The sequence below is a fragment of the Stenella coeruleoalba genome (assembly GCF_951394435.1).
Source record: "Stenella coeruleoalba genome assembly, chromosome: 19".
NCBI classification, from domain to species: Eukaryota; Metazoa; Chordata; class Mammalia; order Artiodactyla; family Delphinidae; genus Stenella; species Stenella coeruleoalba.
In genome coordinates this window covers 12,871,612-12,993,507 of record NC_137165.1, presented here as the reverse complement: position 1 = coordinate 12,993,507, position 121,896 = coordinate 12,871,612, and the positions used below count along the sequence as shown (strand labels likewise).

The 121,896-nt window shown below is 43.8% G+C and overlaps 2 protein-coding genes across 4 annotated transcripts; both read right to left on the bottom strand.

Annotated features, from left to right (window-relative positions):
* Positions 1-215: 215 nt before the first annotated feature.
* On the bottom strand, positions 216-16,125 carry MNT (MAX network transcriptional repressor; the record flags this gene model as incomplete). Its single annotated transcript, XM_079904622.1, has 6 exons — positions 216-3,755; positions 3,894-4,086; positions 9,228-9,339; positions 9,485-9,526; positions 10,095-10,653; positions 16,053-16,125. The coding sequence occupies 6 exons, from the start codon at positions 16,123-16,125 to the stop codon at positions 3,007-3,009; spliced, it is 1,728 nt and encodes a 575-aa protein (XP_079760748.1). The 3' UTR covers positions 216-3,006.
* A 5,806-nt stretch (positions 16,126-21,931) lies between these two features.
* METTL16 (methyltransferase 16, RNA N6-adenosine) lies at positions 21,932-85,307 on the bottom strand. Of its 3 annotated transcripts, none has more exons than XM_079905360.1 (10): positions 85,181-85,307; positions 79,791-79,918; positions 66,823-67,022; positions 61,944-62,084; positions 60,163-60,278; positions 56,622-56,764; positions 43,515-43,584; positions 42,339-42,428; positions 31,536-31,709; positions 21,932-31,021 (listed from the first exon to the last, which is right to left on the bottom strand). In XM_079905360.1, the coding sequence occupies exons 2-10, from the start codon at positions 79,916-79,918 to the stop codon at positions 30,398-30,400; spliced, it is 1,686 nt and encodes a 561-aa protein (XP_079761486.1). In that variant the 5' UTR covers positions 85,181-85,307; the 3' UTR covers positions 21,932-30,397. The 3 variants fall into 3 exon arrangements, with proteins under 3 accessions (XP_079761486.1, XP_079761487.1, XP_079761488.1); XM_079905361.1 differs by lacking the exon at positions 85,181-85,307 and adding an exon at positions 76,415-76,482 and having other exon boundaries at positions 79,791-79,849; XM_079905362.1 differs by lacking the exons at positions 21,932-31,021; positions 31,536-31,709 and adding an exon at positions 31,716-37,581.
* Between the last annotated feature and the right edge of the window lie 36,589 nt (positions 85,308-121,896).

Below are 121,896 nucleotides of genomic sequence, written 5' to 3'. Positions count from 1 at the left end.
AGTTCTCAGAGCTCGAGGATTCAGCCTTGGGATCAGAACAGTAAGGTCCCTCATCTTTTTTCTCAACTCCATCAGCCCAGAATCTCCTTGAAGGCTCTGCCCCCAACCCATCAACAGGGAAAGGATGCTACTGCTTCTTGCTGGAGGTCCTTCCCTGAAGGTCTCTGCCTCCTTTTGCAACAAAATGACCCAGATGCTGCAGGTGGCAGCTCCGTCTCGGGTTTCAGTGCAGGTTTATTTCAATTTTATATTTTATTCCAGGCAAGTGCTTATTACATGGATAGTATTCATGTCTCAATACCTAATGTCTTGGAGCATGAACAGCCACTAGAATACAGTTCAATAGTAAAAATACAATATGTACAAAATTAGGGTTTTTGTAGTTTTTTTGTTTGTTTTTTCCCACACAGCAGATGTATCCAAACACATAAAAATCTCTACAGTCTGGGGTCGCTACGATTTATATTTTAGGAAACAGAGACACAGTGACCAAGTCCTCACTGTAAACAAGGGCCACCTCTTTGGGGCATGGGGGTGGGACTCTGGGATGGGGGAAGAAGAAGCTGTTCCTGGAAAGGGCAGGGGTTATGGGGACCCCTAATTCCCTTCCAGGAATTCCCTGCCCTTCTTTGGCCCCCCAAGGAACCAACCTCCCCATCTCCCCGAGGTAAAGACTCCCAGCCAGTGAGCCACTCTGAACATCAAAAAGTAAAACACGCATGAGAGGTAAGATGTGTGTGTGTGTGTTTGTGTGCGTGCGCACGTGCGCACGCATCCCCCAGGCTGGAAGGGCTAGGGAGGGGAGGGGCAGGCGGTCCCACGGGGCGAGGACAGATGTGGTCCTGACAGCTCTCAGGGGAGATGCCCAAGGAAGGGCTGGGTGGAGGCTGCCCTCTTGGGCACACAGCGTCACAGCGTTCACGAAAACAACAAAAACAACAGCAATAACACCCATCGTCACCAATCTGGACATAGTCATTCGGCACTAGATTCCGAGGCCCGCACTGCTGCAGTGGGGGCGGGGAGGGGCAGGGGCGCGGGCGGATGAGGTATCTGTGCAGGCCCGAGGGGCAACTGGCTAACAGGACAGTTTCAAGGTGAGCAGAGCTGAGAGGAGGACGGCTCGCCAGTACTTCCCTGACTGTTCCTGGGGGCCAGGCCTGCCCTTCTCCCTCTGCTCTTTCTAACATAATCACACCAGGAAGAGTGAAACCAGCTCCGCCCCAAACAGGGTGGTAGTGGCAGTGGCTGCAGGTGCAGAAAGGCGGCAAGTGTGAGGGGGGAGCCGCAATTTGGGGGGGGTACAGGGTGCCCTCCTAGAAACCTCTGAGGTGTCCAGAAGGCCTTCCCTTTCCCCACCCCAGGAGACAAGGAAACGGTCCCCAGGTAGGTCTCCAGGACCAAAAGGAACTGAAAGGGAGTTCTTAGGTGGCTCAATCTGTTGAAGACTTTTGCTGGCCTCCTCAGCGTCCCCCTCCCCAGGCTGTCATTTCAAACTTCACACCCAGGAACACTGGCTTCCCCCTCCACAGACACTCTGAAAGGCCATTGGTGAGTGTGTCCAGGTGGGGAGCCAAGTGTGCACATGTGTAACTGAGTGTGTCTGACACAAGGCCACTTGTAATAATATGCACGTAAAAAGAGAAGCCAAAGCAGTCTGCTGAGGCGAAGGCAGGGAAAACCGTCCCCTACACACAGGCCCCCTTGCTCCTCCCCACCGCAAGCTCAGCCCCGCCCTTGGCCCAGCTGAGGACCTTTCCTCGCAGGAAGGTGGCGGCACACAGCAGCCCCCACTGGGGAGGGCAGGCTCAGAACAGCCTGCTGGAGAAAGGGGGACGTTCAGAGCAAAGAAAGATGGTGCCAGCGATGGAGAAGCTGGGTCAGAAACAACAGTCCTCCCGGGTCTGGCCATGCTCCCTCCCACAGGTCCCCAGGGCCAAGCCCCTGGATTTTAACTTCCTGGTTACCTCAACAGTGTGGCTTCAGGCTCCTGGAACCCAGACCAGACGCTGGTCCATCTCCCAGGCAGCAAGGAGGCGTCCAGGTGTACTCATCCCTCCGGGGAGTGCACAGTACCGAACAGAGGCCAGACCTCCTCTCTACTTTCTGGAAGCCAGGAGTCAAGTCCAGGGATGGGGACAGGGTCCAGAGCACCCTCCTCTCAGTCCAGACCTGGCTGGAGGTCAAGGCGGGGCAGGAGGAGACAGCCAAGCTCCTCATTCCCCGCCCCCGCCCTCAGCCTGCCTTCCTTAAGACGGGAGCCCAGGGGCGAGGGTTGAGGGGCCTGGGAAGCTTGGCAAGGGCTTGGGTTTGGTTTACTATTAGTAGAGAACTGTCTTTACTAGTTTGTTGTGATGAGTCTCAACGACTGCAACCAGGCTGGAGAGCTCCAGGCTGGGGCACCCACCTGTCTGGAGTCTGTGGGACTCCACACAAGCCACATCCTAGGATCTGTCACCTGTACTCAGAGCAGGGCCCCCACTCAGTCCCCAGCTTTCCGGGCCAAGGTGCTTCAGTTCTGCTTCCCCCCTTTCCCCTCCAGAACCCAGGGAAGAGAAAGCTGAAGCTTGGGAGGGGAGGGCCCGGGCGCTCAGCCATCTCACCAGACAGAGCAATAGCAGCAGCAGCAGCACAGGAAGGTGGGCAGGGCAGGGGGAAGCGGGAGAACACGATGTCCACATCGCACTGGTTTCCGGGGATGGGGGGCGGGAAGGGCTCTGGAGCTGGCACCAGGCCGGACAGGCGGCACGTTTGCCAGAGCGTCTCTCATCACTTTGTCAAGTCCTAGTGCAGTGGGGTGACCCCCTGCCCTGTGCCCAGCTCCCTGGGGAGGCCCCTCCCTCCCCTGGCTCAGAGTCTCTGCACCCCCTTCCCCTAGGAGGCCTGGGGGTGGGTATGGGTGGGGCGGGCCTGGGCCTGGCTGGAATGTGTGGAGCTGGTGGGTGGGAGAGTGGGGGACAGGTCTCCCTCCCCGCCCCCACAGGGGGCCTCTGAGTGGCCTCGTCCTCACGCCAGCTTGAGCGTGCTGACCGGGAAGGAGGGCATGGTGACCATGGTCACAGGGTTGAGCACTGTCTGGCCCACCAGCTGGGGGTGGTGCACCACCTGAGCCCCTACGGCTGGCTTCGCCATGACTGTGGCCGGGGGCCCCAGCCCGGCCGTGCCATTCACTTGCTGGTGTGAGAGGGTGTGGGCGATGTGGCTCACCGCCACGGGCTGGCTCACCGCCACAGGCTGCGGGTACAGGGGCAGCTGGGAGCCAAGGTGGGCCACGTGGTTGAGGGCGGCAGGGTGCACCGTGATGTGGCCAATGGGGGGTGTGGCGGGCGCCAGCTGCACAGCAGGGCTGGGGGCCGAGGGGGCGATGTGGGCGATGTGCTTGCCACCCGGCCCCTGCAGAACATGGTTCACAGTCTGGATGACTGAGGCGTGGGTGGTGGCGGTGTGGGCAATGACCGTGGAGCCTCCCCCAGCCGCAGCCACCAGATGGGCTGGAGCGGGCACCAGCGTTTGGGCCGGGGCAGCTGGGGGCGGGGGAGGGGCTGGCAGAGGTGTCTTCTGCTGTGGCGGCGGCGGCTGTTGCCCGGGGAGGTGGGCAGGAGACAGGGCCACAGGCTGGGGGTGGGGAGGCAGAGGCGTGGGCGCAGTGCTGGGTGGTGGCTTCGGCAGCTCCGGGCGGGGGCGATGGCTCAGCTTAGGTGGGCCCAGGCCGGCCTGGTCCTCCTCCATATCCTCGTCTATGTTGTCCTCGCCCTCTGTGGGGGGGGCACGCGGATAGGCACAGGTCAGAAGGGCTTGGCAGGGAGAGCCTGGAGGAGCAGATGACCCTGGGGGCCCGAACGTTATGGGGCTGGGGTGGGGCCGACACGGAGCGGGTGGGGGGTGGAGCTCACCGGAAGCAGTGGAGGTGGAGGCCTGGTCATCGTCAGGCTGGCCCGTCTGCCGGAGCACGCGGTCGATCTCCAGCACGTCCATCCACTGGCTCAGCTCATGCTTGAGCTCCGCCAGCCGCTGCTGCGTGGCAATCTTTTCCCGCGCCAGACGCTCCATCTCATGTTCATATTCTTTCTCCTTCCTCTTCAGGGACTGGAGAACAGAGCCAGTAACAGCAAGGTATCCTGAGTGGCAGCCACGGGGCCCACGGTACCACAAACACCTCCTGCCGCTGCCCTCACCTCCAGATCACCTGGCCCCCAGGGGCAGCTGCGCAGTGACCAGGGGCCCGGGCGGACGGGGGCTGTTGGAGACCACACCTGCCTCCTGGTCCACGGCTCTGCCTAGGGAGGCCCAGCACCTGGCAACCGTGGGCTCTCAGGCAGGTGTGGATCCAGGTCAGTCCCTCCCCTACCCCCACATCAACTCCGTCCTGAGGGGCTTCGCTGCCTCTTGCCCCATCCACCGTCCTGGCGGCACCTCCCTCCATTCTGCGGAGCAGAACGGAAAGGGTAACAGATTTCTCAGTGGTGCCCAAGGCCCCCACTGTTATTCACACCATCCTGTCACTCACAGATGCCACAAGCTACCCTCCATGGAACCCATGCCTCAAAGATCCCCAGACGACCCTGCCCTTCTCTCCCTTCATCATTCACTAGTCTCCTTAACTTCAATGCCCTTCTCTCCCCTTCATCATTCACTAGTCTCCTTAACTTCAATGCCCTTGGAGGATGAGCCACCAGATTCTGAGACCCCCGTCTCATCTCCTCGACCTTCTCTATGTCGTCCCTAACAGCTGCTGGCTGTGCACCTCCTCTCCGACCTCCTGGGCTCCTCCCCACAGTGCCCACCTGTGCCGCCTCTCCATACTGCTCTACGTCCACGCTGCCCGCAGCCCTCCAGACGCCCCAGGTTGCGGAGCTACCCCAGGCCCTGCAATGTGCCCCTCCTTCCACACCTGCCCCTGAGCTGCCCCGGCCAATGAGAAACAGCTCTTGGGAGGACAGCACCGTTGCTTCCACCTGAGCACCCCTGGAGAGGCTCCGTCCTTTACGACAGGTCGCAGGTAGCTCCTCCCCCGTGACACTGAGGCTACCCACTTCACTAAGAACACTGGAGAGAGCTCCCTTGTCCACGGCACCATCTCCCCTTCAACTCCCCCAGGGCCACAGGCAAGCTCTCAGGTCGACCCTCCCGCAGGTGCTGGATGCCCCGCTACCCAGACTGTGGCAATGCTCCCCTGTCAGAAGTGTCTCCAGCTTCCCTTCGAACGATGCTTATTAGCAGCTCTGAATTGCCGGCTCCTGTCCTGTTTCTCAACTCCCTTCCACACCGAGACTCTCTCCTTGTCCTCTGTGACCTCCCGACTGACACTTTATCCAACCATCTCATCTTCAATCTTGCAGGCCTCCCTGTTGCCAGCTTTTCCTCAGCCCAGGCGCATCATGACTGCTGGGTCCACCAGACAGCAAGGACAATCTTGCTGGCTGCTCCCTGAGTCTCTTACCTGACCTGCTCCTGAGCTTCTCGCTTCCAAGGCTTGCCATTCACAGCCAAGTGTGGAGCCCACTGGCTCACACACACATCCTCCCTTCTCACCCCTCCAGGTCTTACCTGCTTGTGCTCCAGGCCCACCTCTGGGCCCCCACCTCCTCACTTCCATCCCCATCCCACATCCTCCCGGTACATCCTCCTGCCCTCAAGCCCTTCTTGGCACTGGCACCACACCGCTGAGCGTTTAATGAGACTGTCAGCATTGAGACTGACACTGGCTCACACGAGCCCCTAAATATTCCACGTTTTGTTTTTCCATCTCAATACATGCTGTCCCTGTCCAACCCTGGGAGCGGGGCAAGGACTGTTCTGCGGTTACCTTACATCCCCTAAGGCTACCAGTGGCCAGGACAGAGCCATGAGTGATGTCTTAGCCTCGGGGGAACAATCTGTGACGACCCGAGCGTGTTGGTACCCACCTCTACCCTGTCTCTCCGCCTCATTACAGGAGAATCACAGTCTCTCATTAGACTTGAGTTTCCCCTGATTCCAGTTCCTTCGGGCAATTTTGCAACAGCCTTTTCTGACTGTTCACCTGACCACCCTGGCACAGCAACGGCTTCAACTCCACACACCAACTGGGCCCAACTTCCCCACGCTCCCTCCTGCAGCCCCAAACTGCTTACATTCCTGGCCTCACAAGTCAGAGATGCCTAAAACGGTAATGCCTGTGACACGCAACCCAGACACAGCGATGCTCTGTACTGACCTGAGATCTGGCAGCTTTACACCTTTTATACTTGTTGCCAGTCCCAGGCCACACACAGCTCTCTATCATCCTGGCTTTGAGATTAACCTGTCTCTCCCCATATTTCTGCCAGAAAGATTCCCCGCTGCCCTGATTTACACACACACACACACACACACACACACACACATCTGCTTCTCACCTGGTTCTACCCTGAGAGGCCAGTGCTAGACATGCCAATTGGATGGGGCCACATTAATGATGAGGCCTGGGGTGAGTCAGCCCTCACTCAAACCTGGATGCAGGGGGCTGGAAGTGCCTGTCCGGAATGCTACCTGCTAGCTAGTGGGGAGCGTAGACTGCCGGCTCAGGGAGAGAGGATGTCAGGGGCCCAGACCTCCAGTTCTCACCTAGTCCAGCTCTCCACAGGCCTAGAGATCCCTGGAAAGCTTTCCCAGGGTCTAACTTTTGTCCCCATTGCTTCATTCCAAACCCATTTCCTTTCTAAGACTACCTGGATGCGTGGTTTGGTACCTGCCTACTCCTCTTCCTGTTTCTGTCCACTTCACTGATACTGTCTTCAAATCCTTTACTACCTCCAAGGTACTGTGGGTCTGGCTGGGGGCTACAGCTTTCCCATAGCTTCCCACCTCAGCACACAACCAAAGCCCTCAGTCTCCCCACCCTACGTGGTCTCTCCAGTACTCCCTTCCAACCCCATCTGGTGCCCTGCTGCCTCCATCTCTGCACAGCAACCCTCCTGACCACCTTTAACTTCCAAAAATGCATCCCGCTTCCTCCTACTGGAGAAACTTTGGTCTGCACTGGGCTTTCTGCCCTCCACTTGTCTCGGTCACCCTGGCCTTCAGGTCCCAGCTCAAATGCCCCTTCCTCAGCAGCAACTTCCCTAACTCCCCAGATCCTGTGACCCCTATCCCTACTACGCCCTCGTAAAAGAGTTCTGTTTGGTTATGTGATACTCTGCTGCAAGACCAACCTAAGGACAGAGATCCACATTTCTTCCTTTGCTCCCCACTTTCTAGCCTCCCAATCAGACACAGGGCTGTCCAAAAGTACCTGGATGCATAAATGAATGAAGCTGAGGATTTACAGAGAGGCTTGTTAAGTTTTCCAGCATTTCTGCTTCCACTGCTAGCCCCAGGACAAGTATCTCTATGGACAGCTTGGGTCCACCTTGCTTCCCACTCAGCCCAGCCCCAAATCCCAAGTCTGCTGGCTCTACTGAGTCTCTTATTTCTGACTTACTTTCAAATCCACCGTCTCGCAATCAAGGCTTCCGGACCTAAGTACGTGCCTACAGGGAGGAACGCGCCATTCCATCCTTCCTACTTCTCAATAATTGCTATCAAGTTAATATTTATAGACGGCCCATCCTCCTCACATCTTTATGACGAAGATACTGTTGCTTCTTCCCACTTAGCATCATCGCAGTGCAGAAGAGAAAACCGATGTTGACAGAAAATGTCAAATAGTTTAGACAGGGGTTTGCTCCCGGGCTACATGACTTCCTACGGCTGAAAGACTAGCAATTTAGACTCAAACCCAAGTTCTGCAGAAACTTCCCAGAAAAAAGCCTCCCGGGGATCCTCGCCTCTGAAACCCGAGGTTGGGTCCCCTCCCCCCTTCCCTCTCTCCCATTCCCTCTCGGCTGCCGAGGCTCCGCCCCTCCCAGAGCACGCGCGCACCCACGCGGACCCGGCTTTGCTGCGTCACTCCCCATAGGCCGCACCCTCCCTCCGCGCGCGCAGGAGTCCCGCCCCCTGCCCAGCTCTGCCAATCGGCGGGCCCGGCCCCTCCCCTCCCGTGCCGGGAAGCGGCCTGGAAGGGCGCCAGCCCCTCCACCTCGTCCGGAGGGCGGGCGGAAGGGCGCGCGTTCGCGGAAGGCGGGGAGGGAACTGCCGGCTGGGAGCAGGCCCGAAGCAGCGCCTCCGCCCCCCTCCTTCAACAAGTCTGGCTCCGGTTACCTCAGGGCTGTGACCCCTGAGGTAGTTGAGGCCGGGGAAAGGGTGGCCCACCCGGGGCGTGATGCCGCCCAGCCCCCAAGCTTCCCAAGAGCGCCGACTGGGAGACCCTGAGGCTGCCCCGCCTCCGCAGCCCGGGAGCCCTAAGTCCTTCCCACTCCCCAACGGCTACCTCCGGCTGTCTCCAGGGCAGCCGAGCACGGCCGTTCGCCCCACCCCCACAGCCTCCTTCCCGGCACGCGGAACCCTCGGTTTCCAGGGAAACCGAAACTCGGGCCGTCACGGCAACGGTCTTATCTGGCGGTGCCCCCCCCGCCCCGTACTGCGGAGAGGAGCCAATGCCCAAAGGCAAGGGACACACGGCCAGGAGGGTCCCTTAAAAAAGAGCTTCTTTTAAACCCTGAGGGAAGGAGAACGTAAGCCTTTAGGTTAGGTGACCCCGGGGCTTCTCGTCGTGCAGACTGCCGCATTACACCCTCCCCTAGGTTTACCCCCCAAAGTCAGGGGGTGGCACCTCCGTGCGCTTACTGCAAGGATCTTGGTCCGTCTGGGCTACAAGTCGCGGGCTGGGGGGGGAAGGTGTTTCAAGGGCGCCACCCTGCGGAACGAGCCACGCCCAGCCCCCCCCCACCCCGTGATAGTCTCAGGCTGAAACCAGTTCCCGCCCAGGCACTGCGGGCGGGCGCGGTGGAGGCGCCGGCCACCCCACGCCTTCCCACCCGCCGGGGCACTAACGCGCGGCAGGCGGTAAGGCAGGGCCGCGGACCGAGCTGACACTGAGCCGCAGGGACCGTGCCGATCGCGGGGCTCCGCGGGGCAGCCCGGCGGGGGAGGGGAGCCGAGCGCCACCACCGCGCTCCCCTGCGCACGCGCGCCGGTCCCCCGCCCCCTCCCGGGCGGGGAGCCCCGCTGACGTCAGCCGGGCCATGTGCTCGGCGCCCGCGTGGAGGCGGGCGGGGGAGCCGGTGAGGGAGCGAGGGCGGGGCCGCGGAGGGGAGGCGGGGCGCGCAGGAAGCCGGCGCAGCGTCCGTCGCCCGCCCTCTTCTGGGCCTTGCTTCCCTCCCCCATACCTGAATGTACCGCAGCGCCGTGCGCAACACGCTCAGATTCGATGTCTTCTTGTCATCCACGTTGGGGATGTTGCGCTTCAGGGTCTCAAAGCACTCCTTCAGATGGGCCCTCCTGGGGAGAGGAAGCAGCGCCGGTCAGCCGGACGCCAGGGGGCCAGGGGCGGGAGGGAAGGCCTAAGGAGAGCTTGGGGACCACGGACGGACCGTCCCCGTAGCTCGCGGGGCGGGCCCAGAGTCACAAGCTCACACACACACACCTGTTCTTCTCCAGCTTGTTGTGGACTTCTCTGGTTCCGATTCTGAAATCCAGACAGACAGGGGGCTCAGGGAGGAGGGCCCAATTAGGCGGCCTTCCCACCCCCTGCCCCCCCCAAATGCCACAGGCTTTTTGTCCCTGACATTGTCTCTCTAGAGAAGCAGCGATGAGAGCTGTTCAGTTGTTCGCCCTGTTTCGTGGGGCATACACCCCCTGGAGGGCACATGTAGGCTCGTAATTCACAACCCCTTTACCTTCCATCACATCCATGCACCTGTGAAGGGCTCCTGGGATAGCCAGTGGACCCCGGCCCTTACCCAAGAGCCCCATAATCCAATACCCTGTCCAAAGGCCTTGAAATGCCATTAGCCTCAACCTTGGAGGGCGTCAGAAAACACAGAAGCCTGAGAACAACAGAGGGCAATGACCATTCCCCACTCCCAGGGTGAGGACATATCCAAATATAGGAAGGCGCTTCTGGGCTGGGGAGGCAGGGCCGTGGCTCTGCCAGGCTAGCTTGGGAGGGTACTTTCTCTCTTGCACACCGCTCAGGCTGTGGGCCGTTGGTTCTCCTTTCCATCCCACCAGCCCCTGTGCCACACCTCACTCACCCCCCAGGCCTCTTCTTCTGTTCGCTGGATTTGACTTCTTCAGCGGGTGCCAGCTTCAGGGTCCCAAGAGTGGATGGGGGTGGCTGCTGGGGGGCCAGCTGGGGCTGGACTCCAGGGTGTGGGGCGATGGTCAGGATGGGTGTGGGGAGGGGCTGCAAAGGCTTGGGGCTGCCAGTGGGTGGAACGGTGGCCTTGGAGTCCGGCAGTAGAGGAGAAGGAGTGGGCCCCTGCGGCCTGGTGGGAAGGGGGGCCGACTCCTTAATGCTGAGTCCAGGGGCGCTAACCAGAGCCGGCTGGCGAGGTGCCAGGGGCAGAGGTGGGGGCGGGGGCAGAGGCTGAGGGGAGCTGGTCACTACAGGAATAGGGATGACAGTCAGTGGGGTGGGGGTGGCCAGCGGGGGCGGGGGTGCCGGCGGGGGCGCGGGCGGCGACAGAGGCAGGGGCGGTGCCTCGATGCGGGGTTCCTCCACCGGCAGGGCGTGGGCCAGCCTGGCCAGGCTGCTGGCCTGCTGCTGCTCCCGCTCCCGCTCCCGCTCCAGGCGAAGCCGCTCCTGTTCCTCTACACAGAGAGAACGCCAGGGGTGTCTCAGCAGGGCCGGCGGTCCTGGGCCCCACCTTCACCTGTCCTCCAGGTGCAACCCCTCCTCTGACCCCATCCCAGGCAGCACCCGGTGACACCACAAATACTCATCCACACTCGATAGTTCAGCACTGGGCTAAGCGCTGGGGACACAGCAGTGATCAAATAAAACAGACTCCTGGTCCTTGCTGTTGGGGAGCTCATAGACGGGGGTGGGGTGAGGGGATACGACAAATAACAGGGATAACAATCCAGGCTGGGGGAAGAAAGAGGCTGTGGAAAGGCCGAGCAGGAGCTGTCAGTGAGGGTGCTGGAGGCCAGGCACCCTGAATGTTGAAGTAAGCAGGTGATGAGCAGGGGCTGCAAGGCTAAGGGGAGGGAGTGATAGATGAGGTGAGTAAAGGCCCGCCCACAAATGACCTCACAGGCCACCAGGAGAATAGAGGAAGTGGTCAAATCCTAGATTCTGGGGAGGTACCTTCTAGAGGGCAGGCGGTACCTTCATTTCATAGATGAGATAAATTAGCTCAAAGAGGCAAAATGATTTGTTGAGGGTCATACTGTGAGTCAAAGGTAAAACTGGGGCTAAACCCAGCCAGGTCTTCTGACACCTGGTGAATGCTTGGTACTTGCTGTGCCAACGTATGCTCACTAGGTGTCTATACACGCGCGCGCACACACACACACACACAAACACACACACACACCCTGTATCTCACAAGAGCCCCACAGCGCAAGCAGGGCAGGGATATCACCTTCAGCTCCCACATGAGGAAACTAGGCCCAGGACTCCGGACTCCGAGGCTAGGTCCCAAAGCCTGTTTCCTCAAGGTCTATACCCAAAATGCACCTGGTCCTTCTCTGCCCTTTGTTGTGCTGGAACTTATTCCCCACCACCACCAGCAGCAAAAACTACAAAAGTAAGAAAGTAAGAGGCAAGCAGAAAGGAAAGCAGGGCTTTTAAACGGGGGTTGAACAGGGCAGTGAGCTCCAACAACCTTGCACGCCTCAGTTCAGCATCTCTGCCAAAAGCTCCGCCAGAAAGAGAGGCCTGCTCAGCAGTGGGCTGAGAACAGGGCAAAGGGAGAGGCCCCTCCCGATTCAGAGGCCCCTCTCCATCCCCACCCTGCCCCCCACCATTCTAGTTCCCAGGCTACAGGTTTGGGCCAGGGCCCAGGGGAGCGGCTGAAGCCCCCAGGCCAGGGAGCAGGCTGGTCAACCAGCCCTTCCTCCTGTCCCGATTCACCACGCTGCTGACTAACAGAGCTGACAGCACAGGGCCGACACGCCCCAAACACACCACCCACAAGGGGTGGGGCTAGGGGGCAAGGTTAGCTAAGTGCCCCCTGGGGAGAAGAGCACCCCACCACACAGGTCTTTGGGCTCAGCACCCCCCCCAGAACGTGAGGCCTCAGGGCCCTTTGGCCAATCAACGACTTGAGTGTGAGCCAGGCCTGCTCAGAGCGCCTCCCTCCCACAGAGAAGAAGAGGCGAAGGAGGAAGTACGGGGAAGTGTTCTGAGAGGGCAAGCACTCAGCGGTTTCCCAGCAGCCAGCATTCAAGGGCTGGAGTCAGCAGGCACGGCCTCTTCCGCGTCTCCCCTGCCCCTCAGGAAGGGAAGCCGGCAGGCCTGCACCAGCTTGCTGCTGAAGCCAGCAGCACTGGCTTCTGTTACAGGCCCAGAGAAAACCAGCTCTCTGCGCTCCTGCTTCCCACAGGCCACACTGGGAAAGGAACCCTTCTCAGGCCCAGCCTGGGACATCCCCAGTCCGCTCCCCACCTCCCCCCACCCCACCCCCAAGACAAGGTCCTGGAGCTCAGGGCCCAAAACAGCCCCATCTCCATTCCTTTGATCCAGGACCTGAACTTTCATTGGCCTTGGAGCAAGTGTTCCACTCTCCCACAAGCAGGGGGACAGACAGGGCCCCGAACCCCAAGACCAGGTGCTCTGGGAACCTAGAATGAAGGCAAACCTCGTATTCCCCATATTTTAAGTCAACTCCAAAGCGCACCCAGGAGATGGCAACCTCCTTCTCACCTACCCTCTCTCTTCCAGGGCCAGGCAGGCACGTTTCACAGAAGCCAGGAAGGACCCAGGTGAATGGCCAAGCTCTATCACACCTGGATCAGCATGAAAAAGCTTAACTGATGGTGAAGAAGAGGGGGCGCCCCAGGCCAGATCCAGCCCACTACAGCCTCCTGCCTTCATTCCCCACCCAGCACTGACCCCCTTCCTGTGCACTGGGCGGGGGAAACAAAGTGGGGAGAGCGAACTGGGTTTTAGTAAATATGGGTTTAGGCTCTTCAAAATAATGCTCTGCTGCACCCTTGGGTGCACCCCTCTTCTCACACACATACTCTGGCACCTTCCCTGGGCTCTGCCCAGAAGCTGCCCCCAGTGAATTTTGCATGACCCTTCTGGGTGATCCAGGGGCCAAGGGTCCAGGCCGACAGTGAAGAGTATGGGCTCTGAGCTTCCCCCAAGCCACTGTGGCCTAGGGGCTCAGCAGGCACAGACCTGGGGCCAGAGGAGTCCACACCAGGTGGTGGCCCCCAATGTTCAGGGGCATTTTCCCCTTCTACACGTAACAGGGAGCTTGGTGCACGAGGCAGGCACAGGGTGCGACTAGCTCAGGTAGAGAAGAGGGTCCCATTTGAGTCACTCCCATGACTGCTGGAAATGACCAGGCCTTCCTGCTGGCCACCAGGATGGCCTTGCCCTTTCCTCTCTCCCCTCGTGCACAAACACGCACATGCACACACATCCTCGGTTCATCATTTGAGCAAACTGGCTGGTCTAGGTCAATAAACTGTCACTTGAGGCTTGAGGTTGAACGGGGGCCCAGATGAGAGGATCCCTGTTCAGGGCTGCCCATGAGGTACACACCCCCAGAAAGCAGTTCTGGTCAGCCGGCTCACCAGCACCCCCTTCTCTCCCATTTTTTCCCACCCCAAGTTAGAGGACAGAACCTCTAGTAAGAGAAAATAATGAACTGCAGAGATTAAGCTGCTGCAGCCAGGTCTGGCTATCTACACGTGAGTTTTTGGAGTAAACCCGGCTTTCCAGCATCCATCCATCCATCCCCTAAGTCCCCCTGCCCCACCAACAAGAAGCCTCACCTCAGCTCCCTGTCCCCAGTTCTCACCACCTGGAGGAGGGGCAGGGCTCTGCAACTTCTTAGAGGAGAGCCATTCCCATGTTCCTTCCAAGTGTTGCTCAAGTCATCCCTGTGGTTCTTACTATCAGCTCTGGACTGACTTATTTTGGAAAGCATGGTAGACATGACAGTGAGGGTCTTCTCCCCTCCCCCATATGGCCAACCAGCCTGCGGGTAAAGTGAAGCTGAAGTGAGTGTTCCCTTGGAGCAACAGCAGGGTCAATCCTGTTGCCTCCTAGCACAGTGGGCAGTACACAGAAGGGACACAATAGGAACTCCTGAATTGCATTGTGCTGATGGTGGCAGCAGGTGACTCAGTCTCTCCAAATCTTGTGCACACTCCTCCCCGTGCCGCTGGTCCGGCACGCAAGACATTCTCGGTCACCACCTGCACTGCCCAACACCTGACCCTGCTCCGGACCTCGAAGACAAGGGGGAGGGGCGCGTGAGCTGACGTCCTGGCCCATCAGTTCCGAAAACCCAAGCACTGTCGGTCTCACATATCTCGAGTGACTCTTGACCTTGAGAGGCCGGTTGACCCGCCGCTCTCCCGCCCCTGGTCCACTGCTGCTTCCCCCGCCCGCTGGAGCGGCGGCAGCGGCGGCGGCGGCGGTACACGCTGCAGGCGCGCGCGCGCACACAACACACACTACTACCTCCTGCATGACTCATCATTGAAGCAACAATAGGCAGAGAGAAAGGAAAGGAGGGCGAAGCACTCTCTTCACCACAACCGACCCGGCCGAAGGGCTTGGGGGGGGGCGGTTGGAGAGAACAGCAGTCCCCGGATATTGCACGCACGCCGAGCCAGGGCTGCGGCCCTCGCAGCAGTCCGGAAAACGGAGGTCTTCCCCCAGTCCCTATTTCTGCAGTACCCTGAAGCTGGGGTCTACCAACAACGGCGCGTGGGGATAGGGGGCATCGCAAATCTCCGTGTCCCCGCTGTCGAGAGAGCACCAAAGTTTGCCCCTTCTCGCCTAGTTCATTCCACACCGCGGCCGGGGGTGCTGCCAGGGAGCCCTGGTGAGAACGTCTTGGGGGGGGTCAGTGGGAGTATGTGAGCTCTATATGTCCAGTGATTCTGAGGGTTTCCCTAGCCCCAGGATCAAAAACAGGACTTTGGGGGGAGAACCGACAGGTGAGCTCGGCTCCTCCCTCGTAGGGCAAAGGCTCTCCCAAGGAGATGCCCAGCGGCCAGAGCCAGGGCCCAACCCGGCGCCAGGCCCCTAGCCAGCCCCGCCCAGGCCCCGCCCCCGGCCGAGCGCGAGGCGGCTGGGAGGGGCTGGGCTGCGCCGTCCCCAGCGGGAGTGTCCCCCGTGCACGTGGTCGGGGGCGGGGCCGGTCCACGTCACCACCCGGTGTAACCAACGGGCTTGGAACGCAGGCACACGCAACATTCCAGCCGAGAGCGGGTTTGGAACGCGCAGACACGCCACATTCCACACCGGCTAAAGTGGGGGGCAGCAAGGGGGGCCCGGGGGCTGCCCCCGGAGACCTGCGGGCCGTTTCGCAGATGTCCAATCAGTCCGGCTCTCACCCAAACCCTTGACGCGCGACCCAGCCCAGCTCTGAGAGGCGGGGTCAGGCGGGGCTGGCCAGGATCATAAGACACGCGATGTCATTTTATTCTGCAAAGGCCGCCTCCGCCCCAAGCGGCGCGTAGATATGCCGGGAGCGCCCCCCGCACAGGGCCAGGGAAGCCGGGGAGCTGCTCCGCGTAGAGTAATTCCACCCCCCACTCCATTACACACACGCCCACTCGTGTGCACTAGACACTCGCCCGTGTACACGTCCATCCATCCGCTCTCATCGAGCCTCGCATCACACATCCCCCGTGCATACACGCACACACGCGCGGGTCTGCCACCCCCACGCAACACCATTCCTCACCCCACCCCCCGGCTCGCACATCCTCAGCCCTACCGAGGGCGCCGCTGGCCCACGGGAAAGAAGCCCCCCACGAAAGGTGGCACAAGGGGTGGTAGGCAGCTGGGGTGGCGTCCACAGGAGCCGGGTCCTCCCTGCATGTTAATGAATTCATTAATCTCACTGCCCACAACACTCCTCCCCGGGCGGCGGCTCTTGCGTGGATTCTTGCACTGCCCGGCTTCGCGGGCCGCCCGGGAGGGGGGTACCGCTCGCGGTTTCGCGTGGGATCGGGGACCGGGGTCGCTCGCCTCCCCTTCCCTGGTGCCCCAGGGGCCCAGCCCGGCCGCTCACCACGTGCTCTCTGTTGTTGCTGTGCTTGCCATTCCAGGAAGCGGGCCGCCTCCAGTAACGTCTCTATGCTCATCGCGCCGAAAGCTGCCGGGGGCGCGCCGGGGCCGAGACTGCGGCCCGCAAACCGGGCACAGGTCAGGCTGGCGGGCAGGCAGGAGGGAGGGATCACCTCCGGGGGGCAACAGGACTGGGCGGCACAGCGCACTCCACAGGGAAGAACGGGGGAGCACGGGGAGAAAAATCAAGGTCTCCCCAAATGTTTGCAAAATGTAATTTGCAAATTAAAAAAAATTGATGCAAGAAAAAAAAAAAAAAGGCGGCACTGCCTGCCTCCTTCCCCTCCCTCTCTTCCTCCCTTCTGATGCCTCCCGCCCCGCTGCCCCCAGGAGTCCCGCCGACAAGAAAAGGCTTTGCAACAAGATGGCGAGGAGGCACCGACACACACAACAAGGGAAGGAGCCGCGCTGCCCCCGGCCGCCGCCCCCGCTACTACACCGGGGCCGCAGCCAAAGCCCGGACCGGAGCCCCCGCCCGCAGGGCCGCGGCGTCTCCTGAAGGGAGGGGCGGGGTCCAGGGCGGGCTGGCCCCGCCCACTCGAGACGGCGCGCGCACACGTGGCCTGGGTGGGGGTGGGAGTGGGAGAAGTTCCAGCAGGGTTCGCGCCCTGCATTTCCGCTTTCCCGCCTCGCCCCGCCCCGATTGCCAGCCACAAGTTGAGCAACGGCGGCGTGTTTGGGTCATTCACAACGAAATTTGTCCTGCTGGAGGGAAAGAGGGGTGGAAAATTCAGGACTTAAGTTAGCTCAAATAAAGATATTCCAGGTCAGGGAAACCTTAGAATGGTAGAGATTGGCCTGACCCTTGGGTCTCCGCTCCCTACCCACACGTGACCTAATTCCTGCAACCACCAGGCTGTCGCAATTCCCCCGGGGTCCGCCCCTGGGCGGAGCTGACGGCAGGAGGCTGCCAGAGAACAGACGGAGGGAGCGGAGTGGAGATCCGGTTCCGCGTTTTGTCTCCGTTCCTCCCCCCGCAGTGCGTTCGCATCCTATTAGGCGATGTCACCGGGCCGCGGGCCAATGGGCGGGCAGGACAACACGGCATGGAGCAGCTCCACATGGACACCCCGCGCCGCCAGCCCTCTGTTTAAAGGGCCAGTGTCTAAAGGGTCACATTCGCCGGTGCGGATGGGGCCACAGTGTGGAGGGTGGGACGCTGAGAGGGAAATTCTGCAGTTGTGCCCTGACCTACCCTTTCCTTTTCACCACCCTCCCTTTCAAACCAAGCCTCTCTCTCTCCTTCCTCTAAGCTCTCGTCTTTGTCCACGCGTGTCTGATGCGGGTGGAGACTCCAACTGTGCCATCCAAGAGGCCGCCCTTTGCTCTGGGGCCAGGCTGAGGGCGGTTACGGCGAAGCGTCCACAGCCCAGACCAAGGGGGCGTGGCGCAAATCGGGAACAACAACGTGGAAGGCGGAAACTCGGCCCTCCCAGTGGCTGGGCGACTGAGGCCGCGGGCGGGGAGCGGGGGCGGGGCCACTCCGCCCGGCCAGAACCGTACTCGCTGCGGGGGCCGGGACCCCGGCTGGCGCTCGTTACGGCCTCTTCTTGTGCTAGAGTTTGGGGGCGCCTGGGGATACAATTAGAAAGTTAGTCCTTTTTGAGGTCAGCTTGCCCAAATTCTCTCATTTTTCAGATAAGGAAACTGAGGCCCAGAGACGAGAAGGGACATGTCTAAGGTCACTCAGTATTCCAGTTCCTCCTTGCCCCGCAGGAGCAGCATTTATTCCTTACCCCACGGATGACTGTTCTGAAGGCAGTTCTGGGTCAAACAGAAAAAAGTGGAGGACTACCAAACTGCTCGCATGGGAAGGGGGGGGTCTGACCACTTAACATATTGTGATGGGGGAGGGGGGACACTAAAAATCTTCACCTGAAACCCTGCTGTACTGCACAGGAGGCCACACAAACCCCACCTGTACAGTTGGTAGTGACAGGCATAGGCAAGCTGAAGGCATATTTGGGGCTCCCTGGAGCATGTCCAGCTCTGCTGTGCCAATGCCCGCAAGCCTAAGGCCCCTGGATCTTGGCCCCAGATTCCTTTCTTTGCTAATCAGTTCTAATTAGAGTGGGACAGTGCCAGTTGCGTTCAGGATCTTGTGGCCTGGGCTTCACCATCATACAAAGCCAGAAAGCAAACCTTTATGAGGTTGGCTAAGTGGCAGATCAATCCATCCCATTCCATCCCCACTTTGCCGTTAGAGGGGTACAGTCCTATCTGGGGAACTAGAGGAGAGCTAGACACATATAAAAGGTGTACAAATGATGCTTGCTGGCTTTGTGCCTTTCCTTTGAGGTCATAATGCATGCCAGGGAAAGAAAATCTGCACAGATTCTGGAAATCAAGAACCTAGTGAACAGGAGGAAGGGGGTTGTTTGCCAGAACCAGTCTACAGGGGCCTCTGATCTTTGCACACTTAATGCCCCACCATCTGTAGCTGAGCAGAGAGGGGCCATTACACACAAATGACAGGGTGACACTGGCTTTATGATGAAGCTGGAAAGCAACAGGGGATCAGAGCAGTAACTAACAGCCAAGTTCTTATTTGCAGGATGAATGCTTTTCTCCTTGGAAGGCTAGATCTGTGCTAGTCCCAACATTGCTTCCTTTAAGGTGTCTGATACCTGCTCTGTGTGTGTATACACACACACACACACACACAGTCTTATATATGTAAGTGACTTGAGATAATGTTGCTGACCAAGTTCTCACTTTGTTAGGGGTCAGCACTGTACCATTCTGCCCAGTGGCCCAGGATGCTCAGAGAGCGACCTCCAGCTGTGCCCTTCTGCCTTCCTCAAGTGGTCATGGCACCCGTACAGCCCTGAAGTCTCTTCTAGAGGCTGAAGTCCAATTTTTCTGACTCGTCAGGGACCAGCTCTGTCACAGCACAAAGGCACCCCTCTGAAAAGTAGTGCTCTGAAGACAGCTTTTCCTTCAGGGGTGGGGAAGCAGGAGGTAAAAGTGGGGTGAACACAGAATTCAAATGCCAACCTCTCCCTTGTCCCCAATAACCCATCTGCTCCAGAGCTTAGTGGAGATGCTCGTTATTTAAAACAAACAGCCTTCCTGGCTTCACATGATCATCTGTTTATTTGGGTCATGTGGGGACAGCAGCCAGGGTATGTTAGGCAAAAAGCAAGGGTTTAGAAAGGAGGCTTTTCCTGGGCCTGTTGCTGCCAACAGGAGCCTGAAAATGACCAGAGTTTCTCATGAACCAAGGTTATTCTTGTTGGGGAAGGGACTGTGGGGATGGGAGACAGATACCTGTGGCAAGGGGGAGGATAAAGGAGAGGGGAGGATAAAGGAGAGGAGTGAATAGGAGGGCTGTTGCATTTTAGCCAGCTTCCGGTTGCAAGGGGGTGGAGCTCAGGTAGAAGCTGGCCATTTATTCAGTCAAGGGAAAGTCTTTTTGATGTTTCAGCAGAAAGATTAGCATGTTTGGGGAATAATCCAAAGCCCAGCCATTTCCAAAAAGTTGTTCCTAAAGTTTCTTTATGGCTTCTAGTGCTTAGTACCTTTGGGGCGGGAGGAAACCTGGCCCATCCATCATTGTGTAATTCTCATGGGAGGATTTTCTATTTCCACTCTTCCTCCTCAAGTCTTTTGTACCCCAAGGCCCAGTTCAACCCCCTGAATGTTTTGTTTTTGGTTTTTTTTGGCATCATGGCTTGTGAGATCTTAGTTCCCCGAACAGGGATCAAACCTCGGCCCACAGCAGTGAAAGTGCTGAGTCCTAACCACTGGACCACCAGGGAGTTCCCAACCCCCTCAATTGTTTAATATGCTGAGCTAGTGACATTCCCTAATGAGGCTGTCTCCGATCCCCCCACCATTCACCCCAACAAAACTCTACATATATACATAACCCTAAGAGCTATGCAGATCAATTCCCTGACCCTCCAAAACATAAAAACAATAAGATGAAGGAAAGAGTGTGAAGCCATAGAACAAGTATACCAGATCCCAAATGTCCTAACCCTGTAGGCCTGACTTCTCAAATTATGCAAGTTGTCTTGGAGAGCTTTTCACCTATTATAGTTAAAACAAGACCAAAGGGAGAAAGCTGAGAGATGAAGAGGGAAAGACAGAAGACTAGTACACCCAGGGACACAGTACAACAGTACACGACGTTCTTTTCACAAATATTTACTGTGTGCCTAACATGTGCCAGACACTGGGCTATCTTCATAGCCAAGGCCAGGGGAACTTTGGTAAGCCAGAGTGGGGTAAAAGATCACAGAGCTGAACTCAATTCCACAGCGATACCCGGAAAAGGTAAAGCTTTGCTCTCTCCCACCATGCTGGATGTAGCACAAGAGATCAGAGGACTATATAAAGATCTGTAAGGAAGGGTACTGATATACTCTTTTCACTGAAGTCTTCACCCACCTTCCTCTACTTCTGGTGAGTTGTCAAAGGACCTCTCCTGAACCTATGAAACTGATACAGTCAAGTCCAGCCTTCCCGTTCACCTACTTCCTCTTCATTGGCTCACACAATGGCAGAACTGGAAGAGTTTCAATCACCTAGACCCATCTCCCAAGAGGTGTTTTATCCAAGGTCACAAAGCTGCTTAGTGTTAGCTGGGATGAGAAGTGGCCTGGTTCTCTTTGGAGTGTGTGGGACAGCTCAGCCTGGGGAGGAGGGTCCAGGGTCCTTGAAAACCTCACAGAAATGGCTGATGATGGGGAGCTGGCTGAAGACAGAAATACTCATTGACTTTGCTTAGTGGTGCCCGATAAACAAGCTTAGCAGGTGACTGAGAAGGCAAGGAAAGAGAATCAAACTTAGGATCCAGGGACTCAGAGGACACTGTACTGCCTCAGGCCACTCTGAGGAATGATCAGGCCCAGGTAGACAGCCATTCTTCACTGGCGCTTATGTCTGGCTTGAAAAGGTGACTGGGGGAAAGGGGCAGATTTTTATCCAGGCAACCGCCCTGGGTGTGGATACTGAGTAGTAAGGAAAGAAATGCAGTTCAGAAGCAAAAAGGGAGGAGACACACACTCTGAGCTTTTCTGAGAAACCAAGGCGGCTAGCAAGCAAGCAGTACAGCTAGAGAGATGGGGTCCATGGATGACTTGGGAAGGAGGAAGCTGATCAAAGGGGAAAGGCACAAGGGAAAGGATGAGGACTTCAGTTACTCCTTTGAAGACAAACAAGAGGTGGCTTTATGAGAGTAAGTTAATTCAGGTCATGGGAGTGAGACTGGGCAAAGTTATTAGTAGAGGGAGGCGGAGTCTTGCAATCAGAGTCAAGAGCCAGCTGGATCAGTGGGGGTGGTGGATGTCAAAGACAGGGAAGGCCCCTCCCAGGGCAGAGGGGCTGGAATGCAATCAGTGCCCCACACAAAGGACTCTGGTCCTCGGTCACAGCCAATCCAAGCTCACACGTAAAAGCAAGCCTGCAGATCAAGTCTTTAAAACTCAAGATATCAGCTACCTGCGCTAGTGACTGATGCTCTCTCAGAAGAGTACGTAGGGCCTGGACCAGTGGCCTCTTACTGGCTGGACTGCCTCCATCCAGGGCTCAGCTCCATGCCCACAACCAGATTTCTTACCAAGGGACCGGGGCCCATTGGGAGAGTCTATACTGGGCAGTGCTGGGGACACTCTAGGACTCTCGAGGAGCCACATTCCAGCCAGTGCCTCTCCTCCCACTTCCAGGCTGGGGGCTGGGATAGTACATACCCCTGTTCCCGAGCCCCCAGCCCCCAGCCCACTTGAGTCCCTGTTCCCATCACAGACACCTCACACAGCAGTGCTAGAGTTCACCAGTCATCTCTCTGAAGAGTTTACTCTGTGATAAGTCTGAACCATTCACTAAACACAATTAAGTCCTTATAACTTACAACACACACCAACATAAATGCAAGTGTTAAATGTAAAAAATAATGTCAAAAAGAGCCATAATAAAATACAGGCAAACATTTTTCCGCTCCAAGGATGGTGAAAGAGGTTTCTACCCATAAAGGCAAACAAAGAAAATATAAAGGAACAGTTTTGGCAGATGTGATTATATAAGCCCTCTAAAAGCTCCTTGACTGTAAAAACAAAATAATTATCACCCACCATAAACAAGAACAAAAGGTAAATGACAAAATGGAGGGAAATATTGGCAAGATGTGCCCTTGCAATTTCAATAACAAAAAGAATACTTGGATAGAAAAGTGAACGTAGAACATAATTTAAAATTCATAAAACAATAAATATATGAAGTAACATAATATATATATGAAAATGTTTGGCCTTGCAATACCATGATAAAATTAAAACAGTGAAAATATTCTTTATCAGTTGATAAAGGACTTTTTAAAACTGGCCTTCTAGTGCTATCAAATGTGTGGTAAAAACAGACACTTGTGGAAATGTAAAGTAGCACAACTTTTTCAGTGAACAAATTGGCAATATATATGGAAAGCCTTTAAAAGAGCATTATCCCTTCTGCTTCAGTAATCCTTACATAAATTTATCCTAAAGCAATAAGAAAACACATAAACACTTCTGTACAAACATATTCACTAAGCATTATTTACAGAAGTGAAAACCAGAAAACCTGAATTTCCAACAAGAAACAACTGGTTTCGTGAAGTGATGCTCACAATACGGCACGTGAAGAAAACCGGGTTGCTAATAAACGAAAATGTTAACAGTGGTTGTTTTTGGGCAGTGCAATTACCGGTAATTTTTATTTTCACAAGTTTTCCCACACATGGATTAATTTTATAATCAGAAAAAGGTTATCACAATATATTGCTAAATGAAAACGTTTATAAAATAGTAACACAGAACGTGACTCCACATTTGCTGTTTAAAAATATATATGCCTATAAAAATACTAAGATAACAAAATGTAAAATAACTCCATTTGAGTAGTGGAATTATAAACTTTTATTATTTTCTAAAGTTCTTACAATGAAAACATTACTTTCGTAAAATGAAATTATGTTAAAGGGGAAAAGTTCTCCCGTGCTTCCTCAGGAAGGGCCTCATACCTAGTTTTTCTTTCTGTTTCTTCACCCCCTCCCCCTAACGCATCTAAACCTGCTCTTTGTGCTGCTTAGCCCTGAAACCCCCCCGAGACAGTTCAGGCTTCCCTCACAGTCCAGGTGAGAGGTGTGGAACAGCACTAAGGCACTGGCACCAGGGCTGGAGAGGCTGGGCTGGATTCCGGGGCTCTTTCGAAGGTGGTGAGGAGAGGGAGACGCGGAGATTTCTAACGTGGACGGCTGGGTGCGTGGTGGCCGAGAACACAGGAGAGAAGCAGGGGCAGACAAGCTGAGTTTGCACAGCCACAGACCCGGGGAAGGTGTCCACTGGGTGGCTAGCTACGTGGGTGTTGGAAGTTGAGGAAAGGCCTAGACTTGGGCGTGATGAATGTAGGAGTGAGCAGGACTGAAGTCACGGAGTGGACACGGTCAGCAACAAGTGAGAGAAAAAAGCGAGGCCCATGGATAGAATCTTTGGGATTCTCCCTTTAAGAGGTGAGGAGAACTCTTAAAATGGGAGGGTAGGCAGCAACCAGACTTCAGTAGCTGAAATAAAGAGTGAGGAAAGTGGAGGCAGCAAACATGTAGACACTTCTACCACTTGGTGGTAGAAGAGGCCACAAACTGGTGGTCTACCAGGTCTCTATAAAATACTGAATTCGCTGTTAGGGTTTACATATTTCTCCTAAATCTGGATTTCTGGATTTCCTCAAGAAAGAAGAGGAAGACCCAACAACACTGGGCAGCCATTTCTGCATGGCAATAACAACCGGAATCGAAAAAAAGCTACTTCATAGCAGGAGTACTCCATTAGTGGGAGCTCCAGCCCTTCTCGCCTGGCCCCTGGTGTAGAAGATGAGGAAATACTTCCCTTTGTGAATGAAAGTCCTCGTTAGTGCTCATCTAGACTTCGCTGAAATAGACGCCAGCGTTTGACCCATAAGCCCCACATTTGGCCCCCGAAGGCAGATCCTGGGACAAACATACCTGAATTAGGGATCCTGACCAGACTGCGAATGCCCATTTCCCAGCAAGAGACACCGTATCAAAAGCCTCTGGAGGGCTTCCCTGGTGGCACAGTGGTTAAGAATCCTCCTGCCAATGCAGGGGACACGGCTTCGAGCCCTGGTCTGGGAAGATCCCACATGCTGCAGAGCAACTAAGCCCGTGCACCACAACTACTGAGCCTGCGCTCTAGAGCCTCTGAGCCACAACTACTGAAGCCCGCATACCTAGAGCCTGTGCTCCGCAACAAGAGAAGCCACCACAAGGAGAAGCCTGCGCACCTCAACGAAGAGTAGCCCCCGCTCTCCACAACTAGAGAAAGACCGCGAGCAGCAACGAAGACCCAACTCAGCCAAAAATATATAAATAAAATAAATTTTTTAAAAAAGCAAAAGAGAACAAAACCCAAGAGCGCCTGGAATTACAAACGTAGGGGAGCAAGCCCGCTCTCACCCACTGCCCCAGGCTCAGCGGCGCTCCCTGGGCAGCCTTCTTTCGGGCAGAAGCAGCACAGGCTTCCCTGCATGGCTGCCAGGGCCCGCCCCCAGCTGGGGACTTCCCGGCTCTGCTCCCAGACGCTCAGCCACACTCCCTGAATGGGCCCACCCGATGGCAGGCAGCCTTTCTTTCTCTCCAGATTTACACAGTCCATTCCTCTACCTGGGGAAGAAGACTTGCTATTTTTATAACAATTGTTACCTTCTCCAGCAAGATCAGAAAATACGTCAGTTTTGCATTCTGTAAGTGAAATATTTGATGCTGCCTAAAAAAAAAAAAAAAAACTTTCTTCTGTTATTATACAATTACATATTGTCAAAAGAGTCGTTACCTAATTATCGGTTATTTTACGTTGATTCTGATGCAACATGTGCTTGCATTAGACATTTTATTTTGTGGTTTTGCTATCTACTTAATTATCTGTACTACTGCCAAATACAAAATTCTATAAAGATTTGGTAGCATAAGTTAAGGACTAATTATAAGCAATTTCACTTATTACATCTTGTTCACTGATCATAGGCTGGAAAATTACCTTCAAATGCTACATTGTGAAGGTGGGTAAGAGATGCTTTTCTATTCCCTGTGTCATATAATTGAAGTCTCCTTCCCTAGAGATGGGTCAAATAAGCCCAGAAGTCTATTTCCACCCTCAGTGTAGCACTTGTTATGAATCTTGAGATTTGGTATGAAATCTCAGTCTCTTATCTCTGGACCTGAGTTCAAGTCCCACCTCTGTGACTTAGCTCTGTGAACAACCTTAGGGCAAGTCACTTAAGTTCTCTGAGCTGCCACTTCTTTAACTGATCACACAGGGACTCCATACTTCTTTGAAAGGTTACTAAGTCAGACAATTTACATAGAGGACGGACAATAAGTACTGGTTCCCTGTTCATCCTCCCAGTACACAGGAGCTTGGATTTTGCTCTCAGTCAGAGAGTAGCAGTCTACACCCGCAATTATACACTTGAGGTCTCAGCCTTTTCACCTGAGTCTCCTGGTAGAAGATTTTCTGACCAGAGATTGAAAACTCAAAGGAGACTAAAAAGAGGTGAGCAAGTTGAGACGCCTACTCTTTGTTCATGGACTCTCCCAGGTGCTTTAGTATTTCTCTCACTTAACTGCTGCTACAACTCTGGGAAGCAAGAATTCTTCAACGTTTGTATAAGGAATCCAAGCTTTAATGAGAATGACTGACCCTGTAAGTAGAACTGGAACGCAGACCCAGGTCTGATGAACTGTGAAGGCTGTGCTCTTCTCTGTTTTCCGCTCCCCTGCACTTTCTGGTCCACTCCGTCTTATCTCCGTTCCCTGGCTCCTAATAAGCACCTGTGGTCCCTCACTTCCCTGAAGAGAGCCGGAGCCCCCCATGTCTCTGCTGGGGCTGAGAGAGGCAGAGAGGATGCACCTCAAAGGGCATGCAGAGCTGCAAGGCCTTCAGTCACAACACAGTCCCCTGGGGTAAAAGCAAAGCCTCCGAAAGGCAGCATTAGCTGTTCCAACCAGCAATTGAAAAACATAAACCGCTGTTTTAGTCATTTGGGTGAGTCACAGCAGAGGATCTGAATGTCTTTACAGAGCAGAGCAGGAACTCTCTGGTATGTGTGTGAGGCCCTGCTGCTCGTGGGTGAGCCTCACGCAGGGCTTTCTAATACTGTACTGGCACGAGCACCAAGAGGTTTGTACTTGGGAGCATTAGGAAGTTCAAGACCATCAATGCCCTGCTCCAAGAGGCAGAGGCCAATCCATTCTCACCAGTAAAGCCTCTTCTGGGTTTTCCTGGGGTTAGTGCCCATTCAGCAAACTGATTCTCCTGAGCATTAACTTCTCCAAAAAAGTTGTGGTCACATCCCTTTCCCAGGGCACCTCCTGGCTGGCTGTAAAACTGCTGCACCTTTGAGACCTTCCTTCTCTCAGAGGGTTCCTTAGTTTCCCAAACTGGACCTTCTTCCTCCTCATGTACAGGTCTCTTGCATGGCCACCTAGGACATCTGTTCCTCCTCGGCCATAAAAATAAGGGCAGATGGAGTTTCCCCTTGAGCCCACACAGACCCAGGGTTAGTGACAGACATGTTCCACACAGAAACACCTCTTGTGGAAAAGAAGGCCCAGCTAACCTGTATAATATACCTAACACAGAACCAACTGTGACAATGTTTTATGTAAATAACACAGCACATGCATGCTCTCCAGCAGCCAGATAAACCAAAACAAGAATTAAAAGACAAAAGAAGATTGAAAGCAGCTTCTTTCTTAAGGCTCTCTATATTACTCTTCCTGCAACATAAAGCTTTTGAAAAGTTACTATTTAAAATCACTAAACATCCCCCTCTGGTACCCCCATTAACTAGAGACCAATAAAAAGTTGATCCAAGGGACTGACCCAACCTGGATATATTTTAGAGTAGCAGGACAAGTCAACTGGTACCATAAAGAAACATAAAAAGGTTGAAAGCTTATGCCCAGACTGCAGGGTGGTGGGGTTTTCTTTATTTCTACTTTTATCTCTCTAATTTTTTTATGTTAAAATATACTTGCTTCCATAAAAATGTTTATCTGAGTAGCAACTGGATATTTCAAGACAATACCAAGGACACTATTTTATCCACGCCACAGTGAAGTTGATAAAAGGGCCAAATACGCCCCCATGTGGCTACAGAGGAAAATGCCTCGGTTTAAGTAAGAAGGAGGGGCTTACAGGAGGCCTCGAATTTTCTACAGGCCTTTGCATCTTTTTCACACCCTGCAGTTTTATTACTTGTCAGAGCTTAGAAGTTGCTGTGCTCACATGGTAAGCTTTGATTTCTATCAAGAGAAGAGAGGTTTCATGTTTTTAAAAATATATACTAAAGTTTTAAGTAATCCACATGCACCCTTAAGGTCAGCTGAAACTCTAACACAGAGACACTAACCCTACTAGGACAAGCAGCGATGCTCTGGCGTGTGAATGCCTGGGCAACGATGTGGGGTGAAGGGACCAAACTGCTGGAAGCAAAGCAGATTCCAAAGAACAAAAGCAGCTTATTCCCCTCCTTGGAAAACAAGTTCAGCTTCTGTTCCCACTTTGGTTATCAAGAGATCAGAAGCCAATGCAAGGGACCAGAATAGAATTTAAGATAATACCACAAAGATCGTATTCCACACCAATCCATCAACATGAACTTGACCTCTAGACACTTCGGCAAGTATCACTCAACATTATGATACCTGGGTCAATAACCTATTTCTTCTAAAAAAATTCCTCTTCCCCATATCAGAGGTGTAGGCTACCACATATCACACGCGTTGTAAGTATATGCGTAAGTGAAAGAATTTTTAGATGTTTTTTCAAAAGTTTCAATGTTCTCTCATTAAATAGAAATAGCTATTCAGAGAAGGAAACGAAGACACACAAATGCAAAAATGGCACTCACAGCTCTGGCACTGGAAGCTTCTGTTGTCACATACTTTTTAAATTCTAAGAGCATTACCTTAACACCTACAAAACGTCCTCCATGACACCAGGCCTTAAACCTGGGGCACCAAACACATATAGACACAAGACACATCTCCTGGGCCTGCAGGTCCACAGAGGATTCTTTGGAGACCTCTAAGTATCAGACTTAAACAAAGGCTAATACTGCACCTGAAGCACAGTTTGAACAGGCGAGGAGCATAAATAATGCACTCCTGCGACAACATGGAAAAATACAAGACATCAGATGAGAAAAGAGCATAATATAAAACTGCAGCATGAACACAACCAAAGTTGAACCCACATACTCACACACCCCATCTACAGAAAGAGATTAGAGACTAGAAGGAAACACTGAGATACCAATAGTGGCTGTGCTTCAGAAGGTTGAGACTAGGGGTGATTTTGAAGCTGTTTTCTCCTTTCATCTTTCCAGATCTTTAATAATGAGCATACACTACTCTTTTATAGTGAAACAAACAAGCAAATACTTAATGATCACTTATCGAGTGAATGGTTGTCATCTAACTCACTTATCCTAAAATTTTATGAAGATATAAACTAGGTTTGGGTCCAGCATATGATTCCAATGTGTCCTAAGAGGTAAGCAGAGCAGGATGGTGTGGGTCAGTACAGGAGATGAGCACAGGAATCTAGGGCCCTGCAATGAATCTTGGCTCTGTGGGACCCTGGGTGTTGGTTTCCTTATCCTGTCAAAGAAGAGGCTGGACTAGCATAGTGGTTCCTAATCCTCAGTGAGTTACTAACTGCTCTCTCTAAGTCAGGGACCCTTCTCTCCAGAAGAAAACCCCAAATATGTCCAGAGCTTTCGGAAATAATCCAGGTGGCTATGGGTTCTCCAGAGGTTCACGGACCAGGTTAAGAACACTGGTTGGTTAATATGTTCTCTTCTGCAGCTCTGTCTCCACGGCCACAAGGAGGTATAATATGGTCCTATTTCCATTTCCTGTATCTTTGCTGAGGGACTGGTCTAGCTGCTGCTAAAGTATGCCAAGGTCACCAGTTTTCTGCCCCAACCAATGTCACCTTTTAAAAGTGTGGCTTAACTACGCAGTCTTCTTCGCAGATAGCAAGGAGCTCTGGCACCATACTCAGAAATTTCAGGCTAAATAGAACCCTAGGCTGCTGGTGTAAAATCAAGCCATGAAAAGTCAAGCACAGCAGAGGATAACTGAGACACCAAGAGAATAAAAGAGAGACTCCTTTTCCAGAGACGTTCCTGCCAAGCCCTGACACTACAATTAGAAACATGTTTTAAGAACATGGTTACCTCGGCCTTAGAATTCTCCAATGGTAACAGGTAAACAAAGAAGGGATTACAAGGGAACCCCAAAAAACCGTCTTTGATCAGCAACAACTTATCTGCCAATAGATGAGACTTTCTTAAGCAACTTACTACACATAACTATCTTACTCCATTTTTATTTCTATCATCAATCACCTATCCATTCAAAGCCAAGAAAATATTTTCCCCAACCCCAGGATTCAAACAGGATTGACAGTTTTCAATTCTGAATACTCTTATATTAGCTCCACTTCAAATGTCGAAACAAATTAAAAAATATCACACACCAGTAAAACTGCTACAAAATAGTACTTTAAACAGGTTGGAGGTAGGGGTATGGCTTCATTCTGCTGTATCTCAGTCACATCTGGCAGTTTTGATTCCCTAATTCTGTTTCTGAAATAACCAACATCAAAACAGACAAGAGTCAGGAATATGCCGATGTTTCCGACGTTTCCAGGCGCTTCCTGATTGGCCCTTCTTCCTGGCATTACTGAGCTTTCTCTCCCTGACTCTCCCGCCACCTACCATTAGGCCAGTTCCCTTCTCAGGACTGACACAGGGGTCATCAACTGTATGTACCCAAAGTCTTCAGTCTTGAAGGTGACTTTAGAAGAAGGTACAGGGCTATCTGGTATACCACCTCCACCAGGGGGTTGAGAAAGTCACCCCTTCTCAGGAAGCAACCAGGGGTGACAGAGTGTGATGCTCTGTAAGTTCTGACCAGGATCAGACTGCAAAAATAATCCTTTTGGCCTCAGAAAACCAGTCTAAAGCTAAGGTGATCAGCTTAAGTCAGGTTTAAATCCCTTGTGAGTTTACTGATGGCTTTTTGTTGATGCAAATAATCACAATTCTTCCTCTGAACTACCATACTACAGGGCCCTGTTAACTTAAAAAAAAAGGGAGGGGGATGTTTAAAATGGATTAATTTGTTTCAGATAATTCCAGCAGGCCAATGGTGGGATTCAGCTTGCCACCCCACAGGCCACACTCCAAAGCAAGCTGCTTTACTGTGCAAGGAGTTTGGAGTTAACTAGCAACAAGCCTGAAAATTTGGTTACGTATATAAGTACAAAGCTGGTTCATCAAATCCCTGTTCTGGCCCTCAACCCAATGCATTTCAACTAAGGCATCATCTACCTCCTTCTTAACGTTTATCAAACACTTGAATAGGTAACATCCAGCCACTCTTTGGAGATGGTTCCCTTTTTCAGATACTGGGTTGCTGAATTGCTCAGAAGCCTCTTGGTCCTGGGCTCCATTACTGGAGCCTTTACAACTTTCCCAAACCTCCATCTCTCCCTTTTCCTCACTCCTTTCATCCTCCATGGGTTCTGGGTTTTCCTCCTGGGAAAGCGAGTCCTGGTTTGGGCCATGGCCCTCCACAGTAGCAGACTCGCCTTCCTGTAGAGCAGGCCCACACAGAGCACTCTCCTGGGGACCCTGAGCCAAGTCTTGGTTCTTGCCAGACTCTTTAGCGGGGGACCTTTTCTCTTCCAAGGCTTGGATGACGTTCTTGGGAGCTCGGGGAACTTCTCTCAGTTGTCTCACTCGGTCCCTTTTCTTCCTCCTTAAGTGAATCCAGGAGTTTTCTATGGCTGTTAGGAAAAGGCTAATTTCCTCCTTTCCACAGGGAACTCGTTTATGCTGGACCTGTTCGGAGGAAAAACAGAATTTTATAGGAAATCACTTTTCCCCTCTGAAAACTCCTTAGAACTTTCTTTTTTAAAAAAGAAAAGAGGTCTTCCCTGGTGGCACAGTGGTTAAGAATCTGCCTGCCAATGCGGGGGACACGGGTTCGAGCCCTGGTCCAGGAAGGTCCCACATGCCGTGGAGCAACTAAGCCCGTGCGCCACAACTGCTGAGCCTGTGCTCTAGAGCCCAACGAGCCACAACTACTGAGCCTGCGTGCCACAACTACTGAAGTCCGCACACCTAGAGCCCATGCTCCGCAACAAGAGAAGCCACTGTAATGAGAAGTCCGCACACCGCAGCAAAGAGTAGCCCCTGCTTCCCGCAACTAGAAAGAGCCCCGCGCACAGCAATGAAGACCGAACGCAGCCAAAGATAAATAAACTTTTTAAAAAATTAAAAAACAGAAGAAAAAATAAAAGGAAAAAGAGAGATTATTATAAGTACTTCTTCAATGTGCTTATTAACCAGGTACCTTCAGATCGGTGAGAATTTTTTCAATCCATGTTGTCACAACTACTATGCCTTCCACTGTCTCAGAGCCCAAAGACGATGCTTTGAGGGATAATTCTTTCATCACAGATTCCAATACTACAAACGTAATGGGTTTCCTTGGCTTCTCTAATTTTCTTCGCTTACTTGGTGGTGACTGAAAGAAAAAGAAGGCATGGGAGAAGAGGGAAGGTTATCCAAATAACTAAATCTCATGCCTTATAATGAGTTCAGCTTGGGAAATATCCATGACCTCTGCTACCAATCACAGAGCACTAAAAACACAAAGGCGTTTGCATCTTTATTTTTAATACTCAAAACAACCCTGCAAAATGGGTTTATCATCTCCCCATTTTACAGAAGGGAAAAACTAAGATACAGAGAGCCTATGTAATCAGCTCCAGGTCGCAGAGTTAGTATTTGTCAAGTTAGGATTTGAACCCCAAAGCCAGGTCTTTTCTGCCATACCATGCTGCCTGTGTTCTGGCTATCAGTACGTAACTCCTCCACTTACTAAAGGTCCTTAATCTACCTGTTGTGCCCAAAACAGGCCTGTGCAAGTATAATTTCATGGCACCTCAAGGACCCCAAGGGCATTGTGTTATTTTCTATAAAGAAATGCATGGCTTAAAATCACCACCTTGTAGCCTGAGTTTATACTTGCCAAGGCTTGAAAGAAAGCAGCTGGTGAGCCACAGTTTGTGAGATCACATGCTAGGAATGACCAGGGCCATCAGAATTACATCGGCGGAAAAGGACGCTGAATCTTGGTTAACATTAGGGCCAAGCCAGTGGCTAGCTAAGCACTGCCTCTCAGCTGGGGAGAGGGGACACCAGTACCGAAGAGAACAGCGGATTTGAAAGCTGGTTCCACATAACTCAAGGTTGTCGTCTTTCTTTAAATTTCAAGCTTGGAAAGTGATTTACACTCTAACCACTAGAGGGACTCAAGTTCCATTTTAAAAACCAAGTGACACTGCTGTATTTAAAGTTTATTTCTTTAAAGTAAAAACTTGCTAAATTTTTTTAAATGACTCAGCTAAGACCAGATATATTATGGATACTTTAAGAGACAGACTTGTAGACAACTTTTATCAAAACTTAAAAAAAATTAAGCTAATTCTAAGGTTAAATGGGTCAAAATGAGCAGGATTATAAGAAGGCTCAAAAAAAGAAAACACCTAGTCAGCTTTGAAGATCTTCTCCTAAAGAAAGGCCTCTGATAATTGTGCTGCTAACTCCAATTCTGCCTGGAAACAGTGACAGAGCACGTCCATATACACACATAGTCAGGTCCAGTTACTGGGTGAGGCCTTATAGGAACTAACCAGCTACTCCCTACCCCACACATACACAACAAAATATCCAGTTTATTCTATGCTAGAAAACTTTTAGATGGTATTTCTTAGAAACAATCTACATTTTCTCTTTATACCAGATATTAACCAATAAAGAATGGAAATTAAAGAACAATAGAAAACAAGCTTAGAAGAAAAGGACCAAAAACAAAGGGTGTGTGTATGAGTCAGAAACCTGCCCTTGAGAAATGAATGGCGGACTCTAAGCCCTGAGTCTGAACTTGCTCAGTTAATGTTTCAGACAAGATGAGACAAATTCATGTTGACATTAAGATAGTCGTATTGTTATTACTCAATCACCCAGCATAAGAAACATAATTTCTACAATTACGGACAGCCTAACACTTTGCACTAAGGAGCTTAAGATATGATTATTAAGCTGGGGGTGAAAAAAGATGGTGGTGTTGTAGGAGGAGGATGGGGGAGAAGAATCAGATTCCCTTTCCACTTCCTGACATCCAAAGGCTGTTAACATGGAAAGGTCACCGTCACAGGGCCATCCCTGACAGCACACCAAAGGTCATCTACAAATATGGCTAAAAGGATAACGCCCCATCTCTCTTCTGATAGAGGTGGTAATCATTTGTGCTCACAAATTCCAACCAGCAAAGTGAAGATATTGCTGTGTTTCTCATTTCCTGCACTATTCTTCTCCAAAAGTAAGAATGGACTCATCATCATTTCTAGAACTAAAGGAGAAAAATGCATCCTCACCAAACTTAACAAGAGCTCTATCAAGGATCCACTTTACAAGTTCCAAGGGAGTCAGAAACAACAAAGCAGTTTATTGCCTTCTTACACCAGTACTAAAATGAAACCTCCTCTATCTCATATATTCCTCCTTTACCTTGCATCCTGGCTCCAGTGTTCCATATACAATGGTCAATCAACAAATCTGGTATTTCCGAAGATTTTTAGTGAATTGCTTTAATACACACACATATTCTCAGGATTGTTTTAGTTTTACTCTACTATAGAAACTAGGTAGGCACTCAAAGAGACAGATAATTTATACTTTAGAAATTCTCAAAGTTTTTAAATGATTAGAGATTAACTTAAGCCTGGCTTACAGCAATCATTCCTCTCCCTTTCTCGTTCGTACTGTAAATTCTTAGTAGGCAGGGCCAGAGTAAAATACAGGAGCAGGTCTTAAAGAAATTAATAGTTAAATTCAACCCCACAGGTTCAACAGTAGGTAACTGTATATATACCCTGTTACAACACCAGTAAATAGAAGCTATCTGTTTTTCCCCAACTGAGATGATCTTAATTTGCTAATATGCTTTTAAATCTCAAACCACAAATATTTTCAATGAAGAGTTCTACACTCAAACTGTCATAATATAGTTTAGAAGACAAAGTAACATAAATAATTCAACATTTTAAAGCATAAATTTAAAAATCAATAATTTACAATGGTTAATTCAGTTTAGTGCAAAGAATCAGAAGGTGAATTTACAACTGGTTTTGGATTAGAAGATGAACTACTGTATTACCCAGCTGAAATTACAATGTGAAAGAAGTTTGGTGGGGAGCTGTAAATCCCGCAGGGGATACAGGTTTTGTATTGCTTGAACTGCAAGGATTCAATGAATAAAAATCAACGGGGAGGAGCGTCAAGTGTTACTATACTGAAACCATAAATTGGACAAAAACAGTTCTTAAATTTTTAAAATATGCTTTACCTAGCAGAGCTGTCTTTAAATTTCTTAAATCATCACTCTTATATTAATTTCTAGATCTCAGTGGTACAATTAGTCAGGAGACTTTCAAATTAGGTGTAACCTGACGCAATCCCGTGTAGCATCTGCTATGCTGCTGAAGCTCTGCTGTTAACTACAGCTAAGGCAGAAACTCCCAGTGAAGCCACAGGCTGCATGAAAGCTTTAAGAGCTCCCTCGTATCTGCAGGAAAAGGGAGTCATTCACTAAGATCTGCTGAGCATGAAGCCACAGCCTCCTCGTTTAGACAAAGCAGCTTCTAGAATGGTCTGGAGGGGAAAGGAGTGCTCTTGGCTACTGCACTTGGGTCCTCCCTGCTCTACCATACTCTGAATGGCTACTGCCCCAGGTCCTCCAGGAACAAGCAGAATGTCTGTAAGCTGCTATTCAGCACAGGCTGTCATTTATGGAGAAACAAAGCCAAGCAGCCAACACTGACACCTGGCTGGAATACACACAGGAGGTGCGCTGGGAAGGACAGTCAGACCATCTTGCCTTATTCAAATGTGTATCAGCTCTGCTGCCATGAAGTGGACAAAATATTTTGTTGTCTAAAAGTGCGGCTTCCTTATTAACAGCCCAGTGGCATTTCTGTTGTTACCTAATCTGCCAGGTTACTGTTTCTAAAATGTCCCTGTAATCATTCCTAGATATATTCAAAAACAATAAAAAGTAAAAAATCAAGGGGAAGAAAAGTTTATGTAGAATGCTACCTATCTAAGAAAGGGTGGCTATAACTACATGTGTATTTCTTTATATTAAAACAACCAAACAAAAAACAATGGAAGGATAAATTATAAAATCGTTTAAATAGTAATCCAAGGAGAAGAGGGATTGATTGGGGTGAAAGAGACAAGAGAAAGAAGCTAGACTTCTAACTATACCCTTTTCAATATTTGATTTTGAAACCATGGGTAAATATCTTTTACAATTACAAAACAAAATTAAATAGTACAAAAAGAGGCAATCCCTAAAAATATAAAGTAGAATGAAACAAATGAACGTAACTGTGTACGGACTGGTGGCATAAACCCACAAAAAGGAAACATTCCAAATGACTTTAAAATCCATCATGAGACAGTCCCCAAGGACAAAAGAATGAAAAAAAAAAAAAAGCTATTTTCACAAATCATTTGGTGATGTTAACTTTGAGACTGCCGTGGTATATCATAGGCCAAAACAAATGAGTAATTAATTATGGTCAAGGACTGAGATTTTTGGCATGGAATTTTTGAACAGGAGATATAGACAATTGGTGAAGTTAAGTAGAAACTAAATAGAAAGTCGGAACTAGGATGTATTTTATCTTTAAAAACAAAATCGAAAAATAGTTGCTGCCAGCTCTGGGGAAGAAAAAAAACGTATTTTTGGGGGGAGCAACCTGTCATACTAGACAGCAAGGGAGCTACTACCCAAGACTCTAGTATGATAAGACGACTCAGCATCCAACTTGAATAAACACTCCATGGGCAAAGATGGGACATAATCTGTGCATCAATAAAGATAATAAGTGTAACAGACTGAAAAATACTGAAAGTGTAAATCCATGAGTTCATAATAGTCTAAAAACAAAACCTAAACCACCCTCTTTGGTCACTTCTGGGAGATGCTAGGGAACCACTAACTCATTATTCTTAAAACTGAAAAGTAAAGCAAAATAATCAAGCATTTATCCTGCCTTTACCAGATGAACTGTACCTCAACGTAACCAAATAGTTGATATGGGGAAGTTTCTCTTTTTAAGTACTTTAGCAATAAAGAAGGAATAATAGAATCGGAATATCAACATTCTGCAACTCTAAATGAATTAATGGATCCAGGCAATGATCATCAATGACTGCTCACATTGTAAGAAGACAAAAGCAAACATTATGTGCCTCCTGATGGAAGTTCTGAAGCATACCACACACCACCTAGAAAGCAGTCTCTCCCCCACCCCCCATCAAAACTGTACAATATCTGATCATGCCTCTGGCTCTAACTGCCAATTTATAGGAAAGGCAGGGTCTGAGGAACATATTAACACCACGGAGATGCACTCAGAAAAATCCAGATATAAAAAACTCTATAGGACAAATATCCCATTTTCTTTAACAAATTACAAGGGAGTGGGTGACAGAAGGGGGAAAGAGGGGGTGGACAACCATACTAAAAGCAATTCAAAGGATGTATCTATCAACTGCAACACATAAAACTTAGTAAGACTCTAGTTTGACAAACTTTAAAACATCTGAGACAGTAAGAAAAATTTGATCAACTATACAGCCAACATGAAGGAATTATAAATTATTGTGGTTATGTTTTTTTTTTTAAAGAATCTTTACCTTTTACAGATAAATATGAAAATGGTTATGGATAATATACTGTCTGAGATTTGCTTCAGAATCGTCAGGGCAGGGGGAAGGAGTATATGGAATACAGATGAAACAAGAATAGCCATGAGCTGTCAACAGTCAACGTAGGTGATTGATAGGTAAACACTAGGTGTCTTCCTAGACTGTCAATCGACTCAATATTAAAATTATTTAACTTCAAAAACTAAAAACAAAGATATATATTATGGAATACAATACAAAATTCAAATGCATATTAAAGAGAAAAGAAGAGACTTCAAGAGTACAGAGTGCTTCCTGGGAAATTCTTTATTGTCACCTTGATGCCCAGGGATTTGTCAGAAAACATTTCCTCCTATAGCTGATACTTCAGTGGAAAAGTCTGAGAATCACTGTACCACATCATTTATTCCTTCATTTTCATTTATTTAATAATTATTATTTGAGGACCAGACACTATACTAGGTTGATGCCATGTAGAAGACACAATATGGACAAAGAGTGAACACAGGAGCAGGATCCCAATATCAATTTAGGAAGAGTGAGGGCAAACTTCACAGGTGGCAGTATCTGAACTAACTTGATAGATGAGAGTCTGATGGTCAGAAAGGAATCTCCTGGAGAGGGATCAGAGAGCAGAAGCTCAACATTACTGGGGCATCAAATATGGAGGTGGGTGAGAAGGAATGGTGGGGAATGACAATACAATATATTTTACTGAGCATTTACTATATACCAGGCACTGTGTTAATTATATTTAATCCTCAAAACCCTATGTGGTAGGTACTATTATTACCCCCATCTTATAGATGAGGAAACTGAAACTTAGAAAAGTAACCTGCTCAACATAAAGCTAGACAGGGCCCAGCACACAAAAGGCTTTTTCTATACACTATGCAATAGTTTTGGTGTTATCCACCATGCCACAGTTAAACAGAATACCAATACAAACTACTAGGTCACAAGGAAGTTCATGCAGAATACAAATGACTGAAAGAGATAAGTCCAGAGAGATTTCTATGGGCTGCATGGTTAAGAAGGCTTTATGCAGAAGCTGGAATTGAGCTGGGCTGCAGTGGAGGGAAGTTCACAGGAAGGATCAGAGAAAGGGCTGTGAGCAAAGGCTGTACAAAGTCAGTTATGACTCTGGCATCGTGAAAAGACTGTGGAACTTCTAATATCGTAGAAGACAGTACAGTCAGGAAAACAGGGAGCAATTAGGATGGAAGCGAAAGTCAAAGACAGATTTGGGAGGCCCAAGGAGCCACTGAGGAGCTATACATTCTTTGAATGGTGAGTTTAGGATGAATCCAAGTGACTGTTACATGGAAGGCTGTTGGGATGGCCTATAAGCAAGGTGATGAAGGGTTGCCTAAGTAGGTTAATACATGGCTAGGCTGGAATAAAAGGCAGTCCTCTGGCAGTACAGTGAGTAGGAGCTTAGGCTGTGAAATCAGACTAATCTGGGCTCCAACCTGACTTTTTAGAGCCTCCAATTTCCTCATCTAGGAAGTGGGGATACCACCACATATTTGACTTGTCAGGTTTAAATAAAATGACATAATGCGTGTGAAGCATTCACATCACAATTTGAAGCACTATATCCACTGCTTTAAATCTACTATACCTATTAACGTCCTGCTTGCAATGCTGCTCCTTAGTAGAAGTTCTACATCATTCCTTTTAACATTCAACAAATACTTACCAAGCACCAACTATGAGTCAGACACTGACAATTCCTCCTCCGTGAAGTCCTCTCACACTAGCCCAGCCTGAACCATTTCCTTTTCTGAACTCCCTAATTCCACACCATTCTGGTCCCTAGCATTCATTTCATTACTTACTCATATATAAAATTTTGTATCAATACTTCACATGTTCTTCTCTCCCATAAAACTGATCATCATAAGGTACAGAAAATGGTATCTTATTTCTTCGGTATTATCACAATGAACATCACACTTAATAAGAAAAGTAATTAAGAGGAGGAGCCTTAGCTTTGGTTTTGTTCAAGAGCTCAGCTCCCTAACCATCACATCTGTTTTACAGCATAATATACAGTCTGGTAGAGTACTGGTTTTCTAACCATGTCTTAAAAGCAGAATCCTTTCAATAAATAAAATTAATACATAATACTGACAAAAGCAGATCAGCTCTGGTTAAAATGAGAGACAGACCTGAAGTACGAGCCTTACATCTGCCCCCAACTGTCATCCCCTGGGCTGATCACCAACACGGAATCCCTCCTCTACCTAGAATTAGTTTGAGAACCTGTGGAATAGTAAGTGGAGCACTATCAGAGGACCCCCACTCTGACACTAACAAGGTTACATAATTAATTTGACCCCTTCCCTCCATTTGTTCTCCAAAAAGTCCTCTAGTTATTACTCCCTAGACAGGAAAGACCCAGGCTCAAAGGAAATGTCTTGAACCCAGGGAGGTCATTTTTTAAAACCAGAGTTCCTGGGCAATGCTCAGACCAAGAGTGCACAATTTACTATGGCTACATTATTTTCTCTTTTTCTTTTAACAAGTGTCAAACTTCTGAAAGCAAAGCAAAGCAAACCTAAAATAATGCCTTGAGCAATTAGAGGAGAAGCTCGGACAAAGAGGCATTATAAGTGGCTTGTTAAAATTCTGTAAAGAACCGTCCTTACAATATGTTTCCTTATATTTGTCATCAGTCAAAAATGAATGTACAAAGTTCTATCAACACTAGGACTCGTCTTTTTGCTGTTAAAATAAATCCAGACAAGAGCAATGGGCTTAGTGTGGGCACCTGAATCAGAAGTGAATTGGAATTTTTCAGCATTCAGCACCAACAGAAACGAGTCAGTAGGCCCGAGATAAGTGAAAACAGAAGTTGCCATAGTAACTTGCACATTTACCCTAAAAAGGCGGGAGTGGGGGTGGGATGCGGAAGTAGGTCAATACTTCTGCTTAACTAGCTCTAGTCCTTGGCTTCCTCTCCTCACCTAAAGCAGCATATCCTCCTCCCTCCCCACCACCGGCAGGAGCAAGGGGAGGAAATGAGGTGACCATTTCAGAAAGCAAGGAGTGGCTCTCGAGAGGTCCAGGTAGAGGGAAGGTGAACCAAGAGGACAGTCCACTAAAAACGTCCCGAGTGCCTTGGGACTACCCCTGGGAAAGCAGATGCTGATCAAGGGCACCAGTGCTAAGAAACTGTTGCTGGGTTACCACAAATCAGAAATTGCCATTTCCCCTGCAGCAGTTTAAGTGTACCTAATGGAACACTTGGGAGTGCATTATTAACAACTTTGGGTTGGGGGTAGTGGTGGGGAGGGATGAGTACTCTGGCATGGGAGAAACCTGAAGCCCTTAGCAAGGGGCATCCTTTGATGGCTGAAACTATGAACAGGGCTCAAGGACGGCCTAAAAGACAGGGAGGGAGGGAGCAAATAAAGTAAGCTGATTTTGCTACACAGAAACATAGTACTCTTTGATACTCTGATCTGAAATAGCTACTAATCCAAGAGGGCAAGGGTGACGCTGGTCCCTGAGATGGCCTGAAGAGTGCCAGAGCTCATTATCAGCTCTTCTGCCTGTGGTACCAACAAGTGCAGAAAGCAGGTTAAACAGGAAGCATTTGGAAACAGGTGCAGTTCCATTTTCCTGCAGCTGTTAGTGTCTGCACAGGGATAAGCTAGGACATTACTAATGATTTTAACCATTTGGTGGGAAAGCCCTAGTGTTCTAGAAGACAACAGAAAGGATAATCCCTCAGGGAGGTCAAAAAAGCAGAACCAAAAAAAAAAAAAAAAAAGCAGAATCATCTTTTTTAACCAGTGAGAATTTCAAACACAAACCTCTAGATACCCTACTGCATGGCACAGAGGCAAGTCTAGGCTTCCATCAGGCAGGCCAATCAGACTTGACTGGGAAACTTATTTCAATCCAGCAGCACACCTAGCTGCAGAGCACAGGAAGGAAAGGCTGTTTCAAATCTGAGCTCATGTATTCAGAAACATCTGCAAATCATCCCCTTGTACTTCTGCACATGTCTCTACTCCTCTGCCCTATGGGAGAAGGAAAGAGCCTCATAGACACAGCAACATTTAAGAGAGGCTCTGGAGACCAAGCGTGGCCAAGACCTTGGGAGAGGAGCACCCAGAACAAGCCTGTGGTGTGGACAGGGGATTAGAGGCGGCAAGGACCAGGTACTAGGCCTCCGTAAACACTGTGGGAAGAAGCAGCCCACGCTGAGCAACGTGTGCATGAACATTAAGGCGGACAGCTCCAGGCAACAGTAAGTCAATCATTCTTCCAAGGGAAATGTGAGAACAAACAGATGCTATTCTATTACCACCTCTTAGCACGGCCCAGAAAAATTGTTCGGTCTAACTAGTTCAGAACCGTTTTTCTTTTGCATATAGCAACACAGAGGGCAAAGAGAATTTTGTGGAACAAATCATATTTTAAAACGTTCTATTACGGAAGGATGTTCAAGCTCAAGCACATGCAAAGTAGACAAAATAGGGTAATGAACTATCACCCAGCTTCAAAACTCATTAGTATTCCAGGGCTAACCTTAAAGCCGAGACAGAACCCTTCATTGGAATGATCTCTAAGTTTTACACACCAAAAGCCTGCAACCCCACATGGTAATTTCTACATCCACCAGGAACCCCAGGGGATAGCTACTCTAGGAAAACAGCAGTGTTAATAGAAAATAAACAGACTTCAATTTCAGTGCTTGAGGAATATCTAACAAAATAACCATACCCACAAAGTTTTTGTACCTGAATTTTTTAATTCCTAAAAGATGCATTTCCAACTCATTTATGTCTGCTGAGTAAGAATCAATGAGGTGCACAAACTCACAGAGAAAGGTTCCACAGTCACCACAGTCAGGTTTCCAGGACTATGCCTGGTTTACAATCACTTTCCATTCTTTTTTTTTTTTCCTCCAGCTTCATTGAGGTACAAATGGCATATATCATTGTGTAAGTTTAAGGTGTACAACTGTGATGATTTGTTGCACAAATATTGTGAAATGACTACCAAATAAGGTTAGTTAACACCTCAATCACCTCACATAATTACTTCTTTTTTTGTGGTGAGAATGCAAGATCTATTCTGTTAGCAACTTTAAGGTATATAATACAGTATTGTTAACTATAGTCACCATGCCGTACATTAGATCCTAAGAACTTATTCATCTTACAACTGGAAGTATAACCTTTGACCAACATCTCCTCATTTCCCCATTGCAGCCCCTCCACTTTCCATTCTGACATAAGCATTTGGGGCAAACTTCAGGAAAACAGGACAGTACAGATTTAGTTCATTTATGACCTACTAAAACCCACCATGTGCTGGAATTCAGAGAAGCTAAAGGAAGGTCTCTACTTACTGGTACTGTTACATCATCATAAAAACTCCAAGCCAAAGCCCACCTCATTGTCCGACCTTGGCAGAATTCAGTGTAGGTGACTTTAGGAACCTGAAACCAGCAAACACAGCATCTCATCATTCTAGTAATTCTACTATGTTTCTGGCTCCTGCCTCGTGTTAAATTATATGTTGGTCGTCCTTTTTATCAGTTAACAAACACTACCATCCCCAAACAGTTATGCACAGCTGCCTAATAATCAATGAATAAATTACCTCTCGACAAAGTTGTGGGCTTTCTTCCTGCCATAAAACACGAGAGAATTTATAGTTCTGGCCTGAAGGTCCAATATATGAAACACTCAAAACACAGCCCTTCAGAGAACCACTGGTAAAATGATTCAAATGTTCTTTTGTTTTCTTTTGCTTAGGAAAGAGAGCCTCTAAGGCCTAGCTAGACACAGCTATGTAGTCTCCCTTTTGTCTACCAGATTTTAGGAAAGAAAACAGAACTACTTTCTAGCTGTTACAATTTTAACAAAGAAAAGGTGTTGTGGGGAAAATAGGATGAGTAGAATGTCAGAAAGAAAACTGAAATCAGAAACTTGGTTCTACCGCTGAACCCACATCTGACCCCCTTCTCTGAAAAGTCATCCTGCTCCTGCCTATTCACGCCCAAACACCATAAACTGGGAGGGGAGTTGGGGAAGTATGTATTTGTCACCTGCTTTTCAAAACAAAAGCAAGGGGCTGAACTTGTGCGGGTCACACCATAGTGGGGTGAAGATCGCACACCGGACTGAAAATTGTTCTGGTTTCAGCTGTTCGTTGATAACTAGACGTGTGAACTAGACGTGTGACCTGGAACAAGCCCCTTAGCTTCAGTTTCTGCAGTTATAATGGAGTCAGATGTGGGGTCAGTGGTAGGCAGACACCAGGTTTTTTGATGTCTGGTTTCTCTCTGACATTCTACTCATCCTGTTTTCCCCATCTTTTCTTATTGGTCAAAGAAGACCTTATTTTAATAATTTATAAACAGTTCCCTTTAGCCCCAAAATTACAACATTAAAAAATAAACAAGCAAAAATAAAACAAACAAAAAACACATTTAGAGCTTCTAGGTATAAAGGAAAGTTCTATCTATACTCCAAGTACCATCAAAAGTGGATACACCAGAATAGTAAAGACAAAGCCTTACCCCTTGTATTCGAAGTTCTTCCTTCAGAGGAGCCAGGCTGCATTTCTTTCCCAGCATACAGCTATACCACCTGTAGGGGGCGGGAAATCAGGCAAGTCAAACACTGTTTATGTGGTTACACATTTTTACATTAGCATTACTCAAGTGAAAAAGATAAGAGTAGCAAACAAATATTGAGTTAAGTTACAAGTGACAATAACAAGAATTGTATCAATAGCCCAAAGCAACTTAAACAAAAAGCCACTTAGCCTCTCCAATGATTTTAGGGCTGTATGTATGTGGAAAGAGAGTAAGAGAGAGAGGTCTCACCTGCAATGCTCAGAATGAAGATCATTTAGCTTTGGGACAGAAATTAGTTAATAAACAACAGAAAAAACATGCATACACACCCCCCCCCACCATATTAAGAGAAATTGTAAAATCTAGCATGAACCTGTATTTTGAGATGCACTCACTTGCAAATAACTTAAGAATATATATTGCATTAAAGTTTCAACAGAACATGAAATCAATTTCTTCTATAGCAAATACAAATCCAGAAGAGGGAGTATGAAGATGGAGTGAACTGGTTAAAAGGTAAAAGGACAGACTTTATTTCTTCTGATTATTCTAAAAAGTTTACAAAGTATAAAATTTATACAGGACTTCTGCTTCAGCATATGAAGGATTAACTAGTAAGGAAATTGCCCTTCCACCATAAACTAGGAAACTGGACAAAATATATGAAACAATTTTTCAGACGCTGGACAACTGCAGTGAAGACCTATGATCTCAGAGAGAAAAACAAGGTGAGCCCTATAACTGCCAGAGCTTACTGCCTAAAGGAAATCCCCAAGCTGCAAAGCAGGGAAAGGAAAGTAAAACAGAACCCAATAATCTTGCTGAATTGATGAGACAGAGACTGGAGTTCAGAGAGGCTGAGGCAGTAAGAATTTGAAGAGCAAAATATAAGAGGAAGGAGCCACATACGGAGAGAATTCTGGGCATCTGCAGAGGAGGTCACTGGAATATTCTGCAGAATGATCTACATGTGTGGGGTGGAGGCTAGGGAAAGAACTCTCAGAAAGCAGTAAGCTGAACAATTCCTGGATTTCAGACATCTGGGACTAGTTTGTGGATCTACTAACCAGAGTAGAAAGACCCTGTTAATAAAAGGGGCATCTATTAGAGTCCTGGAAAGGATACTGCTTTGTAATGGGGCTACAGCCTATTCTATATCTACCCTAATAAAGCTTAAAAGCAAGATTTGAAAGGATCCAACTGATCACAAGTAACTGAAGTAAGCATCAAAACAAAGTTTAACACCCTTTAAAAGAACAGAATGAAACGCAGCACCCCCAAACATAAGATATGCAATGTCCAGCATCCAGTCAAAAACTACCAGACATTGAAAGAAGCAGGAGGGCTTCCCTGGTGGCACAGTGGTGAAGAATCCACCTGCCAATGCAGGGGACATGGATTCGAGCCCTGGTCTGGGAAGATCCCATGTGCCGCAGAGTAACTAAGCCCGTGTGCCACAACTACTGAAGCCTGTGAGCCTAGAGCCCATGGTCTGCAACAAGAGAAGCCACCACGATGAGAAGCCCACGCACTGCAATGAGAAGCCTACGCACCGCAATGAAGAGAAGCTCCTGCTCGCCGCAACTAGAGAAAGCCCGCGCGTAGCAACAAGGACCCAATGCGGCCAAAAATAATAAATAAATAAAATAAAAAATAAAAAAAGCAGGAAAATGACTCACAACCAGGATTTAAAAATCAATCATTAGAAACAGACCAAGAAATAAGAGAGATGATGGAATTAGGAGATGAGTACATCAAAACATCTATTAGAAATATGCTCCATAACAAAACATGGACATGATGAAGAGCAAGAGGGAAGATATAAAAACTAACCAAATGTAACTTTTAGACATGAAAATTATAATATCTAAAATAAAAAATTCACAGATGGGATTAACAGCATATTAGACCCTGCAAAAGAAAAGATGTGTGAACTTGAAGACACAGCAAAACAACTACCTGAAATAAAGCACACAGGGGGAAAAAAAAAAGAAAAAGACCAAAAAAATAAAACGCAGCACCAGTGACCAATGGGACAATATCAAGCAGTACACATAACTGGGGTTTCAGAAAAGGGGCAAAAGGAGGACAAAAATATTTGAAAAAAAAAGGTCAAAAATTTTCCTAAACTGATAAAAACTATAAACACATATACAAGAAGTTCAATGAACTCCACACAGAAGAAACATAAAGAAAACCATACTATATATTTAAAACAGATAGCCAACAAGGACCTACTGTATAGCACAAGGGAACTCTGCTCAATACTCTGCAATAACCTAAATGGGAAAAGAGTTTGAAAAAGAATAGATATATGTATAACTGAATCACGTCGCTGTATACCTGAAACTAACACAACATTGTTAATCAACTCTACTCCAATATAAAATAAAAATTAAAACAAAAAACATACTAAGGCACCTTATAATCAAATTACAGAAAATTAGAGATAAAAAGAAAATCTTAAAAGCAGGGAGAGGGTAGAGACACTTTTTGTTCAAAAGAATAAAGATAAATATTTAATATCAGACTTCTCATCAGAAATAATGCAAGCCAGCGCTTCTCTGGTGGCACAGTGGTTAAGAGTCCGCCTGCCAATGCAGGGGGCCCAGATTCAATCCCTGTTCAGGGAACTAGATCCCACATGCATGCTGCAACTAAGGAGCCCAAGTGCCGCAACTAAAGAGCCGGTGAGCCGCAACTAAGGAGCCCGCCTGCCTCAACTAAGACCCAGCTCAACCAAATAAATAAATATATTTTTTTTAAATGTTGATTTAAAAAAAAAGGAAAACAACCAGAATACAATACCCAGGAACTGTGGGACAACTACAAAAGGTATAAAATATGTGTAATGGAAATCTAGAAGGAAAAGAAAGAGAAAAGAAGAATCTGAAACAATGACTGAGAATTTCCCCCAAATTAATGTCAGACACAAACCACAGATCCAGGAAGCTAAGAGAACACCAAGCAGAAAAATGCCCAGAAAACTACACCTAGGCATGTGATTTTTAAAACACAGAAAATCAAAAAGATAAAAGAAAAAATCCTCAAAGAAGCTAGAAAAAGATACACCTTACCTATTGATAAGAATTACATCCAACTTGTCTTAAGAAACCAAGCAAGCAAGAAGAGAGTGGAGTGAAATACTTATCTCAGACAGGGCTGACTTCAAACCAAGGCAAGTTATCAGGAATAATTACACAATGCTAAAGATGACAATCTTTCAAGAAGACTTAACAATCCTTAATGTGTTTGTACCTAACAACAGAGCATCAAACTACATGAGGCAAAAACTGATAGAGCTGCTGGAGAAATGGATGAATCCTCTACTAGAGATGGAAACTTCAACAACCCTCTATCAGAATGGACAGATCCAGCTGGCAGAAAATCAGTAAAGACATAGTTGAACTCACAGCACCATCAATCAACTGGCTCTAATTGACATCTATTAACTATTCATCCAACAACAGCAGAATACACATTCTTCTCAAGCTCACATGGAATATTCACCAAGACAGACCGTGTTCTGGGCCGTAAAATACATCTTAACAAATTTTAAAGAATAAAACTCATACAACATCTGCTCTTACACCATAGGGAATTAAACTTGAAATCAGTAACAGAAAGAGAGCTGGAAAATCCCCAAATACTTGGATATTAAACAATACATTTCTAAATAACACATGGGTCAAAGAAGAAATCTCAAGAGAAATTAAGCAATATTTAAAAAAATATATTTATTTATTTTTGGCTGCATTGGGTCTTCGTTGCTGCGTGCGGGCTTTTCGCTAGTTGTGGCGAGTGGGGGCTACTCTTTGTTGAGGTGCGTGGGCTTCTCATTGCGGTGGCTTCTCTTGCTGCAGAGCACGGGCTCTAGGCGTGTGGGCTTCAGTAGCTGTGGCACCCAAGCTCAGCAGTTGTGGCTCGTGGGCTCTAGAGCACAGGCTCAGTAGTTGTGGCACGTGGGTTTAGTTGCTCCACGGCATGTGGGATCTTCCCAGGCCAGGGCTTGAACCCGTGTCCCCTGCATTGGCAGGCGGATTCTTTTTTTTTTAACATCTTTATTGGAGTATAATTGCTTTACAATGGTGTGTTAGTTTCTGCTTTATAACAAAGTGAATCAGTTATACATATACATATGTTCCCATATCTCTTCCCTCTTGCGTCTCCCTCCCTCCCACCCTCCCTATCCCACCCCTCTAGGTGGTCACAAAGCACCGAGCTGATCTCCCTGTGCTATGTGGCTGCTTCCCACTAGCTATCTATTTTACGTTTGGTAGTGTATGTATGTCCATGCCACTCTCTCACTTTGTCACAGCTTACCCTTCCCCCTCCCCATATCCTCAAGTCCATTCTCTAGTAGGTCTGTGTCTTTATTCCCATCTTGCCCCTAGGTTCTTCATGACCTTTTTTTTCCTTAGATTCCATATATATGTGTTAGCATACGGTATTTCTTTTCCTCTTTCTGACTTACTTCACTCTGTATGACAGATTCTAGGTCCATCCACCTCATTACAAATAACTCATTGTTTCTTTTTATGGCTGAGTAACATTCCATTGTATATATGTGCCACATCTTCTTTACCCATTCACCTGCTGATGGACACTTAGGTTGCTTCCATGTCCTGGATACTGTAAATAGAGCTGCAATGAACACTGGGGTACATGACTCTTTTTTTTTTTTTTTTTTTGCAGTACGCGGGCCTCTCACTGCTGTGGCCTCTCCCGTTGCAGAGCACAGGCTCCGGACGCGCAAGCTCAGTGGCCATGGCTCACGGACCCAGCCACTCCGCGGCATGTGGGATCCTCCCGGACCAGGGCACGAACCCACATCCCCTGCATCGGCAGGCAGACTCTCAACCACTGCGCCACCAGGGAAGCCCAAGGGAACTTTTTTTTTTTTTTTTGCGGTACACGAGCCTCCCACCGTCGCGGCCTCTCCCGTTGTGGGGCACAGGCTCCGGATGCGCGGGCCCAGCCGCTCTGCAGCATGCGGGATCCCCCCAGACCGGGGCACGAACCCGCGTCCGCTAGCATTGGCAGGCAGACCCTCAACCACTGCGCCACCAAGGGAACTTTTTTACAGTGATGGAAATGTTCTATATCTTGATTGTGGTGGTGGTAATGTACACATTTGTCAAAATGCATCAAATCATACACTTAAATTGGAGAATGTAACTGTATGCAAGTTATATACCTCAATAGAACTGATTTAAATATATAAATTTCTAAATAATGATATACCTTATATCTTCAAATATACATAAAGAATAGTTAACAATACAGTAATGTTTTGCATATTTCTTGCTTTATAACATAGCTTAGTTATACTAGCAATACATAATCTGTATCCTGCTTTTTTCACCAAGCATCATAATTACTCCTGTCATTTGAAATTCATCTAACTGCATATTAGTTTTAAAGAGAAATTTCAGATTAAGGGGCTATACATTCAATATGTATTTGTCTGTATGCAAAATAGCTACTATGAAGGTGAATTTTTTTTTTTTTTTTGCAGTACGCAGGCCCCTCACTGCCACGGCCCCTCCCTTTGCGGAGCACAGGCTCCGGACATGCAGGCTCAGCGGCCATGGCTCACAGGCCCAGCCGCTCCGCGGCATGTGGGATCCTCCCGGACCGGGGCACGAACCCATGTCCCCTGCATCGGCAGGTGGACTCTCAACCACTGCGCCACCAGGGAAGCCCCTGAAGGTGAATTTTAAAGTGACAAAAACTGTAAGTGAATTTAAGAGCCTCTAAAATCACATGCTAAGTTAAAACTACAAAAATTTTCCATTTTTATAAGTTGGACTGGCAATTTTATATGGTTCAACCTAATACATTAAATAATACAGATGAAAATCTTATTAATTATAAAAGTATGACAAATACTATTATACTGCTTTAGAAGTAGTGTGCATTAACCAATATTTTATTTGTTTTTATTGTTTGTGGGTTCAACAACGGATGAGAATCCTTAGTTTTGTTTAATCAATCCTTTTTCTGATTTGAAATAAATAATTGTCCTACCTAAATTACTTTAAACAAACCTGGGTAAATTTACTCAGAGCATAATCTATTTCATTTGGCGGCTTTACAAGGTTTGGAAGAAAAAGAATATGCTCCCTTTAAGAAGGCAGTGGAGAAATCATTAACCAGGAATTAAAAGCCTTTGGTATGTTAGGAACAAGATGAAGGATAAGAAATTAAGAGCAATTAGTGCTCACAAAGTAACAGTATAAAATAGGTTAATTAACACCTTTCTTTTAAAATTAGCATTCCTGAACAGATTTTTTTTAAATTTTTTTCATTGAAATATAGTTGATTTACAATGTGTTAATTTCTGCTGTACAGCAAAGTGACTCAGTTATACACATACATTCTTTTTTATATTCTTTTCCATTATGGTTTATCCCAGGATACTGAATATAGTTCCCTGTACTATACAGTAGGACCTTGTTGTTTATCCATTCTATATGTAATAGTTTTCACCTACTAACTTCAAACTCCCACTTCATCCCTCCATCATCCCCTCTCCCCCCTGGCAACCAAAAGTCTGTTCTCTATGTCAGTGAGTCTGTTTCTGTTTCGTAGATAGGTTCATTTGTGCCATATTTTAGATTCCACATATAAGTGATACCATATGGTATTTGTCTTTCTCTCTCTGACTTCTTCACTTAGTATGATAATCTGCAGTTGCACCCATGTCCTGAACAGATTAGATCAGAGTCACCAAAAGCCAAGAAAAGGCCCAGAACAGAGACAAAAGAAAGATGCTACAAATTTCCTCAGGAAATGAAGGGAAGCAAATATTTAAATAACTCAGGCTTGTAATATGTCATTGGTACTTAACATGGGCTTGGCAGAGTTCATTTCTTTTAACTCTTACTGTAAGCTAAATAGTATATCATGAATCTTTTCTGTTTTTTTTTCTTTTTTTTTTTTTTGGCCACACGGCTTGCAGGATCGTAGTTCCCCAACCAGGGATTGAACCCACGCCCTTGATGGTGAAAGTGCAGAGTCCTAACCACTGGACCACCAGGGAATTCCCTATCTTTTAAGATTGAATCTCATCAACATATCAACTTTTCTGCAAGTTATATTTTTTATAGAAAAAGCAGAAGTAATTGCGTGTATTAAAAACTGTTTTAGCTTCACTTTAAAAAAAAAAATGCCTACTGAGGGACTTCCCTCGTGGTCCAGTGGTAAAGAATCCGCCTTCCAATGCAGGGGACACAGGTTCAATCCCTGGTCAGGGAACTAAGATCCCACATGCCACGGGGCAACTAAGCCCGTGCGCCACAACTACTGAGCTCGCACGCCTCAACTAGAGCCCACGTGCCGCAAACTACAGAGCCCACTCGCCCTGGAGCCCACGCGCCACAACTAGATAAAAGCCCACGTACCACAACGAAAGATCCCGCAGGCCTCAACGAAGATCCTGTGTGCCGCAGGCAACTAAGACCTGACGCAGCCAGAAAAAAAAAAAAACCTACCCATTAGATCCTAGCTACTCTCAACAGGCATCTTGTGACAACTAATCAAAACGCACGTAGGAAAAAAAAAATGAAAAGGAAGATCAGTTACCCAAGAGATTTTGAACCCATTATACTATTTTAATGATGAAAGTAGCACTCCACTCATTACAGCATTTAGTAATTCCTTAGAGACAGCAGGTTTCAAGAAAAATTATTTTGAAATTATTTCAAACGTATAGAAATTGCAAGGTTAGTACAAATGATTCCAGTACACTCTTCACCCAGATTCCCTGTACTTTGCCCCATTTGCTTGCTCTGTTTTTTTCTAAACCATTTGAGAGTTAGCTACAGACATCATCATGCCCCTAATGTTAAATATTTTGACATGTACATTTTAAAAACAAGGACAAAAAAATAAAAAATAAAAACAAGAACATTCTCTTTTATAACCACAGAACAATGATCAAATTGAGAAAATTGAACACTCATATGATACTATTATCTGGAATACAGTCCATACTCAAATTTCACCAATTATCCCAATAACGTCCTTCATGTCAATTTTCTCCCCTGATGCAAGATCCAATCTAGGATCATGCATTTCATTTACGTGTCAAGTCTCTTTAGTCTCTTTCAATCTGGAACAGTTCTGTGGTCGTTTTTTACTTTCACGACCTTAATATTTTTGAAAAATTGTCTTACAAAACCCCTCAAGTTGGTTTCTCTGAAATTTCCTCATAGATTCAGGTAAAACATTTTGGGCATGAAGAGCACAGAGGTGCTACGTGTCCTTCTAGGTGACCCCTGACCCCCATCAGGAGGTGATCACCTGGTCAAGGTGGTATCCCTCAGTCTCTCCACTATAAAGTTACCATATATCCCTTTGTAACTGAAATACTTTGTAACTGGGGAAATACTTTGAAACTATGAAAATATCCTGTTCCTCTTCAACTTTCCATTGTTGATTCCTCCATGAATCAATTATTACTATAATGATTGCAAAATAGTCATTTTTCTAATTTTATTATTCCTTCTACATTTATTAGCTGGCATTCTAGAGGAACTTTTCCTCTATCCCCTTTGTATTTTATTTGCTTACTTTATTCAGTGGGTTATAATCCATTATTGTCATTATTCATTCTGAGCTTATATTGACCCATATTGTTCTTTTAACAATGTGGGAGATGGCTCCTATGTTCTTTTAACATTTAATACCATAAAAGGTATTATCCCAACCTTACAGACAAGGAAAATGAAGTGGCTTACCCTTTTATAAAGGTAAGTCAAAGTTTGTTGTAGAACTGGACAGTCTTTCAGCTGGAAAGTTAACTAAAAGCTCAGTTATAAAATTTACAATTGTTCCTTTTTGGTTTTTTTTAATTTTATTTTTGGCTATGTTGGGTCTTTGTTGCCTCACGCGGGCTTTCTCTAGTTGCAGTGAGCGGGGGCTACTCTTCATTGCTGTGCCCAGGCTTGCAGAGCACAGGCTCTAGGCATACAGGCTTCAGTATTTGTGACGCGCAGGCTCTAGAGCGCAGGCTCGGTGGTTGTGGTGCACGGGCTTAGTTACTCCGCGACATGTGAGATCTTCCTAGACCAGGGCTCGAACCAGCGTCCCCTGCATTAGCAGGCAGATTCTTAACCACTGTGCCACCAGGGAAGCCCTACAATTGTTCCTTGCAACCATCACTTACGGCACCCCATAACTATGCTAGCACCTAGTTTTAAGAAAAAAACAGAAAAGGAGGGGGACTTTGCATTAAAGTAAAATAACAGAGTACTCTTAACATTTCCTTTCAACACAGTAGACCATAGCATTTAAATCTACTGGATTCCTAAAATGGTCAAGAGTTTAAAAGATCCTATTTACTATTCATTATTATTTTTAATTACATCAAATACATATTCATTCAATTCTATGACTACCCTATGAGGTATGAGGTAGCTATTATTATCTCACTTTACCAATGAGAAAAAATTTAAAAGATAAGTCAAAGAGGGACTTCCCTGGCAGTCCATTGGTTAAGACTTCACCTTCCAATGCAGCGGGTGTGGGTTCGATCCCCTGGTCGGGGAGCTAAGATCCCACATGCCTCCTGGCCAGAAAACCAAAACATAAAACAGAAGCGATATTGAAATAAATTCAATAAAGACTTTAAAAATGGTCCACATCAAAAAAAAAAGTCAAAGAATCACATTTCAAAAGGCCTAGATTGTTTAATTTATTATCCATCACCAGATATGTGGATTTTACCCAGAACCAAGAAGTCTCCACCATCTGGCAGGGGGTAAGGAATGGAAAGGAAAAAGCAAAAACAGGGAGTAAAACCAGTATTAAGTTGGAACTTGGTAAATCTGGTTCCTGGAAAAATCACAGAATCACTGCCATAAAGGGCATCAGCTATAGACCTAATAACCAATGACAAGTGTAAAATCCAGGTCATAAGGGGTTTGATAAAGTCTGCTAATGTATTTAGAAGGTTAGGTGAGTGAGTCTCTAAAAAAAGAAAATGCTATTAGGACAAGCACTTGTAAATCTTCATCAACAGTAGAAAGGCCATCTAATAATGTCATATGTCAATTATACCTCAACAATAAAGAAAAGAAAAAAGAAAAGAAAAGGAGTAGAAAAGAAAAGGCTGTGTACTTAGAAGTCTAACTGCAGTCTGGGTTACAGAGGCTACACAGAATGGTGGAAAGAGCACTGGACCAGAATTAGGAGATCTGGGTCCCAAATTTCTAATCTGTACAACTAAGAGGTTGGATAACTTTCTCTCTCAAGGGCCTCCCAGCTGCAAAATTCCTTAAGATACAAAACTGCACTTGCTGCTGAGCGTGACTTAGGCAAGGCATGAATCATAACGGGGAGGTGAGGCATCTGGAGTGCCATCACTAAGATCAGTCCAACAAATTTAACTTATTTCACTCCATAATGTTACAAATTTGGCTTAATTTCTGCATTTCTTCAGGAACAAGAAGGGGGATAAGAAGCAGATGGTGGGGTTTAAATACTTGTTTTCAATCCCTTATTTTTCATAGCTTCAAAATATGCAGTTTCCACAGCATTTTAAAATTTGAGAGTTGCATAGTGGTATAAACATTATGTCAACTACAAAAATATGCAGGACATGAACTGGTAACATATACAAATGAAAGTCACCAAAGTATGACATGAAATTGTAAACAATATTTGTGAGCAAAACTCTTTCAAAAAACATTGCTCTATTTTCTTTTCAATGAAAATCACTTCATTCTTCCTTTCTTCCTTTTATCTTCCCTCTCAACCTGCCTGAGTCCTAACAGAGCAGACAAGACTGCTGAACCCTTTCTTTGTATGAATCGTAACTGGGTAACTTTTCCTATACGTGACACCAACCTTGAAATGGTTGACTCTTCAGAGACATGATGGGCTCTAGCAATTTACCCTTCCCAGCAAACGTTCACCTTTCATTCAATTTGTGGGCTGCCATAGAGCCAGGTACAGGCGTACTTGGAACGTATTGACCAGTTTCTTCTCTCTTAGAATGGTGTTCATTTAAAACATATTTTTTGTAGTTCAAATGGAACTTTGGCAATAATAGAAACTTACTGATTAATAGGCTCCTGAAAACAACCTTCCCCATTTTGTTGAATGACTCCAGTTCCCTCAAAAGCTGACAGATACTGCAATGGCCACATGGCCCTGGTTACCTACTGTCATGAGTCTCAGTGCTCTGTTGCTTTAAGTTTACTTTACTTACTCAGACTCTTCTCAATGCTCAGTATAACTTAAGCCTCTTTCTTCCTCACACCCTAATGTGTTTTTTTTTTTAATTGGGGTATAGTTGCTTTACAATGTTGTGTTAGTTTCTGCTGTACAGTGGAGTGAATCAGCTATATGTATACATATGTCCCCTCTTTTTTGGATTTCCTTCCCATTTAGGTCACCTCAGAGCATTAAGTAAAGTTCCCTGTGCTATACAGCAGGTTCTCATTAGTTATCTATTTTATACATATTAGTGTATATGTGTCGATCCTAATCTCCTAATTCACTCCATCCCTCTCTTCTCCCCTTGGTGTCCATACATTTGTTCTCTATGTCTGTGTCTCTATTTCTGCCTTGCAAACAGGTGCATCTGCACCATTTTTCGTTGAAGAAATCAATTTAAGGCAAAAATTTATTAACCTTTGGCTTTAATATTGTGTAAATTTTCTGAGGCAGATCATCCAAGAATCCAGTTGCTTTCCATATTTAAATAAACTCACATTTAACAAATCAGGATATTTGCTGATTTTGAAACTGGCCTACTAAAATAAGCGGCTTTAAACACGTATAAATCCAAAAGGGGGGGAAAAAAAGGCTTCCCTACTTAGCAATTCCAGTTCTGGGTATTCACCCAGAATAATTCGAAGCAGGGTCTTAAGAAATATTTGTATATCCATGTTCCTAGCCACGTTATCCACAATAGCCAAAACGTGGAAGTAACCCAAGTGTCCACCAACAGATAAACGGATAAACAAAATGTAGTATATACATACAATGTAATATTAATATTATTCAGCCCTAGAAAGGAAGGAAATTCTGAAACATGCTATAACGTGGATGAATACTGAGGACTTGACGCTAAGGGAAAGAAGCCAGTCATAAAGGGACAAATATGATTCCACTTACATAACGTACCTCAAATAGTCAAATTCACAGAGATGGAAAGAAGAATGGTGGTTGCCAGGGGTTATGGGAAGAGAGGGAATGGGGACTGGTTGTTTAACGGGTACAGAGTTTTAGTTTTACAAGAAGAAAGAGTTCTGGAGGTTAGCTGCAAAACAATATGAATGTACTTAATGCTACTGAACTGTACACTTTAAAAATGGTTAAGATGGTAAATTTTATGTTATGCATATTTTACCACAATTTTAAAAAATTCTTCTCTATGTCACAAAGCTAAATCCTAGGGTTGAAAGCCCTTTTAGTCTGAACTACCACATTATCCATCATTTTACCGACACTCGGCAGGGTGAGAAGTCAAGTGAGACAAATAGCTCTTTCTGAGTACCTTATGCTGCTTAATGACAGGTGTGTTGTCCGAAATAATTAGCTTTTAAAAAGGAATAGCCTTAACTCTCCTCTGGAGCTGGTTAGTGACTTCAGTTTCCCTTCATTAAGTTCTTGACAGCTCAATGTCCTCACATCTGTCATCGTTTGAGAGACTGATTCCAAGAACATAAATTGCTTCAAGGACTAGGCAACAAATTTATTCTGGTTCATGGGGCAGATCTGAACCCATCTGTTTTCTAATCAAAAGCCATATTTGAATCAGTTTGTTCCATCACAGGACCATACTAATGGGAGCAACACAATAATATGGTATTTTCCTCCTTTCTATCCATGCACTGTAGATGATTACAGGAAACACAAATCAATTACAGGCATGAGAGCATCCTCAGAAACAAGGTCTTTGCAGACCGTAGGACCTTCTACCTTTTCAGGTTTTATCTGTTTACTCTTCAGACCACAGTGATTTTGTTTCCTCTCATTGACATGGTTTCTTCCTGAATTACATAGTCGATAATACTCTTATTACCAACTTACCTTAATCTTTTTTGAAGCTGTAAACTGTCGTGGATGATCCTTTTAACAAACTCTAATTCTCCTCCTTCTGCCATGATCTCTGTGATCCCTCCTGTATTTACTGAGCTAGGTGGGGGTCTTCGAGGGTTTCGAGAGTTTACTCCCTGAACAACACAACAACAACAACAAACCCTGGTGAAAAACCTTTACACCTTAAGGTAAGGTGACTGTAACCTAGTTTTACACAAGAATGCTTAGACATAATTTCCGTTTCCAGGTATCATGCTAGATTTGGGATTTAAAAATCGTATAATCTTGGCATTTGAAACAATGGCATTCATGCAAATACTCCCTCCCAGGGTCTTTACCTTCCATCTTTGTGATTAAACATACTAACATTTTACCTTTTTTTTTTTTTTTTTGCGGTAGGCGGGCCTCTCACTGCTGTGGCCTCTCCCGTTGTGGAGCGCAGGCTCAGCGGCCATGCCTCAAGGGCCCAGCAGCTCCACGGCATGTGGGATCTTCCCGGACTGGGGCACGAACCCGTGTCCCCCACATTGGCAGGCGAACTCTCAACCACTGTGCCACCAGGGAAGCCCCATTTTACCTTTTTATCTAGCCAATACTGTCACTTTTTCTTTATGTTTTCTCTCTTGGGATCATACACTGAAAATATTCCAACCAAAGATTATATAAATATTTTTTTGTTTTCTTCTAGTATTTTATGGTGTCACTTTTTTTTTTTTTTTGCAGTACGCGGGCCTCTCACTGTTGTGGCCTCTCCCATTGCGGAGCACAGGCTCCGGACACGCAGGCTCAGCGGTCATGGCTCACAGGCCTAGCCACTCCACGGCATGTGGGATCTTCTCAGACTGGGGCACGAACCCGTGTCCCCTGCATTGGCAGGCGGACTCTCAACCACTGTGCCACCAGGGAAACCCTATGGTGCCACTTTTAAAATTTAAATATTTAATCCACTCCTACCTCACACCATATAAAAAAATAACCCAAATAGATCAAAGATTTAAATGTAAAAAGCTAAAACAATAAAACTCTTAGAAGAAAATATAGGAGTAAATCTTCATGACCTTGCATTAGGCAATGGTTTCTTAGATATGACACCAAAAGCATAAGCAACAGAAGAGAAAATAGGTAAACTGGACTTCCTCAAAAGTAAAAACTTCCAGGCTGCAAGGGACACCATCAAGAAAATGAAAAGACAACCCACAGAATGGGAGAAAATATTCGCAAATAATATATCTAATGAGGGACTTGCATATAGAATACATAAAGAATTTTTACAACAATAATAAAAAGAAAAATAACCCAATTTAAATGGGCAAAGGATCTGAATAGGCATTTCTCCAAAGAAGATACACAAATGGCCAATAAGCACACAAAAAGATATTCCATATCATTAGCCATTAGGGACGTACACATTAAAACCATGATGAGATGCTACTTCATACTCTCTAGGATGGCTATAATCAAGAAGACAGATAAAAACAAGTGTTGACAAAGATGTGGAGAAATTGGAACTCTCATACACTACTCATAGTGGAATAAAAAATGGTGCAGCCATTTTGGATAACATTCTGGCAGTTCCTCAAACAATTAAACATAGAGTTACCATATGACCCAGTGATTCCACTCCTAGGTATACACCTCAGAGAAATGAAAACATGTTCACACAACACTTGTACATGAATGCTCACAGCAGCATTGTTCAAAATAGCCAAAAAGTGAATAAAACCCAAATGTCCATCAACAGATGAATGTATCAGTAAAATGTGATATTTCCATATAATGGAATATTATTCGGCAATAAAAAGAAATGAAGTACTGATACATGCTACAATATGGATGAAGTTTGAAAACATATTATGCTTAGTGAGAGAAGTCAGTCACAAAAGGCCACATATTACATGATTCCATTTTTATGAAATATCCGAAACAGGCAACTCCACAGAAACAGAAAGTAGACTGATGGTTGCCTAGGACTAAGGGGGCTGCAAGGAAACCGAGAGTAATTGCTAATGGGTGTGGGTTTTTACTTCTGTTTTTTTCGCGGGGTGGGTGATGAAAATGCTCTAAAATTGATTGTGGTGATGGCTGCACAACTCTGTGGATATACTAAAAATAATTAAATTCTACCCTTTAAGTGGGTGAATTGATGGCACGTAAATTGTATTTCAGTAAAGTTGCTATAAAAAGATATTTATTTCTGGTGCTAGTTATAGTCTATTTCTTCATCTGGATGCTGGTTCTATAAGAATATTCACTCTGGAAAATCCAGTTTACACTCATGGCATGTGTACTTTTATGTACATATGTTGTATCTCAACTTTTTTTTTTTTTTTTTTGCGGTACGCGGGCCTCTCACTGCTGTGGCCCCTCCCGCTGCGGAGCACAGGCTCCGGACGCGCAGGCTCAGCGGCCATGGCTCACGGGCCCAGCCGCTCCGCGGCATGTGGGATCCTCCCGGACCGGGGCACGAACCCGCGTCCCCTGCATCGGCAGGCGGACTCTCAACCACTGTGCCACCAGGGAAGCCCATGTATCTCAACATTTTTTAAAAGAAATGTACACCAGGATGTGGCTATTTTATCAATAGTTCTCAAATTTATCTGCACTGAAGGCTAAAATTTAGATTTCTTAAATCCTGCTTCACTTCATGTTCCAATCTAGAATGTTGGTATTGCTAATAAATTTCTGTCCACTTCCCCTCCCTGCCCGCAACCAAATTTAATCCATCTGGAATTTATTTTGTTATGAGGTATGTAAATGGTACTTAAGAGTATCTGAGTGATTCTAAAAACAATTTATTCTCTCAAAGTTTTAAGCATACACACCCCCTCGTTTCCTTCTGATTAATATTATTCACTTCCTATTAATTCTTCTCTAGATGAAGGAAAACTTAGGTTAAATCAATAATATTTTATTGATTTTTAATAGGTTAGTTTTCTTAGCCAATGCATCTTTCCATATTCATAAGCAAATATATTTTATTTCATGAAATGAATATATTCATTTCAAGTTGGAAAGACTAAATAAGACATTTGTTTGCTATCAAATGACAGCTGGCAGTAAAACCAGTGACCCTCTCCTTAAGCCAATAAGCCCAATGCAGTAGAGTAGACTGTAACCTAAGTTGGTCCAATCAGAAGAAATCCAAATGTTAAATGGTTTGGGGAAGAAAAGAGCTCTCTTCTCACCCTCTCCCACTCCCCAAATATTACTCTGCCACAAGTAAACCAGCCTGAGAACAAAAACAACCAAGGGCCCGATAAGAGCCAAGGGGAACCTGAAAAAACAGAGTCTCAGCCTTGATATTATTATGAACTCCTCGATCAAACTGTTCCTGAAGTCCATGCTATTGCTGGATTTCTCAGATATGTAAACCAATAAACTTTCTTGTTAAGTCAATCTGAATTGGGTTTTCAGGTGTTTGATACCAGAAGCATCCTAACTGATACAGCTTCCAAAATAAAAGTTGCTCTTATCTTGCAACAAGGAAAACTTAACTAAATATTCCACTACTTTAAAGCAGAAGATATCTTACCTTGGCTTCCAACTGATTGGCAAAAAAGGGAGGGTTGCACATGCAAAAGTCATAGATTATCTCAGATTCTTCTTTAAGAGCATCCATCAGGAGTGTCTTCTGTGGTACTTTTACCACTAGGAGAAAAAACAGAGACTGTTAACTACGATTACGACTGTGGTAGTTTTCAAATATGTCCACATATTCTTTGCTACTAGTTCCTTCAAGAGGTAGAGTTCGATTTCCCTCTCCTTGAGTGTAGCTTCACTCAATGACTCGCTTTTACTGAAGAGAATGTGATGAGCGTGATAGGGTATCACTTCTGACGCTAGGTCATAAAAAGCAATCCGGCTTCCTCCTTGTCTTATCTCTTAAACTACTTGCTCTAGGAGAGGCCAGCTGACACGCTGTAATGATGCTCAAGTAGCCCTGAGGAGAGATCCACATGGCAATGAACTAAAGCTTGCTGCCAAAAGCAATGTAAGTGAGCCATCTGGAAAGCACATCTCTACCCCCAGGCTTTCAGAGGGCAGCCTCATGAAAGACTCTGAACCAGAACCACCCAGCTAGGCCACACCCAAACTCCTGACCCACAGGAAGCACGAGATTATTAATAAATGTTTATTGTTTAATAACCATGTCTCTGCCAGATTTTGGAGTAATTTGTAACACAGGAATGGATAACTAAAAAACTCATTAATAATATATTAATATCTCCCCTTGCGATATGTTTAACACTAGTAAGAAAAGCCTATTTCTTCCAAAGAGAGATATAAAGTCTCTTTAATGACAAAAAACTAAAACAAAAACAAAAAACCCAGCCCTTTATATATATACAATAAGCACAGACGTAAAAATTAACTAAGCATTAAGGAGATTTGACTATTTGTAGCACAGTTCCATGTACTAAAATAAAAAAGACAGCATAATTTAATCAAAAGCAGGATTTTCTTCCTTTTAAAAATCTTGGTGACTAGGTTACGTTATACACAATTGATTCTCATCTTTAGTGGTAGCTGTGTTCTATAGTCACCACGAACGCTGAATTAGTGAATACTGAACCACTAGCTCCTAAGAGAAATACATGATTAGGTAAGTTTGAGCCTCTGGTCCCAACATTTTCATCAACCGATCAATACATATCCTTACTCATTCATCAACATTGAACTCATGGCCGACAGTACTATAACATGTCTGAACGAAACTTATCTGGCACATGTATTTTCTCTGTAAGGCACATCATGGCCTTCTTGTACTTAGGAACGCTAGGCAGTACTTAAGCACTGTTTTAGGGGACATTATAAACAGCAACATCACCAATAAAAGCACAAAACTGCAAAAAAAAAAAAAGAAAAAGTGGTACTAAACAGACCATGAAAAGGACACTTGTTTACAGTATGAGAGCTGAAACAAGACAGCAGGGCATTGCCTTGTCCAACTTCAGCTGGGAACACGCATGCTGGGTGACTCAAATTTTTTGCTGCTTTGCACGTGTCTGTGAATGATCACAAAAGTACCATAAGTATTGATGTGGAGGCTAAAAATAGCCCCTAGTAGGCACACTTTAGCAAGTAGGCAAATTCACAAACACAGAATTCACAAATTATGAGGATCGACTGTATTTACTCTGTTTCCTTCTGAGTTAATTCTGGTAACAAAGGAGCAAACCAAATTACAATGTACCAGATTGTTTTAAATTACCAAAGTTTGTATATTAAAGCAGAAGACAATGAGATGTGTTAAATTAGAAAGACAGGTTAATAAACAAAGCTTGAAAGGAGTATTTATTCTACAGAGCTAACCTTTTATAAGATCCGATAAGTTATTCTGTTCCACATTCTTCTTTGCATAGTTGAAGCACATGTCATCTACTTCTGTTGCAAGGAAATACCAGCCATTTAAGGTTGTTCCAAGTAAAGGATAGATGCAGGATGCCCCAGTACCTAGTACGGTAGGAATTCAAAACACATTGCACACACCTGAGAGGAAGGTGAGCCCAACAAGCAAAAACACCATTCTTCACTTCTTAGAATTTCTTATAGCCTTAACAGCTTAAACCACAAGCTGGTACTGATTACACAGATACTGTGGCTACTGGCTTCATGTATGTTAGTCTTAACTCATAATGAGATTCAAATTTCCTAGAGGGTAGAAACCTTGCTGTCTTCTTTGTATGCTGTACGTAAAATGAAGTTTGCATAATTGGCTGGTGATCAAGAAATACGTGACTGACTAACTGAAAATTGTCAAAGCAATTTAATTTACTTTATAAAAAGTCTTCATTTTAAATCTCTCCCAAACTTGATTTTCTTGAAAGAAATCAGTGTTATTTGTTAAAACACCACAGTAATATCTTAAAATAGATCAATGTATACATCCCATTCTACAAAAGCAGAAAAAAATACATAGGGTATAAAATTTTTATAATATTAAACCACCCAATTCCCCTCATATCTATCTGTAAGTTGTTACCTGAAGGAAACCAGAAGTTAAACAAAACAAAAAAACCCTAAAAACTAAAGAGAGGATTCATTTCTTAGATGTGGAGACATGGAAAAACATTTGATCCAGATCCAAAACATCAGTCATTGGCTTGCCCCACCATAGTTTCAAGGGAGACATTCAAAGGCAAATGGTCCAGGCAAAAATCTCTCTGACAGCTAGGGTTTGGTTCTAAACTTGCATGTAGAACCTCTAACCATAGACTGGACAAGTATATGTTTGAGTATATACTAACCACAAATAATTGCTTTTACAACCTTTAACTGATCTTGGCCAGTAAGATCCTCAAGAGCATACTCAAGAGAAGAAAAGCTGGTATTCTTGGAGGCCCACAGTAGTCAGCCCATACTAACCATTCCACGCCCACTTTCCACTGACCACATCATGGTGCCAGTCTAGTCTTCTAAGGATTTGGCAGGAAGAGCTGGAGGCCAGAGATACTCCTAACCCAGAGGAAAGCCAGTCTCATCTTACTGCTTCCTCATTAAGTACTCAGAACAGACTAGTAAAAGACATGACAACAAGTGATAGCCAGAACATTTAAGCTCTGACAGTCACAGTGATTGCTACACTCCCTATCATGTTCACCTAACAGCATCCTGGCCCTGATGCTACTGGGCAAACATCTCCTTGGGGATGTGGGAGGTGGTGCAGGAAGGAGTGGTAAAGGGTACTCAAGCTCCTCTCAGAGTTCACAATTATTTAGCCCCTGCTAGCCACTCAGAATAAGGAAATTAAGGAAATTTAAGTAGCACTTCCAGCTCTGTAGAAAAAAAAATCCAAACCAGATCCCAGGCCCTTGATTCTCATACAACTACCTCTCTCTTCGTACTTCAATTTCATTTAAAAGGAAAAAGAAAAAAGGACACCTTCCCTCAGCTGCCCTAATATCAGGTGCCAAGAGGGTAATAAACGCAGGTAAAAGACCTGTCCTTCGCCAAAAAAAATCAGGTTTCTCAATTCTTAAGACCAGAAGACTTGCATTCTAACATCCTGATCCCCTCTGAAAGGTGAATGACATTTAAAAAAATATTTATTTATTTATTTTTGGCTGTGTTGGGTCTTTGTTACTGCACGCGGGCCATCTCTAGTTGCGGCAAGCAGGGGCTACTCTTCATTGCGGTGTGCAGGCTTCTCATTGTGGTGGCTTCTCTTGTTGCGGAGCACGGGCTCTAGGCACGTGGGCTTCAGTAGTTGCAGCACGTGGGCTCAGTAGTTGTGGCTCGCGGGCTCTAGAGCACAGGGTCAGTAGTTGTGGTGCACAGGCTTAGTTACTCCACGGCATGTGGGATCTTCCTGGACCACGGCTCGAACCCGTGTCCCCTGCATTGGCAGGCGGATTCTTAACCACTGTGCCACCAGGGAAGCCCATGAATGACATTTTTAAATGGGTAATAATCCTTGTAATGATAAATAAAAATGAAAAGTTTATAACCATAGAATTAGAGCAAACTAATGGAGTCTGGGGGAAGAATTTATATAAAACCCTAATTAGAATGAATGTGATTTCAGCAAGAGTGCCCCTTGTGAAGAGCTAAAATCCATTAACCTCCTATATCCCCAAGTGTTATTTTAGAGGGTTTGGGGCACAATTAAAATAAATTAGTACTAAATAGGCTCTCAAGCTTTTAAAGCTTTTTATAACCCATCAGCCAATCTTCTGCCATGAACATAAAAGAAAAAAAACTTTTGTTAAACCCCATTATTTTTACATAGTGCTTAGTTCATATTGGATGTTCAGAATTTTGAATGTTGAAAGAATGATGTATTTATACATCGACATTCAACAAATCATTTACTGAACACCTACTGTGTGCCAGAAACTTTGCTAGGCTTTTGGATATTATAGTAAGCAAAAAAGTAATAGGCTCTGTACTTTGTAATCTAGTGGCAGAGAAAGACATTAATCAATCAGACAAGTGAATGTGTAGTTTAAAACTAAAAAAAATGCCATGAAGGAAAAAACATGGTTTTCTAAAGCTCATATTCAAGGAACCTATCTTATGCTGGAAGGTCAGAGAAGGTTTTCTTGAGAAAATAAGGCTTGAGTTGACAACTACAGTACAAATAAGAATTAATGAGGTGAAGGTGGGAAGTTCCAGGCAGAAGGAACAACATGTACAAAGGCCTGGAATCATGACATCTTATTAGAACAAGTGCCAAAAACATAAAAGAGAAGAATATAAGATGAGGCTTAGAGGGACTTCCCTGGTGGCGTAGTGGTTAAGAATCCGCCTGCGGGGACTTCCCTGGTGGCACAGTGGTTGAGAGTCTGCCTGCCAATGCAGGGGACACAGGTTCGCGCCTTGGTCTGGGAGGATCCCACATGCTGCAGAGCAACTAGGCCCGTGAGCCACAACTACTGAACCTGAGCTCTAGAGCCCGTGCGCCACAACTATTGAGACTGCGTGCCACAACTACTAAAGTCCACGCACCTAGAGCCCATGTTCTGCAACAAGAGAAGCCACCACAATGAGAAGCCCATGCACCACAACAAAGAGTAGCCCCTGCTTGCCGCAACTAGAGAAAGCCCACGCGCAGCAATGAAGACCCAATGCAGCCAAAAATAAATAATTAAAATAAATAAATTTATTAAAAAAGAGAAATCTATGAGGCTTAGAGAGACCTAGAGAGAGACCTAGAGGGCAGGAATCAGACAATGAAAATTCTAATAGGCCTAATAAAGGTTTCAGGTGTTTATCACAGAAGCAATAGGAAGCCATTAAAGTGGTAAAGATGTGCTCAGATATGGTTTATACATACTTTCTGGAGAATGGAATGGAGGGGCAACAGAGTGGACAAGAACAGAATAGTTGAGAAGCTATTCTGTAGACAGGGAGAAATGATGGTGACTTGGACTGGGATGGTGGCAGCTGAGAAGGAGAAAAATAGACAATTTAAGAAATATTTAAGAGAGAAAAACAGGAAACGGTGATAGACATTGTCAGTGAGAATGGAGAGAAGTCAATATCAAGGACGACAAGATTAGGAAGAAAGAATATGAGTTTGGTCTTGGATGTCACAAAGTCTGAGAAGTTTTTGAGATATCCAAGTTTCTCATATATTTGGGACTAGAGTTCAAGAAAAGTAATCTGCGTTGGAGGAATAAACAGTTTGTAGGTTATCTGCATGGAAGCAGAAAATAAAGTCATAGGTATGGATGAAATTGCCTAGAGGTAGAGTGATGAATAAGAAAAGGGTTAAAGACTGAGCTTTAGGGATTCTCAACATTTAATACAAGAAAGTAAGCCTGAAAAGGGGAGAAGAGTGACTAGAAAGGAAAACAGAAAACCAGAGGAGTCTGGTGTCATGGAAGAAAATGGAGGAGAGTGCATAAAGGAGAAAGGAGGGGGTCAATAAATGCTGCTGCAAAGCTCATGTACGATGAGCACTGAAAACACACACAAATGCTGAACATTTACTACTATCTAGAAACTGTGTTTCCTATTAACTATGTTTAGAAATAGGGTCCACAGTTTTTAACTCAATTCTTCACACTTTCTATAAAGGATTAGTAAAGGCCAAAAGATTAACAAATTTCAAACCCTATCAAATGAAAATACTGGCTATAACAAAACATATAATGCATTTATAATCGCAAAACATACCATGGCTTCATTTCCTTCTGCTTCTCTACTTACATTCCCAAATGAATCAAACAGGACAGTCCTCCCCATTGCAGAAGATTACAATTAAGAGAACATCTTCTTTTAACTCGACGTCTTTTTTCTTCTCTTTAATTTTGGATTAAATACTCGCTATAAATAATCACCTAAGAGATTCCTAAAAGTATTCAGTCCCACATGATCTTTTATTAAGTGACCATCACCACAAAATCCCAATATAGGGATTACTGTACTAACACCAAATAATTCAGAGTAAAAATAATGCCCAACTGACACAGACATCAACGTGGTAATCTGAAAAGCTAAGAAAACAAGGGCCTCACTTTCATTCTGCACTTCTCTTACCCCCTTGCTCCATCTGGTGCTGACAATCCCTTCTCTTCTCAAGAGAAAGTGACAGCAGAAAAGCCTAGGTATCCCAAATAAGAACAGTGATATCTGTAGCCAGCTTCCTTCACACAACAAATACCCAGAAGTTTTCAAAGAATTTGCAAAGACCTCGCAAAATTTATAAAACTTATATTTAGCCAAAACATAATTGAAAACCATGTACCTATGTCAATTCCTCTTCGGAGAGTACTTTTGTCAGAGTCCTGATGACCGATCAGATCTTCTACCCAATGAATATAGTTGAGTCTCAAGGGAACTGTGGGAATTAGTCTCTCCAGCGGAATATCAATAGAAAGTCCAAAATCTTCTCTTAGGAGAGTACAAGTCAGAGCTCTGACTGCTTCAGGGTCTTTAAAATTAAGACTGAGGGGTGGAGAAAAAGAAGTAAAACTGATTAGTAAGACTCACTGCGCTCTACAAGCTTTAATGCAACCAGGTAGGACCAAACACCCACCTGTTTCTCAAGAGATCACACATATAAATAGTTACGTAGCACATTCAGTGCAGTGGCATACACATATGGGCGTTTAACAGTCACAGTATGTGAAAGACAGCATAAATTTCCACCAAAAATACTGCATCTTCATACATGAAGCACAGAGGACAAGAGTACCTCTGTTCCAATTCCTGCCTAATTGTCTCCTTACTTAGTTATGTGACTTTGGACAAGTTATTTAGCCTCTATGAGACCGTTTCCTCAGCTGTAAAATGGGGATAATAATACCTATATGTAGAGTTGCTGTGAGATCATCTGTGAAAAGTACTAGCATAATGCCTACTACATAGTAACTGTTTTACAAGTGCTGGTTATTTTTACTATTATCAAATAACATGATTTGATGGTAGCATTCTTTGAAAATCATACTTAAAAGTGGAAAGGAAGCAGTATAAAATGTTTAATAATGAAAACAGGTTAACATACTTAAATATAACAAATACTACAAGCGCCAAATTTTTAAATGTGACTATTTTTAGCAGGTTTCCTGAGGAATAATTTACATACTATAAATTCACCTGTAAGTACACAATAGTTTTTCGTATATTCCCAGAGTTGTGCAACCATCACCACAATCCAATTTTAGAACACTTCTATCACCCCCAAAAAGAAACCTCATGCCCATCTGCAAGTCATTCCTCATTTCCACCCTCAGCTCTAGGCAACCACTAATGTACTTTCTGTCTCCATAGATTTGCCTTTTGTGAACATCTCATACAAATGAATCATGTAATATGTGATCTCTGCATCTGGATTCTTTCACTTAGCATAATATTCGTGAGGTTCATCCATGGTGTAGCATGTGTCAGTACTTCATTTTTTTTTTTTTTTTTTTTCGGTACGCAGGCCTGCTGTGGCCTCTCCCGTTGCGGAGCACAGGCTCCGGACGCACAGGCTCAGCGGCCATGGCTCATGGGCCCAGCTGCTCCACGGCACGTGGGATCTTCCCAGACCGGGGCACGAACCCGTGTCCCCTGCATCGGCAGGCGGACTCTCAACCACTGCGCCACCAGGGAAGCCCGATAGTCAATTTTTACACATGGAAAGAAATTCACATCTGAGTACCACACTAAAGCGTTCAAACAAGTTCACATTCTTTATTCTATAGCGGTAGCCCAATCTATTACTAAGCTTCATTGCTAGACGCACAAAAGGAATATAATCAATTCTGATGTCTATGTTCAAAGCCTTAAAACCTGAAATGTGAAATTTCAGAATTTTTCTATCAAAGAAACTTAATAACGTAGATACCTTATAAAATAAACGATGAGCAGTATCATCTAAGAGCAGTACCTATTTACAGCTTTGTTAACCTAAAATTTCTGAATGTTATTTTGCACTGACATTTTGAATAAAATTGTGAAATTCAGGAATTGCAAACTCAAATATTTACAACATACTACTCAAAATGCCAGTCCCTGACAAGATACAGAACTTGTGCCAGAACGTAAATCAACACACTGAGAGTCATAACCAAAGACATGTCTGCTGAACTAAACGTGTGGCACAAGGTCCTCGCCTCTGTGGACAGTAATAAATGGTTTGTGGCCGAGCGGGCAGACCAATGGCCACACTTCCGGTAGCACTATGCCAGATGACACAAGTGACCATTTCAAAGGGGATGGTCACTACTCAGTTCTAGGTAATTAATGTCAAGTGGGTTTGCTGGCCCAGTTCTGCTAGATCTCTAAAATTTCCAAATGAAACCAGCAACCCATATTTTTATATGAAATTTCTATGATTCTTAAAATATATGTGGACAATAAATAACTGCAAGCCCTATATAATTCACAGGCCGACAGGTGGCAACCGCTATCGTAAATAACAGAATTATAAAGAAAGTTGGGGTACTTGGCTACTCCACACTTCTAAAGAAGTATAAAAGTGTTTCACTCTCTTTGGGCACTACTTTGCTCAACTGAGTTATATGGAATAGGTTAGAATTTTTAAGAGGTTGTGATTGCTGGCGTTCATTCCTTTACTCATTCAACAGGTATTACATGTCAGCTACATGCCAGGCATTGTGCAAAATGCTGGAGATATTGTAGTAAAAGCAAATACAGACATAATCTCTCCCTTCATGAAGCTGACAGTCTGGTAGGGGGTAGGTATTAATTTAAGAATCATTCGAATATATGTAAAATTGTCACTGTGATGAATGCTATAAAAGATAGATACGAGGTGCTAGGAAACCTACATAATAAGTGGAACTGCCTTAGGAAGGTCAGAGAAGGCTTCCCTGAGGACTGAAATAAAAACTAACAAAGAACAGGGGGAAGGGAACATGGTATTCTAGGGTCCTAGGTAAAGAGAAGAGCAAGTACAAAGACCCTGAGGCAGGAGACTTCATGGGGCATACTGAGAAACAGCTGTTTCTAACAACTGTGTCTAAAATGCAGATAGCAATGTAAGCATGCATGGTTTAAAATGAGGCTGGAGAGGAAGATAGAGGCCAGATTATATAGGACCTTATAATTAGGGTAACCATATAATTTTATCAATTAATTCGGGACACTTCTGAAAGTGAAAGTATCACACCAGGATAATTATAATCTATGTTAAGGATTTATGTCTGGTATGGAATAAGGATGGACCAAGTGGAAGCAGAGACACCAATGAGAAAGCTACTGCTGTCATCTGAGTTAAGAAGCTGGACAAAGGTGGCAGTGGCAAAGACAGGGAAAAGTGAAAGGAATTTAGAGACATTTAGGAGGGAAAATTGACAAGATCCGTTGATGGACTGATATGTGAGGTGAAGGAGGATGCGTTTACAGACATCTCCTAGGGCTCTGGCTTGTTCAACAAGATAGACAGTGCCATTCACTGAAATTGGGAACTCAGGCAGAGAACCATTTTTGAGGAGAAATATCATAAATTTGAGCTGTATTTGAGATATCCAAGTAGAGATATTGAGTAAGTATGATCTCTACGTATAGAGCCCAGAAAATCTGGAAAAAGAGATTTGGAAATCTGGAAAAAATGTATAAGTGATTTGCAAACAAACAAATGAGGGCCTGGCACAGATGAGAGTGTGTCTAAGGAGAAAACACAAAGTGAGAGGAAAAGACAACTTAACACTAAGCCTCAAAGAATCCTTTAATGGTTGTACTTACAATCATTACAGAGGAAGCTACACCTGGAGACAGGGTGGAAGAAGGAAAACCAGGAGAGTGTGATGTGGTGCCAAGGAGCCCAAGGGAAGAGGGTGTCCATGAAGGGTAAGAGTGTCAGTTACCCCAGTGCTTCTCAGGAGTCAACTGGAAATTGAAACTGGATTTAGTGATGTGAGACCACGGAGACCTTTTCAGGAGCTGCTTTCGTAGTGGTAGAATTCAGAATCCACCCTGGAATGTGCTAAAGATTAAGTATGGTATGAAAAAATGGAGACAGTAAGAACAGATAATTCTTCAAGAAGCTGAGTTATGCAAGGGAGAGATAGGGCAGAAGTGGTAGGGTTGACGGAGAGGTTTCTTTACTAATTTTTTAATGGAAGATTTAAACACGTTTAAAAGTCAATGGAAAGTCACAAAGGCCACATATTATGATTCAATTTACATGAAATATCCAAAACATGCAAAGCTGTAGAGACAGAAAGCGGATGAGTGGTTTCCAGGGGTTGATGAGACACAGCAGGGGGGAGTGACTGCTTAATGGGTATAGGGTTTCTTTTGGGGTGATGAAAATGTTCTGGAATTAGATAGTGGTGATACTTGCACAACCTTGTGAACATACTAAGAACAACTGAATTGTACACTTTAAAATGGTGATTTTATGATATATGAGTTGTATCTAAATTTTTTAATAAGTCAAAAAGAAGAAACTAGTTGACAGACATTAAATATTTAACTAAAGGAATACTGGACTATGTAAGGTTCTTGAGATGGGGGAGGGTATGGGATCCAAAGTACAGATGGAGAATTTAATTGAATTCGAGTATCATACTACTACTACTACTACTACTACTACTACTAATTAATAATAATAATAGGTTGTCAAACAGAACCAAAAGCCAAACCTATGGTGTTTTGTGTTTTCCACCAACTCATACCTACCCACAACTGAGTTTAAGAATTTTTTGTTTTTTAACTTTATCACACCTATGGTCAAATAAGCAATGAGATAGTAGTATCATATAAAAATAAAGATCCTGGAACAGTTGTAAATGACCATTACTGTTAGCCCTATATTAGCCAAAGAACCCAAAATCCTACATGCAAAATAGTAAGAAACTACCTTGATCAATCAAGTTGGTCTCTTAAATGTGGATTGCTATGCTAGCTAAAGAGCAAATGACAGGGAAGAAAAACTTAGTCATCCAAACACTTCTTTGCTCTTTCCAATTACAGTTAAGAGTACTCCAGTTTTTCTAGCTAAGCCCAGTGACTTGCCCTAAATTCAGTGAAACTCAAAAAAAAAAAAAAAAAGAAGTCCAAGAGTATGGGAAACAGTTAAATATATTTAAGTTTTGCATTACAGAAAATTTAGGAACAATCTAAAAGTAGTCATTAGGGAGTTGACTGAATAAGCTATACCACAGCCACACAAGAGAATACTCTGCAGTCATGAAAAGGAGTAAGACTGGGCTGATGCACACAGTCTTGTATGAAGAGGGTTCCTTGATAAATTAACAGCAACAACAACAAAAAACTCCCACAAGTTTGGGTAAAAGCATATATGTACATTATGATCACATTCTTGTAAAAATAAAAACAAGACAAAAAAGACCCTATATGTGAACATGCAGAGAAAACAATCTGGAAGGGTCAGAACCACCTCTGGATGTGGAAATTCTCATATTTTTGTATTATCTGAACACATGTTACATAATACCTTCATAACAACAATAAGTGTTTTATAACTATATGGAAAATGCTTATGTCAAGTGTGGGTAAAAAAAAGTCCTTTGATTGTACCTATAGCAAAATTACAACCACAAAAATTACTATATATGCATAAGGACAGGGCTTAGAGAGGAACACAAGTAATTTGATCTCTGGGGTGGAAGAACCGTGACCTTTTTTCTTTTACGTATGCAACATTCCCATTATAAATGTAGGTAGGAAGGATATATTTCTATAATTTTCCCATTAAGGGCTCTATAAATGTTTGTAGAATAATAAAAAAAAAAAACACTTCCTTTTTCAAAAAAGGAAAACAGATCCTTGGTTCCAGAGTACTTGTTTTCCATGAAAGGGGGCCAATTCTGTTGGAGACCAAACCAGCATATTTCCCACAATGACAGCAATCCCCAAAAGATAGTAGTGCAGCTTGAGCATTGATTACATGGCTTCACGAAACATTTGGAGCAAGAGAAACAGCGATATAATTAATATATTTTCTTGGTGCCTTCAAACAGAGTTGTTTATATAAACAATTCTCACTATTTAAGAAAATGTGCTTACTTTGATGGAATAGAGCATACAACTTATTACTAAGGAACTACATCCTAATCACCAAAAAGTATAAGACATCGAGCAGAAGCTAGTCTAACTGAAGAAAATACACAAAAATCAATGAAGAGCTGATTCTTAGACTTTGTTATTAGCAAAATGAGTGTTTGTTTTCTTACTTTTAAGTAAATACAGACACTAATCTGAGGGTTGGAGATCTTTTTGTAGGACAAAAGTGAAGTCATCTGACTTCACTAGTTAAATATCTAGGTCACTTTAGCACCCTGGGACATTCAAAATTCCTCAACACAGGCAAGATCTTTTTTCATTTTCATTTCTGAGAGCACAGAGAGGCACAGGGACTAAAATTAGCTCTCACGTGGAAATTAGCAATTTATACCATCAGTCTTTGTTGTTTGTTTAACACATCCAGCTTCGTAAAACAAAACAGCCTATTGTCAACAGGCTCAGGTCTGATTTCCCCATGATGACTCTTGCTCTGCTATTGATGAATACAGTATTACCATTATTAGATGGAGTTTGGAAAGATACATTCTGTAACCATGGTTAAAGAAACAATCATTCTAATACTGTAGAGGCTGAACCTTATGTAACAATAAAGGCTGAAGCCTCCCCACCCTACTCCAACATTGGTTTCTATTCATTAGATCTTCACTGAGGTGCTAAAAATGGTACAGTCACAAACTATGACACAGCCCTTCAATGCCAGGTCTTTGATTTAAAAACAAATCAGTTAAGTGTCATACTCTATTCAAACTCAACTGACAGGGCTCAAGTAAATTGCAGGATGTTCCTATGGGGCTGGTTTCTGTGAAAAAGCACAAACTAAAATTTAATTGAAACAGTCAGATATGATTACAACAAAGCAGTGAGGGATGCAGGGAAGAGAGAGAGAGAAAAGAGAGAGGGAGAGAGAGAGATCACACCAGCAATCCTCAGTACCTTATCAAGTGTACCAGGCTTAATAACAATATCTATCCTTTACTAAGTGTCTACAATGTGTCAGTCACTTTGCACACATCATTGCTAACCTTTATGACAATCATCCAAAGTATGTCCTTTTATCCCTCCTTTTTAGATGAGGAAATTCAGTCTCAGTAAAGCTAAGAAAATTATCTAAAACCTCACAGCTGGTAAGTGGCACTCTCAAGACTGGTCCTTAGGATGATTCACTCAGAAGTGCCCCTCTTTCCATATCACACCCTGCTTCCCTTAAGAGAGCACTTAAGGGCTGAGCAAATAAATGACACTTCAATCCATCTCAGGTCTAATGTTCTGCCTGGTATTCCTTTTCCATCATCACCTGGGTTTACATTTTGACCATTCTTTTTCACATATCTTCTTGAGTTAAATAAAAAGCCACTATAAAAATAAAGAACATTCTACTGACGCATATAATCATCAACAACTCTTACCTAAGTAAGCAACAAGGAGGATGATGTCCAGGAGCAGGTAGGTTGTTTACATTAAAAAAAAAGTACATATCTTCTCTTCTTCCTCTATCATAGATCGCTACTAAATATGCTGTACTACCAACCATAGGGAAGCTCATACTGCTCCCATTATTAAAGAAGAGGAGCTCTCCTCAAGCTTGCCTCATCCTCTTGCCATCCCTTCACAGACAAATTTGCTTTTCCTTGCAAGAAATTTAAAAATTACTTTTGCCTATCACAAAGCCACCACTTTGAACATCAAGTTCATAACTTTTAGTCCTTTTCTATGCACAGCATATCAGCACAGATACTTTGGTTTCAGTCTGAAACAAAATGATGATGTTTTATAATCTGCAACACCCATTCCATAGGCTACGTGGTATTCCACTGTATGGAACTGCACTGTAAGAACCTACAATTTTGGAAATTTAAGTTATTTCCAATTTTCCTTGTTACAAACAGCCTTGGGATAAACATCCTCAAACATACATTATTTCATTTAAGTATGCTTTTAGAACTTTCAAAGCTGCAATTCTACCAGCATTTTATCACTATGCCTATTTGACTACATTTTTGCCATTGATGGATACTGCATATTTTTTCTTTGCTAATTTGGTCCATTTGTCTTTCTTCGTTTGTAAATTGCCTGTTTTTATCCTTAACCTATATATTAAGGTTTTTTTCCTTTTTCTTATTGTCTTCTAAGAGTTCTTTATATTAAGGGAGCTAAATATTTATACTGTGTTGTCACCTTTTACTATTTCCTGATATGTAAAAGTTTTTACTTCTTATGTAGTTGAATCCATAAAATTTCCTTTATGAATTCTACCCTTGGAGTTTACTCAGAAAGACCATCCCTACACCGAAAGTTAAACAGTTCACCTATATATTTTTTTCTAGTACTTCAATAGAATAAATATATTGAAATCATCAAACCATCAGGAATTTATTTTGCATAATATATAGGAAAGGAAATCTAATGCACTTTCCCCACAGCTGTTCCAATGCATCTATTAAAAATCCATTGGTGTCTGCCTCCACCCTTAACAACCTGAAATGTCCTTATTCTATGTTACAGTCTTTACATGGTGGGGTGGTATCTTACTTAGGAGTCAGCTTCCAAAGTAAGCATATAAAGTGAAAATCCAAGAGAACACTGAAAAAGCTCTTTAATCATTCATAGCACTGTAAGATATTCACATTATGAGAAACACACAGGAGTCAAGACTGATCAAGAAAGGAAGATTCACCCTGTCCACTCTACACTCCCACTCTATACTCCCTCTGGGAGGTATACTACTGAGTAGAAAGCAGGCTGGAATCACCCTATTTAATGTGCACATGCTGTTGAGACTTGAATGCCACTTTGTGCCAGACAACTGATGGCCCATTCTTGTGGCACTACTGGGCTAATGTTTTAATTACTCGAACTTCACAATATATTTAAATACCCGTCTGGGAAAGTTTACACCCCTTCACCTTGCCATCACCCACTTATAACATTTGTTTTGAGTACCTTTTCTTTGAACAGAAGAAACATTATGTCACTTTCTCTCCCAAAAACCTTAGAAGGATTTTGATTTGGGGAAGAATCGACATATTAACTATACTGAGCCTCCCCATCCAGAAACACACGGTGTCTCTAGATTCACTGTCTCCCCTAGACCCCTGAGGGTAATTCTATTGCTTTATCCACATAGATCTTAACATATTTCTTTGCCAAGTTTCTGCCTATTCCTCTTTGTTATTGTGGATGGGATCTTTTATTGCAACTATATTTTCCAACTAATATCTGGAAACCTATCAATTTTCTATTTATTTATATACATTTTAAAATATTTATATGTATGTTTTATTCAGCAATCATCTGAATATTTTTAGGTAATTCTCAAATGTTTTTTCAGGTAGACAATAATCAAGCCATCTGTAAAATTGTAATTCTTTTTCCTTCTAATCTTATTAACTCTAAATAAATAAGGGAAGCAACAGACTGAGCCAGAGAGTTCCAACTCAGTCACTTCTTAGTGTTATAAGCCTGTGCAAGCTATTTAAAAAGAATGTGTGGGACTTCCCTGGAGGTCCAGTGGTTAAGACTCTGCGCTTCAAATGCAGGGGGCGCAAATTTGATCCCTAGTTGCGAAACCAAGATCCCACGTGCTGCATAGCAGCCAAAAAATAAAGGAAATAATAAAATAATGCAGTATCAATTAAAAAAAAAGAATGTGCATTTATAGATTAAAAGTTCAAAACATATCACTAAATCAAATTCATTGATTATATTATTTAGGCTCTCTATCAGCAGTACTTAACCTTTTTTGGGTCAATTACTCTTTTAAAACTGAAGTTCAAATTACAGGTTAAAGCTTTAAACCCTATCTCCCCAAGAAAAAGAACATACACAAAGAGTATTTTTACCTAATTGTCTTTGAAGCATTCATTGATCCTCTGAAAGTCCCTGAGGCCATTGTTCTGTTTATTTTTCTCTACTTGGTTGGAAAGACAAAGAAAAAATGTCTCTGAATTATATCAAACACTTTTTAAAAGCTATTTCTTATGTTACATTTTTCAACATGCTAAAAGTCTTTATTTAAGTCTTCATTGAACGTTATTTCTTTTGTCAATACAAACTAGTCTTCTTTTTCTAATTTGAGGTTTTTTCTACCTTCTATCTTACTTTTTTTTAATTTGGAGGGAACTCTCATTTGTTTAGTATATTTTTGCCCATCCCTTTATTTTTTATTTATCTGCAATTTTGTTTTAGGTATGCCATCTGTAAATGGCATACAGTTAGATTTTATAGAAGAATTATTCTCATGCATTTGACAAATATTTATTGAATGTCTATTACTTGTCAGACACCCTTAAGCCATTCAGATATGTTGTAATAACAGATCTGTTTGGTCTGCTCTGAGTGATTTTTCTTAAAATATATAAATCTTAAGCCATCTTAAAAATCCTAACCATCCTAAAAATCTTCCTCTGGTTCCTCAAAGTCTGAGCAATCAAGTCCATTCTACTTTGCATGAGCTAAGAGCTATGAAAGGCTCTTTGTGACCTGTTCTTTGTTTTCCTTTCAGTCTCATCTCCTAGTATTCCCTAAGCTGTTATTCTATACCCACTTCATCCCCATCTACATGCAGTTCTGCAAACTTACCAGACCTTTCAAAAAATTCTGTTCTCTATACTTGGAACTCTTTCCCCCCTTCTATTCATCTTTCAGTATTCAAAGACCCAAGGCCTTCACTAATACCACTCCCACACCACTGCTGTGTCCTTCTCTTCTGACTTCCATTTTCAACTGCACATAGACTTCTCAGATTCAATATGCCACAAACTGAAAATATATCATCTCTCCCCCAACCAGCTCATTCCCCCTTGTTCCTTACTGCAGAAATGGCACTACCACCTAATCTCTTGCTAAGTTGGAATACCAAGCACCATACTTGGTTCATACTTAATTTCTACTGTGTCCTGCTAATTATATTCATGAATTTCTCTCAAATTCATCCAGTGATCTCTGTCCTTCCCCCCTCTACCTAGTTAGGCCACCAATATGTCTAATGTAGATTACTAAAACCATTTCCCACTTACTTGCCTATACTTTCAGTCTTAATTCCCCCTGCAATCCATCTTCTACTATGCTCCTAGAATACACCTGTCACCTGTCTAAACACAATTCTGAATGTTATTTCCCTGCTTTAAAACTTTAGTGCATAAGACTGGGGATGAGTAATTCTTTTTTTTTTTTTGCGGTACGCGGGCCTCTCACTGTTGTGGCCTCTCCCGTTGCGGAGCACAGGCTCTGGACGCGCATGCTCAGTGGCCATGGCTCACAGCCTAGCTGCTCCGGGGCATGTGGGATCTTCCCGGACCGGGGCACAAACCCGTGTCCCCTGCATCGGCAGGCGGACTCTCAACCACTGTGCCACCAGGGAAGCCCGGGATGAGTAATTCTCAAGACATAAGAACTCTCTGTACATGTCCCTAAGATAAATTCCAAACTCCTCACTGGCCCTTATAAAGTACTGCAAGCATCATCCTCCCAGCCTCATCTTCTGTCATTTGTCCACCACACCCTAGGCATGCTCAACTTTTCCAGTCCCCCACTACTCCGTGCTCTTTGCACACGCTACTCCCTCTGCCTGTAACACTCTTCTTTCTACCTGGCTAACTCAGACTCATTCTTTAGAACACAACTAAGACACTGTATCTGTTTCAAATCATTCTCTAAATCCCAAAGCTGGGGTCAGGTCTCCCTTCTGTGTGATTCCACTGTATACCCACAGGTTCTGCCACACTGAAAGGCTAACTGCTTGTTTGTTTGTCCACTTCCTGCACTAGTGTGTTTACTCCAAATATGGCAGTGACTAAGTCTTGCTTGTTTATTATGGCTCTCCCGGAACTTAGAGCAAAATGGTTAATCAACAGATATTTGTTAAATAATTAAGTACAAAAATAAGTGTAGAGAGGAAACAAAGAATAACAAAACTGTATCTGCTCTAAAGTTACTAGGATAAATAACATCCACATACATAACTATGAAACAAAGATTTAAGAAAAATGGTAGAGATGATCTAAACAAAGAGAAACACCAATTCTGTATCTCTGGGGTGATCTCCAAAGTAAGGTACCAAAGATGAACCTTTAGAGTATGCAAAGAAAATATTAGAACTCTTATTTAAATATATTTTTAATTTCCAGTTTGAAGTATGTTTTCTAATGTGTTTAATATAGTAACATGGTAAGTAACACAAGCATTCATATATGGAGCTGTGCTCGACTTTTTACTGAGTGGAATAGACAATAAAGCTTGGAAATCACAGTTCTAGGGCATTTGACTTAACCTTTGTGTATTGGTGGGGGTCACAAATCTCTCTGAGAATCTGGTGAAAACCAAGGATTATCTCCCAGAAAAATGAATGTAAATAAATATGTATTATATATATATTTTTTAAGTTTTAGGATTTCTAGAGTAACTTGGCCCCCAGGTTAAGTCCTGGCCTAGGGCCTCCAGTTCTCCAAGTCTGCCAGGAGGAAGGGTGAGGTCAGCAAAATGCCTCAAACACTCTGATCCTATTATTCCCAACCTTCCCAGTGCTCCACAAATCCTGCTCTTCCTCCTCCCCACAGGTGAAGCACCACATTTTCCCAAGGCAGGCTTGAAATTTCCAATCCCCTCTGTAACTCACATAGAGTTTAGGATGGCAGTCAAAGATCTCCTTCTCAAGGGTATAACACAAACATCAGTTCCTACCATACCACTATCATAATCCTTGCCATTTCCTGAAGCGTCATACTATTATTTTCTTAATTTTTAATAATTAACTTTTAAACTTAAATTTAGTGACATTCTACGTAATAATGAAGTGAAATCAGTTTTGATATCCTGGTTATTATTTTCCTACCTCACATCAAAATAAACACACACTTAAAATAAGGACTTTAGACCCTCACCAGTCACCAAGTTTTAGAGTACAATCCTAAGGTTTCTGCAGGCACTCTGGGATCTCTGTTGGGCAAGCAATAATTTGGACATCAAGAAATTTTATTTTGTTTTTTGTAGCCAGAAGGAAACTTAAAAGCATTTGGTCCAATCTTCTGATTTTATAGGTTAAAATGCTAAAACCGAGAGAGGTTAAGTGATTTGTCCAAGGTCAGATGAGAAGTTTAAGGAAATGTCTAGAATTAGTATTCAGGTCTACTATCAGTCCAGTACGCTTTCCACTATGCTGTGTCCATTCAAATTACACTAGTATAATACTGTATCAAGAATTCTTCATCTGTTACCTACCTCACTCTTCCATTCAGATTTATCTGAACATGCTGCTGAAAATCTGGATATTTGGAAGCCAGATATGCAAAGTCAGGAGGTTTGTCCTTGTATCTATTTCTTGCATGCATTGATTTACTCAGAGCCATCTTTAAAAAGAAAAAAAGGGTGGGGGGGGGAATCGCATATTTAGTTAAAAAAAGTCAACAGGAAAAGCTGTGGTTGCCAAGTCAACAGTTACAGCCAATACATCTTTGCCAACCAAGTGAGAAAAAAGAAGTTATATTTTGAAAATATGCAACAACAAATAAGCACATGAAAAGATGCTCAACATCATTAGTCATTACGGAAATGCAAGTCAAAACCACAATAAGATATTACTTCATACCCATTAGGATGGCTATTATAAAAGAAAGAAAGAAAGAAAGGAAAGAAAGGAAAGAAAGGAAAGAAAGAGAGAAAGAAAAAAAGAAAGAAAGAAAGAAAATAACAAGTATTGGCAAGTATGTAAAGAAACTGGAGCCCTCAGGCATTGCAGGTGGGAATGAAGATGGTATGACTGCTGTGGAAAAGTTTGGTGGCTCTTTAAAAAGTTAAACATTACCATATGACCCAGCAATTCCACTCCTAGGTATAGATCCAAAAGAACTGAAAGCAGAGATTCAAACAGATACTTACAATGTTCACAGCAGCATTATTCACAATAGTCAAAAGGCAGAAGCAACCCCAAGTGTCCACAAGCAGATAAATAAACAAAATGTGGGATATATATACAATGGAATATCATTCAGCCCTAAAAACGGATGAAATTCTGACACATGCTACAACATGTATGAACCTTAAAAACATTATGCTAAGGGAAATAAGCCACACACTAAAGCACAAATACTATATTATTCCACTTATACGAAGTGCCAACAATAGGCAAATTCATACAGACAGAGAGTAAACAAGAAGTTAGTAGAGGTTGGGAGGAGGGTAGAATGGTGAATTACTGTTTAATGGTACATGGCTTCTGTTTAGGATGATGAAAAACTTCTGGAAATGGACAGTAGTGATGGTTGCACAACACTGTGAATACACCTAAAGCCACCGAACGGTATACTTAAAAATGGTTAAAATTTTAAATGTTATGTTATGTGTATTTTACTACAATTTTTAAAAATGTATGCAACATATGATGAATCTTTTTCTTTTAAACGAAGGGAAGAAAATTGGAAACTATTCCTTTAAATGCATCAAAGTGACAGAAGGCAACATAATCTACAGCCAAGAATACTGGAGTCAGAGGTTAGCTTTTACAGTGGTCTTGCATGGATTGACTCTTTGGTAGTGCACCATAAAGTCACTAAAGTTTCAAAAAACATCTTTTTTTTTTAACTTCCTGATTTCAAACTCTACCAAAAAAATCCTCTATTCCAACTTCTTTTATAAATTTCAGTCTTGTTATTTCCAGGTAGCTAAAACCAAATGAAAACAAACATAGCAATTTTGTTTTCCTCAAGAATACACAGAGGAAAAAAGTGAACACATTTATAGCAAGAAATAAAAACCGGAAAAAACCCATTGCAGTGGTTGAGTAAATCTCTAAGCAGTTGGTAATTTAAAAAATATTTTAGTGTGTATCTCTGGATGGTAGGTGATTTTTATTTTCTTCTTTATATCATTCTGCATTTTCCATTTTTTTCATAATGCACATTCATCTAAATGGTATTGTGTAAGTCAGAATCCTAAGAGTCACCTGATAGTTCTCTATCCCTCTCGTATTCCAAGAAATCAAGCTATGTGGATTTTACCAGCTAAATACCTCTCAAATCCATCTATTTTTCCCTATGTCCACCAATAGCAGCCCAGTACAAGTTGCCTAGACTGCTACAACAGCCTCTTTTTAAAAAAAAATTATTTATTTTATTTATTTTTGGCTGCACTGCGTGTTCATTGCTGCACGTGGGCTTTCTCTAGGTGCGGCGAGTGGGGGCTACTCTTCATTGTGGTGCGCAGGCTTCTCATTGCGGTGGCTTCTCTTGTTGTGGAGCACGGGCCCTAGAGTGTGTGGGCTTCAGCAGTTGTGGCACACGGGCTCAGCAGTTGTGGCTCATGGGCTCTAGAGCACAGGCTCAGTAGTTGTGGCGCACGGGCTTAGTTGCTCTGCGGCATGTGGGATCTTCCCGGACCAGGGCTCAAACCCGTGTCCCTTGCATTGGCAGGTGGATTCTTAACCACTGCACCACCAGGGAAGCCCAGACAGCCTCTTATTTGGTCTCCATGACCCCACGCTTTTTCTCTCCATTCCTTTTTCCACCTTGCAGTGATCATTTCTAAACGTAAATTTCACTGTGTCCTCCTCCCATGCCCACTTGCTCCAAACTTTACATTACTTCAGCATACATATAAGACCCAGCATGGTGTGGCCTTACCTATTTTTTCACCATCAGCTTAAGTCTCACCCATTGCTCTTCTTTCTTTCCCTCCACTCTGGCAATAGGGTCTTTACCCAGGTTACTCCTTTTGTCTATAATGTTCTTTCCTCCCCCTCTTCACCTGATGAATTCCTACTCATCCTTACTACCACAGTTCAAGCATTTCTTCTTCAGGAAGGTCTTTCCTTCCCTAATCTCCCCAGTTCAGTCATATCCGCTATTGTAAAGTCTCTTAGCAGTAAGTACCGTTCCTTTGCAGGCTTTGTTAAAGATGTAACTTTACGTGGTAATAAATATGTTAATACTCAGAAGGTTTTTGACAGCTTTCCACACTGGAAGTTTAACAACCATGTCCAAAGGAGAATTATCGAGATGTTCCAAATCATGCATATAACTGCCCACCAGACTACTCACTTGAAAGGCTCAAAAGTACTTCATGCACAACATGTCCAAAATTAAATCATTTCTACCCACCCCAAACTGGTCCTCTTCTAATCTTCACTATTTTGCTGAATGATACCACTATCTTCCTTGTGGCACAAAAGCGAGAAACCTTTAGAACCTTTTCCACCCTGCCTCCCTCATTCCAAACACACCATGTCCTGAATATTCTCTATCTCCTAATTATTTCTTGACCCTATCCATTTTTCGCCCTTCATAACTCCGTATCTTTAGGCCACAGACCATAATCATCTCTTTCTTGGATGACTACAATAGCCTCTAACTGATGTCTCTCTGACCACTCTGTGTTTTGGCTGTGTTGGGTCTTTGTTGCTGCACGTGGGCTTTATCTAGTTGTGGTGAGTGGGGGCCGCTCTTCGTTGTGGTGCGCAGGCTTCTCATTGCAGTGGCTTCTCTTCTTGCGGAGCTCGGGCTCTAGGCACACAGACTTCAGCAGTTGTGGCTTACGGGCTCTAGAGCGCAGGCTCGATAGTTGTGGTGCACGGGGTTAGTTGCCCCGCGGCATGTGGGATCTTCCCGGACCAGGGCTCGAACCTGTGTCCCCTGCATTGGCAGGCGGATTCTTAACCACTGCGCTACCAGGGAAGCCCTCTCTAACCACTCTTGCCCCAGCAATCCACTTCACCCCAGCAACAACATCCCCCTCCTCCTGCCCCAATACAAAACTGAACATTCCTTGGTAAATCCCTTCAGTGCCTTCCTAAAGCTTTTAGGCTGATAAAGTCCAAAATAATTAACAAGGCACACATAATCTACCCCTCCAAACTCATTTGTTGCCACTTTCTCCTCCCTGTTCAGAGTGTCATGCGTGTACCCCTGATGTCAGTGCACACACATAACACTCTGAACACACATGGACAAATTAAATTACAAATATGATAGATTCATTTCCTGCATTATTCAACCCTTCTGGTCAGAACAGATGCACAATGAGTCAATAAAGCCACTTCTCTGCTAACCAAGCTCCCAATACAGGCGATGGGTTCTTAGCTAAATCTATCCCATTCCTCAGAGTTTAACTGAGTATCAGCACTTACCTGGCATCAGCATTGTCACTCCCCACTTCTCTCTAACCTAATCTACTTTTCTCTTCCTGGCTCACTCTGCTCTAGCCACATTGGCCTCCTTGCTGTTTCTCTAGCAAGTCTGGCACACTCCTGTCTCACGGCTTTTGTACTTGCTGTCTGGTCTGCATAAACTGTTATTCCCTCAGAAATACATACATACAAGGTACCCTCACACCTTATTCAGGTCTTTGATCAAACGTCTCTTACTCATTGATGCCTTTCCTGAGTACCTCCATTTAAATAAGCAGTGAGTGGGGCTTCCCTGGTGGCGCAGTGGTTGGGAGTGTGCCTGCTGATACAGGGGACGCGAGTTCGTGCCCTGGTCCGGGAGGATCCCACATGCCGCGGAGCGGCTGGGCCCGTGGGCCATGGCCGCTGGGCCTGCGTGTCCGGAGCCTGTACTCCGCAGCGGCAGAGGCCACAGCGGTGAGAGGCCCGCATACCGCAAAAAAAAATAAAAATAAAAAAAATAAAAATAAAAAAAATAAATAAGCAGTGAGTGAACACACTCCTTGTCTCACTTAGTAGCTTCAGTCTTCTACATAAAACTTACCCATCTGACATTCCATATATTTTACTTATTTTTTTAAAATCTGCCCTGCCAGTAAGCTTCATGAGGGAAAATATTTTGTCTATCTTATTATTCACTGCGATATCCCAGAGCCTAAAGTAGGGCCTGGAGAGCAGGCACGCAATAAGTGTTTTTTGATTGAAAGCACGATGGAACTCTTTACACTGTCCAGGACACTGAAACACAGCACCCTCATTCTTGATAAGCAGTCCCCATCTTAAAGTGTCTAAAAGGCTCAGGTCTAGGGCTGGACCTTTTTCTTCCGGTTACCCGAGTCTGTCCAGAAAGCCAAAGTAGTAGACCTTCACTTAAGCTTCCACTTCGACTTTCTTTGATCTTTCCCATCTCCACGCTTCTGTTTCCTTGGTTTCTCCTGACCCTTAATAATCCTCTTCAACTACCATGTGTCTTAATACATAAGTCTGTAAAATAATCTAAATTCCGCTTTCAGAACTTTAAATTCCTTCTGCACAGAGCCCTACCACTTCAATCCTAATCTCCGTTTTCTCTCGACTCCTTCCCTCATAAATCCGACTTTTTGCACTAGTTCGACCACTGCCAGCTCTCCATCTCTTCCACTCCTTCCACGCCTTCATATTACCCCCTCAGACTATCTTCCCGCCTCAGTTTTGGATCTCTGTAAACCTCCTCCGCCCCGCCGGTCTTTCCTACTTCAGCACTCGTCGCCACTCCATTTGCCAACTTCTCCTACCCACCCCAACACACATATACCCCCGCACGCGCACGCAGATGTACACACACACCATCTGGTCTCTCTCCCTAGACCCCGAAACCAACACCTCACAGGCCCAGAACAGGAGAATGTGGAACCTAGGTGATACACAGGTTAAGTGAACTCGCAACCCGCGTGAGAGATATTAAGTGACTCACCTCTGAGGTCTAAGTTGCTTCCAGACGACTAGTCTGCTGTGGGCCTCTACAACCCTAGAGTCTTAAGCCACCAGCAGCCCGAACATCCTAGAAACGCAAATGTTACGCTGTCAGTGCGCCGCCATCTTGGGCCTCCATTCAGCCTCGTGATTGGACGAGCCATTCTCGCGCGACCTGCAGCAGATTCTGGAGAAAGAAGAAACTGTCGCGAGACCTGGACTTCGCGGCTCCTTCTGTCAGAGGGAGGGGGCGTGGTAGCAAGCAGAGTCCTTTGGGTTAGGACGCCTAGTTTTAAATCTGCTAGGGATATTGTTTTTTAAAAATGTAGATTAAAAAAAAATATGTAGCCTTCTGTGCCCCACTCCAGATTTACTAAATCACATTCTCTGGGTTTGGGCGAAGAATATAAGGATGACTGCGCGGGGAAGGGGGGGAGGGGTGTTTTGGGATTACACGGCGGCAATTACCGTTTATTCTGCAAAGGTCTCTCCTCGTGCGATGTCTCACTTGATCATCACAGATAAACCTGTGAGGTGAGGAAGGGTAGTCTCATTTACGGAGAAAGAACTGGGGATCAGAAATATGAAGTCGTTTGTTCAATATCTTACATCCAGATGACATCAAATCCACGTATTTCCTCACCTGCCTCTTCAGCTGGAAGCAATGTTAAATGCTTTCCATTTTTCTTCTCAACTCGGTTATACTAATTTTTACCGTCCTCTGGTAAGTAGTGTGAATATTAGTCTCCCCGTTGTACAATTGAAACCAAAAGGTAAATGACTTTCAAAAGGCATACAATAAGTAACAAAACTAGGGCCAAAGGCTGAACCTCTGGACCCCTACCTAGTACCTCTCTCCTTTAAAAGAGCTTCCCGGGCTTCCCTGGTGGCGCAGTGGTTGAGAGTCCGCCTGCCGATGGAGGGGGCACGGGTTCGTGCCCCGGTCCGGCAGGATCCCACATGCCGCGGAGCGGCTGGGCCCGTGAGCCATGGCCGCTGAGACTGCGCGTCTGGAGCCTTTGCTCCCCAACGGGAGAGGCCACAACAGTGAGAGGCCCGCGTACCGCAAAAAACAAAAAAAAGCTTCCCTATGTCCTAGCAATTAATGTGAAAGCTTCTGGCAAACTGCTGTAATACAGTTAAGAGACAGGGATGGAGACTTCAGCTTTATGCAGAACTGAGTGTACCAGTTGTCACTCCAGAAGAGGTGAGGAGGTGTTTTAATTATCTGTTGTTTAACCACCACCCCAAATGTATAGCTTAAAACAACAACCATGTTATTTGCTCACTGTGAAATCTGGGCTGGGATTAGCCCGGCCATTCTGCTAGCCTTGCTGTAGGTCGTAGCATCAGCTGGGGGCTGGTTCCGCAGGAATGACTGGGCCTCTCTCTTCGTGTTGTCTCAAATTCTCTCCCTCTCTATATGACCTTTCTACATAATTCTTCAGCAGAGAAGCCATATCTCTTACATGTTGGATTAGGACTCCCAAAAAGACAAAAGTGGAAGTTGGTAGGCCTTCTTAAGCCTTAGCCTCAGGACTGGTGCTTTCACCATATTCTGTCGGTTAAAGCAAGTCAAAGGGCCAGCCCAAATTCAAGAGTAGAGGCCTATGCCAGGGTACCTTCCAGTACTGGAAGGCATGGTTCGCTGGGTCCCCCAATGTAACAGAATACTACAGAAAGTTTTATGTCTTTAATTGGTAGTGTCTTTTTATTTTTACAGTATTTAGTGCTTACTTTTGGAAAGGTAAAAAGAGAAAATGCCCTTGAAGTTAAGGCTGGTAAAGTTGAAAGTGGATTGTATGTAAAATGCTGGTGAATTTCTCTGTTAGCTACAAACAGCTCCATTTCGTCTGTGGGTCAAACCAGAGAGACCATAGCTCTGCAGCCAGGGAATTTGGGCTTTAATCCTGCTCCCACCACTTTCTAACCCTTTGATTATGGGCAATTTACTTAAACTATTCAAGCCTTGCTTTGTTCAATATGCAAATCTCTCTCGTAGGGTTGCTGTGAGAAGTAAATCAGATAATGCGTGTAAAACACTTGTAATTTCTGGCTCATAGTAAGCTATTATTATTATTATTATTCCTGATGACTTTTGTGGTCAGTTTCCATTTTTAGAAAATTATTTCATAAAGATAAAACATGTTCATTATAGAAAATTTGTAAGAAATTTAAATAATATAGGAAAATATGAAAAAGAAAGCAAAAATTATCTAAACTCTCACCCTCTAGAGTCAATCACCATCAAAGTTTGATAACCTTACTTCTAGACCTGTATATATTCATAAGGATATATAACTAAATAATTTTTGTAGTAATAGCATTTTATATATATTTATATATATATACACAAAATGCAAGTCTTGGGGGTTCTCCTACTTCAGTTAATATAGTTCTATACCATTCTTTGTAATAAGTGCATAGTATTCCATTGCATGGATTGTGCCACAGATTTTTTTAAACTCATTTCCCTCTGGGTGGACATAGGTTGGCCTGCTCTCAAAACTGTGGTATAATTATAAATACATCTCCTTAAAAAAAAATTTTTTTTTACATAAAATGAAATTGTCTAGAGACTCCACAAAATAGATTAATAAGATATTCAACATCTGCCTTTTAGGGCTTATATCTCTGACATACTGTCAAATCCCTAAGGATTTAATCTGGTAGAAGTCTGTCCAACTTCCACACTCAGCAAGGACAGTATAGGTGTCCAATTGGTCCGTTACAAACTTTGCTTCTTGCTGCCTCTTCCTAGTAGGAAATTGATACTGCACATTCAGCAGGTAATGCTGCTAATTCTGATATGTTGCATAGCTCCTACCAGAGCTGCTTTTAGCATCAGCCACCTATTGTGCTGAACTCAACTCTTGAGGGCCTGGATTCCCACTTTACTGAAGTTAATTATTTCAAAGACCATGTTGCTCTTCCCTGCTACTGTTCTGGCCAGGGCCAGGCAGTCAACATCCACAGGTCTCTCTAGCTTCGTGTCTCAGGGAGCAATGATGGAGTACCAGTTCCTTCTAGCCCAGAAGATGCTGGCCTCCTTATGTAAATTCATCCAGCTCCTGCTTAAGGACCAAGTTAATATATCAGAGTTCTAATGGCTCCCTTAATTAAGTCACAAAAGCTACACCTTAATCTCAGAAAAATGACTATTTCTCAGCCTACATTTATATAACTGAGAGCTACTCAAGTGATGTTTACACTTAGGACACCATATTTTTCATTATTATAAATAATGCTGAATTCTTTCAAGAATCTGAAAAGTAAATTTCAAAATTGAATAGCTGGTGGAAGAGCTGGATCTGAATGTACCTCCGACTACTTTCCCTCCTTTTCCAGGTCCCACAAAACAGAAGACATTAATTAAAAAAATAAAAATATAAACTCCAAATAGGACTGAAAATCCAGAAATAGTGCCATTGACAGACCAGAAAATTTGAAGACATTCTGAGAAAATAGGAAACAAATAGAAATAACAACTAAAATGCCAAGAGATTTTTATATGGAAATGCATATGATTTTGAAATTTATCTGGAAAACAAAGTGTGCAAGGATAGCTAGTAATTATGTTTTCCCCTTGGAAAAAAATTAAGATGACATCACATATAAAATAAATCTTATATGGATAATAAACAGAACAATTATTTAAAACCAATGAAATCAGCTATAGAAGTGTTAGAAGAATATAGGAGAATGCTTTTATAAGCTTAGAATAGGGAGGGCCTTCTGAAGACACAAAACTCCAAAACCATAAAGGAAATATTTGCTAAATTTGATTATATAAAAATTTCAAACTTCAATATAATAAAAGATGCTACAGGGCTTCCCTGGTGGCGCAGTGGTTGAGAGTCCGCCTGCCGATGCAGGGGACACGGGTTTGTGCCCCAGTCCGGGAAGGTCCCGCATGCCGCAGAGCGGCTGGGCCCGTGAGCCATGGCCGCTGAGCCTGCACGTCCGGAGCCTGTGCTCCTCAGTGGGAGAGGCCACACAGTGAGAAGCCCCCGTACCTCAAAAAAAAAAAAAAAAAAAGATGCTACAATAATAGACAACAAACAGGGAGAAAATATTTTCAATAAATATAGCAGACAAAGTGTTAAAATCCAAGATATATTCTCAGAAAATGACAAATCAACAAGAAAATAATTTAGTGTTAAAATGAGCACTGGATATGAAGGAAATTCATAAAAGAGCATATATAGTTGATCAATGAACATATATGAAAAAATGCTCAAATGCATTCATAACCATAGAAAAGCATAGTAAAATAACTATAATATATCATTTTTAATATATCAGATTAATAAAAATATTAATAGTATCCAATAATGGCAAAGTGTGTTGGTTAGCTTTTGCTGTGTAACAAACCACCCTAAAAATGGTTTTAAGGGTCTCATGCTCTACCAACTGAGCTAGCCAGGGGCTACTTAATATTTTTAAACATCAGACATTATTACAGTTCTGTGCTGGACAGGTATTCTGGTCTGGGCTGGTTCAGCTGATGTCTGCAATTTGCTGGAGGTTGTGCTGGGGTTTGGATGGTCTAGGATGACCTTACTCACGTGCCTGGCAGTTGGCAGGCTGGTTGGTTTAGGGTAAGGATCAGCAAAGAGCTGCAGGTGGGCCAAGTCTTTTCCCACCTTAGTATTCATATATTGTTTTATGGCTGCTTTCACAATACAACAGCAGAGTTGAATAGTTGCAACAGAGACCATATAGCATGCAAATCTAAAAATACGTACTATATGGTCCTTTACAGAAAATGTTTGCCAACCCTGGTCTAGGGAACTTAATCTGGAGTATTTATCTCTACTTCACATTGTTTCTCACCCTCCAGTAAGATAGACTGGGTTTATTCACTTGGCAGCAACATTCCAAGAGAGTGAGAAGGTAAGCTATTGATACAATAGCTCTTAAGGCCTAGGGCAACCCAATGCAAGGAGTGGGGAAATAGACTTCACCTTTGGATGAGGGGAACAGAAAAAATAAATTGCCTTTTTTGAAGCATCATGTGGCAATATATATTAAAATCTAAAATGTACAATCGGGCTTCCCTGGTGGCGCAGTGGTTGAGAATCTGCCTGCCAATGCAGAGGACACGGGTTTGAGCCCTGGTCTGAGAAGGTCCCACATGCCACGGAGCAACCAGGCCCGTGAGCCACACTACTGAGCCTGCGCGTTTGGAGCTTGTGCTCCGCAACGAGAGGCCGCGACAATGAGAGGCCCGCGCACCAAGATGAAGAGTGGCCCCCGCTCGCCGCAACTAGAGAAAGCCCTCGCACAGAAACAAAGACCCAACACAGCCAAAAAATGAATAAATAAATAAATAATTAAAAATAAATAAATAAATAGACTTGTTTAAAAAAAAATAATAATAAAATAAAATGTACAATCTTAGAATATCCGTGAAAGGAAGAAACTGATAACAGTGATTGCTTCTGGAATGAGAACTGATGATTGGGAGACAGGAGCTGGAAGGAGACTTACTTTTCAATATGATTGATTTTGTACCTTTTGAATCTTGTACTAAGGGTATACTGAAAAATAAATAAATGTGTACATATTCTTCTAACCAGCAATTCCATTTTTAAGTTATGTCCCAGAGAAATACATATTTACAGTGAGGTTGAGGTAGGTATAAAGATGTTCACTGTTAAAAAAAAAAACAAAAACGATGTTCATTGTATATTATAAAATAGAAAAAAAGAGGAACAATGTAAATACTCCTCAGTACAGGAATGAGCAAATAAGTTATGGCACATCTGTATTATGAAATGCTATGTAGGTGTTAAAAATAAATAAATATCTGCTGACATGGAAAATCTCCAAGATACAGAATAAGGTAAAAGGAAATTGTGAGACAGTAGTTTCAGTTTGAAACCATTTATATAAAGCAAAAACAAAACACATATTTCAATATGAAAATGTAAACATGTAAATGTAGCCATAGGACAAGATCTGAAGGGAAAAACCCTAAACTGAAAACAGTGGTTACTCTGGGGAAACTGAGTTGGAATGATAGAGGTAGGATGTGAGAGTTTAAATTTTTTTCTGCATTAAGTGTTTTACAATGATAATGAATCGATATACATTTGTATAATTTAAAAATAGATTCTAAAAAAAAAAAATAGATTCTAAATAATAAAAATAACCTGAAAAGAAGACAAAATCAGGCTTGTCAAAACAACCACATCCTAAAAAAAAAAAAAAAACGCATCCTGAAAGCTCATGCAGGAAAAGACAGTTTGGAGGGGAAGCAAAGTTGGATAATATGGGGCTTCCCTGGTGGCGCTGTGGTTGGGAATCTGCCTGCCGGTGCAGAGGACACGGGTTCGAGCCCTGGCCTGGGAGGATCCCACATGCCACGGAGCAGCTGGGCCCATGCGCCACAGATACTGAGCCTGAGCTCTGGAGCCCACGAGCCACAACTGCTGAGCCAGCATGCCACAACTACTGAAGCCTGCTCGCCTGGAGCCTGTGCTCTGCAGCAGGAGAGGCCATGACAATGAGAGGCCTGCACATCGCAAAAAAGAGTAGCCCCTGCTCGCCCCAGCTAGAGAGGGCCCGAGCGCAGCAACAAACACCCAATAGCCAAAATAAATAAATAAATAAATTTATTTTTTTTTTAAAGTTGGATAATATGAGATAAAAGAGATTTAGAAGCTATATCTGGAAGCTCCAACTCTGTTTAGTAGGAGTTCCAGAAGGTGATAACAGAATAAAAGAATAATGGAAGAAAATGTCCTAAATCTGAGAAAGATACAAGCCTTCATATTGAAAGAGTTTACTGTGTACCAAACTGAATGAATTTTAAAAGGCCACACCAGGGAATTCCCTGGCAGTCCAGTGCTTAGGACTCAGTGCTTTCACTGCCGTGACCCTGGGTTCAATCCCTGGTCGGGGAACTAAGATCCCGCAAGCCACGCAGTGCAGCCAAAATAAAAATTAAAAAAAAAAAAGCCACACCAAGTCAAGTTGTTAGGGTAGACCCTAATCCAATGTGACTGGTGTCCTTATAAGGAGAGGAGATTAGGTCACAGATAATGCCGACAGAGGGACCATGAAAGGACACAGCAAGAACGCCATCTGTGAGCAAAAGAAAGAGGCCTCAGAAGAAACCAAAACGGCTGACAGCTTGATCTTGGACTTCTAGCCTCGAGAAGTGTGAAAAAATAAATCTCTGTTGTTTAAGCCACCTAGTCAATGGTTTTTTGTGTGTTTTTTTTGCGGTACGCGGGCCTCTCACCGTTGTGGCCTCTCCCGCTGCGGACGCGCAGCCTCAGCGGCCATGGCTCACGGGACCAGCCGCTCCGCGGCATGCAGGACCGGACACGAACCGGGATCCCCCGCATCGGCAGGCAGACTTTCAACCATTGCGCCACCAGGGAAGCCCTCAATGGCAGCCTTAGCAAACGAATAGAGCCTCCTTATTCATAAGTATTTTATTCTCTTTGATACTATTGTAAATGGAGGGGTTTTTTTAAATTGTTTTTTTTTTTTTTTGGCTGTGTTGGGTCTTCATTTCTGTGCGAGGGCTTTCTCTAGTTGTGGCAAGCGTGGGGGGGCCCACTCTTCATCGCGGTGCGCGGGCCTCTCACTCTCGCGGCCTCTCTTGTTGCGGAGCACAGGCTGCAGACGCGCAGGCTCAGTAGTTGTGGCTCACGGGCCCAGCCACTCTGCGGCATGTGGGATCTTCCCAGACCAGGGCTCGAACCCGTGTCCCCTGCATTAGCAGGCAGATTCTCAACCACTGCGCCGCCAGGGAAGCCCTAAAATTGTTTTTTTTAATTAACTAATTTATTTGGCTACCTTAGGTCTTAGTTGCGGCATGCGGGATCTTTCGTTGTGGCGAGCAGACTCTTCATTGCCCCAAGTGGGCTTCTCTCTAGTTGTGGCGGGTGGGCTTCAGAGTCCGCGGGCTCAGAAGTTGCAGCGCTTGAGCTTAGTTGCCCCATGGCATGTGGGATCTTAGTTCCCCGACCAGGGATCGAATCCAAGTCCCCTGCATTGGAAGACGGATTCATAACCACTGGACCACCAGGGAAGTCCCTGGAGTTTTTTCTAAATTTCCTTTTTGGATTGTTCATTGTTAGTCTCTGGAAATGCAACTGATTTTCGTGGATTGATTTTGCATCCTGTAACTGCTGAATTTTTTAGTTTTTTACAGTTTTTTTGTGGGTTTGTGTGTGTGTATGTGTGTTTTATGGATTCTTTAGGGTTTTCTACATATAAGATCATGTCATCTGTAAACAGAGATCATTTTACATTTTCTTTCCAATGTGGATGCTTTTTATTTATTTTTCTTGCCTAATGGTTCTAGCTAGAACTTCCAATATGATGTTGAATAGAAGTGGCAAAAGCAAGCATCCTTGTCTTGTTGCTAATCTTAAAGAAAAAGCTTTTGGTCTTTCACCACTGAAAATGACATTAGCTGTGGGTTTTTCATATATAGCCCTTATTATGTTGAGGTAATTTGCTTCTGTTCCTAGTATGTTGAATGTTTTCATCAAGAAATTGTGCTAAACCTTGTCAAATGCTTTTTCCTCATCAATTGAGAAGATCATGCATTTTTTCCCTTCATTCTGTTAATGTGGAGTATTATTTGATTGACTTTTTATGTTAAACCATCCTTGCATTCCAAGAATAGACCCACTTGGTCATGGTGTATAATCTTTTTAATATACTATTGAATTCAGTTTGCTAATATTTTGTTGAAGATTTTTACATCAGTGTTCGTAAGGGATCTGTACTTTTCTTTTATTACGGTATCTTTGTCTTGTTGTGGTATTAGGGTAATGCTGGCCTCATAGAATGAGTTTGGAAGTATTCCCTCCCCTTCAATTTTTTGGAAGAGTTGGAAGAGGATTGGTGTTAATTTTTCTTTAAATATTCACAATTGCTTTTTTCTTTTGGCCATGCTGTGCCACATGTGGGATCTTAGTTCCCCAGTCAGGTATCGGACCCGTTCCCCCTGCAGTGGAAGCGCAGTCTTCACCACTGGGCCACTGGGGAAGTCCACACAATTGCTGTCATTAATCTATCTAGAATCTAGTGTGGTATGGATCTTTTCCAAATGGCTAGCTGGATGTTATTTATCTAACCACACACATAAAAATTTGTGTGTGTGTGGTTAAATACACATAACATAAAATTTACCATCTTAACTATTTTTTTTTCCATCTTAACTATTTTAAGTGTACAGTTCAGCAGTGTTAACATGGAGCATTGTTGTGAAACAGATCTTTGGAACTTTTTCAACTTACAAAATGAAAAACTATATCCATTAAACAGCATCTCCTTTTCCCCACCCCCAGGCCCTGGTAGCCACCATTCTACTTTCTGTTTCTATGAATTTGACTATTTCAGATAGCTTATATAAGTGGACTCATACAGTATATCTTTTTGTGACTTAAATTCATTCACAATATTTCATCTGAATACAATTTTTAAATCACTGATTTGAATTGTCCTCTTGGACAATTATGTAGTTCCCACATATGCTTGGGCTTACTTCTAGACTTGTCACGTTGATCTGTCTGCCTATTTCTACACATGTACACATTTGTTTTAATTATTGTAGCTTTCTGTTGCCTGACTCTTCTTACATGTTTATGCTTCCAACTAAACTCCAGAACCATTTTATTAAGTTTTCTACAAAAATCATTTTAGGATTTTTTTATTGGTATTGCATTAAATCAATTTTGAGAGGATTGGCATCTCTACAATATTGACTCTTCCATTTATATTTAATAAGACTTCACCTCAGCATACAAGAAATTCACAACAGAGTCCCACTCTTCCTTCTCCTCCCATGTTTACCCACCCTCCAGCTGAATTCACTATGACCTGGACCCTGAACACACTTCATGTTCTTTTCTTCCTTTCTTTTGCTCAAGCTGAAATATCCTCCCTCTTCCTGAAATGTCCTCCTCTTCTCCTTCCCACAATTTCTGCTGGTCCATGTCCTACACATACTTTATATCCCATTGCAGATTGCCCCTTTACCCTGCTTCCTCCATACAGATGTGACTTCTCCCTCCTTTTAAACTCCATAGTACTTGGTTTGTCACTTTATGAAGTGCTCACCTCAATTTTCCCTGTTACAGCTATTTGTGTGCTTCTCTTACTGATCCACACTTAACAACAATTTTGTTTATGTTTTTTCCTCTGGTTAAGAGAGTTCTTTTCTCTCTTTTTTATCTTTATTTTTTATTGAAGTACAGTTGATTTACAATGTTGTGCTAGTTTCAAATGTACAGCAAAGTGATTCAGTTATACATACATCTATATATATATTCTTTTTCAGATTCTTCTCCCTTACAGGTTATTACAAAACATCGAGTACAGTTCTCTGTGCTATACAGTAGGTCCTTGTGGATTATAAATTTTACATATAGTAGTGTGTATATGTTAATCCCAAACTACTAATTTATCACTCCCTCTTCTTTCCCCCTTGGTAACCGTAAGTTTGTTTTCCATGTCTGTGGGTCTATTTGTTTTGTACATAAGTTCATTTGTATCTTTTATTATTATTATTATTTTTGGCCGCAATGCAAGACTTGCAGGATTTTGGTTCCCCCACCAGGGATTGAACCCAGGCCCCCTGCAGTGGAAATACAGAGTCCTAACCACTGGACCGCCAGGGAATTCCCTGTATCTTTTTTTTTTTTAACAACAATTTTGAATTAGAGCAACAGGTCTAAACGAGGAGTACACATCAGAATCCAGGGAAAGCTTTTTTAAAAATCTACATGCTTTGATCCCACTCCAGGAAATTCTAACCCAGTAGGTCTGAGGTGGGGTTCTGATATCAGTATTTTGCATAGGTATTCTTAAAAATCTCCACAGGTATACTGTGTACATCTGGTTGAGAATCGCTGTTTTTAGATAAACCTCATGAACTCCTGAATATCCTATATATATAAAGCTAATGTCCTACCAAGTTTTGGCTCCCCGAGTGCAAGTCCTGTGTCTCATTAATCGGCCTGCACTCCTCCCCAAGTACATAGTCCCGTAAAGGGTTGGCATTGAATCAAACTTGGACTGGTATTAAACAGCATTGCTCTCTCTATTTCAATACCTTTACCAACATTTCACCTACTATTGACTATAATCACCAGTCCAGGGCGCTCCCTTTGCACCCCGTAGCTGTGAATACTGCAGCGGGCAAAAGGAGAAGCAGGAGAAATGCCAGCCCTCCTGCCATCAGTAGCTACAGGCCTGGTGCAGGAGTTCCAGGAAGGCTGGCCTCAGAAATCAGGCAAGGCTGGGTTCTACATAACATCTAGCTCTGAACCTATTTTCTCACCTGTAAAATGAGAACAGCATTAGCCACATCTACTTCCCAAGGATAGTGTGAGGCTCAGAAGAGGGAAGAACAATGAGCGTGTTCTGACATTGTCCACCAATACATTCACAGAAGGGACTGTAGTAAATATTAGCATTCCTGAGCCAGCCTCCACCCCACCCCCGCCCCATCCCTCCACTTCTGCTTCTAGAGTCCCAGGGGTGCGATCTGGGTCCCAAGAAAGGCAGTTCAATCACACAGCCATTCATTATGTATTCACCCACCATCTACCGAGAGGCTACCATGTGCCAGGAACTGGGGATGTAGAGATAAAAGACCAGCCCTGCTCTCAAGGAGCCCAGAGGTCTCTGCTGGAGCCCAGGAGAGGGACACAGTTTGGATCCTGTGTCCACTGTTTAAAACAAAATAAAAGCAACTTCGAGAACAAGCTCAGAGTAGTGGAGGATACAAAGTGAGTAACCACAGCCCTGTGAACAGGGAGGGTTAGCGCGGAGCCCAGAATGTGGGCTGGAAGGGGAAGGGCGCAGAGCACGGTCAAGGGCGTTTCGTGGGGGCGGCGCCGGGCGGATTCCGATGCCCCTTTGGTTCCCGCGACCCCCTAGCCCACCCCCGCCTTCCTTCAGGTCCCAGGTTCCTCACGCCCCCCGCCTCCCGCGCCCCTGGGTCCCTGCACCCTTCGCCCCCGCACCTTCCCATCCCCTGATTCCCGCCCCCTCAGCCCCTGGTCCTTTCGGTCCCCGCCTCCCTCGGGCCCTTCAGGGCGGCCTTCCTCGCCGGCAGCTCCGAGCTGCTCCGGCCGCGGGCTGCTACTTCTCCCCGGGCCGGGATCCGGCTGAAGCCGCAGACCACTGCCCCAACTCTCAGCCCCGCGCCAGCCTCCTTCCTGCAGCTGGGACGGGGCCGCGGCCACCTGCATCCCTGGTCCCCGGCTCATCTCTTCCTGGGACGGGGCCGGGGCACAGGCGAGGTGGGTAGGGAGCCGAGCTCACGCGCGGAAGGGCCTTAGAACCTGCAACCGAGTGAGCGCTCAAAAAAGATGCGCTAATAATGCTTTTCCCTGAAATCATCTCCTACCCGCTCTGCTTCGTTAGGCTTAATAATAGCGCTCACTCTGGGAGCTGGAGGGGCGTTCCCAAACGTCGTGTTCAGGGGGTTGTCCAATACTAATATTAAACGGCTGATCTAAGTGTTTATTATGGGCCAGGCACTGTGCCTGGGGCTTCAAAGACGTTCTCTCCTCTAATCTTCACAACCACCGGATAAGATGGAGACTGTTATTACCCCACTGTAGTGATGAAGAAACTAAGACTTAGATTAAGAATTCTTCAGAAGGTCCTGCAGTAAGTTAGTGGTGGAACCAGAGCTCAAACCCCAACTGTTTGGCTCTCAGGCATCTATTTACCTCTACCATGTGCTGTCCTCCCCAGCACCTCTGCAGGGCTTGTGATCAAGGGTCTTGGAGCAAAGTGGATTTTAGACCCTGGACGAGTGGAAGGAAAACATGCACATTGGGTTGTATTTGTTTTTAAATACTTTCAACTCAAAACACATCTCTTTTAATTGTTTAAGGCAGTTCGAGTTGTGTGTTCTAAGTGAATGTATCCTTATTGAAGTAGAATTTACATAACAAAAACTATTTGACCTTTTTAAAGTATGCAGTTCAGTTTTTAGTATATTCACAATGTTGTGTAGCCATTACCAGAACATTTTCATCACCCCCAAAAGAAACCCCATAGCCCTTAAGCAGACACTCCTCATCTCCCTCTCTCCCTTCCCCCAGGCAACCACTAATCTACTTTCTGTCTCTATGATTTGCCTATTCTGGACATTTCATATAAATGGAATCATAAAATATGTGACCTTTTGTGTCGGACACCTTTCACTTAGGGTTATGTTTACAAGGTTTATCCATGTAGCAGGTATCAATACTTCTTTCCTTTTTATGGCTGAATAATATTCCACTATATGGATAGACCACATTTTACTTATCCATTCATCAGCTGATGGACATTTGGGTTGTTTCCATGTTTTGGCTATTGTGAGTAGTACTGAACTATTCCTGTACAAGTTTTTGTTTGAACACCTCTTTTCAATTCTCTGGAATTGGAGTGGAATTGCTGGGTCATATGGTAACTCTGTTTAACTTTTTAAAGTTAATGGCTCATCATTTTATGTTCAGTCAGCAGTGTATGAGTGTTCCAGTCAAAGTAATGTACATAGTTTTAAAAAAATAGTGCTACAAGGCTTATGGCAAAATAAAACTGTCCTTTACGCATACCTCTGTCCCATTCCCAAGAGGCAACTACTTTCAACTCTTTTAACTGTTTTTTCACTTGCTTTTCTCCATACTTCTAAATAATATGCATTTGCTACAGTTTCATAGTTTATCAATTTTAGGCATTCTTCTGACTTCCAGTACTCTAATTATGTTTTCTTTCTTGTACAAATTTTTGGTTTTCCTGAAATTATCAGTTGTCATATTTTCATTGACTTAGTAGTCCATGGCCTGTCTCTATTTCACTACCTTTTCCCATATGCTCCAAAAGATGTGTCACATGACTTTCAATAGTTTTTCCATACACTTAAACAGAGTTTGAACCCTTTGTTGGTCCCATTTGCATTTTTGAATCCGGAGGCATCCCCCTCCTCCTGCCCCAGTCTGAACTAGCTGCACCCACCTGGGGCCTGTGCACGCATGGGTCCTGCTGTCCACTTGTGAGGCCTGCCCTCACAAGTGCCCTGGATTGATCTCCTGTTTCCAGTATCTATGAGCTCCTCTTTAATGTTGCACATCTTCAACTTGCTAAAATACATCCTTCAGGAGTATTCTAAGATTGAGTGCTTGGGAAATTAAATATTTGGAGCGTTTGTATGTCTCAGTCCGTTTCCATTCTACCATCACACATAAAATAATTTTAGATATACAAATCATTTTTCCTCACTATTTTGAAAGCAAAGCTTGATGGTCTTCTAATATCCAATGACTCTGGTAGGAGCCCAAATGTCACTCTGATTCTTAAGGCTGTGTCTTTGACCTGTTTTTCCTTTTTTCTCTTTGGAAGCTCTTTAGGATCTTCTCTTTATTCCTGGACTTCTGAAATGTGTTGACAAATATCTGCATTTTTTGTTTGCTTGTTGTGCTAGCCTTTTGGTGATCTCTTTCAATCTGGAACACTCAGGCCCTTCAGATCTGGGAAATTTTCCTGTAGTATTTCCTTTGATCATTTAAAGAGATTTTTGTTTTCAGGGCTGGAAGAATAATCTAAACCAGCTCCTTTAAAAATAGTCAGCAAACACTTCTGGATGTTTCTGTCTTTTATTGTGTTTTTCTGATCATAAAGATAATGCTCACTTATGTAGAAAACTCAAACAAAACTGGAAACATGTAAACATGCTTTTTAAAGATTCCATGAAAGTGGAGATGCAATAATAAACATTTTTAATAGTTGTATAGCATTCCATTGGAAAGATGTACCATAATGAATTTGACCAGGTCTCTACCAGCAGGCAGCCATTTTCAGTTTCTCTTTACTGTAAACAGTGGTGGGATGCACATCTGGTACACACAGATGCTATCATTTAAGTGGACTTATCCCTGCTGCCCTAGGGTACAGTGGAAGTAGGGGAAGGGTCATGAGAAGATGGGATTCAACTCATTCTTTATGGAGGAGCTGTTGGGAGAGCTTCTGAACTTGCCGGGAGATGACCTTGGCTTAAACTCCCTGATGGTGGTGCTTAGAGCAACAGCTCTCAAACCTCAATGTGCACATGGAACACCAGGTGAACTTGTTAGACTGTAGGTTCCTGAGCTGAACCCCAGAAAGTCTGCTTCAGTATGAGGAAGGGTCTGAGGATCTGCTTTTTTTTTCATTTTTTTTAAATTCTATTTTAATTTTTAAATTTTTATTGGGGTATAAAATACCCCAAGGTTGTAAATCATAGTTGATTTACAATGTTGTATTAGTTTCAGGTGTACAACAATGTGAATCAGTTATACATATACATATATCCACTCTTTTTTAGATTCTGAGAATCTGCATTTTTAACAAGCACCCCAGCTGATTCTGATGTAGGTGGCTGGTGGACCACTAGGAGAAATACTGCCTTGAAGAAATACTGACTTAGAGAGTGGAGGAGAAAGTGGAAGGAGGTAAATAGTGTTCACTTGAGAAACAGGAGAGGCTGTGGGGGGCAGATAGGGAAGGAAATTAATTAGGCATCTTTTGTCACCCCAGGGGACCAGACTCCAGTGTGCTTTGGGTTCGGATAGAACTAACAAATCTACCTGCTGACCTTCATTCTCCAAAAGGATCCAGTGATTCTGATGTTCACACAGACCCCCCTAAGATCCCTAGTCTATCCGTAAACTGTTATTTCCTCTCTTGTACTCGATGTTACTCAGTTAGGAATATAGGGATACATAGAAACATCTCACCACATTCACTAAGGCATTAAAAGACCATGGGCTTGGGCTGGGAAAGATGGGAGCCGCCCCAGGATTACCAGCAGAGATAACCGAGGTTAGGGATGGTGCTGGAATGTGGGAGAACAACACCGAGACTTGGTGAGGTTGTAGTGCAACAGGAGCTCTAGTGAGTGAAATGTAAATTGTTCTAACCACTCAGAAAAAAATTTGACCCAATAATTCCACTCCAGGGTGTATACTCCAGAGAAAGTTGTATACTTGTATACAACTGTTGTATACTGGGCTCCAGGAAACATAAACATCCAGGATGTTCTTAGCAGCATTTTCAAAACAGCAAAAAATAGAAAGAATCCAAATGCCCTTGGACAAAAGAATGGATAAATTAATTGTGGTATATTCACACAATTGAACACTATGCATATTACAAATGACTGAACTATACACACATCAGCATGGATGAATCTTAGAAACATAATGAGTGAAAATAGTAATCCTAGAAAAAATACATTCTTGTTAAATTAAAAAATAAGCAAAACTAAACAATTTATTATTTGCACATTTATATGTAGGAAAATATAAAGAAAAACAGAAGATTGTGGGACAAATTCAGAATAGTGGTCCCCTCTGGGTAAGGCAGAGGATGAGAGCTTTGAGCAATGGTAGTGTTTTCTAGTTCTTAAGTTGGGCCATGAGTTCATAGGTGTTTGTTTTATTATTATGCATATGACCATATATACATAACATATATTCTTTTGGCTATATCAAACATCTCAAAACTTAAAAAATAAGAGAGAAAGATGAAATCCTCTAGCCACTACTGTGTTCTCTCAAGGTTATTTAATCCTTGGGTCCCCATCTCTCCTCCAACAGGCACTATGGACCAGGAAGCAAGACATCAGGCCTAAAGAGACCAATGGAAGCTTGTTAAAATCCACCTCCATCTCACCATTCAGAGACTGGGTTCTTCCCAATCTGTTTCTCATAGACTGTATCTGTCACTAAGTAATGGTCTCTTTTAGATCCAGCCAAGCTGATTGCATGTTTAGCTAATATGGCATTTTTCTCTGCCGACAGCAAGACTATACTTGGGACATTGTTTTCTGAACAAGCAAGCCATCCTACCACCTACTTTTTCTTATCCGGTAGCACCCCTGGCACCCACTCTATTCTGTCTGCTGGTCTCACATCTGGCTGGGTCTCCAGGCTTCCTTTCGAATCCCTGATGATGAGCTTTTCCTGTTCCCTTCCTCACTGCCCATGGACTCAGCAGGTCTGGAGTTCTCCTGGGCCTTGAATATTCTCCCTCTGCCATATTTCCTAATTCAAAGACCACCCAACATTTGGAAGAGAGCAGAGTTCCTGAGGTGAGGTTTTGCCTTGGCCAATGCAGTTGAATGGGTTAGGTGGGTTTCAATGCCCCCTCTTTCTCCCACCTGACTGTGTGGCTTGGGGTAGGCCCCTTATCTTCACGGACCCGATTGGCTTGCCTGTAAGATAGAGAGTATTTTCTTTGGGGATGTTAATAATGTGTAAGGACATTAAAAGATGGAAAGGATGTTAAAGTTCATCTAGTTTCACCCACTTGTCTTAAAGATGGAAAAACTAAGACGAGGATGAGGTGGAGACTTGGATGGACCAGGGATGCTTTATTAGCAGATAATGGGCTAGAACTCAGGTCTCCTGTTTCTCCATCATCATGCCTCCCTGATGCTTGCTGAGGCGTAGAGGTGTGGGAGGAGGAACCTGCAGCCACTCAGCCCTGCCCAGCTCCATCCAAGGCCAAGGCATTCAACCTTAGAAGATGTTGTTTTTCAAACTGCTGACATTACCTGGGGGCGGGAAGAGCCCTCCTCACCTTTCAGCTGGTCCATTGCACAATCTGGCAAGCTGAGGCCTGAGACTCTTCTTCCCATACCAGGCTCGGCTATAGAAGGGAAAGGTCAAGATGTAGGGAATAACAAAAAAGTTGGACACTAGCTCTACCTTTCCCTCAGACCCTACTCCCCCTCCCCGCAGGGGTTGGGGTGCATTGAGGGTAAGAGAGGCCTGAGGAGAGGAAACAGGGGTGGGAAAGCAAGATTTCTGCACCAGCTGAAGGGGCAGGGCTGGTCTTCCTCACCCCTAAAGGAGTCTTCTATTTGGGGAAGGGAATTTGTGGACAAGGTAGAAAGAAACAGGAAGAAGCTTTTGGCTTGGTCCTGCTTTCAGTCCATGAGTTGATAATTTATTTTTGAAATGGAGAAATGGGAAGAGGTGAGAGAGAGAGCTGAGTTCGTCCGTGAGGCTGCCAGTGTAGACTCTGATGGAGGCAGTGGAGACTGGGCTCAGTGCAAAGATGTCCGGGGTCCCAGTTTGATCCCCTGACCTGTGAGGCAGCAAACAGGGAGGCCAGGGCTATACACGGCCTCTCCCAGCTCTGGATTCATGCAGGCTGCCATACTTCAGCTCCTATCTGAAACAGAGCCCCTATTCAGGAATTCCATCAAAGGCCCTCAGCAATCCAATTAGAGGTTGTTTTTTCTTTCTTTCTTTCTTTTTTTTAATTATTCAACTGTCATATATGAGACCAAATGACTATAACACAAAAGGGAGTTCTTTTTTCGTTTAATATAACAATATACACAGCAAAGATCTAGATCTTACAATCTGAATGCAGGTATTTAACCTTTTCCGGGCTGTTTGTGTTTACAGTGCATAGAAGTCTTGTAATTGAAGCCATGCCTTTCAGTCACTAGAAAAACCTTTGTAGCTGTCACATACTTCAGCTCCCAAACTCAGTTTTATAAGAACTAGAGTTTGATTTTTTAGGGGTCCCCCATTCCCACAGGTTATGTAGAGTTTGGGGACGGTTTTTTTTTGGGGGGTCCATCAGGCCCTCAGGCATTGGTCCCCGTAGGTTGCAGTGGCTCTGTCAACTGTTTGCATTCCAATCTGGTGACCTGGAACTCTGTCCCTAGATGCAGTGAGCGGCTGTACCCTCCCCAAGGACCCAGCCTTCCTGCTCTCAGTATCACAGCCCTCTCTGCTCTTTCTTTCTTTCCTTCCACCAGCCTGAGGGGAAATACTGATGCACGATTATTAAAATATTTTAAAAAACAGACTTATGATAAAGTAACACATGGGTTTTCAAAAAAAGCACATTAAATACCGAGATCTAGTGATGGTCTAATAACTTCATACTTTTTAGGTAGTGATATATGTAAACAATATTTCAACATATTGCAACAACCATAAAAGGATATGAAAATAGCTAATTTCTGCTGATGACAAAGGCACAGATACTGTTCATACAACAGGAATTTGTTGCCTACACTCAAAATTGAAGGAAATGCTATTTTTCAGATGCAGGTTAGAGAAAAGAAAAAAAAAATGTAATTTTTTCCCATCCAAGTTCAAGGGCCCCAGGTCATAAGAAACCCTGATCAGAAGAAATTCATCTCTTCTCCATCCCTATTTCTTCAGTAGGAGCCACAAACTCTCCCTGAGACTAGTAGCACAAGGTCTATTATCTGCTTGAATGAAGGGGGAGAAAGTACGTGCATAGGTTAATACCTCAGTAAAACGTTTCCATCTTAGTTTCATCGGGGTTTATTTACTCCTAGTTTACACACAATCCTAACATACCTGATAGTCTCTGTTCTTAACTCACGGAAAAATAGGAGCACATTTGAAAAAGGGAAATGTTCCTGCTAAGAAAACACACTTATAATACCCAAGGTGAGTGCAAACAGCCTGAAATGTAGGAAGAAGATTTTTTTTTAAGGCAGACAAGAATTCAAAAATCACAGAAGATTGGAAAGATTTAGTTGGTATAGAATCAAATAACTGTATGTATTTTAATTTCCCTGATTGCTTCTCTGAGATTACAATGTCTAATATTCATCACTATGACCCTGTATTCTGAAGAAAAAGCTAAAGAAAGTAAACTTGTTCATCTATACTTAGGAAAGAAAGGATGGATAAAATATATTTAGCATAATGTCCAATCAAGATGGTTAAAATAGAGTTTTAATGCTTAAAGGGTATATATGAAGATTCTGGCTAACTGAGGTTTTGAAATTAATATTACACCCACGACCCTCTGCCCGCTTCATCCTGTGGTTCTTCTTACAGGACACTATTCAGCTTCCTATGCTTCCCTGGGAATAAAAGACAGTGGTGGGGATTATGGGACCACTGGAGGGGAACCTATCTCAGTTCAGATGGCAACATCCATACCACATTATAGAGCATGGAGAACAGGGCCCAGGTGACTTCCATTCACCCAATGCTGGTCAGCGTGTACTATAAAGCAGAATTCTGAAATCTTTTCCCACCAAAGACAAATGTCCTCAACTTCACCTTTGGACAGGGGTCTCCCAGAGGGGACACCAAGAGAGATATCAAGGGCAGACACTGGAAGACACTTTTTTTTTTTTTTTGGAAGACACTTTTGAGCTTCGCTAGTCCAACCTGCTTTTTACCAGTGAGGAAACTGAGGCTCAGAAATGAAGTTAATGTAAAATTATCATGATTTCTTCCTTTAATATTTTGGCAGGATTCAATGACAAAGCCACCCGGGCCTGGAATGATTTTGTGGAATGTTTTTAAGTATTGATTTAATTTTATTCATAAGTATAGAACTGTTCAGATTTTTCCATTTCTTCTTGTGTTCTTGTTGTTGTTTAATTTTTCTCTTAATTTGCCCATTTCACCAAAGTGTAGAAATTATTGGAATAAAACTGTCTGTAATATCATTTTTAAAATATTGGTAGACTCTCTAGTGATATATTTTTTTCATTCCTGATAATAGTTATTTAAACCTTTTCTCCTCTTTTTTTTTTATCAGTTTTGCCAAGGGTTTAACAATTAGTCTTTTCAAAATATCAACATTTGTCTTTATTAATAGTCTCCACTTTATGTTTGCGTTCTACTTCATTGAAGTATGTTCTTATCTTAATTATTTCTTCTTTCATTATCTTTGGGTTTAATCTGTCATTTAAAAATATTTCTTGACATGGCTCCTTTGAACATTAATTCTCAGTCTTTCTTCCTTTCTAATATATGCATTTAAGGCTGTAAACTTTCCTTTAGCCCAGGTACATTCCATAAGCTTTGATATGTCATATTTGTATTATCATTTAATTCCAAATACTTTCTCATGTCCATTGGGAGTTCTTCTTTGACCTGTAGCTCATACAGAAGTATATCAAAAATGTTGCAAACATACAGAGATTTTCTAGCTAACCTTTCTGTTATTCATTTTGAGTTTAATTCCATCGTGGTCAGTGAAAATACTCTATGATTTAAATACTCTAAGATTCATGAAGACTCACAAATATTGTCACTGTACTCAATTTTGGTAAATGTTTCATCTGCCTAATAAATGCTAGTTTGTATTCTGCAATTGTTGAGTGTTCTATACATGTTAAATAAATCAGGTTGGTTGCTGAAATCTTTTATATCATTACTGATTTTTTTGTTAAAATCTTTTATATCTTTACTAATTTTTTTGTTTGTTTTAATAATTTTTTCATTTTTTGTTGAAATCTTTTATATCTTTACCACAGCAGGAGGGTATTAAGACCTCCCATTGTGAGTGTAGATTTGGCTGTTTTCACTTTCAGTTGCATTAATTTTTGCTTGCTCAATTTTGAGACTGTGTTATTAAGAGCATAGAAATTTAGAATTTTTACATTGTTCAGATTGTTGAATATTTTATTATTATGAAATGTCCTTATTTATTTCTAGTGATGCTTTTTGCTTTAAAGTCTACCTTGTATGATATTAAGATAGCTACACCAGGTTTTTTGTTGTTATTGTTAGCATATGCATGGTGAAGCCCTCCTTTTTATTGGAAAATCAGTCAACTCTCACAGTACACCAATACTTATTTTCTGTTTATTGTCGTTGCTTGTTTTTTTTTTTTAAGTAGTAACATCCTAATGAGAGTGAGATGGTATCTCCCTGTGGTTGTGCTTTGCATTTCACTAGTGGTTATGATGTTGAGCCTATTTTCAATGAGCTTGTTGGTCATTTGTATATTTTATTCGGAAAAATGTGTATTCAAGTCATTTGCCCATTTTTAATTGGGTTGTTTGGGGGTTTTATTGTTGTTTTTTAGGGCATGGTATACCTTTTTGGATTATTTTACAACCATCCTTTCTGCGTCCTTATATTTAAGATGTGCCTATTATAGGAAGCATATGCTTCCTTTTTAATCCAGTTTGAGAATTTCTCTTTTAGTTGAAGTATGTCTTATTGTAACTACTGATTGTTACCTATTGCTGCACAACAAATTACCCCAAAACTTAACAGCTTAAACGACAACAAACATTTATTGTCTCACACAGCTTCTATAGGTTAGGAATTTGGGAGGAGCTTAGCTGGGTGGCCTCATTAAAGGAAGTGTCAGGGATATTTCATGACATTGAAAGTTCAAAGGATAAAATGTGGGAAGCTGATCTGAACTTAGAAAGGGGTATAACAATTGGCCAAGTCATAGAAAAGGTGCTTGCTCTGTATCATAAATCATATGAGAAGGTAAGCACTGATAACTTTTACAGAGAAATAAAACATTTTAATTTTCAATGTTTCTAGTGTTTTAAATAACAGTGTACTAAGTAAATGTTAACTTTCTTTCTTTTTTTCATTTTCCTAAACACTTATAACTGACAGTAGAGCTTTTAATGTTTTGACCAAACTATTTAAAAGTCACAGAACAATCATACTTTTTCTCATTGATTTTTTTTTCTCATTGATTATTAAGATTGCTATGCATGGGTTTCAGCTTACACAGTATTTTTCTTTAATTTTTAATTTTTTAAATTTATTTTTGGCTGCGTTGGGTCTTTGTTGTTGCGTGGGCTTTCTCTAGCTGAGGCGAGCGGGGGCTACTCTTCCTTGCAGTGCGCAGGCTTCTCACTGCAGTGGCTTCTCTTGTTGCAGAGCACAGGTTCTAGGCATTCAGGCTTCAGTAGTTGTGGCTTGAGGGCTCTACAGCACAGACTCAGTAGTTGTGGCGCACAGGCTTAGTTGCTCCATGACATGTGGGATCTTCCTGGACCAGGGCTCGAACCTGTGTCCCCTGCATTGGCAGGTGGATTCTTAACCACTGCTCCACCAGGGAAGTCCCAGGACATACATTTTTATATCCTACTTTTTCACTTAACATCATATCATAAACATCTTTTTTTTTCATAAACATCTTTATATTATTGTACAGTATTTGTCAACATTAAATGATTGCATAACACTGCAATTGTTCCCCTTTTATTGGATACTCCAGGTTTTGCAATTTTTCACTATTGTAAAAAAAGGAGGTTCAAATTTCACAGTTGCATGACCTCAAGTGCAGAAAAATATAACTTTTTATTTTCCTATAATTGAACTAAATCTCTTTCTTAAGCCCCAGGTTTCTAGAACAAAAAGCATAATCAATAATCACTTCTAGGTAAACTCAGTCATAATCAGAATCTTTCTGCTCTTTCTAGCTCTTCACCTCTCTGTTTCTGAGGGAGTTATACAAATGTCACCAAGGAGTAAATGGGGAAGGGACAACCTCTCCTTGACCTTCATCTGCTTTGTCCCATGGTGGCCTCCTATTCCAGTGTAACAGGTGAGCCATACCTGTCTGGCCGATAGAAAGGGGGCAGGGCTGGTGGTGTGTCAGTGGGAGTTGGGAAGGGTTCCCCCTCTATCCTGACAACCTGTTGATGTGTAGCCACATCCTATCTTTCCATGTGGCCTCTCCGAACCCAGACAGGAGTCCCCACCCACTACCCCTACCAGGAGCAGGGTGTAGAAGCTGGGAGAAACTGTTTCTGGTCCCAAGCCTAGACATGCAAAGCTGTCATTTCTACTCCATAGTGTCTTCACATAATGGTGGGAGATTTGCCTATAAAGCTTATTTGTTGCCTGCCTAAGCCTCGCCTAGGAATCAATAAAGGGGGTTTACTGAACTTCAGATGGGGTCAGATACACAGTTCCTGCTGTTTTGTTTCCTCTTCAAACTCTCCACCTGTCCTCCCTCTCTAATAAGGTCTTATTTTAAAATAATAAATTTATTTATTTATCTATTTATTTTTGGCTGCGTTGGGTCTTCATTGCTGCGTGCGGGCTTTCTCTATTTGTGGCCAGCGGGGGCTACTCTTCCTTGTGGTGTGTGGGCTTCTTATTGCGGTGGCTTCTCTTGTTGTGGAGCACAGGCTCTAGGCATGCAGCCTTCAGTAGTTGTGGCACACGGGCTCTGTAGTTGTGGCGCACAGGCTCTGTAGTTGTGGCGCACAGGCTTAGTTGCTCTGCGGCATGTGGGACCAGGGCTCGAACCTGTGTCCCCTGTATGGGCAGGTGGATTCTTAATCACTGTGCCACCAGAGAAGTTCCTAAAAGCCTAATTTTATTTATTTATTTATTTATTTTTTTGCTGCACCACACGGCATGAAGGATCTTAGTTCCCGGACCAGAGATTGAACCTGGGCCCACGGCAATGAAAGTGCTGAGTCCTAACCACTGGACCGCCAGGGAATTCCCAAAAGCTGACGTTTTGTTGACTCTTTTTCTCTAGGTGCCCTCAAGCCTCACAACCCCAAAGGAGGGATGGTGGTCTTAGACTACATGGGATTTTGAGGAAGGGAAAGAACATACCAGTTATAATCTTAAATTATCATTCTGCCTCATGATAATGCTGAAAAAATACTTGAGTACATATCACTGGTGACCTTTGACAGATGGGGTGGGGCAGGTGTGTATGAACCAAGGCCTGATGTCATTAAGGAAGGTGAGGGGAGGTTCTGGAGGCTGAGGGTAGAGAGAGCGGTATAAGCAGGTGGTCCACCCTTGGCACAATGGTGGCACCATCCAAGGAACTAGGAGTAATTGCCTGCCCCTCCTCCCTCAGTGAGCAAAGATGGGGAGAAGGCTTTGACACACTTAAGGTTGCCCTTTCCAGTCCACAGGGACAATGATGATTGCCCAAAACAACTACTTTATTCAGACAGCCCCTGCTCAGAAGTGAAATTTTCTGAGAAGTGAAATTATGGGGTCAAAGGATAAAACTTGTGTAATTCTGATGTTAAAGAATTCATGGTCTTAATACAAAAAGTGCAAAGCTGTTAACTCAAAGGTGATCAAGCATGGGGACTTCCCTCGTGGTCCAGTGGTTAAAACTCTGTGCTCCCAAAGCAGGGGGCCCAGGTTCGATCCCTGGTCAGGGAACTAGATCCCACATGCCGCAACTAAAAGAGCCCACATGCCGCAACTAAAAGAGCCCGCGTGCCGCAACTAAAGATCCCGCACGAGGCAACGAAGATTCCGAGTGCCACAGCAGGTTGTGCAGCCAAATAAATAAATAAATCCTGGCCCTCCCTAAAAAAGGTGATCAAGCATCGGACACTGGTGGTAAAGAAATTTGTCAACATGTCAATATGTATAGCACACTTTGACCTAGCACCTCCACTTTTGGGAATTTACCTGAAGGAAATAATTGGACAGATATGCAAGGATGTATGTGCCAGGAGGTTCAAAGAAGTATGTGTTTAATAGTTAAAAATAGACATGATTTAAATATCTAATGATAAAGGATTGTTAAATAAAAAATAGTACATCTGTATGATCAAACATCATGCAGTCATTAAAAATGATGGCAAGAATCAGTATTGACTGAGAAGAAAAAAAATTCATGATATGGTGCCCGGTAAAAAAAGCAGGTTAGAAAAAATCTTATATAGTATCATCCCTTTAAAATTTATATTGTGTACATACACATAAAAGACCAGAAGGAAACACACCAACATATTAATAGTGGTTATCACTAGGTGGTGAGATTATTTTCCTTTCTTGGTTACTCTTTTCTGTATTTTTTACCTTAAATTACATTACTTTTAAAATCAGGGGAAACAAACAGTGAAAGGTAGCGTATGTAATTAGGCTACTTGGAATGCTATTTTACACATTTTAATCTGTTTTTCACATAAAGATCTACCTGCACTGGAATCGATTTCTGGGACTTCTTTTCACTTCACTTAGCCCAAGCCCTGCTTTTCCTCTGGCGTTAAATCCAGAATTCCCCACCCTTGTTCCCCCTCCCTTGTAGCCTCTGCTTTCTCCCCCAGGCCCCTGTTCTGTTCCCACCAGGCTTCTTTTCAGAAGTGGTCCTTGCCCCTGTGATACCTCCCTGAAGTGGCTCAGCCTAGAAAATCTCCAAGGATGGTTGCCCTTTACTGACCTTCACTGCAGCCAGACTTGGAGGTCACAAATTCCCTGTGGTGTGGGGCCTGGCCTAGATGCAGGTGCCAGCCAAAGTGGCACTTCTGGGGCACTTAATAGACCAACCAAAGTTCACTGCCAAGTAGCCACTTGGGCTGGGCCACTAATGGGCCCTGATAAGTGGCTGAGAAAGTCAGGTCTTCAACCCTTGGACTCTAGCCATGGGAGGACTCAGCAGAACTCAAGGTCCTGCTCATTTAGCTGGCTTCGGGACTCAGATGTGCCGGATCCGCCCTTAAATCTGGACATTGGGAGTGAGGCAGGGACAAGCAGCAGGGAAGCCTCCCGTGTATGCGGGAGGCCATCAAGCCTCTTCCCCCAGCTGAGGGCATTCACTTTCCCTTCTGATTTACTTCTCAGTGAAACATTAAAGGTGATACCTTCTTGATGACTTTTCGATCATGGGCTCATATAGGACCTCAGAGCTATAAAGGCCATTAGATACCGCCTGCTCCAAGCCTCTCCCTTTACAGCACAGAGGAGCCCGGTGACTTGCCCAGTGATATTCAGTTTATGATGCAGCCCAGGTTTCCTGACTCCTAACTCAGATCTCTTGCTTTTCTCTAATACTATTTGTCTTCTTTACAAATGGGGTATTTCTAAAGCAAACTGTCATGCCTTGTGTGATCTTACCCTCAAATCAAACACTGACTCAATATGTGACTGTAAACCATCAAAATGAGAAAATAAATGAGTCCAACCTATTCATTTTGTAAGTGAGAAACAGAGTCCCACAGAGATTACCCAGGGTCCCTTGGCTGTGCAGGTTTGGAGCCAGACGTCTGGTGTCATTCACAGCTGTTTCCACTACAGACTGCCCAGGCCCTCAGCCAAACAGGACTGGACCTTATGGAAAGCGGGTTTGTGTCTCCAGGTACACATAGTGACCAGGAACTTCTTAAACAGATCACTCTTCTCTGCCTCTCCTTCCTGCTTTTAGTTTTGTGTCCTTGTGTTTAATTCCTGGAAAGATAAGTGACCCAGCTTGTGTGGAAATTGGTGCTGAGGAATGCAGATCCCAACCTAGGAAGAATGAAGTATGAGAAAGTGAGAGGTAGAGCTAGAATGTGTGTGTGTGTGTGTGTGTGTGTGTGTGTGTGTGTGTGTGTTGGGGCGAAAATTAGGCCGAGTCTGAAGGTGTTATGGGGGCAACATTTTTCAAATATTATTGAGGTTGTGATCTAATGCTTCATTTAATTAAAGGGCAGAATATTTAAAATCAGGATTGTTTTCTTTGTAGATAGTTTGAAACTCTGAAAGATATCTGTGAAGCATTTGCTCATCTGTATCACCCAGACCAGACAACTGCCAAATCGTACAGCAGAAAGTGACAATGAGTCAGTATTCTGCTCCCAGCTTCTAGGCTGGTGAATGTCTCAACAGTCCAACATAAATGACTGTCCTTTCTCTTTCTGATGTCTCCAGGGATATGATATCGCATCCCTTCAAATATTCTCTGAGTGATTACGCCCTGAACAAGAGCAGGAGTTGGAGTACACTCGCTGCCCAGGGTTATTACATGTACCTCTCCTGGGACTGGGGTCTGGGATCAGCCTCACCCAGCCACAGGGATTGCAAGTGGGAGAGGTGATTCTCCCAAGGAAATCTGAAGTACTATTATTAGAATGGGACGTGGACCCCAGGGAGGGCAAAAATAGCTCTGCCCATAACAGAGACGATTTCTTGAGGTGACGTACTGGAATCTCTGTGCTGGATGTGGTTGATGGGCCCACAGCATTTACACCAGCGGTCCTTCCTCTGCTACAGACGTTGAGAAAATAGAGCTACTTCCCAGATTGCACACAGCTAGGATTCTGGGTACAAATTAGGTCCTGCCACTTAGATGCATTTCTATGAGATTTGAAAAGTGGAAGTGAGGTGGAGGTCATGCCATATTCTTGTTGCTTTGGGCTGTTTGCTTCTGGCAAACAAAGCCATGAGATGCCAACATCCATTCTCCAGGTTCAAGGATGTTGAGAGGAAATTGTAGAGGCAACAATGGCAGAATTCCACACTCCAGTGTCCAGGTTAGTGTGGTGGCAGCAGCCCTGTGGTCCCAGCTTTCTGGTCCCTTGCTACCTGGATTGTAGCAAGACAAGTATGTCCTAGAACTCAAGCTTCTTAAGGGTGACAGAGGGAATGGCCCCCCTTGAGCCTTCTCCTCCCACCCACCCAGGGATTTGGTTATCGCTCACTAATTTTTGTACTGAATCCATTCTGATCTAAACACTGGAAGTGGTTGTTTCCTCACCCAATCCCTGACTGATACACCTGTGTGGCTTGAAGAAGCACCTGTATGGTTTGATTCTTTTTTTTTTTTCTATGGTTTGATTCTGATATGACTTCTCCCCTCATTGAGAATTACTGAGGTAAAAGAATAATGACATGGTTCAGGATACACTGAGATAACAGGAAATTACAAAGTTGCCAATACTGTAGTCTGATTTTCTGCTCTCCTTCCTTAATGTGCATGAGTCTATAACCCAAAAGTTTGCAGAGATTGCCACTATTTCCAGCCTTAGAGAGTCATGCTTTCCTGATTATTCAGATAGAATGACTCTAGCCTCTATTCCACATTCTCTGGTGACCACCCTCAAAAAAGCTCCTAAGATTTTTCAAGAGGCTCATTGGTCCTCTGGACACTTAAAAAAATTTCTGTCTTCACTCTGTTTTCACCACTAATTTTTTTTTTTTTTTTTTTTTGCGGTACGCGGGCCTCTCACTGTCGTGGCCTCTCCCGTTGCGGAGCACAGGCTCCAGACGCGCAGGCTCAGCGGCCATGGCTCACGGGCCTAGCCGCACTGTGGCATGTGGGATCTTCCCGGACCGGGGCACGAACCCGCGTCCCCTGCATCGGCAGGCAGATTCTCAACCACTGCGCCACCAGGGAAGCCCTAAACTCTTTTTTAAAATTATTTTTTGGCCATGCCCTGCGGCATATGGGATCTTAGTTTCCCCAACCAGGGATCAAACCTGCACCCTCTGCAGTGGAAGCACGGAGTCTTAACCACTGGACTGCCAGGGAAGTCCCTCAAAGATAAAAATTTTAATGGAATTAAAAAAAAATTCCCTTCAATGATCAGAAAACAGCTGTGGCACTGCCTTGGCTCTCTCTCCTCCCAGTGATGTCAAGTGGATCCCTGCTTCCTCCTCTCATCCTGGTTGGGCCACATTTTTGTTGGGCACAGTGACCAAGATGGCACATCTCACCCACGCAGGCTGAATGACTAAGAGGGCGAGAAAGGACTCCCCCGCACATCCCTGTGGCTCTGACAGCCACATGGCAAAGGCCTCTTCCACAAAAAAATCAAAGGGCTGAGGCTGACACAGCAGCAAGACAGTCACTCTTGGGAGGAACCCTAAGGCCAGAGGACAGTGCCAGGAGAGGAGAGGAGGGAAAGAGCCCAGGGTGTGGTTCTGTCAATTAATTACTTTGACCCTGCACGTCCCACTGGGGCCCAGTGGTGAGCGAGCCGCAGCTGGAGGTGGGAGAGCTTCAGGTGGACAGATAGGACTTAGTGTTCGCTGGGCTTTCTGCTAAAGAACCCAGGGACCAGGACAAATTAACAACATCCATCCAGCCCTTCTCCCCTGCCCCCTGCCCCACGCCCACTGGAAGCAGACCACCTAAGGAAGACAGGACCAGGTGCTTGGGCAAAGCTCCCCTTCTGCTTCTCCAGTTTCTTCCCTCTAGAAGCCCAGCCCAGGAGTTCTACTGGGAAACAATGATTTTGCGTGTGTGTGTTAAAATATACATAACATAAAGTTTACCATTTTAACCATTTTTAAGTGTGCAGTTCAATGGCATTAAGTACATTGATAGTGTTGTACAACTATCACACAGTCTATATCCAGAGCTTCTTCATCTTCCCCAACTGAAGTTCTGTGTCCATTAAACACTAACTCCCATTCTCTGGTAACCATCATTCTACTTTGTCTCTATGAATTTGACTATTCTAGGAACCTCATATAAGTGAACTCATACAATATGCGTCCTTTTGTGACTGGCTTCTTTCATTTAGCATAATGTCCTCAAATGTTCATCCATGTTGTAGCATATTGCAGAATTTCCTTCCTTTTTAATACTGAATGATATTCCATTGTACATATATACCACATTCAGTTTATCCATTCATCTGTCAACAGACCCTTGGGTTGCTTCCACCTTTTAGCTACTGTGAATAGTGCTGCTATGAACATTGATGTGCAAATATCTGTTCCAGTTCCACTTTCACTTTTTTTGAGTATACACCAGAAATGGAATTGCTAGATGATATGGTAATTCTATGTTTAATTTTTTGAGGAATTGCCACACCATTTTCCATAGCAGGTACATCATTTTCCATTCCTACCAGCAATAACAAGAGTCCCAATTTCTCCACACCCATTCAATGCATGTTATTTCTTATTTTTTTTTCCTCTCTCTCTCTCTCTCTTTTTTTTTTTTTTTTACTAATAGCCATTCTGGTGGGTGTGAGCACTGACTTTTTCCCCTCTTCTCTCCTAGTCTTTCTCCATATGGCAGTGGTTTAGTTATAATGGAAGACTATGTGTTGAATTAGGCTGAGCTGGCCGGAGATGCCAAGGCTGCACTGGGAGATACTGAGCTAGCCTGTGACTGGTAGGCAGGACTAAGGGAGATGCGGTTTACCACCTTGCAGCCTCGTCCTGAAACAGACTTGAGGGATGGTTAATGGCACTGACATCAGAGCCAGAGCCTGGTTCAAGTCCTCACCCTGATTCTTCCCAGCCATGTGACCTTAAGCAAAACATTAGCCTCCCTAAATCACAGCTTCTTCCTCCAAACAAATGGAATAACACTGAAACCTCCCTTCTAGGGCAGTTCTGAGGATTAGGTGACAATGCCCAGAATATAGTAGGTACTCAATAAATGTTATCTATTTTTATTTACTCTTGCCAGGAAATTTTATAGCTTTTAGGCCCACCCTAATGGCACCAGGGCCTCTGCTATGGACTTAGGGATGGTGTCCCCCCCACCCCAAATTCATATGTTGAATCCTAACCCCCAATGTGATGGTATTAGGAGGTGGGGACTTTGGGCCTTTGGGAGGTGACTGGGTCATGAGGGTGGAGCCCTCATGAATGAAACTAGTGCCCTGATAAGAATAGAATCCAGAGAGATACCTCACCATGTGATTAAAGTGAGAAGATGGCTGTCGCTGAACCAGGAAGCATGTTCTCACCAGACACTGGATCTGCTGGTGACTTAATCTTGGATTTCTCAGCCTCCAGAACTGTGAGAAATAAATTTCTGTTGTTTATAAGCCGCCCAGTTTATGGTATTTTGTTATAGCAGCCCAAGCTAAGACAGCCTCCTTTCCACATTTGGTTTACAAATATTTATGGAATGCCTGCTGTGCACCAAGCACCATGCTAGGCACAGAGAATACGATGATAAACAAGAGCAGACAAGGCCCAGCTGTCATGGAGTTTATAATCTAGTGAAGGAGAAAGACTTTTGTTAAATAATCACCTTATTTATAAATAAATTTATTATAAATAAATAAGTGAATGTATGGTTACAAAATAAGATAAGTGCTGTTGTGGCAGAGTCTAGTGGTCCCCCAGTGCCCATTCTCTCCTCCTTTATGAGTAACAGAATCCTCCACTTCCAAATGAATGTACACTTACCTAGAATAAACATTTTATTTACCATTCTTGCAACTAGAAGTTGTCATGTGGCTAAATTCTGCCCAATGGGATGTAAGCAGAAGTGGTATGCACAACTTCCAGGAAATGTCTTTAAAGGGAGGAGAATTGCCTGTTCCCCCTCTTTCTTCTTTCCACTTGAGGGAATGTGGACAAGATGGCTGGAGCTCCAGCTGCTCTTTTGGACCATGAGGTAACTTTGGGAATGGAAGTGGAACAATAAGATAAGCCTGTGTCCCTGGCACCATAGACCCAGGACTTCAGAACACAAGAGAGAAATGAGCTTTGATTTTGTTTAAGTCACTGTTATTTGGAGTTTTCCTGTCATCTGCAGCTATAACAGGAAGATATGTAGTTCTGGAAACATATATAACATGGAATCTGACCCATACTGGGGGGCTTCCTTGAGGAAGAGATGCTTGGATTGAGTTAGCCAAGAATATAGTGGGATGAAAAAGATTTTCAAGCAAAGGTAAAATCCCATGCAAAGGCCCTAAAGTGGAAAGGAACTTGGTATGTTGAAAAGAAGAGAAGGAAGGTCAGGGTGGCTGGAACAGAAAAAGCAAGGAGGGAAGTGGCACAAAATGAGGTCAGAAAGATGACCAAGTGCTTCATAAGCCTGTTAAGGCTTTTGGTCTTTATCCCAAGAGTAATAAGGAGCCATTGAAGGGGTTTCAGTGAGAGGTTATCAGATTAGATTTGCTCTCCCCATGGCTGGTAGTTCCATCTGCTTGGAACATAGTTACCATCCCCACAACCCCAGAATATCCTTGAGGCCGGAACCGAATATTGTTTACTTGTGGATAAGTTTAGGGTTTTTTGTTTTATTTTGTTTTGTTTTACTATTTTATTGTTGTGGGAAAATATATAACATAAAATTTGCCATTTTAACTATTTTTAGGTATGCAATTCAGCAACTTTAATTACATTCACAAAAGTTGTGCAACAATTACCACTATATAATTCCTTTTTTTTTTTTTGAGGATAATTTTTGTGCTTATTAATCATTTAACAACCAAGTGTTGGATTGCACTGCACTGGATTGCAGCAGTCATTGTGGGTGAATTCCTAGAAAGTGGGCTGTGGTCTGTGAGGAGGGGTTGACCAAGTCTGAGACAGCTGGGGCCAGCCTGAGGAATCTCACATCTAGGCCAGCAGGTTTGCCAATCTGTCAGCTGTCACCAGACAGGTCATCTGGTGTGTCTTTACTTACGAGGAAGAATTTATGCCCTGAACTAGGAAGAGTCCAGAGTTAACTGATGTTTGATCACTTCCAGGATTTTAGGAAAACATTCTGCTCTCATTGATCTACCAGAGAGTGCCAGAGATACAGAGAACCGATTTTGTCCGTGTTTATCAACCTGGGGCAAACAGTTCTCTCAATGTACACAGTAGGGTGTCCAGGACACATGAAGCTCTGGGACAGACAAGGGGCATCTGCCTGGAGCATCTACTTGACTTGATGGGAAATAATTTGTATGCTTTTATTATTTATTTATTTATTTTGGCCCCGCCGGGTCTTAGTTGCGGCACATGGGATTTCGTTGCAGTACACGGGGATCTTTAGTTGCGGCCTGCGGGCTGATAGTTGCAGCATGCATGCGGGATCTAGTTCCCCAACCAGGGCTAGAACCCTGGCTCCCTGCATTGGGAGCACGGAGTCTCACCCACTGGACCACCAGGGAAGTCCCTGTATGCTTTTATTTTTAAATAAATTTCATGTATTATGAGACAGAAAGAAACTTATGGTGAAGTTTAAGGGTAAAATGGGAAGCTTTGAAGAAGTCATACTTGCTGCTTTGGGCCTTACTCTCCAATTTCCAGGAATGTTTGTCCCTTTCCCTGCTGATACTGGTATTTTGGTATAGCACAGTACTTATGAATAGACTCTCAAGCCAAACGGCCCAGAGTCAGACTCTTCTCTGATACTTCTTAGGTATGTCATCTTGGGGAAATTATGAGTCTCTGTTTCCTAATCCATAAAACAAGAAGAATGATTGTACCTAATTCACAGAGTTATTTATATGTTTAATACTTGGAAAATGCTTGGCACATACCAATGATTCATTTAAAGCATTATTATTGGTATTAATAGTAGTATCAGAGGGCTTCCCTGGTGGCGCAGTGGTTGAGAGTCCGCCTGCCGGTGCAGGGGACACGGGTTTGTGCCCCGGTCTGGGAAGATCCCACATGCCGCGGAGCAGCTGGGCCCGTGAGCCATGGCCGCTGAGCCTGCGCGTCCGGAGCCTGTGCTCCGCAATGGGAGAGGCCACAACAGTGAGAGGCCCACGTACCACAAAAATAAATAAATAAATAAATCAAAAATAGCGGTATCAGTTGGAAATGTTTCAGACTTTTGGCTTTTTTCAAAGTTTTTAAAATTAGATCGGAATTCCCTGGTGATCCGGTGGTTAGGACTCTGTGCTTCCACTGCTAGGGGCCCAGGTTTGATCCCTGGCTGGGGAACTAAGATCCCTCAAGCCATGAGGTGCAGCCAAAAAAAAAATTTTTTTTAAACTTAGAGTACTAGCAGTACTCTCTGCTGATTGTAAAATATTCAAATATAGAAGCAGATACAGGAAATCACGAAGTTTCCTGTTCCCCCTAAATTCCAGTGACTAGACCAGAGGTAAACACAGATAACTATTAGGTATATATTCCTCCTCTGAACATTTTTTTAAAATTATACAATCATTTATTGAGCACCAGCCATGTACTTTGTACCACTGTTACATTTTCAGCCTCATTCTTCTGTTGTGCTTTAGGGCATCTTGGCTGTGTTGCTGATGGTGTCTTTTTAAAAAAAAAAAAAATTTATTTTCTTTATTATTAGTTGTTTCTTTTTGGCTGCGTCGGGACTTTGTTGCAGCTCAGGGGCTTCTCTCTAGTTGTGGCAAGCAGGCTTAGTTGCTCTGAGGCATGCGGGATCTTAGTTCCCCGAACAGGGATCAAACCCGAGTCCCCTGCATTGGAAGACAGATTCTTTACCACTAGACCACCAGGGAAGTCCCTGATGGTGCCTTCTCCCAGAAACTTGTGACAAGTGGCATCGCTGAGAATGAGTGGCAAAGACTGTCTCCAGACCCAAAGCTGTAAGCAGCGGCCACTCTGCCTACAACGTGGTCTAGGAAAGTCACCTTGACAAAGGATCTTTTATGGAGAACGTAATCTGATGAAACTTTGAGAGACTGGGGTGCTCCAGGAAAAAATGGTCTCGGTGTACTTCTTTGGTTCTGCTTGACTTCAGGCTTCCGTCTTCACTTCATGATTTCATACTTATGTGCAAAAGTAGGATGATTGAAGGTTGAAGGCTGACTGAAGCTGCTAGTTCATTTTTTAATTTATTTTTTATTGAAGTATAGTTGATTTACAATGTTGTCTTAATTTCTGCTGTACAGCAAAGTGACTCAGTTATACACATACATACATTCTTTTTTATATTCTTTTCCATTATGGTTTATCCCAGGATATTGAATATAGTTCCTTGTGCTACAGTGTAAGGCTGCTAGTTCTTTAACTTCATTTCCCCTGTTCCATCCTCTCTCTCTACTTACTGAGAAGGCAAAGTAGACAGGGTCTCCAGACTCTCCTCACCAGTCACTTTCTCCAGGCAGCATTCCTATGCCTTCCACCCAGAGTGGATCACGTGGCCTCCCACCTACTTGCATGGTATCCTCTAAACTTTGTTGTGACTCCAGTTGCACTGGATTATGATGCTGGTTTGTCTGTGTTCTTCACTAAATCACATCTTCTTGAGGACAGAAAATATTCCTGTTTTCTTTTTATACATGGGTCCTAGCATATGGCACATAATATTTACTAAATGAAAATATATTGAATAGATGGTAGGAGTGGTCATTTGTTTACAAAGATGGCTGCAATAAATTTTCCCATCCCTATATGCAAGTCCCTTTGCAAAGTGACTTTGTACCTCCCATCAAGGAATGGGAATTATTCCTTCACTCCTTGAATCTGGGCTTGGTCAATGAGACATTAGAAAATACCAATGTAAGCAGAAACCTGCAAAGTGCTTGTGCAAAAGGGCTTACCCCCTTTTGGCTGTGGCTGTAACCCTGAGGCCAAAATGTGAACAAGCCTGAGCTGTCTCAATGGAGAGGCCATATGTAGGAGAACTGAAGACGCCCAGCCAGCAGCCTGCCTATGTCCCACTGGCCAACTGCCAGACATGTGAGTGAGGCCATCTTAGACCATTCAGTCCCAGTTAAGACCCCAGATGACTACAAATAGATGAATGACTCCAGGCAAGGTCAGCAGAAGAACCAAGCATCAGAATGTTCATCACATAGAGTCCCCGTGAAAACATCCCTGGATGAAGCATTCCAGCAACAACAGCAAATACCTCTAGCAGCTTTGAGATACATGGGAAGTAAGGTGACTTAAAACTTAGGTTTGATGATAGTAATGTTTTCACAGATATATACATATGTCAAAGCTTATAAATTTTTATACTTTAAATATGTGCATCTTATCATATGTCAATTATACCTCAATAAAACTGTCAAAACTTTGATAGAGAAAGTAAATATAAACTTGGATTTACTAATTTAGGGACAGTGGTGTGCTGGAACTGGCTCACGCAGCTTGTGAGAGCTGATGGTTGTATTTTCATTGAGCCAGTTGTTAAATGCAGACATCATTAACAATTAATTTATATATACTTATTATTATATTATATTTTAAAAAAGTAAAAACTGCTAAAACTCATTTTACTACTATGTATGTTTGTAAGGTTATTTACATCTATTTTATTGCATTTTATTTATTTATTTTTTAATTTATTTATTTATTTATTTTGGGGGCTGTGTTGGGTCTTCGTTGCCACGTGCGGGCTTTCTCTAGTTGTGGAGAGTGGGGGCTACTATTTGTTGTGGTGCATGGTCTTCTCATTGCGATGGCTTCTCTTGTTGTGGAGCATGGGCTCTAGGCGCACAGGCTCAGTAGTTGTGGCCCTTGGGGTCTAGAGTGCAGGCTCAGCAGTTGTGGTGCAAGGGCTTAGCTGCTCCGCGGCATGTGGGATCTTCCCGGCCCAGGGCTCGAACCC

Coding starts and splice junctions, on each gene's coding strand:
- METTL16 (XM_079905360.1), bottom strand. CDS start 79,918: ATGGCTCTGAGTAAATCAATGCATGCAAGAAATAGATACAAGGACAAA. Junction 62,085..66,822: donor CCGAAGAGGAATTGACATAG/GTACATGGTTTT, acceptor CTACCGTACTAG/GTACTGGGGCATCCTGCATC. Junction 31,710..42,338: donor ATGATGATGTAACAGTACCA/GTAAGTAGAGAC, acceptor TTTTTCTTTCAG/TCACCACCAAGTAAGCGAAG.